This window comes from Canis lupus, chromosome 25 (genome assembly GCF_048164855.1).
Source record: "Canis lupus baileyi chromosome 25, mCanLup2.hap1, whole genome shotgun sequence".
NCBI classification, from domain to species: Eukaryota; Metazoa; Chordata; class Mammalia; order Carnivora; family Canidae; genus Canis; species Canis lupus.
The window spans coordinates 32,063,362-32,207,540 of NC_132862.1; the positions used below are offsets into that span (position 1 = coordinate 32,063,362).

At 37.8% G+C, this 144,179-nt stretch overlaps 6 protein-coding genes, 1 long non-coding RNA gene, 1 other non-coding gene and 1 pseudogene across 41 annotated transcripts; 5 read left to right on the forward strand and 4 right to left on the reverse strand.

The window, feature by feature from the left end:
* Positions 1 to 24,158: 24,158 nt before the first annotated feature.
* On the reverse strand, positions 24,159 to 63,171 carry C25H12orf60 (chromosome 25 C12orf60 homolog). 30 transcript variants are annotated; one of them, XR_012017673.1, is made up of 4 exons: positions 61,717 to 63,171; positions 57,113 to 57,197; positions 35,518 to 35,667; positions 31,359 to 31,503 (listed from the first exon to the last, which is right to left on the reverse strand). XR_012017673.1 is itself a non-coding variant. In XM_072798901.1 (4 exons), exon 4 carries the CDS (start codon positions 49,341 to 49,343, stop codon positions 48,612 to 48,614), a length of 732 nt encoding a protein of 243 aa, XP_072655002.1. In that variant the 5' UTR covers positions 49,344 to 49,367; positions 50,520 to 50,633; positions 57,113 to 57,197; positions 61,717 to 63,171; the 3' UTR covers positions 42,389 to 48,611. The 30 variants fall into 30 exon arrangements, 15 of the variants coding, with proteins under 15 accessions (XP_072655002.1, XP_072655001.1, XP_072654999.1 ...); XR_012017670.1 differs by having other exon boundaries at positions 61,700 to 63,171; XR_012017663.1 differs by having other exon boundaries at positions 61,453 to 63,171.
* Positions 32,329 to 48,470, forward strand: ART4 (ADP-ribosyltransferase 4 (inactive) (Dombrock blood group)). The gene is made up of 3 exons (XM_072798889.1): positions 32,329 to 33,140; positions 35,176 to 35,884; positions 42,326 to 48,470. Exons 1-3 carry the CDS (start codon positions 32,955 to 32,957, stop codon positions 42,415 to 42,417), a joined length of 987 nt encoding a protein of 328 aa, XP_072654990.1. The 5' UTR covers positions 32,329 to 32,954; the 3' UTR covers positions 42,418 to 48,470.
* On the forward strand, positions 50,666 to 60,372 carry SMCO3 (single-pass membrane protein with coiled-coil domains 3). Of its 3 annotated transcripts, none has more exons than XM_072798908.1 (3): positions 50,666 to 51,992; positions 55,739 to 55,958; positions 58,847 to 60,372. In XM_072798908.1, exon 3 carries the CDS (start codon positions 58,863 to 58,865, stop codon positions 59,538 to 59,540), a length of 678 nt encoding a protein of 225 aa, XP_072655009.1. In that variant the 5' UTR covers positions 50,666 to 51,992; positions 55,739 to 55,958; positions 58,847 to 58,862; the 3' UTR covers positions 59,541 to 60,372. The 3 variants fall into 3 exon arrangements, with proteins under 3 accessions (XP_072655009.1, XP_072655010.1, XP_072655008.1); XM_072798909.1 differs by having other exon boundaries at positions 55,865 to 55,958; XM_072798907.1 differs by lacking the exon at positions 55,739 to 55,958 and having other exon boundaries at positions 50,667 to 51,992.
* Positions 62,034 to 79,082, forward strand: WBP11 (WW domain binding protein 11). Of its 3 annotated transcripts, none has more exons than XM_072798885.1 (12): positions 62,034 to 62,195; positions 64,182 to 64,293; positions 64,760 to 64,791; positions 65,599 to 65,692; positions 69,011 to 69,207; positions 70,280 to 70,413; positions 70,622 to 70,821; positions 71,395 to 71,586; positions 74,182 to 74,283; positions 74,709 to 75,002; positions 75,995 to 76,177; positions 77,192 to 79,082. In XM_072798885.1, the coding sequence occupies exons 2-12, from the start codon at positions 64,230 to 64,232 to the stop codon at positions 77,623 to 77,625; spliced, it is 1,926 nt and encodes a 641-aa protein (XP_072654986.1). In that variant the 5' UTR covers positions 62,034 to 62,195; positions 64,182 to 64,229; the 3' UTR covers positions 77,626 to 79,082. The 3 variants fall into 3 exon arrangements, with proteins under 3 accessions (XP_072654986.1, XP_072654989.1, XP_072654987.1); XM_072798888.1 differs by having other exon boundaries at positions 62,035 to 62,195; positions 64,760 to 64,823; XM_072798886.1 differs by lacking the exon at positions 64,760 to 64,791 and having other exon boundaries at positions 62,035 to 62,195.
* Positions 79,083 to 91,928: 12,846 nt separating this feature from the next.
* On the reverse strand, positions 91,929 to 92,671 carry H2AJ (H2A.J histone). Its single transcript, XM_072798911.1, has one exon. The coding sequence runs from the start codon at positions 92,506 to 92,508 to the stop codon at positions 92,119 to 92,121; it is 390 nt and encodes a 129-aa protein (XP_072655012.1). The 5' UTR covers positions 92,509 to 92,671; the 3' UTR covers positions 91,929 to 92,118.
* A 3,798-nt stretch (positions 92,672 to 96,469) lies between these two features.
* On the forward strand, positions 96,470 to 97,472 carry H4C16 (H4 histone 16). Its single transcript, XM_072797563.1, has one exon. It carries the CDS (start codon positions 96,535 to 96,537, stop codon positions 96,844 to 96,846), a length of 312 nt encoding a protein of 103 aa, XP_072653664.1. The 5' UTR covers positions 96,470 to 96,534; the 3' UTR covers positions 96,847 to 97,472.
* Positions 97,473 to 113,293: 15,821 nt separating this feature from the next.
* On the reverse strand, positions 113,294 to 114,386 carry LOC140616872 (receptor-binding cancer antigen expressed on SiSo cells pseudogene; annotated as a pseudogene).
* Positions 114,387 to 122,191: 7,805 nt separating this feature from the next.
* On the reverse strand, positions 122,192 to 122,263 carry TRNAG-UCC (transfer RNA glycine (anticodon UCC)). Its single transcript has one exon. It is a non-coding gene; the product is annotated as a tRNA-Gly (tRNA).
* A 3,546-nt stretch (positions 122,264 to 125,809) lies between these two features.
* On the forward strand, positions 125,810 to 133,189 carry LOC140617448 (uncharacterized). The gene is made up of 3 exons (XR_012017679.1): positions 125,810 to 127,039; positions 127,229 to 127,508; positions 131,282 to 133,189. It is a non-coding gene; the product is annotated as an uncharacterized lncRNA (long non-coding RNA).
* The last annotated feature ends 10,990 nt before the right edge of the window (positions 133,190 to 144,179 follow it).

A 144,179-nucleotide genomic window follows, 5' to 3' on the forward strand; every position in this document is an offset into this window, starting at 1 on the left:
ATTTCCCTATCTGTAAAATAAGATTATTCTAGTATCCATCTTAATATTGTTGTAAATATTAAATAAGTGAAATATGTGTGAAGTACACAAAGCACTGTCTGGCATAGAACAAGTGTTTAATAAATGTTAGCTATTTCTACTGTTATTGTCTATTGGACTATTACTATTATTGCAATGTACTACACTTTGCATATTAAGAAATGGCAAGACAATTCTTCTTTGAGGATTCTCACTTATACTTAGAAAGCAGCCAGCAGGACTTACAGCCAAAAACTGCTGATAGCACCAGCCAGCTTGTACCTATTCCACTCTTCCTCAATTCTCCCTGTGCTATATATACCTGTGCTGATGAAACATGTAGTTTCAAAATAATAAGCCAGGGAAGTTCATTTTTACATAAAGAAAATTCATTATCTCAGCTTTTATGTTTAACTGGGTTTAGAACTCATGCAGCTGTATTTTTACATAGTCATAAAATCACACATATTAGAAGAGTTAAAATTATATACTTAAATAGTAGTACTAGTGGCATATTTAAGCACTATTTAAATCCCTATGATTACCTTTTCAATAAAGAAAATCTGCAAGTAATCTGTTGCTCTACCTCTGAGTTCTTGAGTACCTTGATTTTCCATCATTTCTAGCCTTTCTTTCACTTCTTAAATTCTAATGCTCTAGCCCAGTTCTATTAGAAATAGAATTCTAATGGAAGAAAATTCTATACTGAATTTATTTTGATTTTGAACCCTGAAACTTTGCCTAGATTGCCTCTGTTTTTTTATTCATGACCTAGGGTTCTATTTCATCCTAAATGGCCCTCCTCTGGAGTCCAGACATGGCTACCTCTCTGACTACTGGATATATCTTCTGCTATGCCCACCCCCCCACCACCACAGCAATAAGAATCCTTGGCGATTGGTGCTAATTCAGAACAGAACATATTAATCCACTCCATTTTCTCTGCAGAATGAGGTATCTTTATCCATGATGTGTTAAACACTCTGAACTACCAACATTATGCAGAGGTATGTCCATAGTAGGAAGACTACTTGGGTCTGAGAACCAAGATAAAGAAGCAGGAGTGTCTCTATTTGTCGTTTTTGTAACCCACATGAAGAATTTATACTTTCCCTTCTTATAATTTTAGTATCTGTGGGTTGGAAATCCTGATTCATACAGAGAGAACAATTTTACCGCAAGACATTGAAAAAGTCCCATTTAAACTCTAGATGCTGTTCACATCAGTCTCTTCATGAGAAGAGAACAGTTAGCAAGTAACAGGGTCATCTTTTCTCAAGGGGGTAATTGAATATGTTTATCAACAGAAGATAGGGCTTCTAATTGTAAGAAGGGTAGAGTACATCGGATATCTAGGTAATCTATTGGAATATCTCTTGGCATTTCTCTGCCCAATTGTTATAGCAAAGGGACAAATACACCAGCGAGGTCTGAGGAGGGCACGGTGATGAGTTCACAACTCTCAGGAATGGGGATCAATTTCATTTAGTAAATTAAACACATAGACCAGTATATGTGTTAACTAAGAGTAGTTGAAGAGTGAAAGGAATCTTAATAGTGACCTTACAACCATCTGCAGTAACAGGGGCTATAGCTTGTCCTACTAACCTTTATAAGTATTCTATCTTGCTCCAGTACTGAACTAAATTTCAGACATGAGAATATACTAAAGGAGAAATTATAGAGCTGAGAAAGAGATCATTGTTACACTAAAACTTGGAAATACATTTCTATAAAACAGCCACAGCATCTAGGAAAAAGTGACTAGATTGTAATTTTTTCCTGAAAAGGAGACCAACTGGAATTCAGTAGAATTCTGGAACATTTTGTATGAAACAAGTAGATGTAACAGGGCAAGTGTGGATTGAAATTGATTTTATGGTGCTTTGCTCAGATCCTTTCAAGGACTGAGGCATTCAATCCCGCATATACCAGCAGCTGAGAGCTTTCAGTGGGCTGAGTCCCTCTCCCAAAATTGCCCTCAGCTGAAGAGAACAGCTCACTCCAAGTCATGAAACAGCCCACATCTCAAAACTGACTAACCCAAGGGCCAACCCTTTCCCCTGACGCTGGTCTCTTCCAGTCTTGTGACTCCTTCTTTCTTATCTTCCCTTCCCCTTGCAAGCTCAATATTAAAATGTCAGGATGTGCTTGGCTTAATTGCTCAGGTTATGATTATATGCATACACACACACACAAATACAGCAGAGGTAGGATATGGAAATCTTTTGGTGGACTCTAAATTCATCCTGAGATTGAAATTGGCCCCAACCTTTTCTGATTTAAAAATGTAACCCCCCACCCCTCAAGTTATCCTTAGGTTGATGCTAGGGACTACATTATGAGACTCATCTATTAATTTCTCTAGAGAAATAAACTAGGTAACCTGTTGGGGGTTTTTCCATCTCTCATTTCTCTGAATTCAGGCATTGAAAGCTAACCAACAAACAAGAAAGCCAGGAACAGAAGTCATCTGGGGTTGTTAAAACATGAGGTTAAGCTTTGAAAAATACTGTTCAAGAAATGTGCTCTTTTCACAGTTAATACAGAAGATTTTTATGGTGCTTGCCTAGAAACACTCTGATTCCTTTACTTTGGAGAAAGCAATACACAAAATTTGTCTCTACCCATTTCATCTAAGGATAATGCCCACCACTTCTGACCACAAACATAATAGAAAAATAATCTGCATTCTGCCTTTAGATACAGTTTTTAAACATTCTGAGAGAGAAGTTTCCTCCTTACAAGAAGTCTTGGAAAAAGTTCCTAAAGATAGTGATTTTGTATTATAAAAATATTGAGGGAAAATCATAAGTGCTATGACTTACCCCTAAGAGTGAACTAGACCTCAAAAGTGAGAGCAAAGAAGTCGCCATAGAGCTGAGAAAGAGGAGATAAAGTTTCTAAACTGGTACACACATTTCTATACACACACATGCTATCCAGGAAAAGGTGGCTAGAATTATGAAGTTTAGTAGAAGTATAAGGGCTAGTAGCACCCATCTCTTTGAAAACATAAAAGGAATTAAGAGTCAGAAGAAAAAATGAAGCAAATTTAGCGCTTCCCAAACAAGTATTCTTAAAGAACGATGTTCCAGTCAATGTCTTGCCAAAAGTTGTTTTATACTCAAACAATTTCTATTTTTTTGCATAATCTATTGCTTTTACATAACCTCTTTTTAAAGATATATATATTTATTTATATGAAATATATAGCAGTCTCTGTTTCTGTCTGTCTGTCTAAAATAAAAATATTTTTTAAAAAAAGAAAATTTTCTTATATCGAATCAATTTGAACATTTTGGTATTAATTCTCTCTAGAATAAAACGGAGTACATATATATGCATATATTCAATTGCCTCATTTCTCGTTTTTTCTTTTCAAACTTCTACATTTAATAAGCTGCTCAGACACATTCACACTTCCATGCATCTCTTCTATTCCCCCCCCCCCTTTTTCTTTAGCAAACAGAAACACTTTGTTTCATTCATTTGTAAAATAAACTTTTCTAATCATGAGCATGCTAACCTGGTACGTCAGCCATGGTCTGAGAAATACATGGTGACCAGGAAGTCACAACTCTCAGGAATGGGGGTCTATTTCACTTACCAATTCAAATATTTCTTCTGTGTTAATGCCAAAAATAATCCACTGTTATATGTTCCATTTACCATGAGTCTAGGACAGAAAAGCTATAAAATTCCTTTTTATTATTTTATTTTACTGTAGTAAGCACACTTAACATAAGATCTACCCTCTTAATTTTTTAAGTGTCTTGTTGTCTATAGGTTCAATGTTGTACAGCAGATCTGTAGAGCTTATTCATCTTGCTTAATAGAAACTTTGTACCCTGGATTTATAACTCCTCAAACCAACCCCCCTAACCCTTGGCAATCACTATCTTCTCTTCAATTATATGAATTTGACTATTTTCAGATACCCTATATAAGTAGAATAATGTGATATTTTTCTATGACTGGCTTATTTCACTTAGCATAATATCACAAGATTCACCCATGTGCACATTGAAGAATTTTCTTCCTTTTTAAGGTCAAATATTCCATTGTATGTATATACCACTTTTTCTTCATCCATTAATCTGTCAATTCATTTGTCTTAAATTAGTTCTTATTTTATGACCGAATATGTTTTATGAACTAATATCTTGAAGAAAGTTCCATATATGCTTGAGAAGGATGTGTATTCCACTGTTATTGGGTGGGATATTCTGTACAAGTATATTAGGTCTAGTTGGTCTATCACATTATTTAAGTCCTTTGTTTTTTTATTAATCTTCTGCCTGGATGTTCTGTCCATTATTGAAGTGGAGTATTCAAGTCTCCTACTATGATTGCATTGCTGTCTATTTCTTCTCTCAGTTCTGTCACTGTTTGCTTTATAAATTTAGGTCCTCTGATATTAGGTGCATATAAATGTATAATTGTTATATCTTCCTGTTGAATTGGCCCTTTTGTTACTATGTAATGTCCTTCTTTATCTCTTTTGACAGTTTTTGACCTAAAGTATCCTTTGTCTGATATAAGTATAGACACTCCTGCTCTCTTTTGGGTACTATTTGCTTGGATTATCATTTCCCATCCTTCATTTTCAGCTTATATATATGTCCTTAAATCTAAAGAGAGTTTCTTACAGACAGGATATATAGTTGGGATTTTTTGATTCATTTGTCATTCCATGCCTTTTGATTTAGGAGTACTATCATCTGAAGGTGTCCTCTCCCATAGATCCATATGTCAAAATCCTAATTCCCAAAGGTGATGGTATTAGTAAGTACTCTTTGAGAACTGCATAAATCATAAGGGTGGAGACTTCATGAATGGAGGTTGGTGCCTTATAAAAGAGGTCCCAGACAGATCTTTAGCCCCTTGCTGTCTGAGGACACAGCAAGAAAATGCTGGCTATGACTCAGAAAGAAAACTTCACAAGAATGTGACTATGCTAGCACTTTGATCTCAGACATCATAGACTCCAGAACTCTGAGAAATAAATTTCTGTTAAATTAAAATGTATACCTGTTCTGAGATATTTTGTTATATCAGCCCAAATAGACTAGGACAGTGTTTAAATCATTTACTTTTAAAGTAAATATTAATAGAGAAGGATTGACTACTGGCATTTTTAAAATATTTTCTCTTAATTTTACAGTTCTTTTGTCTGTCTTTTCCTCTGTTGCTGTCTTTTTTGTGTTGATATAGATATATATCATATATATCATATACATGTGATACATATGTTTATATATATTTTATAGGTATATGTTTATATATGTATTTTTGTCTTGATATGGTTTGATTCCTTTCTATTTTTCTTTTTTGCAATATATATATATCTTTTATATATCAATATATATATATTTTTATATATCAATATATATATATCTTTTTTGCATATATATATATATATATATATATATGGTTACTTTGGAGCTTACACAAAATATCTTACCTTTGTAATAGTCTATTTTAAGCTAGTAAGCTTAAAACTAGCTATTTTAAACTAGTAAGGTTTCCTATGGGTGTCTGAGAAATCCTCAAAAGTGGACTCTATTCGGGCTTGACCCTCCCCAACCCCCATCCCACCCTATCCCCAGGGCTGGGGCTCTCTGGGCGGCAGCAAATCGGGAGTTCACTGCCTAAGAGGATCCCAGAGTACAGGGTTGCGCCCAGTCCGTGTCTGCCGAGTGTCTCCTCATTTCATTTGAGCTCCAGTTTGCCCAGAGATGGGCAGAAGGGTGGGATTGGCTCACCCACCTTTCAGATTCTGCAGTGTGAGGGGAAAAAAAATCACATACAAAAACCCTACACTATAACTTCTCTCCCTCCATGCATTTTATGTTATTGTTGTCACGATTTGCATCTGTTCATATTATGTATCTTTTAACGTGTTTTTATTTAGTTATTTTTGATACTTTTTCCTTTTAACTTTTTTTTAAAGATTTATTTATTTCTTTATTCATGACAGACACAGAGAGAAAGAGAGAGAGAGAGAGAGAAAGGGAGAGAGAGAGAGAGAGAGAGAGAGAGAGGCAGAGACACAGGAAGAGGGAGAAGCAGGCTCCATGCTGGGAGCCCGACGTGGGACTCGATCCTGTGACTCCAGGATCCCACCCTGGGCCAAAGGCAGGCGCTAAACCACTGAGCCACCCAGGGATCCCCCCCCTTTTAACTTTTAAACTAGAATTAAAAGTGACTTATCAACCAGAATTACAGTAATACAGTATTCTGTATTTGTCTATATATTTATTTTACCAGTGAATTTAAAACTTTCTTATTCCAGCATTTTGCTATTTAGAATCCTTGTATTTCAACTTGAAAAACTTTCTAGTATTTTTTTAAAGATTTTACTTATTTATTCATGAGAGACACAGAGAGAGAGAGAGAGAAAGAGAGGCAGAGATATAGGCAGAGGGAGAAGCAGGTTGCCAGCAAGGAGCCTGATGCGGGACTCAATCCCAGGACCCTGGGATCATGATCTGAGCCAAAGGCAGATGTTCAACCATTGAGACACCCAAGTGCCCTTCTAGTATTTCTTATAAAATATGTCTAATGGTGATGAATTTCCTCACTCTTGTGTGTGTGTCTGTGTGTGTGTCTGTGTCTTTTGTGGGAATTTCTTTGTATACATTTTTTTGGTCTCAGCCTTTTTTCTCCTTCATTTTCAGAAGATAATTTTGCCAGATATATTATTCTTAGTTGGCAGATTTTTCCCGTTAGCACTTTGAATATATCTTCCCATGCCCTTCTGACTTGTAAAGTTTCTGCTGAAAAATCCCCTATGAGGGTTCCCTTTTATGTGACAAGTTTTTCTTTTTCTGCTTTCAGATTCCCTCCTTGTCTTTGACTTTTGAAAATTTCATTGTCTTTGACTTTTGGAAATTCTGATGTCTCAGAATACAGGCAGTCCTCAAGTTATATTGGTTTGGCTTACTTTTCTTTTTTTTTTAACTTTACAGTGGTGCAAAGACAATACATTCAGTAGAAACTACACTTTGAATTTTGAATTCTAATCTTTTCTCAGGTTAGTGATATGTAGTATGATACTCTCTCATGATGTGGGGCAAATTGCAGTTCCCACTCAGCCACACAATCACAAGAGTATATTTACAACTATTCTGGACCTATACAACCATTCTTTTTTCATTTTCAGTACATAGTCAATAAATTACAATAAATTTCAATAAGTTAAAGTGAGATATTCAATACTTGTTACACTTTGTGTCAGATGATTTTGTCCAACTATAAGCCAACGTATGTGTTCTAAACATATTTAAGGTAGGCCATGCTAAGCTATGATATTCAATAAGTTAAATGTATTAAATACATTTTCAACTTATAATGGGTTATCAAAGCATAATTCCATCATAAATTGAGGAAGAGCTGTAGATTTTTTGAAGGTTTATCTTACTTGGGTTTTTGTTGGGCTTCTTGAATCTGGATGCCCACTTCCTTCTCCAGATTTGGAAAATTTTCAGCCATTATTTCCTCAAATAAACTTTTGGTTCCTTTCTTTTTCTCTTCTTCTTTTGTGATTCCAATAATGTGTATATTGGTCTTCTTGGTGGTGCTCAGTTAGTTCCTAAAGCTTTCTTTACTATTTTTCATTCTTTTTGCTTCTCTGGATGAATTATTTCAAATGACCTGTCTTGAAGTTTACTCATCTTTCTTCCCCTTGATCTAGTCTGTTATTGAACCCCTCTAGTGAATTTTTCAGTTCAATTGTGTTCTTCAGCTTCATGACTTCTGTTTTGGTACTTTTTTCATACTTTCTATCTCTTTGTTGCAATTCTCTCTGTTCATGCATTGTTTTCTTGACCTCAATGAGCATCTTTATGATAGTTATTCTGAACTCTCTCTCAGGTAGATCATATAATTCCATTTCATTAGGGTTGGTTTCTGGAGATTTATCTTGTTTCTTTGTTTAAAACAACTTTGCCTGATTCATTTCCCTTAATGTTCTGTTGGTGTCTGCACATTAGACAAAGCAAGCACCTGTCCCAGTCTTCATGTACAGGCCTCATATAGAAGAACAGCTTCATCTATCAACCAAGCCAGAGATTCTGGGGTCTTTATTAATTCCTTTCCTCCTCAGAAAGAAGTAGACAGCTGTGGTTTTTATACTCTTGCTCTGTGCTGAGTTGGGAAAGCAGAGGGAGGTGTAACTATGGTGACTGCCAGGCCAAACCATTATTTACGTCCTTCCTCATTGGCTAGACTGTGCTGGACCCATAAAAGCTCTAAGACTGGCAAAATAGATGTCAGTTTTAGGGGAAGTCCCAGAGAGCTTGGGATGCTAAATGCATGGATCAACTCTTTTCCTACTGTGGGAGAAGCTGAGACCTGGGATTTTTTTCATCTGCTTATCCTATGCTAAGCTGGGGAGAATATCTATGACATCTACATACTTTAACCCACCATCTTCATCCTCCCTCAGCAGCTACACTGTGCCAGACCCATCAGATATCCAAGACTGGCAAGACCAACAGTTGTTAATTCTTTGGTCAGCCTTAGAAAAGTTGGGGCACTAGACACATGGATCAACTTTTTCCTCCCTGAGGTATAATTGAGAGCTGGCATTTTTCCAGATCCTAATCACTCTATGCTGAGCAGGGAGAAGGATCTATTGCACCTACCAGTCCTAGCTGCCATCTCCATTTTCCCCCAGGTGGCTAGGCTGTGCCAAACTTGTCAGATTTACAAGACTAGTAAGACAGAAACCAAGCTTCTGGGTAGCCCCCTCAGAAAAGTTGGGATGCTGAATTTACAAACCAAGAACTTTCCTCCCCTGGGGTAAGCTGGGAGCTGAAGAGTTTCTCCAGATCATATGGCTGTGCTGGGGACAGGGACTCCAGTGTGAGGGGGTCCCAAGTTTCTCTACCAGCTTCTGTGAGTCTGGCTTTGTGTTTGCTCTGAGTACAGCAGCCTTTCAATTAGTTTTGGGTTACTCACAAAGGGAATTTGTAAATTGTTGCTGCATGGTGTTTATGGGGAGAAGGCATGTCCAAGGCCTTCCACTTCACCATCTTGCTTATGTTACACACACTTAACTCATCTTTTTCTAAATACAATCTAGTTTATTAGTATCTGTCCTCTAGGACCCAATATGAAGCACAAAACATTGTCTGATGGCTTTAGAGTGCAACTAACTGTGACTGCTCATGACCCTAACCTTATTGCACTTTTTGGGAGTCTAAGTCTTCATTTATTTCTCTCATGGTTGCTTCTCTTGGCCTGTTAAAGCCTTCAGGTATTTTTGACACAAATTGCTAGCAAACCATATCTTCACCCATCCTGTCCTTTTGAATACATTCTATAATCTAAATGCAAAGTAGATTTTATTGTTTTTCAAATGTCATCTTAAATTCAATAGTTGAGATAATTTTGTCACTTATTAGTTCTTTATAGAGATCTGACTTGCTTGAAAATTTGATGAAAGTCATTTATACCTTTGAATAAAATATCTTCTCCAATAAAGATTAGGAACAGATTCATCAGAAGGAATGAGCCAAAAAGGGTGAGGAAAGGCAGCATGAGGAAAGAAGAGTGAGCACTAAAATTCACTTCAAAACTAATCGTATCACCTGCTGTGGCACTGTATTCTCATTAATGTAACCTGCTATATTGGAGTTCCCATTGCAGATTTAGGGAGCCAATAAATTCATTACATATGCTATCTGAGGTCATCGCTTGACCCCATTTGCTTTATTCTCTTATCATTCAAAATGCCTGAAGGAGTTATTAGGTGCTACATAATGATTGGCTAACATATAATGCACTATAAACCCACTAATTGGGCCAAAAGGACAGAATGCAAAGAAAGGTCATTAAAAGTTTATAGTCAGACAAAGTCTCCCAGGTGAAATGTCTTTTAGAGGATTTCCCAGAGTAGGCCTTACTCACTCCTCCCCACCCCAGAGATTTGAGTTGGTGTTGGGAAGGGACCAACATGTGCTTTGGCATAGGAAGACCTGAGACCAGGTCAGCCTGAGCTAGAACTCTGACAAAGAAGGAAAATATTATCTTAAGCATCCACACTTTTCCTTTCCAGTTGTCTCTTTTTCTATCTACTCCCTCCCCACTACTGGCCCAAACAAGTTTGCCTTTGTCTTTCTGAGATGTGTGCATTTTAAAAATAGAATTTGGAGAGGATTATACACACACACACACACACACACACACACACACACTAGTCTCAAATAGTGACCTTAAAGACAGCAAGACAAGCTCCTGAAAAAGATGTTTTGGGCTCCCAGAGTACATCTCAAATCATATGACAAAGTAGCAACCTAGTCTATGGACAAGTAAAGAGGCTCATTGCCAGCTGAACAGGTAGGCAGGTCTCTCAAGAGTAAGGAAAAGAAGAGGCTCAGACTAACCTGGTCTCTGAGTAATTCTTTAGATGAAGGGGAACCTGAAGCTTATCTGGACCCCTGGGAAGTACTCATTTCTAGAGCCCCTACATTTTCCCAGTATATATAAGAAGTCAGAATTGATTTGAAAGAGAAGCAGGCTAGGGTTAATACCTAGAATGTCAGCTGTAGATGTAGACCTAACTAGAAATGGTATTTGCATATGTATGCCTGAATGTATGTCATGAGAAAAAGAAGAGAAGCAATATCAATGCAGATAACCTCCTCTCCCCCAGCTCAGTGCAAACACAATCAAGACCTTCTCCACATGAGCTCTGACCTTACTTCTGCCAAAGGAGCCATGGATATATGGTATTAATTTTCCATTTTTGTAAATGAATTTCTTTTAAATGCTTTCATACATATACACCATTTCCACTGGTATTAACAGCGTCTATAGGTTATAAGCAAAGCAGTTATTATTATCCATAATCAAGAAATGTGAAAACTAAAACATTACTAGGTTAAAGTCATAAGTAAGTTAAAACCAAAACCAGCACTGAAACTCAGTTTTCAATGTCTTAATACTCCTTTATTCACTATAGGTGAGAAGCTTAAGGACTCTTTTTGCAAAAGCAAAACTAGGAATAGACAATATATGCAAACTGACCAGACTTTCAACAGCATGAAAAGAGAAGATCTGACCCTAATGCAGGAAGAAATGTTGAGGATGAAAAGATTCTTCACAGTCATCTTCCAGTTTCTGATAAGAATTTCTTGGGAATTACAAAGTCACACGTTTGAAATCAGTCTGAACAGCTCTTTTCAGTAATAAAGATTCAGTCCCCTGTCTTGGAACAAACTAGATCCCTTAGAAAAAATCAAATAATTCAATCTTAGTTTTGCAAGAGGGAAAAATAAACCTGTACTTCAAAAATATTTACAACTTGGGTTTTTTTTCCCCCTTTGCACTCAGTGACCTGAAAGATGAAAAGAGGGCTCTGAGCCAAACCAAAATATGTCCATGGTTTTTCACAAGCTGAGCTGGGTTTCTAAATGTTGCAGTTAAAAGGCTTCAAAGTCATAATTCAGCTCTGTGCCTGCCTGGTGTACACATACCTTACAATTTTAAACAATAACATGATTTATTACCTTCATATTAAAAACAAATACATATGACTTCAGAGGCTAAATAAGATCTTGACTGGATCAGTTAGGTATTTAGATATTCAAGCTCTAGAATTAGCCCTATGTATACTTCAAAGTTTTTTCAGTATCCATATTCTTAAGCTTCCAGTTTTCTAAGATCTTTCATGAGAGGCGACCCCACAGTACAGTTAGTTTATCTAACAGATAACTATGCTAATCCTGGTACACATAAATCTGGGCTTTCAAAGAAAATTAGTGAAATGCCTTCGTTCTGTCTTCAACACCAAATGAAATGCAAAATAATTCAAGAGATGGGTGGATACACCAAAATGAAGCCTTGGAGCTTCACCCCATTTGGTTGTGACATTCCTTCCATAATTCATCATTGGCTGATGTTTTACTGAGCATGTGACTTTTTGAGAAGGGTATATTGAAAAGCATACTCCTTCATAAGAGGGCATGAAATGTAAGTCACCTTCACCCCAATCATACTCCTCTAAGCTTAACTGGGGCTTATTTTCTCTATCCCTTTTCATGCCTTCTTGTGCCCTCATCACTAGAGACAAAAAGGGTCAAAACTAGAAAAGCAGACCCCTTCTTTTGTTTGACCTCTCTTCATGTCATAATCTTACATAACCCATCTCTCCTCCTTATAAAGCTCAGACGTACATATCCCTTAAATCAGAATTGCTGTCTCTGTCCTGGCTCATTTTATGGTTCTATTTTATAGCCTAGAAATGGGCTCTATCAGGGGCATCATGTCTAGAGGAGAATAAATATGGGACTTAAGGGACTTAAAGGGACTTAAAAGCAAGCTATATGACCAGTGGTTGATACAATGAGTGCTGTTTGGTTCAAAGCAGAGAAGATATATATAACATCCAGGTACAAATATGCAAAGGTATAACATGTGGGAAAAGAAAAAGACTTACATATTATCCTAATGGTAGGACTATGGACAAACGGTAAAAAAGGGAGAAAAAACTTTGTTTCAATGAACAGAAAATCTAAGAGACAAGCTCAAATTTGAAAAGGGCTATTGCAGGAAGCTTCTCATCACAGATTGTATTTAAACATGGGGATAACACCACGTGGCAGGGGCAATGAAAAGGGAATTCCTGGAGTGGATTGTCTGTTAATGAGCCTTCTAACCTTAATACACTGATTTTTTTTTTAAATTCATTTGTTTATTTTAGAGAGAGCATGTGAGGGTGAGGAGTGGGGGGGCTAGGGAAGGAGCAGAGGAAGAAGGTGAATCTTAATGACGCAGGGCTTGACCTCATGACCCTGAGATCTTGTCCGGAGCCAAAATCAAGAGTCAGACACATCCCCTTAATACTCTGATTTGTATCATGCTCAGAGAGGAAAGCTATATGAAGCCAATACTTATATCCATAAAACCAGCTATTAGCCCCCATTCTGCTCAGAATAGGGAGAGGATTATACAGTGTAAAATGCAAAAAAAGAAAAAGGGGATGCCAGTGTGGCTCAGTGGTTGAGCATCTGCCTTCAGCTCAGGGCATGATCCCAGGGTCCTGGTACTGAGTCCTTCACCACAGTCCCTGCAGGGAGCCTGCTTTCCCTCTGACTATGTCCCTGCCTCTCTCTCTGTGTGTCTCTCATGAATAAATAAATAAATAAATAAATAAATAAATAAATAAATAAATAATCTTTTAAAAAAAAATTTTCTAAGATACCAAAAAAAAAAGTTGCAGAAAGTGAGGTACTCAGGACAGACAGAATAAGCATATGAGAATGGGCAAAAAAGGATATGATTACAACTGAGCTATTAGATGGGTGAATGGTCACAGAATAAAATAAAGTAACTATTTGGCATCTTAGGCCTATATCTTGACTCTTCATGAATGTGCACAGATAACATATGTTTGAAGTGAGCATATTTGGAGCTTGAATTTTATTTTTCAGATAGCTGACTTAATTCTTTAGGTCTCATTGTAACCACAGCTCTGAGTTGTGAAATAAATGCGGTCAGACATGGTTAACATTCAAGAATTTGATAAGGAAGGGAAGAAAGAATTTCTACTACTCTCTAAACAGCTTATGTCTGATAATCTTCAATGTAATTCAACTAATATAAACATGTGTTACACATTTTATTTTGCTATGGTCCATGTGATATAGCAGAAGTGAATCTGGGTTTAGTCTAATTTTAAGAAGTAGATGATTCAGAGAAAGACAAATACCATATGATTTCACTCATATGTGGAATTTAAGAAACAAAACAGATGAACATAGGGGAAGGAAAGGAAAAATAAAATAAGAAAAACAGAGAAAGAGGAAAACAATAAGAGACTCTTAACAGTAAGAAACAAACAGGGTTGCTGGAGGGATTGTGGGTAGAGCTTGGGGTAACTGGGTGGTGGGCATTAAGGAGGGCACATGATGTAATGAACACCGGGTTTTATATGCATCTGATAAGTCACTAAACTCTACCCTGAAACTAATAATACACTATATGTTGGGACACCTGGGTGGCTCAGTGGTTGAGCGACTCCCTTCAGCCCAAGGCATGATCCTGGAGTCCGCGGATCAAGTCCCATGTCGGGTTCCCTCCGTGGAGCCTGCTTCTCTCTCTGCCTGTGTCTCCGCCTCTCTCTGTGTGTCTCTCATGAATAAATAAATAAAATCTTTTAAAAATGTTTAATAACTTGAATTTAAATGAAAAAAAAGGAACAATAGACAATAGGTGAGGATCTTATGCCTAATGGTAACAAATGGTAGTTATATGTTACTAACAGAAGCATTTGGGCTATTTGACCCACAGTTTCTTCACTGTGGAAAATAAGGCTAATAATGTCTGTTCTACCTACTTTATCACTTACTATCACTAAATCAGATAATGAACATTTTAAAGTGCTAAGTGTATATTTGGTATATAAGGGGGAAAAATGTGGAAAAAAAGAATTCTTGACCCAAGTTAGATTTTTATCTACACTATTCCATACTTTTGGATATATAACTTGTAAAAATATGCACTTTTTAGCAGATCACAAATCACTTTCTTTTTTAAAAAATTTCTAACACCAGTCTTTAAAATTGGCATTTTCTATATGCTATAAGCAGAAAAAAATGTGAAAATATACTAATTTATGTATCTCTGTTTTCTGATAATTCAACACTTCTAACCTAAATCTGATAATGGAAGACTTCATTATACAAGGGACCAACTCAAGAGGTGCCTGGGTGGCTCAGATGGTTAAGTATCTACCTTCAGCTTACATTATGATCTCCAGGTCCTGGGATCAAGGCTCCCAGCTCAGCTGGGTTTCTGCTTCTCCCTCTCCCGCTGTGCTGTCTCTCTGTCTCGAATGAATAAATAAAATTAAAAAAAAAAAAAAAGGACCAATTCAAGGTAAAATCCTAAAATAGGTTTGTTTTTGTTTTTCTTCACTGTCTCTCATTTCTCTTTTGTTTGCCCTTCCTTCCACTACCACGCCTTACTTCTAGGTAAAGGGTTACCTTGTCCCAGCCTCTTTAACCCATACTCTAATCCAAAATCTCCCCTTGGGAAGTAATTGCAATCAATCATGTGTACCTTGGTATATGAAAATCAAGGCCTCATCCTTTATTTTTTAATTTTTTAAAAAGATTTTATTTATTTATTCATGAAAGACACAGAGAGAGAGAGAGGCAGAGACACAGGCAGAGGGAGAAGCAGGCCCCATGCAGGGAGTCCGATGTGGGACTCGATCCCCGGACTCCAGGATCACGTCCTGGGCTGAAGGGAGGAGCTCAACCACTGAGCCACCCAGGGATCCCAAGGCCTCATCCTTTTCATAGATAATTACCTTTCCCAATGTATCCCTAGCTCTAGCCTGCCAGCCTCGCCCCTATAATTTAAGGAAGATCAGGTACAAGTAAGCAAGTAGAACTCGTGAGCTCAGTTGTCTACCCCTTCTGGCCCACTGGCTCTAGGACCTCAGACTTCAAATCACTGAGAGAATTATAGTAAGTCATTCTTCTAGGCCAGTAAGTGAACAACACTAATCTTGAACTTTTGGTGTGAGTAGCTGTTTTCCTGGTCATTAGTCACAAAATGTCAATGTTTGTGCACCTACAGTCAAAATCCAGAGGCACCAGCTTGACCAAAACTTTCCTTCTCAATATTACAGGACAGTTCTGCTTTTGTACACAACTTACATGAATGTAGAACTGTGTGGTTATATTAAGTTGGCCGGAAAATTATGTTTTCCTTGACAGCAATTAGGGTTTTACCCAAAGGTCTTCCAGGCCGAAGCAACAGTTAAAAGCATATTTTTTAAATTAAGGGAAAAAAATATACTATTAATTAAGCAATGAAATGGGATGCCAGGCCCAGAAAACCTATGTTATATGTCAGTTAAAATATTCTTACTGCTTTCTACATTTGAACAATAACATGGTGTCTATCAATTAACATTTTTGCCATTAAATCTACATTGAAATTACAAAGCATATATTTGCACTATGTACATATATTTTCTTTTATGAAAAGATAATAATAATCTTTATAACATTCACAATTTCTTTAAAAAAGGAAGAGTGTTGGAGCCCTTGGGTGGGCCTGTTGCTTGAGCATGTGACTCTGGATTTCAGTTCCAGTCATGGTCTCAGGGTAGTAGGATCATGCCAGCACTGGGCTCTGGGCTTAGCACAGTCTGTTTGTCCCTCTCCTTCCCCTTTTACCCTACCTCCTACACACAATCTCTCTCTCTCTCTCTCTCTCTCTCTGTCTGTCTCTCTCACACTCAAATAGTAAATAAAATATTTTTAAAAGAGTAAATCAAATAAATAAATAAGGAAGAGTGAGAAGGGTGCCTGTCTGACTCAACCAGTAGAGCATGTGACCCTTGATCTTAGGGTCATGAGTTCAAGCTCTGTGTTGAGCATGGAGCCTACTTTAAAAAAAAAGAAAGAAAGAAAAGAAAAGGAAGAGTGAACATAATAAAATGTTGAGCAGTTGCAACTTACAGGAATTATATAATTTAAAATTTGTAAGAGCCCTAATGGGTCCTTATCCTCTTCCCTCCACCTCTGTCTCGAAGGTCTTTGCTAAGCATTCAACCAACTGAATACAAATGAAAATATGGATATATGAAAAGTGAGGTTCACTTGTCAGGAAACTATTACACAGATAGATGATTTTGGCTGGTTTGACCTGATGATTAACCTTTAGTGCTAAGAACAATGAAGTTATAAATTTGGGTCTAGCCAACCTCCTCATAAACCATAATAATTGTAGTAATAAAAACTATAGTAGTAATCGTCGTCCCTTGAGCATTCCCTGTATAACACTGCCCTAAATACTTCACACATTTTGTTCATTCAGTCCTAATAATGACCATATGAGATGAATAGTATAATCTCCATTTGCCAAAAGTGTAAACTGAGACACAAAGAGGGTAAATAATTTGCTCAGTCTCATCAGACTAGAAAAAGCAGAATCAGGAGTGAGGCCTATGTCTGCCTGTTTCTTAAGCACTGTGTCCTTTGATCCTGCAGGAACTTGAAAGGGATGAGGCCAGTGAAAACTTAGACATCAAGACCCTAAGTCTGGCCAAGAGATGTTAAAATGGTGGCTATAATGCATCAAGATTGGATTAGGGAATCACAAACCATGCACATCACGGTTTGGAAACTGACTGACTCTGTCAAGTTCAGAGAAACAAGCTGAGTCAGAAAGGAAATACTAGGTACTATCATTTCATAAGGCTAAGTAAGAATCAAACATAGAAAAAAACAGCCTTGTACCACCACCCCAAGAAAGCAAGATTTAGAGTACAAGGGATCAATAACACAAGTCAGAAGAGTGAGGATAAAAGTACCAAACATGTCCTGACCTCCTACTCCAACAATGGATCTAGAAAACAACAGGTAATAGAAACTAGGGAAAAAGATTGAACATTGCTTTAGCTGTTTTGAACCTCAGTTCAATAAGCAAACTTGAAATACTGATAATATTATTACCAACAAGGACATTTGGGAAAATTAAATGAAATTGAACATATCTGGAAATATGGAGAGTATTGAATAAATGTTAGTAGTGGTCTTATTGTTTTAGAGAGTTACCATCAGCTTTCTAATATAGCGCAGTTTAATGTGACTAGGAGTTTTTGGGAGACCTGGTTTAAATCTTTTGTTTGCTTTGTACTAAGTGAGCAATGTTGGGCAAGGCACATTGCCTGACTCTCAACATAATCATCTGTTAATAAGAGACTGTAATACCTCCTCATAAGAGGTATTAAGAAAGAGACAATTAGAATTGTCTTAAATTCTAAGAGAATTAAGACAGTTAAGCCCTTGTACGGCGAGAAGTCTGTCTTCCTGGTATGACCTCAAACTTAGGAAGGACTCTTGGCCTGGCCTCTGAGATGGGGTTATCTCAGCACTCCCTCTATCTCCTCTAACTTTCCCTTCTTCCCCCTCTCGTGACAGTCAAACTCTGTCTTGATCTATGAAGGGTCTTGCCTGGGCAGTTTCCTGCCCCTTCCCACGGGTAGTAGACTTCTGCTTTCTAACATTTTAGGCACCTGAGTCAGATGGGTTTCCTTGCCTGTCCCTCAAAGGCAGATGGTCTTTTGTTTTATTTTTTTTTTAATTTTAATTTTTAATTTTTTGGCCTTTTCTTTTAAATGAGAAATGCTGTGAACCTGTTTTCATTACTAAGGAAGAATCTCTCTGATCTTGTCCTGTCCCCATTTTTTCTTGGGAATAAAAAAGTGGAGGCTCAGAAGAGAACTTGAGAATTAGTACCAATTTTCTTTGAGTCAGGGACTGTAGCAGATTCTAAATTGTGTTGTGAGCTTACATTTGACCTTGAAGGATTTGTTTAAAATTTTGGCTATTTACTTTTTACCCACTTTTATAGCATCTGCCTCTTTCTCATCTATTTTGACAAAGATGAGGCAACTTATGTGTCATATCCGCCTTCAGAAGGTCTGTGACCCTTTAACATTCGGTTGACCTGCTTGTCATATGACCTTGGCTCTTTCATGGATTCCAGGAAATTTATGATTTTGTAGATTATATGGCTTTTTTTTCTCATTTTTTAGTTGGGGGGTAGTGATATTTGCTTAATGTTTCTACATGCTAAGTGAAATGACTCACATAGGGCTGGGCAATTTAAATGTCTGAAGAGTCCAGGCAAGTACATAGCATATGTTATTAAACTAGTCTAAGAGTAAAAGGTATAAAGTATGGCTAAATGGAGAATACAAACCCACATAATGCCATTTAAAAAGTTTTTAGTATATGGATGGTAAACCAAAATATCTTATTTCACCTGGTAAATTGTGATGTTAGTAGAATTAGATGTGTTCAAACCTGGTTAAGAACTGGTTGATACATAACTAAAGAGAACTTTAAAATGCATAATTTCAACCTAAAAGGAAGTACCTACTAGCATGCCCAGGAATCTCTACTTAGTCCTATACTACTTTTAATATTTTAATTAATGTTTTGATGAAGATATAAAAAGAATAGTATTTCAATTTTTGCATAAAATCAAACAAAAAGTTCTTGCTATAACACTTCATATCAAAATCAGGATTCATTAAGTCACTGACAGGTTAAAATAAGAGATTAAATATGCATAAATGTAAGGTCCTAAAAGTGAGCTTACTAAATCTACCTCAGATTTACAGGTGCATAGCATTGGTGATATCTGATTTAACGGTAGAAGTTGATGTGCAAATGACTTATAATTTCTAATAGGTGCAAGTTTGGTGATCCAAAAAAATGATGTAATTGCCCCAAAAAGCTGCTTGGTCTTAGGTTGCAACAGTGAAGGAGAGTGTTCAGAACAAAAGAAGCCTTAGTCCCATTGATTAGACTCATGTGTGGTGTCCTGTTGCCACATTTCACAAGGATCACTGAGTTACTGGAATTGAAAGAGGAAGATGGCCAGGATGATAGACAGTCTGAGGAACAGTTGAGTCAGAATATTGAATCTGGAAAAAGAAAACTTGAGGAACACAGGACATTGGTCCTAGTGTTGGATGCAGGTTTTCTCATTTACTATTCTCCCATCCAGGAACTTGATCTCAGGATTTTTCTGGAGTTATAGACCTCTCCTTAGAAATATAATTAACTTCCAGTACCCTCAATATATTCCCATGACTTCCTCATTCCATAACTGGAGACCTGTATCTTCCTCTCTCCTTTCACACATTTGCCCACCCCTCCATCCCTTTCCCTCTGGCAACCATCAGTTTGTTCTCTGTATTTATAGGTCTGTTTTTGCTTTTTGTTTATCTATTCTTCTTTTTAAAGATTTCATTTATGAGTGGAATCATATGATATTTGTCTTTGTCAGTCTGATTTATTTCTCTTAGCATAAAACCCTCTAGGTCCACCCATGTTGTCACAACTGGCACAATTTCATCCTTTTTATGGATGTGTAATATTCCATTATATATTTTATATATGTAATATATTGTAATATATATATAACATTTTATATATATATATATATATATATATATATATATATATATAACATTTTCCTTGTCCATTCATCTAGTGATGGACACTTAAGTCTCTTCTATGTCTTGGCTTTTTTAAACAATACTGTAATAAACAGGGAGTTGCATATATCCTTCCCAGTTCGTGTTTTCATTTTCCCTGTGTAAATACTCAGTAATGGAATTATTGGGTCATATGGAATTTCTATTTTTAATTTTTGAGGAACCTCCATACTGTTTTCCACAGTGGCTATAACAATTTACATTCCCTCCAACAGTGCACAAAGGGTTCCTTTTTTTCCATATCCTCACCAACACTTGTTTCTCATCTTTTTGACTTTAGCCACTCTAACAGGTATCAGGTGATATCTCATTGTGGTTTTGATTTGCATTTCCCAGGTGATCAGTGGTGTTGAGCATTTTTTCATGTGTCTGTTGGACATCTGGATGTCTTCTTTGGAAAAATGTCTATTCAGGTCCTCTGGTCACTTTTATTCAGATTATTTAGGGTCTTTTGGTATTGAGCTGTATAAATTCTTTATATATTTTGGATATCAATCCCTTATCAGATATATCATTTTCAAATGTCTTCTTTTATTCAGTAGGTTATCCTTCTGTTCTGTTGATGGTTTCCTTTGCTAAGCAAAACCTTTTTAATTGTTTATTTTTGCTTTTGTTTCCCTTGCCTTAGGAGATATAACTAGAAAAATTTACTATGGCTGATGTCAGAGAAATTGCTACCTGTATTTTCTTCTAGGATTTCCATGGTATCAGGCATCAAGTGTAGGTCTTTAATCCATTTTGAGGTTTTTCGCCTATGGTGTTAGAAAGTAGTTTTGTTTTATTGTTTCCCATGTAGTTTTCCAGCACCATTTATTGAAAAGACTATCTCTTCCCCATTGTACATTCTTGTCTCTTGTGATAGATTAATTGACCATCTAAAAGCGTGTTTGTTTCTGGGGTCTCTATTCTGTTTTATTGGTCTATGTCTGTATTTGTGCCAAGACCATATTGTTTTAATTACTACAGCTTTGCAGTATATCTTGAAATCTGTAATTGTGATATCTCCAACTTTGTTCTTTCTCAAGGTTGCTTTGATTATTTGGGATCTTCTGTGATTCCATACGGATTTGATATTGTTTGTTCTAGTTTTGTGAAAAATGCTGTTGATATTTTGATAGGGCTTGCATTGAATTGTAGATTGCTGTAAGTAATATGGACATTTTGACATTAATTCTTCCAATTCATGAGTTTAATACATTGTTGTATGCAGTTTGCTAATATTTTGTCGAGGATTTTTGCATCTATGTTCATCAGAGATATTTATTGACCTGTGGTTTTCTTTTTTTGTGGCGTCTTTTGTTTTGGTATCAGGATAATACTGGCCTCACAGAATGAATTTGAACTATTTCCTTCCTCTTCTGTTTTTCGGAAAAGTTTGAAAAGAATAGGTATTAACTCTTCTTTAAGTGTCTGGTAGAATTTACTTGTGAATCCATCTGATCCTGGACTTTTATTTTTCGGCACTATTTTTTATTACCTATTCAATTTTGTTACTTGTAATCCATCTCTTCAAATTTTCTATTTCTTTTTATTTTTTTAAGATTTTATTTGTTTATTCATGAGAGACAGAGAGAGAGGCAGAGAGAGAGGCAGAGGGAGAAGCAAGCTCCATGCAAGGAGCCCAATGCGAATGCCATCCCAGATCCTGGGATCATGCCCTGAGCCAAAGGCATACACTCAACCACTGAGCCACCCAGGCACCCCTTTTCTATTTTTTTATTCCATTTTGAAAGATTGTAGGGGCACCTAGGTGGCTCAGTCAGTTAAGCATCTGCCTTCAGTTCAGGTCATGATCTCAGGGTCCTGGGATCAAGCCCCACTTCAGGCTCCCTGCTTAGCAGTGAGCCTGCTTCTCCATGCCCCTTGCTCATACTCTCCTGCTCTCTCTCTCTCTCTCTCTCTTTCAATCTCTCAAATAAAGAAATAAAATCTTTAAAAAAGGATTGTATATTTCATGCTCACTTTGGCAGCACATATACTAAAGGAGTTTATGCATTTCTTCTAGGTTGTCCAGTTTATTGGTATATAATTTTTTGCTGGTATTCTCTTATAATCCTTTCTATTTCTGGGCTATCACTTCTTACTTCTCTTTCATTTCTGATTTTGTTTATTTGGGTCTTTTCACCTATTTTTTACTTGATAAATCTAGTTAAGGGTTGTCAATTCTGTTTATCTTCTCAAAGGAACAGCTTAGGCTTTTACTATATTTCTTTTTTTTTATTTCTATATCATTTTTTTTTATTTCTATATCATTTCTTTTTGCTCTCATCTTTATTATTTCTTTCTTTTACTCACTCTGGGTTTCGTTTGTTCTTTTTCTAGTTCCTTTCAGTGTAAGCTTAGTGTTTTTATTTGAGGTTTTCCCTGTTTCTTGATATAGCCTGTATTCCTATATACCTCCTTCTTAGAACTGCTTTCATTGTGTCCCAGAGAATTTGGACTTTTCTTTTTTTCGTTTTCATTTGTCCCAATGTATTTGTTGCTTTCTTCTTTCATTGCTTCATTGAGCCATTGGTTGTTTAGTATCGTGCCATTTAGTCTCCATGTGTTTGTGTTTTTTTCCAGTATTTTCTTGCGATTTATTTCTAGTTTCATACTGTTTGGTTGGGAAAAGATGCATGGTATGATTTCAGTCTTCTTAAATTTTTGAGGCCTGTTTTATGGCCTAATATGTGATCTATTCTAGAAAATGTTCTATGTGCACTTGAAAAAGAATGTGTATTCTGTTGTTTTTGGATGAAATGTTCTGTATATTTCTGTTATGCCCATCTGTTCCTATGTGTCATTCAAAGACATTGTTTCTTTGTTTATCTTCTGTCTGGATGATCTATCTATTGTTGTAAATGGAGTTCCCTACTATTATTGTATTACCATCAATTTCTCTCTTTATGTCTGTTAATATTTGCTTCCTGTATTTGGGTACAAAGGTATTGACAATCATTTTATCCTCTTATTGGATTGACCCCTTTATCATTATGGAATGCCCTTCTTTGTCTCTTACTACAGTCTTTATTTTCAAGTCTATTTTGTCTAATATAAGTATTGCTACCCCAGCTTTTTTCTGCTCCCATTTGCAGGGTGAATGTTTCTCTATCCTTTCACTTTCAGTCTGTATGTGTCTTTGGGTCTGAGGTCAGTTTCTTTTGGTAGCATACAGATGGGTCTTGTTTTTTTATCCATTCCACCACTCCATGTGTTTTGATTGGAGCATTTAGGCCATTTACATTTAAATTAATCGTTGATAGATATGTACTTGTCATTTTTTTAAAAGATTCTATTTATTTATTTGAGACAGGGAGAAAGAGCGAGAGAGAGCATGAACAGAGGGAGAGAGAGAAGCAGATGCCCCACTAAGCAGGGAGCCTGATGCTAGGCTCATTCCCAGGACCCTGGGATCACAACCTGAGCCAAAGGCAGATGCTTAACTGACTGAGCCACCCAGGTGCTCCTACTTATTACCACTTAAAAAAATTGTCTTCTGGTTGCTTTTATAGTTCTTCTTTGTTCCTTTCTTCTTCCTTTGCACTTTCTGAGTGGTCAACAAGTATTTATAGTGTTTTGTTTGGCTTTATCATTATTTTTTATGTATTTGTTATAGGTTTGGGGGTTGTGGTCACCATGATGTTCATATACAACATCTTAAGTAAATGGCAGTCCATATTAATTTGATGGTCATTTAAGTATAAACATACTCTAAAATTTGAAAAGAAGAGAAGAAATCTTTTTCTTCTCCTCTCCTCCCTTTTAACTCCCTTCTCCACATTTTATGTATATGTTGTCATATTTTTTCATCTTTTTATTCATATTTTTCTTACATCTAATTATGGCCATCTCTTTTCCACTTAAAGGAGTCCCTTTAACATTTCCTGTAAGGCTGGTTTTGTGGTGATGAACTCCTGTATCTTTTGTCTGGCAAACGCTTTACCTCTCCTTCAAATCTGAATGATAACCTTGGTGGATAGAGTACTCTTGGTGGTAGATTTTTTCCTTTCAGCATTTTGAATATATCATGACACTCCCCTCTGGCTTACAAAATTTTGCTAAAAAATCAGCTGACAGCCTTATAGTTTTTCCTTTATAGGCAACTTTTTATTTCTCTCTTGCTGCTTTTATGATTTTCTCTTTATCTTTAACCGTTGACGTTTAATTATTACGTGCCATGGTGTAGACCTCCTTGGATTCATCTTGTTTGGAACTCTCTGTGATTCTTAGAGTTGAATGTCTATTTCTGTCCTAAGATTAGAGAAGTTTCTAGTTATTATTTCTTCAAATAAGTTTCCCATAACTTTCTCCCTCTCTTCTGGGACCCTTATAATGTGAATGTTTGTTCACTTAATATTGTCCAAAAGCTCTCTAGCCTCATTTTTTTTCATTCTTTTCTCTTTTTGCTGTTGAGCTAGTGTGTTTTCCATTACCTTGTCTTCCAGATCATTGATCCATTCCTCTGCATCCTCTAACCTACAGTTGATTATCTCTACTGTGTTTTTTACTTCGGTTATTGTATTCTTCAACTCGTGATTGTTTTTTTTTTATATATATTTTTCTATCTCTTTAGGTCTCATTGAGTTCTTCCACTTTTTTCTCCAGCCCAGTGAGTGAGTATCTTTACGATTATTACTTTAAATTTTTTATTAGGCATATTATTTATCTCTGTTCCATTTAGTTATTTTTCTGAGCTTTTCCTTATTCTTTCTCTTGGAGCATGTTCCTATGTCTCCCCATTTTGCTTGACTCTCTGTGTTGGTTTCTATGGATTAGGTGAAAAGGCTACATAGGAACATGCTCCAAGAGAAAGAATAAGGAAAAGCTCAGAAAAATAACTAAATGGAACAGAGATAAATAATATGCCTAATAAAAAATTTAAAGTAATAATCGTAAAGATACTCACTCACTGGGCTGGAGAAAAAAGTGGAAGAACTCAATGAGACCTAAAGAGATAGAAAAATATATATAAAAAAAAAACAATCACGAGTTGAAGGAGTGGTCTTGTGTATGGTGTCCCCTGTGCAGCCTACGTGTGCTTGATGATTTTTGCTGGGTGTCTGGAGCTATGGTTATATATGCTAATTACCCTTTAAAACCATGGCTTCTTACAGAAAGAATAAAGAAAAATAACAATAATGATGATGATGAATGAATAAAAGAAAGAAAAAATTTTAAAGAAAGGGAAAAAGAAGAAATAAGAGAATAAGAAAATAACAAAACCAAAAAATAAAAATAAAAACAAAAAAAGACAAGACAAATTTTTAAAATAAAAAATAATAAGTTAAATTAAAATATTTAAAAAAATTTAAAAGCCCACAAAAATTACAGTCTGTTTTTGCACAACAGGGTGGCTGAAGTAGACTTGTGTACCCAGATCTTACTAAGGTCTTTACTTTGGTCTAGGCTTTTTAGGTGGGTAAGGAGAGAGAACTTTCCCACATTTCCTCAGTCCTCTTTTTTTTTTTTAAGGCTTTATTTATTTATTCATAAGAGACACAGAGAGAAGCAGAGACATAGGCAGAGAGAGAAGCAGGCTCTTTGTGGGGATCCCCATGCGGGACTTGATCCCAGGACCCCAGGATCACAACCTGAGCTAAAGGCAGATGCTCAACCACTGAGCCACCCAGTGTCCCCCCCCCCATCTCTTTTAAACCTCAGCCATCTTACTGTGCCTCAGTGCCACCAGGGCTGGTGTGGGCTTAAGGATTCTAGGCTTGCTGAGGTTACAAACTCCTTGTGATGACTGGACTCACCAGTTATGGTGTCTGAACAGGCCTGTTAGTTCCTCCAGACCCTCCAATTATGGAATTTGAATCTGCCTTTGGTGGAAACCAAACTCACACCTGATGGTGTCCAGACCCTGCTCTGGTCTGTGCTTTTAAGGTGGATAGAGAGAGAATTCCTGCAATTTCTGAATACTTCTAAACTGTGGCTTTTTTCTGTGTCCCAGCACAGCTAGGGCTGGTGTAGTCTGGTGGACCCTGGGCTTCTGAGGTTGCAAACTTTCTGTGCCAATCTGACCCACCAGTTTCCGGACGGGACCTACTAATTATGGCATCCCAACCAGGGCCTTATGATGTCCAGACCCAGGCTGGGCTTTTTAAGTGGCATAAGGAGAGTGTTCCACTGTCTTCGCGCTTTTAAAATCTGGCTTCTTTTTCTGTGCCCCAGCGTGTCTAGTGCTGATGTGGGCTGGTGGACCCTGGGCTCACTGAAGTCCCAAGCTCACTGAGACAGCTGGACCTGCCCCTGACGGTATCCAGACCCTGCTCCCATCTAGGTGGAGTGAGAACAGAAACCATGTCCCTCTGACCAGGAAAGCTTTCTCGGAGCAGAATTCTAGCACTGTCTCTTTTATAAGCTAGTTGCTCTTTTAAACCAGGACTTTTATTTCCTGTGCCCCAGGACACAGGGATCTGTTCCCAGGCCCTCAGTACTGTCCCTCCTCACTGTGTTTACACAAGGGTGGAGGTTCCCTTCGTCACTGTGCCTCTATTTCTCTTGCTTCAGTTTGCCATTCTCTCTACCTTTGGTTGCTCTGTATCTATTTAGTCAGCCCTCAGTTCATCTCCAGAAGGAATGGTTCTATTAACAGGTATAATTTGGTGTGTGCCCTCAAGGGAGTAAGTTCAGAGTCTTTCTATATCATCATCCAGAACCTCCTAAAGGGCATTAAAACACCACCTCAGGGTGCCTGGGTGGCTCAGTGGGTGAATGTCTGCCTTTGGCTCAGGGCCTGATCCCCGCTGGGGTCCTGGGATCAAGTCCCACATCAGGGTCCCCACAGGGAGCCTGATTCTCCCTCTGCCTATGTCTGCCTCTTTCTTTTTTTTTTTAAGATTTATTATTTATTTATTCATGATAGACAGAGAGAGATAGAGAGAGAGAGAGGCAGAGACACAGGAGGAGGGAGAAGCAGGCTCCATCCCGGGAGCCCGACGTGGGACTCGATCCCGGGACTCCAGGATCGCGCCCTGGGCCAAAGGCAGGCGCTAAACCGCTGAGCCACCCAGGGATCCCCTGTCTGCCTCTTTCTGTGTATCTCTCATGAATAAAGAAATAAAATCTTTAAAAATAATAATAATAAAGCACCACCTCATTAACATAACTCAGGGGTGGTTGAAAGAGTCTGGTTCTGAATAACAAAAGACATCCATTTTAGCCTTTTGGCTCTGGATCTATTTCAGGAACCAGAAAAGATGCCCCTAAAGGCTCTTAGTGCTTCAGAAATTACAAAGGTCTTAGGAGGTGTGTGCCATAAACCACAGACAAGAGCAAATACATATTTATTTTTCAATATCTCAATACCCTAGGAACACACAATGGAAGTGTTCTGTCCAGAATGTTGAGGAGGAAATTCACAGTGGGTAGATGATGAAAACAAAGCTTTCCCAACACTGAGGTCCTATACTCAAAAAAAAAAAAAAAAAAAAAAAAGTGGAAATGAGAAAGCTTAGATAACATGTTTCATAATGAAGCTATTGATCTAACAACTATTATTACAAATACATTGAAATAATGGATGCAAATACACATCTCTCCTGCAATTTCCCTGCTAACAGTGTATGACCGGAGTCTAATCATCAGGAAATAATAGGTAAGTTCCAAACAAGAGACATCTACAAAATAACTGGCCTATAATTTTCAAAAACACCAAGATCAAAAAGCAATATGGACACTGAGGAAATGCTCCAATTTAAAGAGACTAAAGAAACATGACAACTAAATGCAAATGATGGTCCTGGAAAATAGAAAGAAAATTATAGGAATAGTTGATGAAATTTGTGTATGGACTATGCATAAGATAATAGTATTCTCTTTTTTTTTAAGATTTTATTTACTTATTCTTGAGAGACACAGAGAGAGGCAGAGACATAGGCAGAGGGAGAAACAGGCTTCCTGTGGGGGGCCTGGGATCACTCCCTGAGCCAAAAGCAGGTGCTCAACCACTGAGCCACTCAAGTGCCCCAGATTCTATAAATATATAAATATAAATAAATATATTTATTCTATAAATGTTAAATCTCTTGATATTGGTAATTGTATTGTAGTTATGTAAAATAATGCCCTTGTTTTTAAGAAATAAATTCTGAGCTATTTGATGGTAAAGTGTGTTAAATTAGTGAAACAAGGAGGCCATTTGACTGAGATGGTTCTAATACCTTAGCAGTCTATTGTAAGCAAGCCAAAACCTAAGTGTGTAAAGACCTCAAATTTAAGAAATCAAAACCTAAAGGCAACCAATCACAAATAGCCAACGAGGCTTTCCCAAATGAAGCAAATGCTTAATCTGTGGCCAATCAAATAATGTCCTTGCTTTGCTTCCCTTTTTTTCTATAAAAATCTTGCCCCTAACTCATGTTGGTAGAACTCTCCTAATCACTTCTGTGCTGGTGCTGCCTGATTTGAATCTATTTTTGCCCAAAAAAACTATTTAAAATTTTAATATGCCTCATCTTTTCACAGGGACATGATGTCTGTAATTAGTTCTTGAGTGGTTTAGAAAAAAGAGCAAGAATGATAGATCAAGTACAGCAAAATTTAGAAATCTAAACATATGTGTTACCTAACATGGATGCAGTATATGGGAGTTCCTTAGACATATGCATGTTCCTTGTACAGACTTGCAACATTTCTGTAAGTTTAAATTTTTATCTAAATGAAAGTTAAAGAAATTTGAAACGGAATTTTGCTCACTTTTGTAAGAGTATTGAGGGTAAAAAAGAACTGACAAGTTAAAATGTTAAAGCCACTCTGAATTACCAAATTTGGGGGGCTCTATCAAACTACCTTCCTTTGAATAACAAGGACTTTTGGCAGTAAAATATCCCCATTAAACTGACACAGGTCCAAAAGAGTTTAATAAGATCCAAACAGGAAATACTAAGTGCCATTTCAAAACCTTTAGGCTGGCAGCAAAATATACAGTTCCCCCTGGACAAGACCTTCTAGCAATTACTTTAACCTATGCTCCAAAAGTAGTTTTAGAAAACTAGTCTAGGGGCACCTGGGTGGCTCAGTGGTTTAGCGTCTGTCTTTGGCTCAGGATGTAATCCCGGGGTCCTGGGATTAAGTCCTGCATCAGGCTCCCCACAGGAGCCTGCTTCTCCCTCGGCCTATGTCTCTGCCTCTCTGTGTGTCTCTCATGAATAAATAAATAAAATCTTTTAAAAAAATAGAAAACTAGTCTAGAATGTTTAGAAAATGGGCAAAACCTTTTCTTAAACAGCTGCTTATTTAAAAAATTAATAAAAATTGACTTTCACTTTGTTGGATACCTATGAGTTGGTCTTCACAAATCTTTGTAGAGCAACAGAGGAGCCAGCATGCCTTGAGAAGCTGCTGTCAGTGGCACTAGGAAACAGGAAATTGAGGAAGAGAGAGGTAAAATACCTTGCCCAAGATCAAACATTAAGGACATGATAGATCTAGGAATTAAACCAAAGTGTCTCTCTCAAAAGCCTGTGTTTATTCACTAATCAATCTGCTTCTGAGCCAGTATGGTTCATGGATCCGTTCCATGATATTTCACAGAAGTATCTCCATGTCATCGTGGTGACAGCCCTATAAGAGTGATGCCATCTCCCTTTTTACATGTGAAGAAAATGCTACTGGGAACTAACATATTCAAATTCACAAAAACGAGGAAGACATGGAGGCAAAAAACATCAACATAGTTATGTGCGATTTCAAAACCCATATCCCTTTTACTCATCAAGACAGCAAGAAATAGGGATGCCTGGGTGGCTCAGCAGTTTAGCATCTGCCTTTGGCTCAGGACCTGATCCTGGAGTCCCAGGATAGAATCCCACGTTGGGCTCCTTGAATGGAGCCTGCTTCTCCTCCCTCTGCCTATGTCTCTGCCTCTCATGAATAAATAAATAAAATCTTAAAAAAAAAAAAAAACACACGCAGCAAGAAATAGATTATATTTGGGAAAATTGGGTATCATCAAGAAAGTGATAACTAAGTGAATCCCAAGCTCTAAATGTCTAAATTAACTAATATTAAATTATCACATGGGAACTTCCCTAAAACAGCCGCCAAGGCAAAAGATGATTTTTTAATGACTCTAAACATTGTCAGAAAATATTTTCATTTTAATCCAAAAACGTACACACTCTCACGTATCAGACTTCTTGTCTTTCCCTATTCCATTTCATGATCAGTGTTCTCTCTTCCCTTCCTCCCTCCCTCCTTTCCGCCTTCTCTCTCTCTCTCTCTCTCTCTTAATCTCTGGTTCTTTCTCTGCACTCCGTCTCTGTCTCTCCCTCCCTTTCTTCTTCTTCTTTTTTTTTTTTTTAATTTTTATAAATTTATTTTTTATTGGTGTTCAATTTGCCAACATACAGAATAACACCCAGTGCTCATCCCGTCAAGTGTCCCCCTCAGTGCCCGTCACCCAGTCACCCCCACCTCCCGCTCACCTCCCCTTCCACCACCCCTAGTTCGTTTCCCAGAGTTCCCTTTCTTCTTTCCCTTTCTCTCTTCTTCCTCCTTGACATTCTGGACACAGTTGTATAAAAAGGTTACAAAGGTTTCTGCTTCCCCCTAGTGGTATTGGTCTGGAAGTGGCAGTCACCATAGAAAATTCTGGACCTGGCAGTCACTTTAGGAAAATAGCAAAACTTTACAGAGAGTAATAAAATGACACTTTAGACTCCTCTAGAGTTTTTTGGAGACAGGGGCCAACAGGGTGAGAGGAAAGAACCTGTGATCACAGACAGACTAGTTAACGTCACATGGCCTCAGGAAATGCACCTGTGACCAAGAAGTTAAACTATCTCCTTCTCACAGTTGTTTTGTGGATTGAGATAATATACTAAAGGGTCTTGAAGCACAGTACACTCCCACTAAAAGGTAAATATTATTTGCTTTTGACAGCTCTATAAGGTTAGGAAACTGAGGCTCAGCATGGCTTACTTAGTATCTTAAGTTAACTCAGCCAGCGAACTGCAGAACTAAGCCCATAATCCAAGTTTTCAGACTCTCTAGTGTTCATCCTCACACCTCAGTATCCCAAATTAACAGTTGATAATGAGGAATCTTAAGAATTTTAAAAGTCTTAAGGGGATATTTTCCAACATTACCTGTGTTTTCCATTAAATCCAAAAAAATATGCATTTCAATGATTTGTGGTCATACCTTCCAGAATTACGTCTTAAAATTGTGAGAAGCACAGATTTGTGTCCAAAATATGTTCACAGAGCCTTACCTATAATAGTGCAAAGTTCAAGTCAAGCTAAACATAAGATATTTATGCAACAAACCTTTGTACAAATAATGACAACTGTTTTTACTTATTTATGCATTTATTTCTCGGTGCCGGATGCTGTTGTAACAATTAGGAACAGATCAAAGCATTCAGTGAGGTAGGTGCTGTTCTGTTCTAGTCACTGATCAATCTGCTTCTGAGACAGATCCAGGGATCCACTCCATATTTCATTGCATGGTAACACCTATGGTGGGATATTGTGCAACAGTGAAAAAAATCATGTTTTCAATAATTATTAAATTATATGGACATGTGCTTACATTTAAAGTGTTAAGGTAGGGACGCCTGCATGGCTCAGTGGTTGAGCGTCTGCCTTTGGCTCAGGGCATGATCCGGGGATTGAGTCCCGCATTAGCCTCCCCTTAGGGAGCCTGTTTCTCCCTCTGCCTATATCTCTGCTTCTGCCTCTCTCTCTGTGTGTCTCTCATAAATAAATAAAATCTTTTTAAAAATAAAATAATAAAATGTTAAGGAAAAGACAGTATGAAGAATTGCATACTATATCATTTCAGTCTAAATGTGTGTGTGTGTGTGTGTGTGTGTAGTATCTAAATCTAAATAGTACTGTTCTCCAGGTTATAGATTATGAGTAATTTTGCGTCCTCTTTCATATTTTTCTGAATATTCTGAACTTTTGTAATGAGACAGAACTGCTGTGATCATCAGAAAATTTAGATGAAAAACTATTTTAGGGTGCTAAAAAAAAAACAGAATTTCTAAGAACAGGCTTTAGTTTCCATTCACAGTTAAATAATGAATCAGGAAGTATACATGGGAAAGATTTGCAAGAAAAACAATTACCCCAATGATGGGGAATGGAGGAAGGATGTTGAAACTAAAAGGGAAGTGCCTGAGGGAGGGTGTTTAAAGAACACATGTGTGGCATTAACTTAGCCTACTGGATCCTACTTTTGATTGATGTCAGCTGTTCAGAAGCTGTCTTCTGACAGTAGTTGGATTCACTATAGACTGAACTAGTGCGGACAGTGGGTCCGTTGCCTTCAGAAGAGAACACAGGGAAGACCTGTGACCCAGAAGGTATAATTTCTGAATTGGAGAGTTTCAAAGTTACAATGGAAAAGCTGCAACAAGAGCTTTCTTTTTGACAGAAATCCAGAAAAGATGTGCTGCTTCCTACCACCCCCCTCTGGCCAGGGCCTATCAGCAGCACCAAATGAGCGCGACAGAGGCCCACCTCTGAGATGGCATCTTCCCAGCCACTCGCAGGAGCCAATCATATCATCGCAATGGAAACCTGCAGCTCCAGATAATGTCACTTGGCCCCAAACACTGTACAGCGTGTGCCTTTCCTGTCTTCCTGAGAAAGTTGAGGTTGAGCTGCTGAGCCTGACCCTTGAAAAGCCTTTGGAATTCCTCCCGACACAGACTAGATAAGGGATTTATTTTTAATTGGAAATTTTAAGGCGTTTACTTTACCATCCCTTATTTGGTGCACAGATCTAGCTATTTCACGGAGATTTCAGCTCTGCCAATGAGCGGGAGCTGATACCTTTCCGCAGAAAATCTGGTTGGGGGTGGCCAGCAGAAGATTCAACAAGACATGAACAAGGGAAGTTCTTGCCTAGACCCACCCAGAGAAAACCCCAGAGAAGAGCGCTGAGCACTCATTTCATCATGAAGCTTCAAGAGCAGAGAAGTGCTTTTAACACAAATGAATACCGTCCAGTGCCCAACAGAAGCAGGAGGATTCTTCTGCCAACTCCTACTGCAGCCCCTGCTCTAAGGATCTGGCTTCTTCCCAGGCAGCTTCCTCTCTTGATGCTGTTCTCGGCCCTGCAGACACCCACCGGGAGTTCTGAGGTAGGGCACAACTCAGGTGATTTCTTCACTGTCCATGCTCCCCAGGGCACTTTCCTGGTGACAACCTTTAAGTGACCTGTGGTCACTTGGGATCTGATTTCATTCAGATATTTTAACAAATAATGCTGAAGGGTGTTGAAGGATGATGAAGGGTGTTGTGGTAGTGAAGAGTAGTGAAGGGTGTTGAAAGCAATTATTAAAAATTGTGGGATTCTTTGGAGTTTCTACATTTGGCATTATGGAAGCTAGAGGCATACTGTTACTTATATATTTTTTTAAGATTTTATTTATCTATTCATGAGAGACACAGAGACAGAGGCAGAGACAAAGGCAAAGAGAGAAGCAGGCTCCCTGCAGGAGCCCGATGTGGGACTCGATCCCAAACCCGGGATCAGGATCTGAGTTGAAGGCAGATGGTCAACCGCTGAGCCCTCCAGGCATCCCTATAATGTTCTTTTCTTGATTCTCCATAAAATTTAAGTAAAATACTGCTTCTGTATTTCAAATGATGCAAAATATAGTCTGTTTGCTTTAGATTGTTTCATATGGATCAACTCCAAAAGAAGTATTATCATTTAAAGTTCTATATAATGAAAAATAACCAAATGTTGAGAGATAATAGAGTATATATTTGAGATCTCATAATATATTAAAGTTTTTAGAGCTCACAAGATTTAACAGCACATAATGAGATGGATTTTGTTTTGTTTGGGCTTAAATAGATTTTGTAGAACTATTTGTAAACCTTCTGTAAAGAGTTGTTGGTGAAAATCATTTAAGCAGTCTTAAAAATCTCCATTTTACACACAACTAGATGTCTTCTCATCATAAATAACAGTAAAAACACAAAAAGGTATGTTTCTGAGTTTCAACTGCAGCATCTTTGACATTGACTGAATGGAATCTTATCTCCTAATATATAAGAAGCACTGTTCATTAGAAAAGCACTATTTCTTTGTCAAGAAGAAAACATCTTGGAATTTAGATAATTGAAAATATGGCTCTAAAAAATAGACTGATGATACTTAATGAGCATGTATTCAAATCTCTAACTTCAATTTAATCTGGGCTAGATATTGATAAGTAGAATTTAATTGACTACCCATGGGAAAATGTCTTTTTCCCAATCCTGGGTTCTAAGAGGAAGGATGGTCCTAGGCACACCTCTCCTAACCACTATACCACTCCCCTGGTGGTTGGCAAGTTTAGTTGCCTGGGAACAGTTAGTTGACTGGGAACATCAGGAACAATAACTGGGCATTCTGACTTTGACTCTGCTCTTCATCCTCCTGGGAGTTAGGCACATGCCAAAGGGCCTGAGCCCTGTGTTCCTCATGACAAGACTCTTACCTTTGGGCAGGCCACAATCCAACACTGTTCTGCAGCTCAGTGGGCAAGTTTGCCTTGTTCCAGGGTTTACTCTTAACAAATCTTGCCATCAGACGTAAATATGTGTGCCCCAGCAATTCAGTAGTAAAGATGATATTTTAAATTTCATACATATACTCTTTTCCCCCAAATTTTTCAGATCCAGGTCAGAAGAGAGAGCTGTTATTTACTGGGGACCCCTTGGGAGAACCCAACATTACTCATCACTGAAGCTTTTTCTTAAATATGGTTCAGAGACTTAATATAGGTTTTAGGCATTCAAAAAAGAGATATTTCTTAACACCCATGAGAGAATATGAAGGGGGCTCAGCAGGGAAAAAGAAAGTATACATAAACTTCTAGATGATCATTTGTTTTCTTCAAAGCACTATGCAAAAATACTGTTTTTGTTTATACAAGAAGGTCACACCCTCCCTGGGAAGGTGAGGGGTTTTTTAAGCTTCTAGTAATATTTATCAAACCAAATTCAATCTCCGGCACAAGTCACTGATCCAGGAGGTATTAGGGCAGTGGGAATGATTATGAGTGAAACTTCAGCAAATAAATTTTGAGGAAAAGACTCGGCTTTATGGAAAATAGACAGCAAGCCACCACAGCCTACCATCTGATCTGAAAAGCTAAAATGAAGATTTTTCCTTTCCTATAGGTTGCAGTTAACATCGACTTTGACTTGACACCAGATTCCTTTGATGATCAGTACCAAGGCTGCAGCCCACAGGTCATGGAGAAGCTAAATCAAGGGGATTATTTTGCAAAAGAACTAAAAGCACATAGGAATTATTCTAGGATCTGGGCAAACGCCCACTTAACCTGGTTGAACAGAGCAGAAGATCTCCCCAGGAGCATGAATATTACACATGCTGTGGCCATCCTGGCTTATACATCAAACAACATTGTCCGCACAGATTTTACTAGAGCCATGGCCACTGCTGGCAGGTCCCCACAGCAGTATAAACACTCATTCCATTTCAAATACCTCCACTACTACCTGACTTCAGCAGTCCAGCTGCTAAGGGAAGAAATGATCCTGACGAATGGCTCTTCATGTTATGAGGTACATCATGAGATGAAGGGTAACTATTTGAAAGCCAACAGAGGGGCCACCATCCGATTTGGCCAGTTCCTCTCCACTTCCCTCCTACAAGAAGAGGCACAGAAGGTTGGGAACCAAACTCTACTCACCATATTTACCTGCCTGGGAGTGCCTGTACAAGAATTCTCTCTCAGGAAGGAAGTCCTGGTCCCTCCCTATGAGGTGTTCAAAGTTGTAAATATGAGCTACCACCCTCAAGGAAATTGGTTGCAATTGCAGTCAGCTGGGAACCTGAGCACATACAACTGTCAGCTGCTAAAAGGTATTATGTTATCGTTCTAAATCAAATCTACTTGTGTCAGGATCCCAGAACACCAGTCTTTTTAAAAAGTTATTTTTCTGAATGGGTCTGTGGGGGAAAATTGACCTTCAGGAATGGCAGAACTGACAGATTAGAAACCTTATTTCTTTTCCCTCCCCTTCTTTCTCTATCTCTAGAAAAACTGTGCTTCTTCAATGGCACTAATATGTGGAGACTTCTAGACACAGAGAGTAAACCTCTACTGAAAAAGATAGCACATAAAAATATAGCATTATTACCTTCACCCTCAAACTCATTTTGGTTTTTTGGGGGTTTTTTTGTTTTGTTTTTGGGGGGGTTGTTTTCGTTTTTGTCATGGTCACTACAGGAATACGGAGTGCTAAGAGTAAAGCAGGAGGCATGATTTATTCATTCACCCTTATCTATTACTCATCTTCAATGTTCCAAAGCACTAGGATGGGAGGCCCCAGGCAATATGAAATGAATAAAGCAAAATCACTGCCGTAGGCGGATTTTAAGTCTACTGAGACATAGAAATATGAGCAAATGTCCACACGCAAAAGCACTAAGCAATACACCAGATGTTTAAGCAATGGTTGTGGCTTCTCAGTGCTGGAAGCTACTCATTCTCTCTGGAGAAAGTGAGAAAGTCTTAATGATAGAGGACCACATGGGACTTGAAGAAGGAATGGGACAGGGTTGTAAAAAAAGAGAGGAAAAGTCATTTTAAGCAGAAAACAACATACGCTGAATCAAAGAGATTTCAAACAGCCAGTGTCTTTAGGGAATCTCCACAATAGGATGTATAGGACGCAGGAAGAGGCTAGGAATGGAAAAGGAATAGGGGATTGATTGGGGTGGGAGACTTCTGATGGGCCTGATGGTTAAAATTATTGTATTCTATACTAAGGGCTTTCTAACTTCATGCTAGAGGTAATGAGAAGTCATTGGAGGAGTGGAGCATCAATTATATCAGTATTTTAGCAAGAGTTCTGACAATATTGTGAAAAATGAACTGAAGCAGGAGAAATTGGAGATATCACAAAACAAAAAAATATTGTTCAGATCTTTTTTAGAAAAATATGTGGCTAACTCCATTCCATCTCTGTATGATGCCAGCCACAGTCCCTGCACAAAATGGTAGTTCTGTGGCAAGTGCTATGCCCTGTTTGATTTAGAAGGAAGATCATCCTTATCCACATGTGCACTTGTTCACACTCACACTTAACTGCAGTTTCTGCCTTTGAAATATCCCCAAATCTTTCTCTATTCCATCATGGTTGCTACTGTTAGTAATTCAAGCTATCAGCATTTCTTAGCATTTGGGGGCTGCAGTGTAACAAAGACCCTAAAACAGGCATCCATATTGAGGTCTTAGGCTTGCTTACTCTGGCCTATCTGCAAACACAAACCAGGGAAGAGGTGACCTATCAACACTTTTATCTCCTCCTGCCTGCCCTTGGAAGTGTGACAGGCAGCAATATGAGCGAACTCAGTCTGTTCCATGGAACCAAGAGATTAGTGTTTGCAGAGGAGAATGAAAACCTAGAGTATAAAGCAAACAGTGAGATTCTGATAATAAATAAGGACAATCATAGCTACTTTCCAGGGTTCTCTGGAACTACACTTGACTAAGGCACTGTTGCTTTATTCTCATCATGATGAAGTTGAGAGAGAAAAATTTTTCTCTAGGTCAATTCAATGAGCACAGTAAAATACATTAAGTAAAAAGTTGTAGAATATTTACATCAAAGAGGAGGAAAAAAAAAGAGTATGTAATAGAAACTATTACCCATATTCTCTACTCTGTAAATCTCAAAGAAAACTATTTCAAGACCCTCCCCCACCAAACTAATGATCTTTGCTTTCCTGTCAGGAAGCTGCTCAAACACAACTTTGAGTTAAGGCTTAGTTGGAGCAGCCATGCACATTGCTAGACCTTGGAAGCTTGGTTGGTCTTGACTGGATATTTAAAATCACAAATCATACGTGAGGGAATCCGTAATCTTTTGTTGCCCTGTAAGCTCTCTGTGGGCAGGGACATGACTACATAGTATTTAAGGGTCTGGCATAGAATCCAGGCAGTTTGACTCCAGATCCACTCTTTCTGGATTGCTATCCAACTTGTACCATCAGTCCAGTTGCTTAAACTCCCTATGTTTCTTTGACGATGTAAGGAGCATCATGATAGAGCCCCACAGGGTTCTTGTGAAAGTTTAAAAAATAAATAAAATACTAAATTACTTCTACATGACCTACCATGTAATAAATGGCAAATAAGTGTCTTAACTGACAAGTAACACTCTACCTATCCCACCATCCTGGAGCAGTATTGGATTGATCCATACATGAAAAATGGGAGGAGGGAGGTGGTGTTTTTCTTTTCTGGGAGTCCTTCTTTGGGATCAGTGGACTCTTTCCAGACCTGTTTTTCTAGATAACTCTTATTGCGCCGACATCAACCTCAGTTGAGAGATTCACAAATGGTCCCTAAGATGCTGTCTCTTATCCCTTCAATTTTTTTCCCATGCAAAAGCCACAAGCTATTTTAACATCTCAAAAGATCCCTCTGAGTCAGTGACTTGTTTCCTTTCCTGTTCTCTCTTAATCTGACAAATATCATACTTAAAAGACAACATGAAGACCTTTAAAATTGGTCAGCCAGGATACCGTAATTCTCCCAATGAAAAGACAATAGATCCAAGAGTACAGTTTCCCTGTCCTTTGATTTATTTCAAAATTGTTTCTGTTTACTTGTAACTACAGTTCTCAAGTTCAAAGAGTACTCAGGAATCTGTCAACCTCAGAATCAAAAGGTCAAATTGGTAGCATAAAATATTTAAGCAAGTCCATTTGCAAAAGAAAAATTAAGACATTCTAAACTAACAGCTCTCCCTTCTAATTCTTCTCTCACCCCTCTTGTGGCCTATAGTGGTTACCATAGAAACAGATGTTTTCATGCCCATTGAAAGACTCAAAATAAGTTATTTTAGTTATTTGTCCTTAAATGTTGCTTTGTTCAGGAAAATAATCCATGCCAAAAATCTATAAACACACAAATACATACTCTGTTCTGTACCATTGGATTCACAAAGAAGGATTTATTTGTTAAAATGTTTCACATAATCAAAATTCTTAAGCATGTTTCTAGAAAAAATACAGTCAACTTTTGTAGTAAGCCTGGTTTTACATATTAACTTTACCAGTTACTAACAGTGAGAACACGGGCAAATGGTTTAGTCTCCGTGTGCCTCTATTATGTGTAACATAGGGAGAAAAATCTAATGAAAATCTACCTTATAGGATTCTGGTGAGTATAAAATGACCTATGCGTGTTAAAGCTCTTAGAACAGATTCTGACACTAGTAAGTACTCAAAATTTCCCTAAGCTACTACTACTATGACATATGATTTACTTTATTAACTTCCTGTTCTTGTTTTTTTTTACTCTGGGTTTTATCTCAAACTAGTTTTCCCTATTTGTACCATCACATTAGCCTTGAAATGGAGTGTCTATCTGAGCTGCATGGATGAAAGAATGAGTAATTGAGGGGCACCTGGATGGCTCACTTGGTTAAGCATCTGCCTTCAGCTCAGGTCATGATCCTGAGGTCCTGGGATTGAGCCCCAGTCGGGCTCGCGCTCTCCCTCTCTCTCAAATTTAAAAAAAAAAAAAAATTTAAAGAAGGAAGGAAAAAAAGAGAAAAGGGAAGAAGGGAGGAAGGAAGGAGGGAAGGGAGGAAGGAAGGAAGGGTGGAAAGAGAATAGATTTTGGAGCCAGGAAGGGCTGGGCATATATATTAGTAGCTATGTGACCTTGTGTAAATGACAACCTCTGAGCCTGTTTCTTCATTTATAAAATGGGGGCAAAAAGAACATTGTGCAAGTACTTGGCGTCCACCCTCTCAAACATAATTGAAAAACCCTGGGAGGGACACCTGGGTGGCTCACTGGTTGGGCGCCTGCCTTTGGCTCAGGTCGTGATCCCGGTATCCAGGGATCACGGATCCAGGATCGAGTTCCGCATCGGGCTCCCTGCGAGGAGCCTGCTTCTCCCTCTGCCTGTGTTTCTGCCTCTCTCTCTCTCTCAGTCTGTATCTCATGAATAAATGAATAAATCTAGAAAGAAAGAAAGAAAGAAAGAAAGAAAGAAAGAAAGAAAGAAAGAAAGAAAGAAAGAAAGAAAGAAAGAAAGAAAGAAAGAAAAAGAAAAGAAAGACCCTGGGAAAGCACTTTGCATGTGGAAGTGGGATAACAGTTTCATGGCACAAATGTGTGCTTCACTGGTATTGACAGGCAAGAAAAAAACAAAGAAGAGACAGAAGAAACAATGCTTATCATTGTTTAAGTGCCAACTTTTTCATAGATAACTATCTAAAAAAATAACACTTGTTAATCTCCACATTCTAACAGAAAGAGGCTATAGATAGCATTTCCCTCCAAATATCAGATTAACTAGATAAACTGCATATCAATTTTAGCTTCTGCTTTTCTTCAAGGGGTTGACTGTTTCTTTCTGAATAATCCAATATAATTCACAGATTCAGAGTTCATGAAATACAAGGTATAATAATTATGTATTTCTCCCCAAACTGTATACCCTAAGGCAGAGATGACCAAATTTATGTTATAATCCACCAAAAATAAATGATACTTATGTAGCAAATTTCATTCACAGAAGGTTTTCACACACATTATCTGTTTAATTCTTACAATTACCCTGTACATTGGTTATTGACCCCACTACACTGATTTGAATACTGAGGTTGAGAGAGGTTACATGGTTTGTGTGAGATTATTCAGCTTATAAATAGACTAAGAAATATGTATGCACTATTAATTTTCCTTGTCTACTCTTACTGGTAAAAATGGGATTTTAAATATTGTTTATATATATAGAATTCCAAGAAATTTCAGAAAACACAAGGGATTTTATGTATTATTATGTGAAAACAATGGAAAAATACTTCTCTGTCATCTCATCATCCTATTGAACAATATGTTCAAATGTTGAGGCAATCACAGAGTTGAAGTTTTCCTCAATCAAACATCTTTTCTACCCTAAATAGTCACTGAAGGCTGGTTGAAAAGGAAATCCCACTCACTATTTAGAGCATTTTCTAAAGGTTTCCATCTTCCATCTCATTCTATATCCTCATCCCAGCATATTGCCAATCAGTAGTTTCTTGTATTTATTTTGCTTTCATCAGCCATACCCTAACTGGTTGCCAATCTTCTCCATCTTTCCATGAAGAGCATGTATGTATAGGAAGTACATACACACACACACACACACACACACCAAGCAGGATTGTATGAATACTTTTTGCCCACTTTGTAATTTTTTTTTAAGATTTTATTTATTCATTCATGAGAGACACAGAGAGAGAAAGAGGCAGAGACATGGGCAGAGGGAGAAGCAGGCTCCATGCAAGGAGCCCGATGTGGGACTTGATCTGGATCCTGGGATCATGTCCTGAGCCAAAGGCAGATACTCAACTGCTGAGCCACCCAGACATCCCATCCCACTTTGCAATAAAAAAAAAAAAAAAAAAAAGAGAGAGAGAAAGAAAGAAAGAAAGCAAGCAAGCAAGCCTATGTGTGGACATGCCATATATGGAGAAACAATACTGTGGCTAAAAAGATAGAGTTGAGCCAGACTGCCTGAGTTGGAATGCTGCCTTCACTACATACCAGATGTGAGATGTTTGGTTAAGTTTCTCCACAAATCAAAATGTCACCTTTTGATCAGCGGAAAATAAGGAGAATAAGAATAAATACCTCGTAGATATCCTGTGAGGATCAAGTGAGTTAATTGATAGCAGTGCTTAAAACAGACCACAGCACAGAACAAGTTGCTAATCAATGTTAGCTTTCATAATGGTGATGAAGATGATGGTAATTAAAATGGGGATACTGGTGATGATGATGGTGTTGCTGCTGACAATAAAGACGGAAAATCAGGAGATCTCACACACTAAAGAAGAGATGGGTCACCTGGGGTAAATCTATGAACTTCTTGGTGCTGTTCCATTACCGTAAAATAAACAAGCTGAGTTCTGTTAGTTAGAAAACAATCTAAGAGGATACTTTTTTTTTAAAGCAGCTAACTGCAAATATTTGTATTAGGAGTCTTCTACATTAAAAAATGAATCAAAGGACAAATTAGATAGTTTTTTGGAGTTTTTTAAGATTTTATTTATTTATTTGAGAGGAAGAATGAGAGACAGAATGAGGAGGGGGGAGGCAGGAGGGAAAAGCAAAGCCCCCTGCTGATCAGGGAACCTGATGTGGGGCTTGTCCCAGGAGGAATCATGACCTGAGCTGAAGTCAGATGCTTCACCAACAGAGCAACCCAGGTGCACCAAGGTAGTTTTTCAAAAAACAAAAACAAAAAAGTCTGCTACCTAAAAGATCTCTAACTTTGTTTTGTTTTTACAGGTTCTGGCAAAAAGTACAATCCTGCTCCTATGGTTATTGCTTGTCTCTCCTTTTTGACCAGTGTTGTCATCTCTTCCAAAAGTGGAGTATAAATGAAACTTGTGGTTTTGCTTTTGCTGTGCCCTTTTGCTTGATGCCAGCCAGGGCACCCTGAATACCCTTGGGGACTCACTCTGCCTGGTTATCAACTGATGTAGCGCTGGCTCAGCCTACTGCCTGTGAGTGGACCTAGAACTCAGTGTATTTCTTCTTCATGGACACAGATTTATCCTGGGATAGAAAAGGACCCAATCAAAGCTGGTGAGATACAGTCATGGTAATTTTTTGGAATTCGGATCGGGAATGGGGTGGGGGCCTTTTTACTGAATGAAGATTAATGAAAGCAGAGTATGAGTCTACAGTTGCTGGCAGCTATCTTGCCACCAGTAGGGGAAACTCTATCTCCTTGAGAATAGAGTGAACACAATGAAGGAAGAACTAAAAAATGAAAAGAAACAGTTCTGATAAGAATATATGAGCCCCTAGATCCAACTATGCCTGAGTCAGAATCCTGGGCTTTTTTTATTACATAAATCAATAAATTGTATATTTTCATAAGTAATTTGAATTAAATCTCCTATCTAAAGTGATCAAAGGACTTTTTGGAGTTATGGATACAAGGATTCTCCATTACTTTTATTAGCCATCCTAAATGGGAACAGATCGAGAAGCTTGAGTTCGAAAGCACAGAACAAATTCTTCATCAAATGGAAAAGCTTTAAACCCCAGAGAAATAATTAAAGCAAATTTTCTTCAGAGATTTTTTAATCAGCATTCAAAGCCAAGCCAGTGTAGTCTCAAATAGGAGGAAATGTGAAAACTTGAGAAATAAAAGGGAAAGTTAATAAAAGATGTTAGTGAAATCTCATTCACTGGCAGTAATGGGATGCCACACCTATTTCTACAGTATTACAAAATTTAGAATTTAAATTCATATGTTAATTTACAGAGGGACTTTATGGCAAATTGGATTTTAAGTCATCTTCAAAACTTTAGGTACATTTATTAGGAAAGCACATGCATGTGTGTGGATTTATTTTTTTTTATTTTTTTTTTTTTATCTATGATAGTCACACAGAGAGAGAGAGAGGCAGAGGCACAGGCAGAGGGAGAAGCAGGCTCCATGCACCGGGAGCCCGACGTGGGATTCGATCTAGAGTCTCCCGGATCGCGCCCTGGGCCAAAGGCAGGCGCCAAACTGCTGCGCCACCCAGGGATCCCCATGTGTGTGGTTTTAAAGGAGAAGATATGGGAGAAAAAAATCTGATAACCAAGCAAATATCAAAGATATATCAAGTCCCCACTATGTGACAACAATTAAACAAAAGGAAGTATAAATCACCAAACCTCACAGCTGGGAATATTCTCTTACTTCCCTCAGGGGGTGACGGGGGTTGTTCTCCTGATTTCCAAAGACCCTAGTATTGGGCTAAATGGAGTAAAGGGGGAGACTAGCTCTATCCTTTGAGTTATGAAAGTCTATGCTACTTAGCCCCCCTGAGATTTGAGTAATAAACAATGAAAGTGAAATCAGTTCATCTGACCCCAGTAGGAATGTCTAAAGGGATGGTGTCTTGACAGAAGAGACACAATGGGGAGTTGGCTGCATAAAATCACCCAGTAGAGAATTTAGGCATCTAGTACTGTCATTATTTACATGGCATTTTGAGAATAGGGCCAAGGGCATCTCTATCATCTAGCTTACATTGGCCTCTACACCAAATAAGGCAAGCATATAATTTCCATAGACACAGTTTACATGATTTATTGGCCAGGGACCTTGGCAAGTTAGTGGCTCCTGAGTAGAGAATTCTGTGGGCCTGGCTCTGGGAACAAGCTTTGCTCTGAGCTTTAGTGAGGCAGAGAAAAGCCTCCCAACATCTTGCATATTTTGTTTCTGTGCCATATAGATGCACTTATTGAGCCAGACTATGTACAAAACACTTTGGGGATTAAATGTTGAATGTAATATGCCAGATCTTCCAAGAGTTTACAGTCTCTTGGGAGAAATTAAGAACACAAACAAGTCACAGAGGAATACCAAAAGAAAGGGGCAAGTCAAGTTTTCTGTTCACAAGAGTTCAAGAGAGAAACTCCTGAGGCAAGGGAAGAACCAATAAGGCTTCAGGGAAGAGGCAGCATTTGAGCAAGGCCTTGGGACACTGAGGTGGGAGCGAGAGATGAGAGGAAGAAGACAGTGAGTGTAGGTATGTGTCAAACGCTTAGAGCCAAAATGCATACAAATAGTAAGTACTTCAAATTCAGAGAAAAGTGAGATCCCACTGTCCTATGGTTGGAAACAGCTTTCTATGGGAAATGAGGCTCAAGGGAAGGCTTCAGAGGGAAAAGAGAGAGCTGAGTAGAAAGGAAACAGAGGATATAGGAATGATCAGTGTATATAAGGGTCAGGAAATAGGTGTGACAGAGTGAAGCTGTAATGTGGACTGGAGAGGAAATTGCCACCCAAGCTAAAAAGTCAGCCTAATGCATTGGATCTTCATGAGAAATCCATTTTCTGAGTAAGACATTCTAGATAAATGACTCTTACAGCCACAGCATCAGTGTCCCTTAAGAACTTGTTAGAAATGTGAACTCTGGAGCCTGATCCCAAATCCGTAGAATCAGAAACCCAGGGCCTGTGTTTAAGAAGCCCTTCAGGCTTATGACTTATGGGATTATGATCCATAAAGGAATAACCAGGTTTTTGAAAAGATAACTTAATTCTTCCTCCCGCTGCTGCTTTATAGGGCAAATCTCCAGAGATCGAAGTTATTCTCTTGAGTGGTATAGATTTGTGGGTTGAGGATGAATATTCATATTTTACATTCCCTCAATCTCTCCCTATAGTCCTAAATTTTTGTGCAAGTAGCCAGTGAAATGGACATTTATTTAAATCAATTCAAAGTTCATGAAATCTTAGGAGATGAGTTTCAAAAAAAATTCACTGTAATTTCTGCTTTTAGTCTGAGATATCTTTGAAGATAAAATGGATAAATTCACATGGATTGCTAAAAGGGCTGACACTATAAAGTTGCATAGTATTCATCTCCTATAGTAACTTTTATTAATGCTTCTCCCTTCTTGTGCACATGAAAAAATAATCTGGCTTCACTTGTTTTATTTTTATCTTTATGATTCAATGTTCTTTTTTAAAAAAAGATTTTATTTATTTATTCATAAGAGACACAGAGAGAGAGGCAGAGACACAGGCAGAGGGAGAAGCAGGCTCCATGCAGGGAGCCCGATGCGGGACTCAATTCCAGGACTCCGGGATCAGGCCCTGAGCCAAAGGCAGATGCTCAACCACTGAGCCACTCAGGTGTCCCTTTGATTCAGTGTTCTAATATGCCTATCTGATTGTCCCAAAGTTCCCTATTTGCTCTCACTTTAAAAAATAATAAATCCAGTGAAAGAAAATTCCTATAGAGCTTGATTTGCTTAGAGAGCCAGGACTCTTGGCCTGAGTTGTCCAATGATCTGAATCAAATTGAATTATAGTTTATGAACCAGATCTTCATTTGGTAAAATTGAACATTTATTGAGCTAGATGCTTTCAGAGATGCCAAAATGTACAAAACATTGGCAAGTGATAGAACATGGGAAAAAAAGGTATTACAAGCATTACAGGACTCCCTCACTGGCTTCTTTATCTTCTTGTAGTAAATGCCCATGTGTTTTTTATTTTGCTTTATGGCAGTTCACTTTTTCTTCCTCACTTATGCTTCATTCAAGCAGTGAGGTCACACTGTGCTCGCGGAGGAAGAATGAAACTAGATAGAAAGTAGAAACTAGTGAGTCTTCCCCCAGGTTGCTTTTCAAAACCTGAAGGAATTGACAGCAACGAGAAGAACCCAAAATAAAGAATCTGAAAGACACATGCAATAAGAGTAATAGGTTTGAGAAGAGTGCATTCCCCCCCAAACCCCCAGTATATCCACCGGCTGGAAGCAACAGCAGACAGGCAGTCATCAGAGTGGGCAGATTAGAAGTCCTTGGTGGTGAGACAAGGCCTTTGAGAGGCCCTGTCAGTGATGGCCAGCTTCACAGGAGCCACCTGCCTCTGAAAACCCCTGCTGTGACTGAAGTATGTATGGCCCTTCCTAACCTCACAGGGCTATACTAGCTGCCATTCCCATTGAAGTGTGGTGAAGACCCCCCCACTTGAACTGCCACTAGTCATGCTTCCTGTCATTTCATAGGAAGACTCTGCCCAGGACTATTCCTGGCCCTTGTCCCATTCATTTCCAGATGACTCCCCCAGCTGTTGCAATATCCCTGGACAGTCTAACGACCAAGAGCAGGCAAGTGAGGACCTGAACACACACAGGTTCAGAGAAAGTAACAAAGCGAGAGCTCCACCTCCCTTCTCCCACTTATATACGTTTATTTTTGAGGACAGAGTAGCAAATGAATCAGAGTTCAAGAATGTCCTCAAAATAAGCCAGCTAGAGGATCACCTGGGTGGCTCAGTGGTTGAGCACCTGCCTTCGGCTCAGAGTGTGATCCTGTGGTCCTGGGATCGAGTCCTACATCAGGACTATGTCTGCCTGTGTCTCTGCCTTTCTCTCCATGTCTCTTATGAATAAATAAATACAATCTTAAAAAAAAATAATAAGCCATCTACTAATGGATACCTATTTCAAATGCGCAAGGTTTCAGCTTTGGAGCTGAGAGATAATGTAGAGTTCACGTCTTGAAACTCATCCTTTTCTCAAGCCCTCTAAGTCCTGAAACTTTCAAATCCCCTTGGCTCTTGCCACAGGACATTCTGAAGGTCTTCCTGTTTAGGGGGCAAGGAAGAGATTCCTAATTCAAAATTACAGTGGTGATTCCAATGACAGCCTTGGCTTTGGGAGCTGAGCTCCTAACTCAGGCTAGCAAAAATGCAACTTCAAAGTATCCACAACTGAGGAGGTCATGGTGGCAACCTTGGTGGATGTGACTGCATCGTAGACTTCAAAGTACATAAACAGAGTGTCTTCTTCCCCAACTCCATCAAATGCTCACAGTTTTTTTTTTCTCTTTCAGTTTTTCATATTTCAGCCTAGTTTTTAAGTGTAGGGAAATATATTTTATTTGTAGAGGAGAAAATGAGATTTCAAACTTGAGATGAGAACATGTTTGAATGAGGACAAACCTTAGGTATTCTCAGAAGAAAAATTCCAAGAAAGAACTAGAGTTATTCATTGCTTTTTTAAAATTCTCAACAAAGTTCCTGTTAGGTATCATGTAGAATAGGGCCATCTTGAAAGCATACACTCTTTCCCATAGATAAGGGCCAAAGACTTTCTGGTAGGCAAGGGATTTGTCTAACCTTCCTTCCCCAATACAAGCACATCTCAGAAATCCTACTTCTATGAGTGTTACAGTCTTTTCTTTGTGAAAGGTTAGAGCACCTCCATTTTTGAAACTCCAATAGCTCCTAATTATAAGACCTCAATAGGAGACAGACAAGAATAAACCGTTTGCCCTGGTCTTATCCAAGTAAGAAAACTATTACTCTTCATTGATTGTTCTTATTTACTCCTGGATAAGTCATACCAAAAGAATCTAGTGATGGCTTATGATAGGTAAGGCACTGATGATACAGAGATTGGTATATGAGTGACAAAAATGCAGAAGGTAGGGGCACCTGGGTGGCTCAGTTGGTTAAGCATCTGCCTTCAGCTCAGGTCATGATCTCAGGGTCCTGGGATTGAGCCCCACAGCAGGCTCCCTGCTCAGTAGGGAGTCTGCTTCTGCCTATGCCACTACCCCTGCTCATTCTTTCTCTCTCTCTCAATTAAATAAAATCTTTTTAAAAATGCAGAAAATTACTTTATATGTTTCCTGTGCCTGAACAGTAGTTTCTGCCAGATTATCTAATGATAATGCTAACATTTACCTGGACTTCTCACTGTAGTATCTAGAAATAGGACTACTAAGAGTAGAAATTAGTTTAGGGTTATTTTAATTATGCTTTAAGATGATATGTAATGTTTAGAGACATCCTCAAATGTAATACATTTCCTTGATGTTCTGAACAATATGTTATTTTTAGTAACTGCCATTTCAAGTAGGTTTTCTTTGATTATTTTTATTTGAATAAAGCAAAACTTGAGGTAAATGGTCTACTGGGTGACTACTCTTTGTACTTCTGTCCTAACATAACTCATTTGTGGCATCAAAGGTCTTAAAACATACTCCAAATATTCACAGGATACGAAATGATTTTCTGATAGAAATGAGCAGTTCTGTTGCACTCCTACTAGTAATTGGCTTTCTTGGGCACAGAAACCTTGGTTTCCATAGTATTTATGGCTTTTTGGAGGACTTCTAAGATAGGCGCTATTGTTTTGACAACCTCCTCCAACTGAACTGCAATTGACTTGATGGTATTCTTGGAATCCTCAGTTTCTAGCGCATCCTGCAATTTTTTCAAGATGTCTATTGTACCAATTTTGGATGGACCCGGACTTGTGTTTTTCTTGGATGTGTTGGCATCTGATTGCTCTTTGGTGTCTTTTCTATAGAGGTCACCTAACTGAAGATTCATGACGGGATATTTCATCAAGAGTGAAAGAGAAGATTCCAAAATCCTAAGGATGTTACTACTATTCAATGCAGAGAGAATGACTGGTGTTTGAACAGTTTTGAACACTTCTTTAGCTGACTGCTGCAACTCCTTTACATTGGTGGTATTCTCAACCACAGAGCAAACAGCTGTTGCAATCTTGGAATATAAAGGTTCCTTTTGCATTTGGTCATACTTTGTCTCCACTACAGATTGCATCTCTTTAAAAATTTTGAACATTTGTTCAAAGACATCCTTGGCATTATCATCTTCTTTCACAGTTATGGACTGGATCTGAGTATTCATAGTGCTGTTAAACAATTCAATAAGCATGTTAGTGAAGGCAGCAAGATCTTGCATGTGAAGGAAAAATGTTTTGGCAGCTTGAACCAGCCTCGCTTTATCCTCTTCTGATTCTGAAGACATTTCTCCAACAAAAATGTTTCAGTACTGCAAAATAAAGTAGTAATAAAGATGAAAACTTAAATTATATTTGTCAGCCATAAAGAGATTGACAGTATAATCTAACTGTGAAATTAACTACTGTCAAGGGTAGGAAAGCCACACAGGCTATAAAGCAGAAATGATCCTGTGCTTTAATAAAAATAACAACAAAAATAACTAAAAGACAGAATAGGGATGTTTCAAAGAATTTAAGCCACATATCAGATTTTGGATGGTACTGGATTCTCAATTGGATATGCTGATATTTTCTTAGGTATCACCCTAAATAACTATCCAATCTGGTGGAAAAGATTGTATAAGGCTTAAAACTTACATAGAAAGGCTCTGGTTCCTGTTAAGATAGAGCAAGCACACTGAGTACAACCAAAAATCCTGAACAGAATATATAAAGTAATTCTCAGATAACTCTGAAGGGTGGGTAACAGCAGACCAAAAGGATAGAATATGACACTTCAAGATGATCAAGGCCATCTGATGCAGACTCCCAAGATTTCTGTCTTGCCTAAGAATGTATCTGTACTTTCACTGTAACTCACCCTCTTCTGCTATAGAGGGGAGTGTTGACGTCTCTAACTAATGTTCACAAGTAGAAGTCTGGGGGAGATACAAAAAGATAGGATTGTGAACATTGATCCAGGGATCCCAAACTAGCAATTTGCAGGCAAAGTCTGACCAGCAGATGTATTTTGTTTGAAAAACAAAACCTCCAAAGATTCAGTGTTGCCTAGAGAATAAAATCCAATTTCCTGGCATGGCATTTAAGGTAATCTACAAACTGCTCTTAATTTTCCACTAGTTCCCTTCCCTTCACTGCATTCACATATATCCTGGGCCACTAGCATAGTGGATTAATTTTGTTCCCTGAAAATGCTCTACAACATTAGCTCCTTTGTTCACAGTATTCCCTCCACCTGCATTAACTCCTCCCTGCCCTACTACCTACACACCTATTGAAATCCTACTTATCCATCCACACACCCTTCTTCCCTTTTTTCCTCTGTGCCCATATACAGTAAGCCCAAGATATGTCAATTGCAAAATGACACACTGGGCCAAAGTAAAGTAACACCCCGCTTGGTCCTCCTTTAAAACTATAGAGCAGGGGATCCCTGGGTGGCTCGGTGGTTTGGCGCCTGCCTTTGGCCCAGGGTGCGATCCTGGAGTCCCAGGATCGAGTCCCGCGTTGGGCTCCCGGCATGGAGCCTGCTTCTCCCTCCTCCTGTGTCTCTGCCTCTCTCTCTCTCTCTATGTCTATCATAAATAAATAAAAATAAATAACTCTTTAAAAAAATAAAATAAAACTATAGAGCAGAACTTTAGATTTTACACATCTCCTAGCTGATGTCCCCGTTCTGAATCCTCTACTCACCCATTAACAATAGAAATTATTGTTATTAATGTAAGAAGAATGGCTACCATTCAGTAAGTTTTTGCCATATATTAAGCACTATCTCAAATGCTTTACATGCATTATCTCAGTTGATCCATATGACAATCCATAAATTACAAACTAATATATCACACCGATTTAAAAAATGAGATTAAGAGACTTTCCCAGGGCTACATGGCTAGAGAGTGATTATTTTGGGGGTACACAAAATAAGGACTGTCCAATTCTAAAACCTTTGTGTTTTTTTCCATTAAAGTTTTATGGGGACTGGGTGATCTTCCTGCTTCTGAGATGTCCCCACTGTAGATGAAACAATGAGGATGAGAACAGAATCTAGAAGGAGAATCTAGAAGGAGAATCTAGAAGGAGAAGCTTTAAGAGAAAGAAGTTGATCTATAAGGCATTCCTATTATCAGGGCATTCACCAACATAATAAGAGACGGTGATAAAGAGCAGAACTAGCCAGGAAAGAAGAGCACACACACAAAAACTGCATTTGGCTACAAATAATCTGGATTTCTGTCTCTTTCAAGAACGTAAACAGAGGCATCAGCAACAGATGTAGTATAAATGCAATAGAAACTAGAAGGAAACTTAATATCTGGAATAGCTAACAAGACAGAATGCCAGAAGCTGAGAGCTGCAATCAAAGAGCCATCTTCTCCGCTGAACTGAATTAGCTCAGTTGTACAGCACTTTTCAACAATTAACGTCCATGAAAGAACAGAAAATTAAATGTTTTACTGTGTTATTAGTTTTTCAAATTAGACTGTTTCATACATACTTATTTTATTTTATTTATTTATTTATTTATTTATTTATTTATTTATTTATTTATTTATGATAGGCACACAGTGAGAGAGAGAGAGGCAGAGACACAGGCAGAGGGAGAAGCAGGCTCCATGCACGGGGAGCCCGACGTGGGATTCGATCCCGGGTCTCCAGGATCGTGCCCTGGGCCAAAGGCAGGCGCCAAACCGCTGCGCCACCCAGGGATCCCCATACTTATTTTATATTAATACAGGAAACAGAAGAATTCTGAGAACTAGGAATGCAGAAGTACGCTATAAACCAGACAGGCAGAGGGACCCAGCAGAGACTAGCAAAGGCTGTAAGTCATCACATTCCATGGAAACACCCAGATGAAACCAGATGAGAAAGCTCTTCAACAATGCTCCTAAACCAACTGCTGGGACTACTGAACTCAGAAACACGGCAAGGTAAGCAATGTGGATATTTCTACTTGTATTGATATGATAATTCTGTTTCTCCGGATTAAAGGGTATTTGAGGTAACATGTTAATCTTCAATCCTAGCCATAAATGTGATAAAGTCACAAAATGACTTTGTTTTAGGAGGGGTGCTGGCACTTCCTTGTAATTATTTATTTCTCTGAAGACACCAGATAAAGAAGAAAATTAACAGCTTATATGACTGATTAAGTCAGAGGGGAAGACGAAGCAGTAAAGATATCAAATTTAGAAAGGATTAAGGACAAAATGACACCTGTGTATTGTTTACATGGATTGTAACATTCCTTTTTATGTCTCTAACATCAGTACAAGCACTCAGCATCAGTGAAAGAAATGTGCAATCTGATACTCACTAATTTATAGTGTTTCTGCTCCCTTATAAATTACATTTAAATGTCACCTGTCTCCAAATAGACTGTTATCTACTTGAGGGCAAGGTCAGGAATCTTCTTTAGAAGAATTTATATGAGAAAGAGTGTCATCACATCATTATCAACTTTTTGTTTTTGTTTTTTTTTTAATTAAAAGCCAGGGTTTAAAAAAAAAAAAAAAAAGCCAGGGTTTTTATTTAAATTAAAGAAGACTCTCCGAACTAGTTAGTAGCTGTTATTTTCTTTTGAAAAGTTTCTGGTTTCATCTATTCTTTATCCCCAAACTCCCAAATAAAGTGAACTTTGCAGGATAGCTGGACCCAACATGGATAGTGAGGATAGTGGCAGCACAGAATAGCTTAAAACCTCAGGGAGCACTAATGACTAAACATTAGAGGCTGAGACATGTTTTCTTTGTCTCTCTTTCTTTAATTGTCACTATGGGAAAAGCTCAACAATACATAAAAGTGGAGATCATAAAATAATAAACTGTCATATACCCAGAACCCAGCTTCAAAAATTATGACAACAGGTTGATCTTATTTCCTCCCTAACCCTACTCCACACTCCCAGATTTTTTGGAAGCAAATCTCAGAGATCATGGGTATCATTTCATCATTGACCTATTCACTATGTATTTCTACAAAAGCAAAAACTGTTCTTTTTGAAATGTAACTTTGTGCCTCCCAAAATAACAGTATTCAATAGAACTGTCTTTGGCTTTGAAACACACATAGTGCCTTTCTACAAAAATTTATTTTTGATGATGGTGTAAAAGCTTTTGGAATGCAATTTGCAATACATATCAAAAGTAATAAAAACTTCAATTCCCAATGATTATATAGTTCTTCTGGAAATTTATCTTGAGGAAATAATCCAGATAATTGAAAAGGAGGGGGGAAATGTTTATTAAAAGGCCCACTACAATATTATGATAGGGAAACAATTAGGTATTTATTAAATTATGGTAGATATCTTATAGAATACTTTGTATAATAAAATTATTATAAAATCAGGAACCTGAAAATATGATTAAGTAAATAAATATAAGATGAAAACTTTATTTACACTATTATTACAACTTTGTAAAAATAATTATACATTTAAACAAACCTTAGAAAGGAACAACCAAAAAAATTAAGATGGTAGGTTTATGGGTGTTTTTCCTTCTTTTTTTTTCAAGTGTTTATATTGATCTTGTGCTTTAAAGTACTTTTTAAATCAAATCTTTTATTTTCAATTTCTTCATGTTATAATTCTATCATCTATCAAAACACAGATCACATGTCACTTTCTCCATGAAGCTTCCTCTAAACACCTCAAGTGTATTTCCCTCTTTAAATTTCTGTAACATTTGACATTTAGCTACTGTTATTTGCAAAAGTATCCTGAGAATTTTTCATTTGAATATGTGATAATCAATGCATTTTTCCCCCCAAAATCTAAAATAACTGTATAGTATCACATAAATTTTAACTTTTAGATACAATCATCAATATATTTCTACTATTTCTTAGACGCTCGAGAATGTTGACTTCTCGTTGCAACAATATTGACAAGGTTAATTTTGTTAAGAATCTATTTGAAGTTACTCTGTTTCCATTCCAATCTCCATTTCCAGGCTGACCACTGGTGTCGGCATTAACAAGTTTCTTTTTTATTGAAATAACAAGTCAAAATACATGTGATTTCCAAACTTCCTTTTGGCAACAGAACTCTCTCATCAAAGAAAATTTTACGCACCCACAATCAAGTAGAGCAACAAGAAAGCACAACTGTTTCAGCAACCGCTGGGGTGAAAGAGACATGCCAGAGACAGGAGCGCCGCCTGCTGGCCAGCAATTCTCCGTCAGCACGCCCTAGGGCACTTTAGAGCCTTCATGAACCATAGCAATAAAATACTCAAATAACAGTACAAACTCTGCAGTTCAGAAGTGGATGGTAACTGTGCAAAGCGAATTTTTCAGACAGGGAGCACTATCACGTGATAATGTAAAAATCACATTTACCACCCAAAGGTGCAAGTAGTAAGAAATGGATTGAGAATACCATTTAGCTACCTGTAGGCACCAATCTTTAAAATTCATTTATAAAGTGACTTTGAAGTGACTTGTAAGGGGTGCCTGGCTAGCGCAGTCGGCAGAACACATGACTCTTGTTGACCTCAAGATCTTGAGTTCAAGCTCTGTGTTGGACACGGAAAAAAGATTCTTGTTTTTTGTTTTTGTTTTGTTTTGTTTTGTTTTTTGTTTGTTTGTTTTTAAGATTTTATCTATTCATGGAGGGGGTTGGGGAGCAGAGGGAAAGGAACAGTTAGACTCCCAGCTGCTCGGAGCCCAACACAGGCTTCTGTCTCAGGAATGGAAGATGATGTCCTCAATCAAAACTAAGAGCCAGATGCTCAACCAACTGAGCCACTCAGGTGCCCCAAAAGAAATGATTTTTAAAAGACTGAATTTTAAAGTTGATATTTAAAAGGTCATCCCTGAAAATGTAGTAAGATAGGGAAAAGTATATGGCCCAGAACTCCTCTTAGGTGAATACTATATATTGTTGGTAAGACATCACTTGAGGCTTGCGTAGGTAACAGCTATGATCTTCAAGAAAGGTGGTTCCAACTAATTGCAAGGCTTTTGTTTTGCTGAGTGAAGTAAGCAATTTGAGAGTCAGAGCTAAATTGTCATGGGCAATAATGGAAATGCAGTACAAGGCTAACTTTTTCCACGTGGTGTATAACCTCTCATTTAAATACCAAGTACAGGGCAGCCCAGGTGGTTCGGTGGTTTAGCACCGCCTTCAGCCTAGGGCCTGATCCTGGAGACCTGGGATCAAGCTCCCCCCCTCCCCCCGTCGGGCTCCCCGCATGGAGCCTGCTTCTCCCTCTGCCTCTCTCTGTGTCATGAATAAATAAATAAATCTATCAATAAATCTATCAATAAATAAATAAATAAATAAATAAATAAATAAATAAATAAATAAATATCAAGTACATATTAAGAGTAACAATTTGATAAGGGTACAAGTTATTAACCTTCCCAGATGACTAAATGTTTCCATATGGCCCTAGTGTTAATACATGTTAACTTGTGGGTTGTTTGAAATTTGAATTTGCACAAATCAACCACCAACCTTATAATTTCAAAGGACATTTTACTTTCAACTCAACATGTCGTTTTAAGTCTGTCTCGACTACCTAACTAGATAAAAATGCCATAAAAGCAGGGACCATGTCCTTTTCATTTTTGTGTGTTCCATAGAGCCCAGCATGTTATCTAATACATAGTAAGGGACTAGTCCATTAGATAGATTGTTACTTAATTATTAAACTGTTTCCTTCACCAGGCTCTTCAAATTTCACCTGTCCAAAAATAATTCATTAGTTTCACCTTCAAATCCTACCTCTCCCCCACCTAATTCTCTAACATTTATCTCATCCTTGCGATGGAAATAATTTTGAACTGTATTCAGTACTGGAAAAGTATCAGCTGGCAGGCCTGCTGAAGATCTATTTGCATAAGGAATCTTCCCAAAGCCCTTCACCAAGAGAAAAGGAGCTAGGAAGGTAAGTCCAACTCAGAAAAATAAAAGTCCTTTTTCATTGATTTGAAAAGTAATTCAGAGCACATCATGATGTCTTACTCAAACTTGTTACTGGCACAGAATTATAGATTGATATCTGGAAACTGGGAAGAAGAGTATAAAAGTACATGTGCCGGGCCATGGTTGGTTATATAAAAGAAAGAAAATATAATTGAAAAAGGGCTGGATGTTTGATTTGTGATCTTTGATTGAACTCTTTTCATCAATTTAATTAGCTACTATTCTTTTATTGTCTGGAGTTGTTTGCTCATTTAGCTATTAGATAACTACTGTTTTTCTTATTGATAGCAATAGTCTTTAGAAATTCATACTTCATTTTTTGTGTACCTTTCCCAATTTCTTTTTAGTTCTTTTTACATGGTATGGTCATCTTTGTTAGTCAAATTTTTGAGAGACTTTTTTTCCTTTGGGTTTAAACTTATAAAGCCCTCCTCCATATAGACATTTGAAAATTATCCACTTTCTTCTGGCTGTTTTATCATTTTTTTACAGACATTACACTAACTTCTTAAAATTAATTTTTCACCCCCAAAACTAGCCCATTATGCCAAGAACATCTATAGAACAATAATTTCAATTATTATCAATTTGAGAGTCTATGTTCATTATGTATTAAATGTATAGAAGGGTCTGTTTTCAGAACTATCTTGTTCCATGATTCCATCTACTCTTGTACCTATACAATACTAAATATTATTTTTATAATGTTTTAATATTTGGGGAAGAAAAGTCCCATTATTACTTTTCTAAAAAAATAAGAAATCTCACCTATTTAGTTTTGTTTAATTTTATTTAAACTCTGGGGAGAAAAGAAAGAGAAAATGGAGTTTTTATATCTGTGTGGGATCTGGGTATATTTTCTCTTCAAGTAAATAGCATCCTGATTTTTTATTTTATGATTAATTTGTCAAGGTGTGTTAAAACAATGAGTTAACTGGGAAGAAACTGACCATTTGGAAGCATTCAACCTACTCATTCAGGAGGAAGGCTCATCTCTCCTTTTGTTAGGCAAATAGAACCACATATCTTTTCTGGAAGCTATGCCTTCAGATAAGAGCAGATGATAGCTGCTAGAGATATTTTACACTTTCTCAGGCTAAGAAAGACTCCTCTCACCTAAATATCTGAATTGGAATGTTGCTGATGGTCTTCCAAACTCAGTCAGAAACTGGAGTTTTCACTTCATGATAATATCTGAGAACTAGGAGTCAAAAAAAGAGAAAAAGTTGAATAGAAAATTTCTGGAAGATAAAACAAAGAAATCAAAGTTCAGATTTGTGCAGTTTGCAACCCAAAGGAGGTGAGCTGGGGAATATTTAACAAACCCTCTACAATTTTTTTAAATGAAATTATTTTCTAAGTACAGTTTTGTGGAAATTTGTGTAACACGTGGATGTGTGTGTGTGTGTGTGTGTGTGTGTGTGTGTGTGTGCTGGATCTGAACCAAAGATAAAAATGAATTTCTGACCATGATAAGGTTTATCCTATCAGGGGTACCAAGGCATTTTTCTAAACTGAACAACATAAATGATTATGTTTCCAATCCATTTAAAAAAAAAAATGTTTCCCCTTTCTATTTCCAACTTATATTTTTATGACTTGGAGGATAGGCTATTTTCATGTTTCATGAGAGAAAAATATCTTCATTCTTTCATCCCATGCTTATGAGAGTCCCCATATCTAGGCTAGCAGCCATGGTCTCGGAATAGATAGGGGCCAAATTCATCAGAATGTTGTTTACGAGAGAATGTGCCAGCTCCCACACAGATTTCATTTTCTCTTTTCTCCCAAGAGTTTAAAAATAAAAGTGCCAGGCACATAGTAAGCCTATTCAAGGTATGCATATTGTGACATTGTTCTACCAGGGCTCAAACTTTTTTACCCAAATAAACTCGGAAGATGCTTGTGCTTTTTTTCTCTGAGCCAGTGGAACAGACACAAGGCTCCTACCTGATACATTTTATTCATTCTATGGTGTACTCTTGCTACTTATTTTTTAATACCTTCGTGAAACGGCATCATCTTCTTACTAAGGCTAATTCTAACTAATCTCCATCGTGCCCAAGTGCATTATAAGCCAGTCTAAATAATTTAAGTTATAAGCTTTGCAAATGGAGACCACAGATAGTTATAACTGTACTGTCCCCTGCACCATGGTCTCACTCTCCCCAAGCGAATTTTAATCTAAAGAATTTTGAATACATACGCTTAACATGAAAATTTTTTGTAAAGATTCTAGTATGTGTATTGTCTTTAATGTCCATAGGCTTAGAGAACAAATAATTTGCCTGTAAAGACATATAGAGTGACTGGAATATTATAAATTAAGATAACAGTATATAAACAAAATTAGATATTAATAGCCCTGTAAACTCAGAGATCTTAATATTCTTCTGGCCCTACTAATTTATCTCCAAATATTAGAGAAATCAATCTGGTAGATCTATTCAGTATGGTGACTAGGGTTTGGGAAAATTAAGGAGTATTGGTAATCAAGACCTAACCATATCAAACTGCAGTCTATGTCAAACCTTATTAAATATGACTTGGAAATAATCACATTTATTTATTATTAATCAGATGCTTGATAAACACATGTTTCCTATCCAGGATTTCTCTCAACCACAAAAAATTAGTGCCTTAATTAATGCATCAGGAGGTTGCATTGTTTCCCATATTTATATAAACTAAGTTTCATAAAAACTGTTTTGAAGAACCTGTTGAATTTTCTGAGGAATTCCTTAGCACAGTGCTTTTTTCCACTTGTAAAGTAAGATTCATGGTCAAATGCACACAGACAGCAGACATTTTTCAAAATTTTTAGTGAGGATTTACGACTTTATTTTTCAGAGATTGTATCTGAAATATGGCTCAGAGTGACTTCTTCTATCCAGAAAACCCACGGAGAAGGCAAGAAGTAAACCGTCTTCACCAGCAGCTACTTGATTGCCTATCTGATAGCTTCCATGCCACCAATAAGCTGATTGGGGTTTTAAACATGCACTTGGGGTGCAAGCTGGCCTCCATTGAGATGAAAAGAGATGGGACCATCAAAGAAAACTGTGATATCATCATCCAAGCCATGATGAAAATCCAAAAGGAATTGCAAAAGGTTGATGAAGCCCTAAAAGATAAACTAGAGCCAACCCTCTACAGAAAACTTCAAGATATTAAAGAAAAGGAAACAGAGAAAATTGCAATAGTACAAAAGGTCATTTCAGTCATCCTGGGAGAAGCTACTTCTGCAGCCAGTGCAGTCGCTGTTAAACTTGTAGGCTCAAATGTCACAACTGGCATCATTAACAAGTTGGTCACTGTGTTAGCTCAAATTGGTGCTTCTCTCCTTGGTAGTATAGGAGTTGCTGTTCTTGGCCTTGGCATAGATATGATCTTCCGTGCCATCCTGGGAGCAGTGGAGAAAACACAGCTTCAAGCAGCCATTAAAAGTTATGAGACGCATCTGGTGGAATTCAAGTCAGCTTCAGAAAAATATCATCATGCCATTACTGAGGTCACCAACACAGTGAAACAGCAAATGAAATGAACAGCCACTGTGCCCCTGGAATAGTTTTCTACTTCTCAATATAGTGTTTTGCTCCTTTGATTAGGTTCATTTTCTGTATGTTTCCAACATGGACAGAAATACAGTTAACAACTTGGAAAGATGTTTTAAGAGATGCTAAAATTAGAAGACTCCAGAGTTTTGTATCAACAACAAATGCCTACATTGGTTGGTGCTAGAGGTAAAAGATTATATCCCAGGATGCTTCTTACTTTGCTCTACCAGATCAACTTTAGGTTAAATGCTATGGGTGTGGGGATTACCTTTCCCTTTTCTAACTCCCCAAATCATCAAAATTTATGTTGAATGAGGAGAGTTTTATTTCTACCACTAGCTTCAGACATCATTTAGTACTAAGGGGATGTACTTAGTAACTTCTGCCTAGACACTAACTGTGGACTTTGAGTGAAATAGAAATACTACCATAATTTTGACCCTCAGTTTTTAAGGCTAATTTTTAATAAACTGGGAGACACTGGCATATGGGTTGTAACAATTTACTTCAGTGATAAAAGGACACAATGGTTCTGTAACTTCTACTAATTACACCTTATAAATTTGAATGGATTTTTTAAGAGATAAAAGCTAAAACTAAAAAGATAAAGGTTCTGTTTCTGTCATTGCAATCAACCCTGGCCAACAGTGGTGCGATGATTAAATAACCCTCATATGAATGTTTGAACACTCTGGGACATTGAAAAAAAACAAACATGCAAATCCCATCTACACGTGCATAAAATGTGTTTAGGATACAGGGAGAAGTTGTTACTCTTTTAGGAATTTGCCATTTAAAGGAGTCGTAATATATTACCTCCACGAGTTTTCAGAAAAATGACATTTCATTTTCTACAACAGCAGGATGAAGGAAGCTGTTTCTGCTTCATAAAACTTCAGGTGGCCCATTTCATTAATTACCTGATTTCAGAAAAATCCAGAGGCTAAGGAGGCCTACTGGTTCAGCTAATATCTGCACACACAAGTGTTTTCTAAATCCTTCACCAACTAATAACTTCCCATTGTGACTCTTAGCTTCTACTTACAAAATCATTAATAAGTTGCTGGTGCAAGAATGTGTTTGTTATAGCTGATTCTTGCATCCAGGTACAAGAAATGTCTCGAAGTTTTAAGAGCTCAGTGTATCTCAAAAATTAAAAATCTAGATGAAAGACCAACTTTTCAGATGTACTCTTCATTTTTCTCTTCTGTCACTGCTTCTCAAAATTAGTCGGAAAACTAAAGTAGTTCATCTTCAAAATTAAAAAAAAAAATTAAGTTTGATTTTTTTTTTTTTTTTTTTAATTACCTAACTTACAACTTCTGAACTACAAGACCATGTTATTGCTCTTTCTGGGACTCAAGATTCGGCCTAAAACCAAATCAAGAATTTGCTAAGACAAAGGCTAGTGTAGGTAAGGAACTGATTATAAACGTTTAAGCGCACCATGTAAATATTCTGCTGTTAAAAACCAACGTGTTATCTCCTTCGATAGTTTGGAGTGTTTATAATGGATAGTTAAGAACTGACCTCTGCCTCCCATATTTTCCTATAAGGGATATTAAGATCAGTGACAACAAAGGGTATCTCTTAGAAGTCAAATTTGTTAAGTGTTTAAACTTACCCTTAAGGGGAAGAGGTGGGGGGGGGGGCGGTTAAGAGTCGTGGACATAAGGAAGAGGACGAAGACTGCACCTAAGTGATAATCCGCACATAGGTACAGTGATACCCCCTAAAGGACTCCTCGCTGGTGTAAAATCCGAAAGGCTGAAGCCAGTACCCATCAGCCTCGTCACTCGTAAATTTAAAACTTGCACACGTATCCCATTTCCACCTCAAAAAAAAAACAAAAAACAAACAAAAAACAAACAACAAAAAAAACCCCTTATTGTAGATTACCGTAGATTAATCTATAGTTTACGAACAATCTGGGACTTTCACACGGGCACTGATGATTCGTTCGCTCAGGTCTACAAACGTTCTGTTGTGCCTATAAACTTGGGAACGGCCGTGATGGTAGCAAAGCGCAACAGGCACACTAGCAAATGTTATTCAGGGATCCGTTTTCAGACAGACACTCTCAAGAGACCACACTTGCTTACATCAGGAAAAAAAACAAAGAACAAAAAAAAAAACAAAAACTAACAAGTCCAGCCGACTGACCGCAAAACAGCACCCTGGCCCGAAAAGACCGGTATCCTGCACAGCCGTAACAAGTGCTTCCGGAAATTAAGTCAAATCGTCTCGGTCGGAGAGGCAAAGTAGTCCTCTCATCAGCCAATCACCTATCCGACCCGCTAGGTTTTTCTTTCTATTGGTCTAAAGAAGTGTCAATTACTGCGGTTCTGCGCCATGGGGCGGGCCCTTAGCACTGAATCAACCAATACGGTATGATGTGGAGCGGAAGAGACTCTGGTCCTGGGGGTCTTGGTTCGTCTCTATGGTGCCAGGGCCAAGAAACGCTAAGATCCTGGGTCCTTAGGAATAGGAAGTGACGTAAGGATGGCGGAGGGGCGCGAGGTTTCAAGATGGCGGTGGCTGGGTGGCTGACCGGCAGGCTGAGGTGAAGGCCCCTACGAAGTAGAAGAGGCCGAGAATCGTTCCCTCCCCGCTTCTCGCAGTCCCAGGAACCCAGCAGAAGTGTGAGTGTGCAGGGTTGTCTCACTCCGTTTCTCCATCTTTCTTTCCCGTCTGGGCCCCGGGCCCTGCGGCTGCCTCGGGGACACCAGGCCCCTCTGCCCCGTTCTTCCTCTCCGCGGCGTGGGTCTCCCGGGTCGGGGGCCGGGGGATCTTGGAGCCCGGAGCGGTGCGGCTTGTAGCGGTGAAGCAGCAGCTCGCCCGCGTCGGTTAGCGCCGCCTCTTGCCGGCCCGTTGGCGGGTTGCTTTAGCTTTGACGTCTTCATGTTCCTCGAGTCAGGATCGACCGTCTCTATGGTTTTGGCAGTTGCTGGTGCTGCTGTCTCTCTGGGTGGACCTGGGCTCAATCCCGCTTGAACCCCGGCCTCTTCGGTTCAGTATAGGGGTTCCCCCCGCCCCGCCCCGCCCCGCCCCGGTTCTGTGGCGCGATTTCCTTATCGTTTCTCTTTTAGACAAAAAGCGGTTTGTGCAGACTAGGGCTGCATTGTCTCCTGTAGAAATTCTTCTAATTCCTACCTGTTTTTTTGTTTCACCTGTGGGAGAGGAGGGTCAGAACGGGAGCCCGAGGGTAACTGAGAGGGGACAGCAAGGAAGATCACAGGCCATCAAGAAAAAAAAGAAGAGAGGCTGTATTTATATTAATTTCGCTTGTTTCCGCCGACCTTCTCACCTTTTCCCACTTTTTCTGAGAAGGAAACCCTGGACAGGGTCAGTTAGTTGCCACTGGAACAGCTCTGAAGCGTTTCGCAGACATAAAGGCATTTGAGCACTTGCTGAAAGAAGCGTTAACTAATGAACTTTTCTGACAAAATCTTCAAGGAAGAAGGGAGGGTATTATAATTAATTGTGTGGGCTACTGGAAAAATTGACCTCATGATCGTCCCTTTCACACCCTTTAAAAGTCTGCTTTAAAGGGGGTGAATTTGCCAACTTTATTGTTGGAAAAGAGTTAAGTATTAAAAAGTTAAACAATCGGAATAAGAGAAAGAAGTAAAATAGCAGTGTCTTAGGTTAATAAAAATATTGACTTGCAAGATATTTTCCCTCAAACACAGTCATCCCTTTCGGTTACCATAAAAAAAAATAGAAGTCAGGAGTCAAGTGGGTGCTAGTAGAATAGTTCATGTCTTGACGTTTTTGGACACTTCTTCGTGTAATACTTTCATTTTTAGTATTTGCACTCTTAGTTACGTTGTTAGCTCTTGCGAGTCAACAATTACATGTGAATTAGAACTAAATCTGAATTAGATTAGATCTCTCTCTCCATGGGGAGAGACAAGGGAGACATTTGTTGTTGAACCCAGATCATTACCCCATCCCCCCTTTTTTTTTTTTTAATTTGTTTATGATAGTCACACAGAGAGATCGAGAGAGGCAGAGACACAGGCAGAGGGAGAAGCAGGCTCCATGCACCGGGAGCCCGACGTGGGATTCGATCCCGGGCCTCCAGGATCGCGCCCTGGGCCAAAGGCAGGCGCTAAACTGCTGCACCACCCAGGGATCCCCCCCATTCCCTTTTTATTCCTCTTTCACCCTACATAAAAACAAGGGGAGGGTGTAGGAAAGGACTATGGCTTTTCATATTCATGGTTTATCCTATATTGTTAAAGCGGTTTGTGATTTTTTTTTCAATTTCAGAGTTAGTCCATGATCCATTAAAAAAAGTTAACAATCAAAGGAATGTTACCCTTTAGGGCACATAGGTGGCTTAATGGTTGAGCATCTGCCTTTGGCTCAAGGCGTGATCCCCGGGGTCCTGGGATCAAGTCCCTGCATCAGGCTCCCCCAGGGAGCCTGCTTCTCCCTCTGCCTATGTCTCTGTCTCTCTCTCTTTGTGTCTCTCATGAATAAATAAATAAATAAAACCTTTTTTAAAAAAAAAACAAAAGGAATGTTACTTTTCAAGAGATTGGTAGAAAGAAATTTTGTAATATAAGAAGGAAGATATTTTGTAATTATCAGAAGAATAAACTCTGTCTTTGTCTTTGCAGGGCTTTTTGTTTTTTTAATGAGCCCGGTAAACCATATAAGTTGTCAACATGGGACGGAGATCTACATCATCCACCAAGAGTGGAAAATTTATGAACCCCACAGACCAAGCCCGTAAGTGTCCATTGGTGTGGAATGATAAAGAAGAGGAGTGATAAAAATTGCAAGCACTGGAGAATCTATTATGTCTTAATTATAAAATCAGCGTTGCTAGGAGTCGGTTAGTTTTATAAAGTTATCCAGTGTTGTAGGCGCATGATGAAAGCTTTAAACATGCAAGAAAATTAATACTCATACTTTTAATTTGATTGACTTGCCAAGTATAATTGGCTTGAAACTTTCTTTTTGTATTTGAAATTTTGGACAGACTAGTGTTGAGAAACTTAAAGCAAAAATCTCCTAAGATTTTGGTTGACATAATTAAAGGCTGCTATTGGCATCTAGTGGGTAGAGGCCATAGATGCTGCTAAATACTCTGCAATGCACAGGATAGCCTCCATTAATTATTATTTGTATTAAATTAGAGAAAATGCTAGTGTTCAGGATTTGAAAGTTTTATATTTTCTCTGTCTCTCTCAAGGAAAAGAAGCCCGGAAGAGAGAATTAAAGAAGGTATGATTTCAGAAGCATCCTATTACCCCTAAGTGTGTTAGTGGATTTTAAAACAACATTTACAATTATTTGTCAGAAAAGATACTTTATGCTTCTTATAACAAACAATAAAATTTACTAAGCCAAAATACTGTACTTGGAAACTGAACTGAAATAACTTTACAGATAAGCTCATGATATTCTAATATTGTATATTTGGTTATCTTTCCCACTGAGTTAAATAGATATCTTTGAAAGGATTTTTTATTGCGCTATTAAAGCATACTACTTTGTTAAAAGCTACTGATTTAGTGAGTGAAAATAAATGTGATTCTGAGTAGCTTTGTGGGTTTGTTTTCCTTATTGTGTACCTATTGAGTTTGTGGCAAAGTGTTTTCCCAGAATAAGACAGTATTTACTTTTTAGTGTCATTCTTTAATACCTGAAAGAATACAGATTTTTAATAGTTTTTAATTGAACTTTTCCTATTGCACTGGTTAGCATCAAATCCTGTAAAACTTTTCTCTAGTATATATAGTTTTAGAATTTAGCCCAAAAAAAATCTTAATTTAAGTAATTGCTAAAGATCTCACAAAATTAAAAGAACTCTTTGCCTTAGAAAGCACATGTACTAAATAGTGATTATCTTTTTGTCTAAAGTTGAAACGTTTTTTGAGAGCTAAAAATGACATGGCTTTGTTATGGTGGTTGAAACAAGTGACCAGAAATCAAGAAGTTCAACTCATTTTAAATAGATTCTTGATGCAAATTGAAGTAGAAGTTCAGGAAGGTCCAATTTTTTAACACAGTGCTCTTTTTTTTCCTAAGAACAAAAAACAGCGCATGATGGTACGAGCTGCAGTTTTGAAGATGAAGGATCCCAAACAGATTATCCGGGACATGGAGAAATTGGATGAAATGGGTAAGAGTTTATTTTAAAAGGCTAGATTTTAGAGCAGAGGTATAGTCTGATACACAGAGGCAGGCAAACAGGTAAAATGAGTAAAGCAGCACAGATATAAGAAAAACAGAAAAGCATGACGACATTTGACACTTTGGGTTTAGTTTTAGCATCAGAAAAACAATGGAATGATGGGGAGCAGTTGCACACTGGGGATCTCCTCTAGAGTAAGATGGATGCTGTTATTTAGCTTGAACTAGTTGTTGAGAGAAGACTGAAATCTGGAGTTTTTAATTTTTTTAATGTTGGCAACTACCATGTAAATCTAAATGTTAGGCTACCATGAATTTATCAGTTCCCCATTTTTTCCAGTGAGAAGATAAGACACTTGACCCACTAAGTAAGGTGGTAGAAGAAATCGTGAACTACTTAAAATCTAATTTTATAGAATATCATATATATCGTTAGGATATCTCATTTTTTCACATTTTTTTGAATGATTTTACTTAGTTTCTTCACATACATCTTCAGTATCACTACTTTTTGTCATAACTGGAATCACACAAGATAATCCTTGCCTCCAAGTTGCTTCAGAATTCTCTGTGTGATGTTCCCATAGGAAATTTTATTGCAACCTGTCTAATATTTTTAACATTAGAACATGAGATTTTTAATTGTTTTGCATCCTGCTCCTTTTTTTTTTTTTTTTTTTTTGCATAATGAAATGATCTTGACAAGATTTGTTTTCAAAGGTACTCAGTTTAAGTGGTTTGCCAAAGATCAGATAGTAGGTGAAAAAGGTACAGTGGATCTCAATAATACATTAAATGGGTTGAAAAAAAAAAATCCAGGGGCGCCTGAGTAGCTCAATCGGTTAAGCATCTGCTTTTGGCTCCGGTCATGATCCCAGGGTCCTGGGAGTGGACCCCATAATGAGCTCTCTGCTCAGCAGGGAGCCTGCTTCTCCCTCTGCCTCTGCCTGCTGCTCCCCCAGCTTGTGCCCTCTCCCCCATCAAATAAATAAATAATCTTTAAAAATAAAAAAGTCCAGTTATGTGGGGTTATGGTGTTAGAGGTTCTTTTAATAATGTAATGTAGCTTGTGCATTTAGCCTGGGCTAAATTAAATTTTATTTAATAATTAGTTCTGGATCAGATTGCTTGATCCCAAATCTTTCCCAGTTCAGCTCTAACTGATCCCATTTGTTGCCTCTGGTTTAAATATTACTGTGGGCGGGATCCCTGGGTGGCGCAGCGGTTTGGCGCCTGCCTTTGGCCCAGGGCGCGATCCTGGAGACCTGGGATCGTCCCACGTCGGGCTCCCGGTGCATGGAGCCTGCTTCTCCCTCTGCCTGTGTCTCTGCCTCTCTCTCTCTCTGTGTGACTATCATAAATTTAAAAAAAATAAAATTAAAAAATAAATAAATAAATAAATATTACTGTGGGCAATTGTTATCCCTAGAGTGTCAAGACATTAAATGACCTGTTAAATTCAGATTGATTTATGTGGTTTTAAAAGGAGATAATAGTAGTAATGGAGGTTTATTGAGCTCTTATTTTGCTATGCACCCGTTTTTTCCATATGCTATTTAATCCTTAAAACAACTTTCAGGTAGGTGTATTAACCTATTTTATGGATGAGGAAACTCAGGCACAGAGAGATTGTATACTTTTCTCAAGGTCATGCTATTAGGAAGTAGCAAACTGGGATTAAAACTCAAGCATTCAACACTTTCATTAATCACACCAAGAATAGTGTATGATGTAAGACTATCCTCTTCTGAATAAATCACCTAGGTTAAAAGGATTTAGGGAAGAAGATAATTAAACTTGTTATCTGTTTAAAAAAAAAAAAAAGGAGGGATCCCTGGGTGGCTCAGTGGTTTAGCGCCTGCCTTTGGCCCAGGGTGTGATCCTGGAGACTCAGGATCGAATCCCACGTCGGGCTCTCGGTGCATGGAGCCTGTTTTCTCCCTCTGCCTGTGTCTCTGCCTCTCTCTCTCTCTCTCTCTCTCTCTCTCTCTCTGTGACTATCATAAATAAAAAATAATAGTAATAAAAAAATAAACGCCAGATGTTTAAAAAAAAAAAAAGGAAAAGGGAGAAGGGAATACTGTTCAGGGCTCAGTGCAAACTAGTTTAGGCAGAAGAAATACATATATTGACTCCCATAATTGGAAAATCCCAGAAGGAAGCCTTCCTAGAAAACACAGGTATGGTTATTGAGACTGTTCATCTGCCTGGTCTACTCTCTTGTTAGCTTCATTCAGCATATTGCTAATGAACTGCTTGGGATGGGAAGTAAGAATATGTGCTTGGAACTGGTGGGAGACAAGGTTACAACTCTAGGTTTATTTTATCCCTCCTGTAAAGGAGCGTCACACTCTCACATTCACAAAGTCTCAGAGAATGATCTGGTTTCAACTTGAATCATGTGCCAGTTGATCTCTGAGTCAGTCACTGGTGAGGAGAACAGAGGGAGGCACGTATAATTGAGCAGGCAAGCTCGGGAGTCTTGTGCTAATAATCCTTTTTGGGGTAAAGGACCTGAAATTAAGCCCCCTGTTGAACACATGGAAAGAGAAAGAATTATATGGTAGTTAGACAATATCAGTCTGTTATAAAAATAATTAAGCTGCAAGCTAAACACCACAGGATATTTTGTGATCACTTAGTCATCAAAGCTTTGTTGTGAGTAGTTGATGTCCACATTTTCCAGATGAAGAAGCTAAACATAAGAGAATTCAAGTGCCTAAGATCTCAGAATTAAGTGACATAATTAATCTGTCTGGCTGAAGCCTCACTATACTATAGCAAGTTGTTAGCATAAATAAAAATTTATTTTTATGTAATTTTTATGTAATAAAAATTTACAGTAATGATGAAAATCAACTAATTAGATGACATTAGACTTAGAAAAGAAAGTAAAATTAATGGCTATCTTAAAGGGGTGGAATTTAAAAAAATACCTATTGCACTTCTTTTTAATAAAATTTAAAATTTTATTAAATAAAATTTAATTTAATAAAATTTAAGATATAAATCCCTGTTAAAAACTTTATCATATAAGGAGATTTTATGGGGCAGCCTGGGTGGCTTAGCGGTTTAGCACCGCCTTCAACCCAGAGCGTGATTCTGGAGACCTGGGATTGAGTCCCACATTGGGCCCTCTGCATAGAGCCTGCTTCTCTTTCTGCCTGTGTCTCTGCCTCTCTCTCTGTGTCTCTCATGAATAAATAAGTATAATCGTAAAGGAGATTTTATTAAGTGATATAGCTAGTTGATCCCTAAATGAAGTGACTCTTTGTTTTGAATCTCAATATCTGCTCTTTTCTTTCAGAGTTTAACCCAGTGCAGCAACCACAGTTAAATGAGAAGGTGCTGAAAGACAAGCGTAAAAAGCTGCGTGAAACCTTTGAACGTATTCTACGACTCTATGAAAAAGAGAATCCAGACATTTACAAAGAATTGAGAAAGCTAGAAGTGGAATATGAACAGAAGAGGGCTCAACTTAGCCAATATTTTGATGCTGTCAAGGTAATCAAGTTTCTCTAGAGAGGTAAACTAAAATGTTATATTTAGATTTGCTTTTAAAATTGTTAATGGGAGAATTGGTCACGATGAACTTCTTCCTCTTGGCAATTTCCTATCAAATAAACTTCATCATGGCAATTTCTTGTCAAACTATCTCATGAACCAACCAATCTTAGTGATGTATATTTATACAAGAGAAATTAATCCATCTGCCAGTATAGTAATAGCCAAAAACTGGAAATAGCCCAGATGTCCATTAATAGGAAAATGAATAAACAACCTAGAATATTTGTAAAATTGAATGTACTCAGCAATATAAAGAAATGTTCTGATACTCAAAACAACAGGAATTAAGAAAAAAATTTAATGGATAAATCTCAAAGCATGTTGAATTTCTATCATAGTTAGGATTCCATTTGTATGAAATTGTAGGACCAGCAGAATTAATCTATGAATGAAAGTGTTTGTTAACAGTGGTTGCTTTGGGATAGTGTTAGGGATGATTGAGAAGAAATGTGAACTAGATGCATTTGTCAAAACTCAGAATTTAATTTCACTGGGAATTTTGTCTCAAAAATGTAAAAAAACCAAATGGTATAATTTTTGCAAAGCAGGTAGTATAGGTCCCCTTTTACAGATAAGGAAACCAAGGAACTTGCTTAGTCATATAGCTAGTATGTGGCAGAAATCCAACAAAGACTAATTTTAGAAATCCAAGCTCTACCATTGGATATATAGTATTTATAAGTTAATTGATAAGTCTTATTTATCATACAGAATATTTAAAAGGATGGCTTTGGTGCTAGATACTTTTAACAGTTAACCATAACCCAAAAGGATAAGTTAATAGTAAGGGAGAAAAGCAGCTGAGTTTTGTTTCTTTTAAAGGTGATAGAGATTCTTTCCATTCATCAACAGACTTTGGAAATGTTGACAAATACTGATATTCTTGTTTTTCCTGATACTTAATGTTAGGTAGAAAGCAAATCCAGGTTATGAAACCGCAGATACTGAATTTTAACTGTTGAGTTTGTGGGTTGCTCTTATACTATTGAAAGATTTTTCTCTGTTTCAGAATGCTCAGCATGTGGAAGTGGAGAGTATTCCCTTGCCAGATATGCCACATGCTCCTTCCAACATCTTGATCCAGGACATTCCACTTCCTGGTGCCCAGCCACCCTCCATCCTTAAAAAGACCTCAGCCTATGGGTGAGGAAGCAGTAGCATAATTAAATAATATTTATTAAAAGTACCTTTTGACTGTCCACTGCCAAAATTATTGCAGTGGGAATTAAAAGGCAATGGGAATGTAAGCAGTGCCTTACTTGATTAAATGTGAGGTAAGAAATCCCTTGAACATATTTTAGAAGAAGAAATAAATATTGCTAATGTTATTACTGTAAAATTTTCTTTACAGACCTCCGACACGGGCAGTTTCTATACTTCCTCTTCTTGGACATGGTGTGCCACGTTTGCCCCCTGGTAGAAAACCTCCTGGTCCTCCCCCTGGTCCACCACCTCCTCAAGTCTTGCAAATGTATGGCCGTAAAGTGGGCTTTGCCCTAGATCTTCCCCCTCGCAGGCGGGATGAAGACATGTTATATAGCCCAGAACTTGGTAAGGAGTGACTGTTCCTTTTGCTCTTGCAGCTTTTCCACTGTCATTTTTTTATGTTGGTCCTGTTTAACATCTTGTTCACCATCCTCAGAACTTAGGAGATAAATCATGATTACATATACTTACTAACAGATGGATAAATCATAGAATTTACCCAAGAAAAACCAACACACATTAGGAAGTACAGAAATATTTATTGTGTTTTAAATTAGGCTTTTTTTTTTGAGATTCCTTAAGCCTTGGATACCTGTTTCCTTTTCAGTTTTATTGCTATCACACCAGAGCATAATTGTATATAGTCATTGATGTGTGTGTGTGTGTGTGTGTGTGTGTGTATACCAGTTTCTAAGTAGAATTTGTTTTCAAATTTAAACTTTTTAAATATTTTACATTATCAAAAAGATTTTAAAACTATTACCAAACGGAAATATTGTCAGATTATATGAAGAACTATTACATACAGAGTCATTTTAAATAATGAAGCTATTCTGAGTTAGCAGTTTTCTGTGTTTTGGTATACCATGAAGTGGAGGATCCAGTCATCTTGTTTCCTGCTCCCTTCTCCCTTTTCAGCTCAACGGGGTCATGATGATGATGTTTCCAGCACCAGTGAAGATGACGGATATCCTGAGGACATGGATCAAGATAAGCATGATGACAGTACTGATGACAGTGACACTGACAGGTCAGATGGAGAAAGTGAAGGGGATGAATTTGTGCACCGTGATGATAACGAGAGAGACAACAATGAAGAAAAGAAGTCAGGTATGTACAAATGAAAGTTCATGGTATTGATAGTAGCAGACAAGATGAAGGTCCTGATTTATTAGTGTATCTGTGAAAGTAATTGTGAGCACCTTGAAAAGAAGGGTCATAGTTTTATTCATCTTTATATCAAAAAACTCAAAAGTTCTTGATACATAGTCCTCAGTGGACATTTGTGAGGGGAAAAAAGTTAAGCAGAGTATGTGATAAAGAAGTCTATGTAATAAAGTTCACTTTGAGAGAAAAAGAGCTATTCAACAGCATACAGATGGGCTCTTGTGGGTCTGTATAGGAACAAAAGAATAACCACGTAACTATGTTGATTGAGAAAGCCATATCCATATCATTGGGGTTTTTTTGGTAAGTCTGCTTAAATATTTTTTTAAGGTTTTATTTATTTATTCATGAGAGACAGAGAGAGAGAGAGAGGCAGAGACACAGGCAGAGAGATAAGCAGGCTCCATGCAGGGAACCCAATGTGGGACTTGATCCTGGGACTCCAGGATCACACCCTGGGCTAAAGGCAGGTGCTAAATCGCTGAGCCATCCAGGGATTCCCCCTACTTAAATGTTTTTATCTGGAGCCATTTAAATTTCTATGTTCATTTCGTCTCACATCAACCAGACCATAATTATAATTCTGGTACACCTGCAAGTAGACTCATGATTTAATGGAAGTACCCATAATATATGATATATGTCCATTTGATTATTATAAAATCAAACTGAGTTATGTGTACTTTTAAAAAGTAGTTAAGGCATTCATCAAGATAAGTTTAAGCATCATGATAGATACTGAGCAATACAAAATGTATAATCTGCCACACCTCTGCAGTCTTTGAGTTTCTTTTAAAATTATTTTTGTCAGAGGACCTGCATGGCTCAGTGGGTTAAGCATCTGACTCTTGATTTCAGCTCAAGTCATGATCTCAGGATTGTGGGATCAAGGCCAGCCGCCTGTTCACACATGCAAGTGCTCACATGTGCTTGCTCTCTCTCTAAAATAAATAAGATCTTTTAAAAATAAAGCAAAATTGTTTTTTGTAGTCTACAACAGCATATTTATGTATTTGTAATACTACTGATGTTTGTATTTGAAGTGATGACAAGTCTTTGCTCTGATATTTCATAAGAATCGTGGTTGCAAACCAAAAAGCTGTCTTAAAGGGGTGGATGGAGCTCATAACAAAAATTATAGACGACTTATATAGGAGCTAGTACTAGAAAGTACAGAGTTCTTAGAGCCACAGCAGCTTCATTTTTCTCTGGCATCGTGTGATCCTTTGCCTCATTTTTCTTTTTTTCTGCCAACTTGTTTTACTTCTACATACTTATCAATGGATGTGTGCTGAAAGTGGCTATCCTGTGATTTGACATTCAACTAAAATTTGAGTTTTTACTATATGTAAGGAATTTTCCTAGACCAACAATACAAAATAGATAAAACTAAAGCCCTGCCCACGTGGAACTTTGTAAATGTTTACCAACTAAGACTGCTCCTAATTTCGTACCATTTAGCATGATGTTTAATTTAATAGTGTCTAGTGGATAGCCTGATTTGTCAGGTTAAAAAGGTGCTTTCTATTCCAAGTTTGCTAATAATTTTTATTATAAATATTTTATAAGCATCTGTTGAGATGTTATGGATTTTAAGTTGTGTACTGTAATGAATTCTATTCATGGCTTTTCTAATGTTCAACCTTATTTTGCATTTCTGGGGCCAACCCTATATGTTTATGATGTGTTTCTTTTAAAGCACTGTTGGATTCAATGTGGTTAGAAAATTGGCCCTTGAACAACATGGGGGTTAGGAACACTGACCCTCTGCACAATCAAAAATCTGTGTATAACTTTGAGTCCCCCACAGTTTAGCCTACTAATAGCTATTGTTGACCAGATTTTTTACTGATAACATGAATAATCAATTAACACGTTTTGTTGTTGCATGTATTATATACTACATTCTTGCAATAAAGTAAGGTAGAGAATTTTTAAGGAAAATACACTCTCAGTACTGTACTGTATCACAAAAAAATCCACTGTGCAAGTACCCACTCAGTTCAAACCTGTGTTCAGTGGTCAATTGTATTTTACAATTGGTTAGTTTTGGTATCAAGGTTGTGCTAGCTTCATATGTTCTGGATTGCATTCCATCTTTTCTGTTCCCTTTTATAGGAAATTTCTGTAATTTAATGTTTGGCTGAACTTCTTTATAAAATTATTTGGGCCAGGTTAAAAATAGATTTTTAACTACCATTTCAATTTTATGTGTTGTAGTCTTAACACTTCTGTGGCCAATTTTTAGAATTTTTATTTTTTTTTTAAAGACATGTCTATTATCTGGGTGTTCAGTTTTACTGGCATAAAGATGTTAATGGTATTCTTTAAGTTTTTGAAATTTATAGATTTTAAATCACAATAACATGTTTACCACCAGTTGGCACTTCTTATACTTTCTTTATATGGCTGTTTTCTATACTTAACTTCTGCCAAATAGTGAGCAGCATCCTATCTAGTGCTTTATCACATTATATAGGAAATATTTGCTGAGTTTTGTTGTTCTAATCCACCCTATTCTCTCCCTCTACCCCTTAGGTCTGAGTGTAAGATTTGCAGATATGCCTGGAAAATCAAGGAAGAAAAAGAAGAACATGAAGGAGCTGACTCCTCTTCAAGCCATGATGCTTCGAATGGCAGGTAAGACAGGGAAAGAAGAGTGAAATCACCTTTTGAGTATTTCCTCCTGCCACTTCCTTTACATACATTTTCCTATTTAGTGTCTCAACAACTCTGAAGTAAGTAATAAATCCTTGTTTTTAAAAGTTAAGGTTTGGAGACATTTGGAGACTAAGCTGCCCAAAGTTACCCAGCTAGTAAGTGGTTAAACTGGCATTTAAATCCAGGTCTGTCTTGTTCTAAAGCCCAGGCTTGTTTCACTGCTCCAGTAGCATAGATGAGTAGAATACTATCTTGATTCCTTCACATCTAGTTTATTAAAGAAGGGTAGTTACTTGTTAATTTTTAAAAAGCACTTAATTGAGCATGTGTCTGCAGGCATTGCTATTTTGCAGGCTGTAAAAAATGAATCAACTCCATTTCACCTGGTTTAAAATTTCTTCTAGGTCAGGAAATCCCTGAGGAAGGACGAGAAGTAGAAGAATTTTCAGAGGATGATGACGAAGATGATTCTGATGATTCTGAAGCAGAAAAGCAATCACAGAAACAGCATAAAGAGGAATCTCTTTCTGACGGCACATCTACTACTTCTTCACAGCAGCAAGCTCCCCCACAGTCTGTTCCTCCTTCTCAGATACAAGCACCTCCTATGCCAGGACCACCTCCTCTTGGACCACCACCTGCTCCACCTTTACGGCCACCTGGACCACCTACTGGCCTTCCTCCTGGACCACCTCCAGGTAAGTAAACACTGATATATTGTGAATAATTAACTAAGTCTACCTGTGATTAGAGTGACGAAGTCATTCCGAAAATATCTATTAGTAGTGATGTTTTGTTTTTCCTAGTATAAGTCGCTAGGAGATAAAGGATAGTACAATTTACTTATTCCTATACCACTGTTCACAGTTCATAGTACTTCTGACAGCCCTCTTTTCCTCCAAAGCTCTTCTCTTTGCAGGGTTCTGTAGCTCTGAGGTTAGCAGGCAGAAACAGGAGTATTGAACCTGGGGGTTTCTTTAGTACTGTTATTTTTAATGACAAGTTGACCCAATTCAAAATTGATAGCTAATGAGATTAGGTTGCAGTAAATACTATCAGGCATCCTTCCTTGGTTGGGAATTGTTGGAAGTCAGTCTTTAGAGACAAAAGGGATCAGTATTAATATAATCTTTGGCATACAAGAATGAGAAGTTTGTTTTGAAGTTTGAACTTGGCAATTTATGATTTTATAATCCTTCATCCTACAGTTGGCCAGTTAGGTTTTCTTCTTTCTTCGCTTGAGTTCATCCCTTTTTGATTGGTGTTGCAAAGCACATTACCTCTCCTGTGTCATCTTCTGTCATCCTTGCCTACATATCTTCCTGTGTTTCAGGGGGAATGCTTAAAGCATTCTGCTTTATAATCCATTTTCAGCTTATTTTGAACCCACTTAAAAATCTTTTCCTCTTTGTTCAGTTTCTAGCCCAGCAGAGCTGTGCTTAAAAAAAGCTGTATTTTTTATCAGTACTGGGAAATAAAGAGAAATGATCCATAACAAGTTTAGCACTCTATCTCTGGTGCTCAGATATTTGTTGAGTGAATTCTTTTTCCACCTGTGTTTTGATCAGTTTTTGAAGTTACCTGATTTCAAGTTAAAATGCTAAGTCAGACCACATTCGAGTTATCTTTATACCAGTTACGACTTGGTATGTATTTCTCTTACATTAGTTTGTCATTTTTCTCTTTTCAGGAGCTCCTCCATTCCTGAGGCCCCCTGGAATGCCAGGACTCCGGGGGCCTTTACCCCGACTTTTGCCTCCAGGCCCACCACCAGGCCGACCCCCTGGCCCTCCCCCGGGTCCACCTCCAGGTCTGCCTCCTGGCCCTCCTCCTCGGGGACCCCCACCAAGGCTACCTCCCCCTGCACCTCCAGGTGAAGCTTTTAATTTCTACTACAAAAATTTAACTATTATATATTTCATTTGCTCTAAGACATATTTTCACATACCAATATCCTGAAGTCAAAGGGTATCCTAAAATGATGTTTTTTAACAGCTTTTGGCCTGGGTTGAAGTTGAGTTCTTCCACAGAGTATTTGCACTGGATTCTCCATTTGAGTAGTGTGTTTTGTGGGGGTGGGGGACAATTATAAAGTCATTCCATGTATTTCCATATATTTCTTAAGTATATGTACCAACTTAAAGTTTGAAATTACAAGGCACATTTCCATGTGCTTTTATCATAGTGTACCAGTGTATTTCTGGTTTATTACACTGTCCCAGTCTAATGTGAAGGCCTCCTTTGAAGCTCCCCAGCTTGGACTCTCCATGGTATCTGGAATAATTATGAGTCTATATAAGCAATAGTATCTTAGATTCCACGAAATTTGGCATTTTTATTCAGTCTTAAAAGTGGCATTTGAAGAAAATCAAATCTGCAATTTTGGGTAAATGACAGTGGTGGTGTCTGAACCATCAAAGGACTTGAATTCTTTTCCATTGGTGGTAACATACCATGATTAGTTACATTCATGTCCTTTGATGTTTAAAATTTCATTTCCTGGCCATTGGGTTACCTTTTTCAGTGGAGGAATGGTGTGGAAATCAGTAAATAATGCATGAGAATGTAACTCCCAACCTTGGCCTTGATAACATGTCTAGTATACAGCTAGAGTAGAGTCTTGGGCTTTCAGAGTTGAAATCATACTTGAAACCAGTTAGTGTTGTCGACTTTGTATTGTAAGACAGTGCATTACTCAGGAAGAAAACCTAAGTACAGGGGTATAGACTGAAAGTGAATACTATTTCACAGTAAAATATTCCTTACTATCACAATCTATTCCTGAGCATCATAGTTTCAGCTTGTTTTCTGTAAATTGCCCATGTTTAAAAAATTGTCAGCCTCTGTTTCTCATGGTGTTCACCTGCCTGTTTTCTCCTTCATTTAGGCATCCCTCCACCTCGTCCTGGCATGATGCGCCCACCTTTGGTGCCTCCACTTGGACCTGCCCCACCTGGGCTTTTCCCACCAGCTCCCTTGCCCAACCCGGGGGTTTTAAGTGCTCCACCCAACTTGATTCAGCGACCCAAGGCGGATGATACAAGCGCAGCCACCATTGAGAAGAAAGCCACAGCAACCATCAGTGCCAAGCCACAGATCACTAATCCCAAGGCAGAGATTACTCGATTCGTGCCCACGGCATTAAGGGTACGTCGGGAGAATAAAGGGGCTGCTGCTGCTCCCCAAAGAAAGTCAGAGGATGATTCTGCTGTGCCTCTTGCCAAAGCAGCTCCCAAATCTGGTCCATCTGTTCCTGTCTCCGTTCAGACCAAGGATGATGTTTATGAAGCTTTCATGAAAGAGATGGAAGGGCTACTGTGACAGCTCTTAATGCCAGAGCGTTTCTGTTCATACCAGAGGTTGGTGGGGAAAGAGGCTCTTACTAAACTTAGTGAAAGAGCGACTTTCACTGTCAGGGTATTTTTAAATTTCAGTTCAAGGAATATCCTAAAGTTTAGCCTTGTTCAGAATTTATTGCATATAAGAGAGGATTATTTCATTCAGAATAAATTGGTTATTGAAGCAGTGCTGCTAACATCCATTCCCTTTCATACCACCGTTTTCATCCGGTTTGTTCCCCTTCTCCAGTTTTTTGGAAACTTGTGATCGAGGGGATCTTGTTACTTATTTGTTTTGATTCTCTTCTTGTGTGCAGTGGGCACTGGAGTAGAGATTTCTGGAAAAAAAAAAAAAAAAAAAAACAGTTTATTTTACCCCATCTTGCCTTTTGTGTTTGAGTTATTTTAATATTTTCTTGTAAATATTTTGTAATATTTTAGTGAAATGGATCGCAATGTCATTTCCTAATACAAAGCAAGATATGTGGGAAGAAAATGTACAATTCTTTGATTAAAATTATTTCCCACTGACCTAAACTTTGAGTGTTTCGTGGAATAAATAAATAAATGTTCTACACCAAGATATCCTCTGTGTTAGTGATGATATATAAATATGGTATCTGTGTTAGGGGCAGAAAAGAAGCAAGGATTTAAAATCTGTTTTAGGGAACTGCCATTGCTGGTACAGAATAAGAATCTTATTGAAAATATTGTTAAAACTAAGTTTTAAATTTTAAGGATAAAGAAAAGAATTATTTTCCTTCGGGATTATACTGGCTTTGGAGAAATTGAAAGGTTATTTATTGTATAGAACATGAATCTTCTCAAGGATTATTTACTTTTCCAGAGCTTTGTGAGCTTAGTGATGGGAAAAGCTTCTTTTAAACCGTGTCTAAATTATTAGATAGCTAGAGAAGGTGACTACTATTATTTTATTGAATTTGTCAGTTTTATGAGCTTTTATTATTAAAAGACAAAATGAAGAATGCTCAATATTGTTAATTTACATTGATATCATTTTCTTTAAAAAGTGCTTTAATAGCTAGTTCAGCTAGCCAGTAATCCTAATAATTTTCACAGATATTTTTTCCATCTTATAGATGAGAGTATTGAAGCTAAAGGAGTTGTGTGAATTAGCCAGTGGCCCAAAGTATGAATATTTTATGAACAAAGATACACATGCACAGTGAGACAATGTGTGCATTGAGTTTAGACTAGACATACCTATTCTTACTTTGTATCTTAAATACCTGTCACATGATCCCATGTCATCAAAAATTGGTGGTATCCTAAAAAAAATAGTACAATAATATGATAAGGCTTTTATTTTCTTGCAAGTGATTCCTTGATGGATTTTTAGATTTCTCTTCTGAGATCCTTTGTGTATGAAACTTTTCTTGGAAATTACTCTTTCAGATTAAAGCAAGTCTTGTCAAACCAGTCTATAGGTCATTTTGGATTTTTTTCTTTTTTTAAGAATTTATTTGAGACCCTGAAAGCACAAGCAGGGGTAGTGGCAGAGGGAGAGGGGGAAGCAGGCTCCTTTGTGAGCATGGAGCCCGATTTGGGGCTTGATCCCAGGGCGAAGGCAGATGCTTAACCTAGTGAGCCACCCAGGTGCCCTGGGCTTTTTTTTTTTTTTTTTTTTTTTTCAGTATAGTCATTTAGTATAACCAGTAAGTGAATTGAATATTTGATCATTTAGATGCTAGAATGGAACACCATTCTATCATCATTAAGTCAATATTATACTTTAAATGTAAACAATTATTTGGTATTTGGTCTGTAATATTTTTTAGTGTTCTTGCTTGAAGTTTATATTTTTTCTGAGATTTCTGTTTTCACATTTATTAGGCTGTTCAGTTTATCATAAAGTCATTTCCTAGTATCGCTAGTTTTATTTTCTGAAATGTCAGCTGTAAAATCTGGCACATTTGTATGTTACCTCTATTTGCAGGAAAGGGTAACCCGTTCAAAATTTGGATAGGTTCTGAGTCGGCATTTGTCATGATCATAATTCACATGTGATTTCAAAAAAATGCTTGGATCAATGTTAAGCTTGGTAAAAATCTTTAATCAGATAATATGGATAAATACTGTTTCCTTCTCAGTGTCATTTTATTATACAATAATTGCCCCTTAAAGTCGTTTTCACAACAGTCTGCCAAGGCATGGAATCAGCATAAAGCCTTAGATGACATCCAAAGGTCAGTTTAGTTTCGATTCTAATTTTTTTGCACATTCCAATTTGTGCCCCTTATAAAACATTGCTTTGTTTATACAGATTCGGGAGGTATTTTTTAATATTTTCTTAAACTCTTTTTTACTTCAAGTAATTCTTAAGGCCACAAGATGCCACAATCACCACCCCATATGGAACTGCACACTCATGTTTTGTCTTCAATTCCAACTGCAGCAGGTCTAATACGTGGAAATGGTCATCCACCAGGATTGGTTTGGAGGACAGGCCTTGCAGCACTCCTGGAGTTAAAACCTTCACTGAGCAGAGCTGTACATAATTTCTATCCACCGAGTCCTGGGTTCAGGTATAAGTGAGCTGTGGGGAAGTTTTTCTGTTCTTTACATTCCTGGAATTAAGAGCTTTTAGCAAAGGTCGGAGCTGGGACTTCTGTGAGACCAAAATAACTGTCTCCCTACCACAGTTCTCTTATTTCTAAGAATGCCTATGAGTGTGGCTGTGAAGGAAAGTAGATAGGACGGAGCAGGTGGCTAAGGACTGAGCAAGCACAGGGGTTTTGCTCAATCAGCATGTGCAAGTTTGCTGAGGCTTAAGATCAAGGAAGGAGGGACAGGTTGGAGAATGAAGAGTGATTGATGGAATGAGCTACCTGAGGGTTTGGGGAGGCATGCACATCATAAACTTCTGCAGATAGTCTCTGAGCTCCTAATGTGAGCTAGGTGCTGGGAAAACCGTGGCAAGCAAAATCAGATGTTCCTATCCTCGGGATCCTCATAGAAATTTCAAGAGATAAGCCTCAACATCTATATACTTCCATCTCATACCTTGAATACAGTATTTACCAATGCTATTTTTTTAAAGAATTTATTTTACTTAACCTGTGCTCATGAAAAACTTGGAAAAAAATCTGACAGCTATTATATGCTGTGTGCCAGTGAAGATATAATTCATCATACCTTTATAATCTTTTTATGCTTTAAAAGCCTTTAAAAGAAGCTTTTAAAAAAATGGAAATGTTGGGGATCCCTGGGTGGCTCAGCGGTTTAGTGTCTGCCTTCGGCGCAGGGTGTGATCCTGGAGACCCGGGATCAAGTCCCACATCAGGCTACCTGCATGGAGCCTGCTCCTCCCTCTGCCTGTGTCTCTGCCTCTCTCTCTCTCTGTGTTTCTCATGAATAAATAAATAAAATCTTAAAAAAAAAGGTGCAAACTTAAAAAAAAAATGGAAATGTTTTCTCTAAAGGTTAACAAATTACCTTAATTGTTAGCTCCTTGCTGCAACCAAGGAGGAAACATTATGTTTAAAAAAAAAATAAGTTTGCAAACAAAAGACCACCACTTCCCCAATACATGTTTTCCTTGACCTATTATCCTATTCAAACAGACCATTAGGCATCGAAGCCTAAAAATAAGCTACTATTGCAATTTACCATAATGAATCCTTATTTAGTAAGAATTCTATCACATTTACCTGATAAGTTAGGAGAATAAGTAGGAGAACTGATAACTAGGAGAATTAACACTTAAAGAATACTGTTAAGAAAAAAATTTTTTTTTAAATTTTTTTTATTTATTTATGATAGTCACAGAGAGAGGGAGAGAAAGAGAGACAGGCAGAGGGAGAAGCAGGCTCCATGCACCGGGAGCCCGATGTGGGATTCGATCCCGGGTCTCCAGGATCGCGCCCTGGGCCAAAGGCAGGCACCAAACCGCTGCGCCACCCAGGGATCCCGAAAAAAATTTTTTTAAGTGTTTTAAGGATTTGTATAGCAATATTGGGAAGGAAAATTAGGATCCAGTAGCATTTATATCATAGAATCTCAAGAAAAATTAAAGGTTGCCATACTTAGGCATAACATACTGCACACAAAACCCCAAACAAACAAAAAAACTCCATACCTTCAAATAATATTTGCTGGCTTTTTTGAGTAATAAAGAGAATCAAAGTGCAGATAATGTAGAAATCCAGCATCTCCTACAACCATTTGTACTGCTGAGTAACCCAGATCACAGGAGGGCCTATTTTAAAATCTGTATTTGTACTCTGAGAATTTATTCATAACACACATGTTTGAGAAAAAACTTATGGTTAACATTAAAAAGTAAAGAATAACATGAAAATGCCACATTTCTGGAGAAAAATTAGAACAATTATTTAGATAGATGACTTATGTTAATTTGGTTTTTTATTTTGTATTTCTATTTGTTTCTTCTTTCAACTAGGACAGGGATCAGCAAACTTTGTATAAAGGGCCAGATGGTAAATATTTTGGGCTTTGTGAGCCATAGAGTCTCTGTCACATTGACTCAATGCTGCCTTTGTAGTGTGAACTCTGCACTGCAGGCAGGTGGCCCGTCACACTCCCTGACCTCAAGGAAAGGACCATAAGAGATCCGCTCTGGGGGGTTGGTGTGAGAGGGAGTCTGGGCACTGCTAAAATCCAGAGGCCTGGAGAGTGTTTTCCCGGTGGGAGGCTGTAAGAAGGTAGTCCCCAGACTGAGCTGGGGCTGCCAGGTCACAGACAGACCATGCATTGTGGACACGTGGCTGGGACAGATGGCCACCTGATGTCCTCACACCTCACTGCTTACCCACCACTACCACCAGCAGCCTGAGCCAGCAAGACATATCCCTTCCTCCTATGAAGTCGCTCCCATACCTTCTACTGAGAGAGACCAGCATACTTACCAAAATGGAAAAATTGTTCAAAGAACTCTGCCTCTTTTCACAGAGCAAGTACTGAAGTTAGAATGTGGAGCTCAGAGGCAATAAATCCATAACTGACACATCTATCACTGAGTGTGAAGAAAACCCAGCCTTCTGTCACAACCTAGTCACAAAATTATTAGCACCGATTTCTCTGACAAAAACAAATGGAGTATTTCTCAAGCTGCTTCTTCCAGGCAACCGGTTAGGCACAGTTAGCTTATGTGCCCTAGCTAATGATAAAAGGTTTTTTAGGGAGTCATTTTTGTTCTTAAAAGATCTCAAGAGAACCCTGGTTGACTGGCAGTCTCCATGTCAGCAGTACATTAAATAAAACAAAGCTCAGAACTAGGAGGTGAGCAAAAAATGCTCTGAGAAACCCTGACAGACAGTGGTACTCACTAAAATTTTCTAATGGCTCTTCTACAGTTTCCAGCCTTCTTTGCAGTTAGATTAAACATGGGGCTAGTTCTATTCAAGGGGCTGAAGCAAAGAAGAGTGGGTGTGAGTTCCTTTGCCTCTACCTCTGCTGCTGGAAGAGATGGGACGTAGCTTTAATATGGATGGTGAGTGGTGTGTATATATATTTTTATATATACATATATATGCATATGTATTTGTAGTGTGAACTCTACACTATTTTTTTATATATATGAAAAATGGCAGAACAGGCTGGAATCTCCAGGTTTCATAACTTCATTCAAGGTCTGCTCTTATGAAAGTTTCAGGAACACAGAGATCTCATCTTCTCTGCTCTTGCTGGCAATCTGCAGGTCAAGGGTTTTATGAGGGAGTGACCTTCATCCTGCCAGGCAAGGCCCAGTTAACATTCTTCCCTATGGCAGTGGGGACCTGCTCACTTTGTGTTTGAATTACCTAGAGGTCTGGTCCCCATGAACTCCACTTTACACTTTTCCACTCTTCTATGGCCCCAGGCAATTGAATTGTAGCGATTGCATCAAGGGGTCCTTTTTGTCTTTTGGCTTTCACTTGGGCTGGCTGATGAGAAGCAGGAGCTTTGAGGAAGGAAGGAAAGTGAGGCCGTGGGAATGACTCCCTTGGCCCCTCCCTACTGGCTGTCTTAGATTAGACTCCCTCCATTTTTCCTGTCATGCAGGCTCCCTCCACACAACCTCCTACCAGATCTGGTGAGCACTCCTTCCTTTCACTCCATCAAGCATAGGAGTGATAGTGGAGCCCAGCTGTCAGTAACTCTTCCATGCAGTTGCCCTGCACCCTCCTCCCATCATGGTAAATAATCCCATCATTACACTTTTTTCAAATCACCATATTTGGGCATGCCATCTGTTTCCTGGCAAGACCCTGGCTGATTGAGCTCATGATTTATTGAATAAATATAAGATTTATGGAATAAATAAATAACATATGAAAGAAGGAAAAGTCATTGAACATAGATAACAAATGAGTTAAATCATAAAACTCTCAGAGTAGCGTTTGGCACATGGGAAATATAATGTGCTTGCCAGAATAACATTTGCTTTGTGAGGCAGGGAATAGTCTGGCTGCAGGGTGAAAGACCAGAGCTGGGGTACGCAAGAGGAGACCACTCAGACTAGCATAGGAGGGTGGAGGAGAGGAGTTGAAGATCTAGTTCAGAGACAGAAAGCACAATCCTGAATAATCCATGTGACATAGGGGATGAGGCAGAAAGAGAAATAAGAACGGAATCACTAGCTGACAGCTTTGGTGGCATGGCACTGACAATATTCAGGGGACTTATAAAGGGTGTGGTGCCAGTTTATTAGGAAACATATAATAACAACAGCTAACACTTACAGAACATTTACTGTGTGCCAGGCATTCTTGGAACGCCTTCTGCCTTTTGTGCATGAATTTGTTCAGTCCTTACTACATCCGAGTGAGGCAGCCACTGTCATTTCCTTCATTTTACAGATGTGTCAATCAAGGCACAGAATGATTAAATAACTTGCCCAGAGTATCCAATGATCAGAACAGAAATTCAGACCTAGGGAAGGGGGAAGTAGAAGGAAGGGAACTGGTCTAGATTGGAACAGGCTCAGGTTGAGATCCCTGGGAGAAAACCTTATGGGAACCTGAAATAGGCAGAGAAAGTATGAAGTGCAGCAGGCTGGTAGGTAATATGGATCATAAACACTGACTCAGAGACAGGGTAATACAAAAGGGAAAGAGAAAAGCCACATAGAAGATGTAAAGTGATGAACATAACAATCACAGGAACTTACTGAGCCCTTACCATGCACTCTTCCCTAACTGCTTTATGATAGGCATGGATGTGATTATCCTATTTTTAATGCATAAGAAAACAGAGGCTTAGCAAGCTTATAAATAAATGTCTAGATTTTTTTATTGAGTTTAATGTTTTTTTTCTGACATGAGTTCAAATCAGAATAACTTACTGATTTGTATTTGGGCTGGGCAATGGGGAGCAGGATATTGGAAGACGGGAAGAAAGTGAGGTCATGGCATTTACTTAATATACACATTTAAATACATAAAAAACATATATAGGTATATACAAATATCATTTAAATTTAAAGCATCATTTATTATTAGCAATACATGGATTATCATGTTAAAGAAACCACAACCTATACAAAGACACACGCAAAAAGTTAAATTCAAGATAAAAAGTTCTTTGACGAACATGAAAACAAGGGGATGTTGTTAGAGGATTTGGATGTTTGAACTATGTAAATGAAATACCCATAGTCAGTAGCTCCCTCTTTTGATGGTGCTTGGACACTGCAAACATTTATCTTGAGATGTTCTTATCTACTTAGATGGTGCAGCAAGCTCTCTTCTGGGTGTCACATTTCATTCTTTAGCTATTGAGAAAGGGGAAAGCAGCCCATGATAGCTTGTAATTGGCCTCGACTATCAGCCAGGCCTTGGTGCTACTAGGAGTTGGCTTGACAGCTACACCTTGCTATTCTGTGGAACATAACTTCATAGAACATCAACACCAGACAAGGCCATTCTGGACCATGAAAAATCAAACAAAAACAAGAATACTCTATAATCACGTCTGAATACAAAACCACTAGCATTATCCAAATCACAAAAATGACCAAACAGCCCAATGTACATTAGCCAGATTCACCAATGACAGCTACAGTCTCACTACATTCCTTACATCTTATTTAGATGTATTAAGTTACCAAATCAGACTTACCCAACCCACAGACTTACCCAACCCACATGCAATCCTATACAAAGCCCCTACACCAATGATCACAAACAAACCTATAATAAATCCTAATATCCTCTCAGTGAGACACCCCACATTTCCCCACAGTATGTGTCTCCCATTCTGCAAGCAAAAATCCAACTTGCTCAACTACCAGTGTGTTCCTCGTGGTGTTTGGCTGAAGGGCATAGACAAAAATACAGATTCAGCTAAAGCTCCCACTGCTAGGACCAAGACTCTCAACTTGGTAAGACTGTGTACATCTGAGACCCCTTGTGAGTCTCTATGGATAAGGTGCCACCTGCTTAGGGCCTGGAGATAAGTTCATGCTGAATTGAGTTCCTATATTTTGTTAAAGCTTCAGTGTTGAGTTAATTTTATTTCCCTTTGAATAAGAGCTCTTGGAATTTTTTTTTTTTTTGATTGTTCACATTAGTGTTCTTCAATAAAATTGGTTTTGGTCTTCTGTTCTCTGCTTTCATTGCTTGTTGGCTTGCTTGGTATTTTGTGTTGTCCTAAGAGGCAAAGTCCATGGGAGAGAGTGGACATAAGTCTGATAAGTCTGCTTTCATGCTAACCCTCGAGAGATGAAGCATTCAATTCTCTTAAGACCAGAAACCATAGGACAAACTGCTTGGGGTCGCCATTTCTAAATCAGGTAAAGAGTTCGGCTTCATTTTGTCTTTGTGTCTCAGCGGACTGGTCCATTTAGTTTTGTCTGTCTGGGCCTATGATCAGTGATGACTGGCCACTCTCCAAGTTGTGGGGACCAGAAATTACCCATTTTTATAAACCATATTATTTTTCCTAGCCATCACAATCTAACACTGCACCTCTTCCAGGCCAATCATTTGCTTCCTTCATATTTTCTCATTTTAACAAAAATTTGTACACCTCTCTCCCTGAAAAACACAATTTCACCAGGGATATTTTAGAGTTGCAGGTACCACCTGGGCTTTTGACATGAACAAGATAGTTCATTTGAGAAGTACTTTAAAACCAAAAGCAGATAAACCCTCATGAGCAGATCATTGGTCTGATTTGCCTTTAAAAAATAGGTAACTTAGTATAGGGCTTATCGCTCTTTTGTTTCCATACATTGGAGTTAAGCAGTATTGGCTTTTTAACTGCATGGCTTGATAAAATTATCAAGGACCCGAGTTACTATCCAAATGTGCTACCATTCTCTTTTCTGTATGTATATGTTAAAATCTGCTTTTCAACACCTAAACTTTTTTCCCTCTCCTTCTAGAGAAAACAAAGTAAAGCTTTACAGTGGTTATTTTGTATCTGCAGTAAGCCAGTTGGCTTTTCTTTTCTTTTCTTTTCTTTGTGTTTGTTTTTGTTGTTCTGTTTTGTTTTGTTTTTGTTCCTCTTAACTCCATTTCCCTCCCTTGGGAAACAAACATTAGCTAATTTTAAAAAATTTCAACTTGTCCTGGTCAAATTTCTCTTGTTTTAAACATTTGAAAATACCTACACTACACTAACTGGAAAAGATATGTGCACCCCTATGTTCATTGCAGTATTATTTCCAATAGCTGAGATATGAAAAACACATAAGTGTCCATCAATAGATGAAAGAATAAAGAAAACATGGTACACACACACACACACACACACACACACACACATTATTCAGTCATAATGAAATCTTGCCATTTTGACAACATGGATGGACCTAGAGGGTATTATGCTAAGTGAAATATGCCAGACAGAGAAAGACAAATACTGTATGATCTCATGTATATATGGAACTTAAAAAAAAAATACACACCAGGTTCATAAATACAGACCACAAATTGGTGGTTGCCAGAGCTGGGGGAGTGTATTGGGAGGGTTGGGGAAAATGGGTAAAGAGAGTCAAAGGTACAAACCTCTAGCTATAAAATAATTAAGTCATGGAGATGTAATGTACAGCATGGTAACTATAGTTAACAATACTGTATTGCATATTTGAAAGTTGCTACAAGAATAAACCTCAAAAGTTCTTATCACAAGAAAAACAATTGTAATTATGAATGGTGACAGATATTAACTACTTATACACAAATATCAAATCATCGTTATACACCTGAAAATGTTATGTCAATTATGCCTCAATAAAACTTACTGTAACTTTCTACAAATGATACTTAAAAGCAATATACCTTCCCTTAAGAAAGTAAATTAATTACCTAATTAATTACATCGTTTTATGAATTAGTAAGTCATCACTGTTTCTATAACTTCTTTAAAAGTAAAACTTACTTAAATTAATAGCAAAAATTCAAATAAAATTAAAGCAGGTTAAAAAAAAACCCTATTCAACTAAATGTTATGATAATAAAGGACATATTTTTAAAGGGTTCTTTACCAACATTGTTCTCAGCTTTGTAAAACAATGCTCTTGTCACTGTATATGCCCCTGGTTTCTGTATGTGTAAAGTAAAAGCACAAAGGGTAAAAATGTATATCCATTCCATCACCATTAGTAAGTTAAGCCAGCCTGTCAGCATTGCCTGGATAGAAGGTAATAACTTTTAAAGAACATTTTCTAATTATACAGCAAAATATAAGCAAATTAGGGGGTGTCCAGGAGTGCAGGGATCCAAGCTGTGAGAAGTCTTCAGGCCATGTCCTCCCTCCACGTCCATGGCTCCCCTTCCTCTGCCAGTCCATTAGATCTCCCATGTCCCCTCTTCAGCTGAGCTTTTTTTTTTTCGATATCTGCTTACACATCTATACATAGGTTCTATGCAAGTATATTCCCCCTGGATGATTTTATCCACTCCCAAAAGACCTTAGCCCCTAGATTCTCTCACATCCAGCTGCAGCCATCATCCTTTGACTCCTGTGCCTTGGTGTGTGCTGCCTCTCTGCCCAGAACAGTCTAGTAATGTAGGCTAACTGGCACACCTACACCTGTCTCAGGTGCCATTCTCCCCAGGAGGCTAATACAAGTGTCTCCATTCCCTGTTACTGTAACGCCCTGGGTATCTCCCTTTCTTTACAATGTGGCCTGCTATATTGTAATAATCTTTGTATTATATTATAGTCATTTTTCTGAACAGCTGGTCAGCAATCATAATAGGTTTCACACATAATATATACTCAATAAATTGTTAAACAAAAAGGTTGCATTTTTAAATTTGCGTGGCTGTACCTAAGCCATTAATCTTGAACTAGGTTGTCTGGAGGGAGGGATGCAAATCAAGGTTTTCACCTGAATGGTTAATAAGCTTTAGCTATTGATTACTCTCTTTCCTGTTATAGATTGAGTTGTGGAGTCTTGTCATTGGTAAAAAAGCCACTAAATGTTTTTTATGGCTTGCTATCAGAAAAGCCATAGGATTGCTAGAATGCCATGCTTTTCTATTTCGGTAGGTCCCATAATTATTGCAACTCACTCAAAATCCAGTTGAACATGGAAATAAGAATAATTACTATTTGCTGAGCACGTTTCTACATGGGAAACTCTAATGCCCTAATTCACATTAACTCAATGAATCCTCTGCAAAATCCACTGATATAAACTCTACTATTATGCCCACTTAATAAATAAAACTGAGGTTTAAAGAAATTGAGTAACATTTCCCAAATCATCTAATGAGGAGCAGAGTGGATGTGAACTTAAGTCTTGTTCCAGAGAGCTGGAGTCCTTAGGCACCATGGTATATGACATTGCAAGGGCATTTGTGAAGCTTGCATATAGTAAGCCAGTCATCACAAATTATGGGGACAGACTAAACCTTTTGATTCCAGGCAGGCAAAACTAAACAGACCAGTTCTCAGAGACACAAAGACAAGACTGGCCCCACAGGAAAAGCAAAGCACAAATCCTGCCCAAGTCACAGCCTGCCACATGAATGGCCTATCTTGGCAGGAAAGAGTACATGTGTCTATAAATACAACTATGGATTATAAATGCATTAGAAAAAAATCAGAATTCATATCCCACACAGTTCTGCTCTAAGTCTTCTTCTATGCGGTCTTGTGCTTGAAGCAATACTGTCCTTTTAAATTAACAATCATATGTTGGCAAGAACTGTTTGTTCATCAAGGATCGCAGGCTGCATTGATCTTGCAGGAGGTATGCATTTTTAACTGCCAATAAATTATTCAGGTTTTAAAAACCATCCAAAACAGAAATGGTGCAACAGAAATCGTGAGAGACTGATTGAGCCTTGCAGCAGGAAAAGTATTTGAGAAGAAACAGAATCCTTAGGGCAGTGGAGATGGCGTGGGGAGGGCGCTGTCACTGTACTTAATATTTTGCTTGTTTTGCTCTTCAGGTTAACAGAGTTAGATAGACTCCTGTGATCTTCAGAGGGAAAGGAAAAATTGCTTTTTTTTTTCTTATAAATGTCTGGTGGCCCTTGTTTTTATTTTGTCACCATTTTGGGATCAATCTTTCAGGCCCCCCAAATCTTATAGGAAATTAAGACTTAAACGTCAAAACCAGCACTGGTTATCTCCATTATAGATAGATAGATAGATAGATAGATAGATAGATAGATAGATAGATAGATATAGATAGATATAGATATAGATATATCTATACATATATGCCTAATGTGTATATAAACGAACAATCTGTCCTCAAAATTGGTGTTATGACTGTTTCACATATGAAGAAGCTTTCTGTATGGAAGGTAGGAGTGGAGTAAATAGCTGTGGATATCTAGGCACCTGCCCATGGTACCCTTGGGGTCTATTGTCTCCAGAATATGGGGGCGATAATCTGACTCCTAACAGAAGTGTGTGTAGCCTGATCTTTGTATACCTCAAAAAAGATGACCATGTGGGAGAAATAATCCCAACATTCATTGCACAAACAGCAGAGAGACACAAGTGTCAATGGAAGCTGAAGGTGAATCCTTTCTCTGATATTATTTATTTGTTCATTGTTCTGCCTGTCTTCAGGTACCAAGAAAAAGAAGTGAGCTCCAAAAGAGTGGAAATCTAGTTGGCCTTATTCACAGCTGTACTCCCCCATCACCTTAATATTGTACATGGCATATTTAAAAGTTCAATAAATATTGGGGAAGAAATAAAGAAAGCCCGTGTGGGAAAAAGGGCCACCCATTACTAAGGATGAAGAAATACCATAATGTTTTTCAGGAAGACTTTAACTCTGACTCATAGGAAGGATGACTCCAAAGATGTGAGATCAGAACTGGAACCTGTCTTGTGGGCCCTGTGGGCTTTAATGAAACTTGTGGGAAAAGGTGAAATGGAAGGATCAGTTAAGGACAGAACAGGATGGCTAGTGTTTAACTTTTTAAAAGTGGATTCCTGATCTGAAATGTGTTACTGCCTGCATTTCGGTCATTTATCCTTATTTCACGTTTACTAAAGCACTGCGGTACAACTAAGCAATGTGACCCCTATCGGACTGTTGGAATGAGGTCATTACTCCAGGCCAGTGGGGGAACCTAAGAGCATTCAAGCAAGTTTTTTGTTGTTAGGAAGCAAAATCAAACTAATTACATTTCCAAAGAAGTATAGTATGATGGGGACAAGACCATCATGAGAAAATCGTTTTTAAAAAGCTCCTAAGCATAAGTAGCTCATGACTAAAGACACTGCACTGTTATGCAACATGGGTGTTGGGGGAACAAATTTACTCATGACTCATGCTTCTGTATTATACATATCACTGGATGTTCCCTTCATTTTAAAGAAATGTGCACATAAATGTGTATATTAAAATCACCTGCTATCCAAAACATGAAAACACGACAGCTACCAGGCTGAGAAAAAAAAATCTGTTGACACTGTCTACTTTTCCAAGACGGAAAGTTACTCCACCTTTTGAAAAGTACGGTCAGGGAGCCAACTTCCTGCTTGACACTAGCTAACCCCCCACTGCGTCTCCGGAACTGGGTCCTCCGGAGCAGCCCAGACAGGACAGGAGAGTGAAGGCCCTGGGAATGAGACGTACAAACAACCCCCCTGCCGCCCCCGCACGCGCACCCCACTCTGCCCCTCCTTTGCTTTAAGGCGAGAGGGGATCCCAGCTCTGCCCACCTCCAGCCCGTGCGCCCCCCGCGGTCCCGCTCATCCGCCCACAAAACACCTCGGGGGTGCGGACCCAAGTAGTCCACAAGCGGCTGAAACCGACCCCCCAGTACCTGCTCCAGAGGTCTCCTGGTCGCCCCCCGGGTCATCCGGAGGGTCCCCGACACTACATAGCTCTCTCGACCACACGATTTTCACCGACTTTATTGGCCTCGGACTCCGCGGGCCCCCTGCCACCCACCTCCCCACTAGATCGCGCCAGCCTTCCAGGACATCGAGTATATTGGGGGGGGAAAAAAAAAAAAAAGAATACTGCGGGGTGGCCATGAAAAGAGCCCTTGCTGGGGAAGCCAGCTCCCCTGTGGCGGCGTCAGGGTCACTTGCTCTTCGCCTTTTGACTCTCGGTCTTCTTGGGCAGCAGCACGGCCTGGATGTTGGGCAGGACGCCGCCCTGCGCGATGGTGACTTTCCCCAGCAGCTTGTTGAGCTCCTCGTCGTTGCGGATGGCGAGTTGCAGGTGGCGCGGGATGATCCTGGTCTTCTTGTTGTCACGAGCGGCATTGCCGGCCAACTCCAGGATCTCAGCCGTCAGGTACTCCAGCACCGCCGCCAGGTACACGGGCGCCCCGGCGCCCACTCGCTCCGCGTAGTTACCTTTGCGCAGCAGCCTGTGCACTCGGCCCACCGGGAACTGCAGGCCCGCGCGGGAGGACCGGGACTTGGCCTTTGCCCGCACTTTGCCGCCCTGCTTTCCGCGACCAGACATGGTTACCTCCTCGCCTACAACTCCTGCGAGGGCGGGAGACACAGCCGCGGGGTCTGAGCGAGTGGCTCACTGCAACGTACCCCGCCGGAACTGCCTCTGCCACTTTGCTGACACTGGGCAGCGCCTTCCCATTGGACGCAGCGACATCTGGGGCTCTGGGACCAATGACAAGCAGGCTCCGCTCCCAACCAGCGCTCCGGGCAGAGGCACCTCCTTCTCCAGCTCTGTCCAGTCAAAGGAGCAAACTCCCAGCCCTCATTTACAAAGCCTCTCCTATGAATGCCCGGGACCCCAGCGCCCCGCATCCGGAGCCTCCGTTGACTTCACCGGCTCCTGAGGTTTCAGGGTCCAAGTTCGCTCCTAGGAAAAGGACGTCTTAAGAATTAAGGAACCACGGTTAAGAAACTGCAAACTCAAATAAATAAATAAATAAATAAATAAATAAATAAATAAATAAATAAATAAATAAATCAAACTTAAAATTAAAAAAAAAAAAAAAAGAAAGAAACTGCAAACTCCGGAAGAGCTACCCCGTACAAGTATAAAGCACTCAAGCGACCAAAGCCTCAAGCACCTGAGGCCGCAAGTTGAGCCCCACTTCCTTCCCCACGGTGCCCTGCCCGCGAGGCGGATTTCCTCGCACCGTACAGTACAGCAGCATCCTAGCAGCTAGTTAACCTGACTCCAGACACCGCGCTTGGGGGGGGGGGGGGGGGCAACAGTGCCCCTCTGCCTGCCATTTCTCTAAACCAGCGCCTGTCTCCTGCAAGCCCAGATGCTCCCTTTGCCCAGCAGTGTGGAGAGCTGGCTCCGAAAGGTGCCTGGGACTGGCCACCTGAACTTTCTCAACCAGACCAAATGACACGGGGCTCCCCGCGTGCCCTGCCGCTCCCAGGTTGCCAGTATTCGCTTCTGCGGAACTAGAGCGCTGCACTAGACGCGAATGCTTTCTTCACAGACTGCAGAACAAGCTCGCGTAGCCAGAACTCAACGTCTCTTGTGTTCGACGTTGTGAGCCTGAAAAGTCTCTGGATGCCAGGGGGAGGATGCAGGATCAGTCTCTGAGACACAAAGTCTGGGCCTTGGCTTCCTCCTTATTGATCACTGCGGGGCTGACCATGTTCTCCACGGAGACTCGGAGCCCCGAGGTAAATAAGGTCGCCTAAGACATTGTGGTGGCACTCGGTGGTCCCTTTTTCCAGCTCTCTACTGCCCCTGCGGCGCTCAGAGGTCATGAAAAAGACAAAAGGAAGAATAGTAGCAACCGTCCTTACCTAAATTGCAGAGCCAGAGCATTTGGAACAAAGTAAGGTTGTTTTTGTTTTGTTTTGTTTTGTTTTTTAAGATTCATTTATTTATTCAAGAGAGAGACACAGAGAGACAGGCAGAGACATAGGCAGAGGGAGAAGCAGGGTCCCCTGCAGGGAGCCAGATACGGTACTGGATCCCAGTACCCCAGGATCTCGACCTAAGCCAAAGGCAGATACTCAGCCACTGAGCTGCCCAGGTTTAAAAGTAAAATTAAAAAAAAAAAAAAAAAAAGGTAAAATTTACCCTCCCACCATCCTAATAAATACTTCATTTCAATGAAATCACATTTTCAGTGATTTTTGTACATGCCTTACTGCCTAGAAAAATGATTAGCCTATGTATAGTAGGAACTCAACAAACGTCTTTAGAGTTGAGAAACAGCATATTGTCATAATTAAGTCATCCTGGAGCCAGATTGCCTTGGTCCAAATGCAGGCTCTACCACACTTACCAGCTGACCTTGGATAAGCTCTGTATCTATCCCAAAATGTAATTTTGAAGATTAAATACTTTAGTAAGCATCTAGTAACTGCTAAACTGAATAAATGACATACAAATGTCTGATGCAGTTATTAACATGTTTCTGACATGAGCTTTGTAAATTTTAAATTTTTACTATCAAGGAAAACTTTTAACAATTATTTTTACTATTATTTTGGACACTTTTTCCTTTTATTTTTGTAAACAAGAAGGATTTCTAACTTGAAAATGTTCTAGGGGCACCTGGGTGGCTCAGTGGTTGAGCGTCGGCCTTTAGCTCAGGTGGTGATCCCGGGGTCCTGGGTGGAGTCCTGCATGGGGCTTCCCACAGGTAGCCTGCTTCTCCCTCTGCCTATATCTCTGCCGCTCTCTCTCTGTCTCTCATGAATAAATAAATAAAAATCTTTAAAAAAAAAAGAAAATGTTCTAACCATGACTTTTTAGTCTTAATAAATATAATCAATTTACGCTTTATTAGAATTCTGATCTCTTCCAGATCTGATAGACTTTTCTTCTTCCCTGTGAGTCAAAGATGAAAAATCACATAGTACAATATGACTATTTAGGATTCTTTGTAGCCATACAAACAGTATTCTGGGGGCTTTATTATTATTATTTTTTTTTAGAGTTACTTATTTTAGAGAGCACACATGTGGGTGGGCAAATGAATGGAGGAGCAGGGTGCCTGGAGAGGGACAGATGGACTCCCTGCTGAAGGTGAAAGTTGGGTCTCCATCTCACTTCCCTGAGATTATGACCTAACTGAAATCAAGAGTGGGAGGCTTAACCAACTCAGCCACCCAAGCACCCTTCTGAGGACTCTTTTATCTTTGTTTTTTAAAAACTCTATTTATTTATTTGAGAGAGAGCAGAGGGAGAGGGACAAGCAGACTCCCCGCTGAGAGAGGAGTCTGATGTGGAACTGGATCCCAGGACTGTGGGATGACAACTGGAGCCAAAGGCAGACACTAAATGGAATAAGCCACCCAGGCTCCCCTCTTTAATAAAGGAGGACTTTCTGTGTTGTGCAGATGGGTAAGGATGGGTAAATTATAAGCATTTACACACATATAAATATTAACTATAAAACTTTTCTGGAAAGGCTTATCTTTCAGGCCTCCTGCCAGGGAGCAGAATTTAGTAATATTCCCTCCTTCAGATGTTAAGTGCCTGAGAAAGAGTTACGAATCATCCTCTAAATACTGGTGCCTTTTATTGCAGTAAACCCTTTTGGGAAGACAGAGTCCTGTAACCTAGAACGGTGACATTACTGAAAGTTTCATTTTTGTTCAGGGGTTCTCTTAAAAAAGGATGGAGAGCCTCCTAATGGGTGATTTGCAGTACAAATCACTCTTCAAAGCTACCGTGGAGGCATCTATTATTTTAAGAGCTTTGAATTTGTAAGGAGATGTGAGAACCTCGGGTTTGAATGCAGTGAGAAGAAGTTTACAATATTTCATCTAAATTACCATAGAAATCGTTACTTGGTTGAAAAGCAAATATGCACGGGTTTGGGGGAATGGGGGTGCACACAGGAGGCCAGATAATCTGCAAATGGCGCACAAGCCGCTGAAAGGGAAAAAAGTCTGGGAGAGGGGAGGGAGGAAGGAGTAAGGTTAGACTTTTTAAAATAATTTTAATTCTCTGCGGGGGTCACAAAAAGAGAAAAAGAGATGTATTAAAAAATCTCCTCTCCCTCCCACTACTGACTGAAGATCCACAGATGAAAGAAAAGGTGTAAAACAATTGCTTTGAAATCCAACAAGATGTCACGCATTTCTGGTTACTATTTATTTTCATATTAGTCTAGGAATGGTATTGTGAAGAGAAGCGATCCTTTTGAAAAATAATTAGAATTCGCGCGCGAGATGGGGGTGGGAGGCGATGGGAGGGAGGGGAGAGAGGAAACGAGCGCGCATAGGATCTGGCTTCTTTTGATTTAGGGGTTGACAAAACGCAATATACATTCCAGTGACTTTTCCCTCCATTTTACGGCAAAAATTAAAAAGTTTCTCCCAGAAAGCACAAAAAAAAAAAAAAAAAAATCAGTCTTGTCCCGCTTACGGCTCCCTCGCTGGCCATTGGAAGGACAAAAGTCTCCTGGGGCCTCGAGCCCCGCCCACTTCCTTGAGGTTTTCAAACAGGTCCGCTACCAGGAAATATAAGCCGCGGTCTGCACGGCCCCGAACGCCAGCTGCCTGCTCCTCGGCCCTCGGCTGCTCCCGAGCTGCCAGAATGTCCGGGCGCGGGAAAGGCGGCAAAGGGCTGGGCAAGGGAGGCGCCAAGCGCCACCGGAAGGTCCTGCGGGACAACATCCAGGGCATCACGAAGCCCGCCATCCGCCGGCTTGCCCGCCGAGGCGGGGTGAAGCGCATTTCTGGGCTCATCTACGAGGAGACCCGCGGGGTGCTCAAGGTGTTCCTGGAGAACGTGATCCGCGACGCGGTGACCTACACGGAGCACGCCAAGCGCAAGACGGTCACCGCCATGGACGTGGTCTACGCGCTCAAGCGCCAGGGCCGCACCCTGTACGGCTTCGGCGGCTGAGCCGCGTCTGCCGCTCCCCTCCAGACTCCTAAAGGCCCTTTTAAGGGCCCCCAGAACGTCAGGGAAAGAGCTGGCACCAGTAGTTGCTGGGCGGGGGTAGGGGCGCTCGAGCACGCCCTGCCTTGGGCCGTGGAAGCTCCCGCCCCGGGCTGCGGGCGGCCGCGGGCTGCAGGCGGCGGGCTCGGGGCTCCGCAGGGGGAGGTGTGAGCGGCAGGACTCGGAATGGGGACCCAGCGCCGCTCGCAGGGGACGTAGCCTGGAAAGTGCGGTGCCACGTAGAGACCACGCTCCCCTGTGCGCACGCAGACTGGGCTCCTGTCTTGGCTCCGGGTTGCATTTGGGGTAAGACGGAATTCAGACCACGAGCGCTGGTGGGGAGCGCAGGGCTTCCACGGAGCCGCGGGCTCGGTCCCTGAGCCTATATGAGGGCTCCTATGCAAATTAGGACTAGCAGATGCTGCCTCCGATTGGATGGGAAGGTCGCGCGTCAGAGGGGGCGGCTCCTCGCGTGGCCCGGGCCCTTAGAAGGCGGGAGCGGGCTGGCGCGGAAAGTGCCGCGTCCTGGCCCAGTGCGGCGCTCCGGGGTGCTGCCGAACGCGAATATTTTGTCTTTGCTGACGTTTGAGTAGGAGGTGACCCGAGTTCAGACGCTAAATGAAGGAGGCAAAGGCGGGCGAAGTCGAAGGCGGGGCCTAGCGCGCGGCCTCTGCAGGCGGGGGGGAGCGTACCCGCACGAGTCCCCGGCGGCGGCGCTCGAACCCCTGCCCGCGGAGGTCCAGGAGCGCGCTCGCGGTGCGGCGGCCGCGCGGGGCAGCATCCTGCTGCTGCTCAGGAGACCGTGTCGTGGGACCCGGTCGCAGCTGAGCTGCCCGTGGGGCCGTAGGAGGGAGAAACTCGAAAATGCTGTGGGCGAGATAGCTGCGCGGTCGCGGGTCCTGCCCAGCGCTCTGCCCAGGCGCCTGCCGGCAGGGGCCCCAGCGGGCGAGGCGGGAACCGAGCTCCGAAATGTCTAGCATTCCTTCAGCCGAGGCTGACCTACCGTTACTGGGGGTCAGGCACTCCGGGACACTTTGTGTTCCGTTGCTGCGTTTGATTGTCTAGCAAACTTATGCAGTATTATTACTACTTTACAGACAAAGAAACTGGTCATGGGGGTGTAAACTGGAGGCAGGATTTGATCCCAACCCTGTTGGATACCGCACCCTTTGACCGCAGCCCTTCTGTGACACTGCTTCTGCCATGGAGACCTCTTGGCCCTTTTGCTGAGCTTTCACGTCCAAGTACTTTCCCCTATTCCATAAAGACTCCATTCCATAAAGTGTGTTTGTGATTCTAGTATTAATTAACTCTCTAGGGCAGTGAGACCGTCCCAGAAGCTCTGCTTTCTTTTAATCCAAGTGAAAAAACTCAGATGCTTTAAAAAGAAACAGCAAAATCTGGCACACTTTTGTGCCTCTCTATTTGTTGAATGTGAATAAGTGAATTTGAGTAGATGGATAGATGGGTAATGTACCTATTAAATCTCCAGTTTAACATGAATCAAATTATTAAGGGAGCACCTGGGTGGCTCTGTGTGTTAAGCCGGACAGACTTTGGCTCAGGTCATAGTCTTGGGGTCCTGGGATTTTTTTTTTAATATTTTATTTATTTTTCTTGAGAAACAGAAAGAGGCAGAGGGAGAAGCAGGCTCCCTGGAGGGAGCCTTATTCAGAACTGGATTCCTGGACCCCAGGATCGCACCCTGAGCCAAAGGCAGACACTCAACCACTGAGCAACCCAGGCCCCCGGGTCCTGGGATTGGGCCCCACCCCGGAATCCCTGCTCAGCCTGGAGTCTGGTTCTCCCTCTCCCTCTGGCCCTCCTCCCACCTGGCTTGTGCTTGCTTTTTCCTCTCATATAAATTAAAAAAAATATTAAGGATGAAGATTAGTCAGGAGGAAATGGCAAACCATGAAATACAGTTTTGCCTTCACTAGATTGGTAAAAACTTAAGTCACAACAGCAAGTGCTGCACAAAAATCTCTTATATTGCTAGTAGGAATATACATTCAACTATTTTTGAAATAAAAAGGTTATCTTGTGAACTTAAAGATACATTCACATATATGCTAAACCAGCAGTTCCAGTCCTCGGTGTTTACCTAAGGGAAATTATTGCACTTATCCATCAGGACACATGTTCACTAAAGTTTTCCTTCGGGGGAAAAAAAAGTTTTCCTTAGAACTATTTAAAGTAGCAAAAACAAAGAAGCCAAATGCACACTGACAAGAGGGTGGATGAAAAAATGATAGTGAGATAGTATTTGGTAATCAGAATGAGCTGATAAATAGAAAGAAAGAAAGAAAGAAAGAAAGAAAGAAAGAAAGGTGAGCATGTACTATATGCTTTGAATTTACGGTATCCATTACCTTCTCAGTAAAATAAAGGAGAGGGGGATAAAGAACATTAATATATGCAATAATTTAAGCAGCACAAGGAGCAAAGTGGCCTCAGAGGTAGAAGAGTTCATTTAAATATAATTTATACTGATTTAGTTCCTTATAATAAGAAAAGGCAACTCCTTAAATGGATGCAAGTTTGTCTTGAGCTATTCTATACAAAATTATTCCTAGTACAACTATTAAAGGTTGTGTTTTCCTTTAATAATCCTGCAATGTGACCTTCAACTGAAAATTATATTAGCCTTTTATTATTCATTTAATATACAGAATATTTATATTTGAGAGAAATGAAATTTCCTCACTTAAAATCGCAAAAAGATGCTAGATGGAAAACCATAAGCCTTTGGGAATAGTTTTTCTTCATCCAGATTTCATAAAATGAATAAAACTGGCAGATTTAAACTTTTAACACCAGATATAGCTTTACCTCACAGATAGTTTCAAAGAACTATTATTGCAGGCCTTAACTTCAATTTGGTCTGACTTTTATATTTCATGGGATAGTGCTCAACTACCTGGAAACTGATAACATGTACTGTTAAAGGTTCCATCAATCTGAAAATCTTTGATCTGAAGGAGCTTGACCAACTTCCTCATTTCAATTTAGAACATTCACAGATATCTATTAAGTTCTAGGCAACATGCTAGATGCTGGGGATATGTGTATGCTCCCCATTCTCTAGGACTCAGTCCTAGAGAGTCCTGGAGTCCTAGAGTCCTAGAGTCCACTGCAATATTGTCCATCCATCTATTCATTAAGTAAATATAGAACAAGCTCTTTATCTGTGCCAGATACATTAGGCATTAGAGAAATAATGATGCACAATGGTGAACAAAATAAATATTAGCTGCCTTCACAGAATTTAAGTCTAGTGGGAGATACAAACAAGTAAGTAAATATAATGCAATGTGTCAAATAGTATGAAGAGGAGAAATAGTGTCATGGGACCATAACGAAGGGCTATCTGAGGCTATTAGCTCTCTCTTTCTGACTGATTACCCTGGTTAATAGAAAATATACTACTGTATTCAATACCATTAAACAATGGTGAGATTGACTCGATTTCTTTTTTTTTTTTTTTTAACTCAATTTCAAAAGGTAAGCCACAGACTAAGTATATTAGAGGACTGATGGGGGAAGAAGTTGCAGAGTTGGACGACACAAAAATGCGAGTGTGGATTAGTAGGAAGTTGACAAACTGTACAAGTTTTATTATTACAGCTCATCATCCTTCAGATATTGGTAGATATTAATATCTCATTTGTAGTTGTGCAAGTGAAAAACTGAAGTGTCCGTGATTTATCTGAATGCTCAAGAACCGCCCCAGAAAGGCACAGGCAAGAGTGAAGTCCTGTGACAGCTATTGTAGAGCTCTCCCAACAGTATTATGCTTATGGTTTCAAATGTCCACTTTCATATGATAAATGCATCAGGGATAACAGGATGTATTAACAGCTCAACTCCCCCGGATAGCACTTCCTACTTCTTTTACAATTTGTTGTAATAGTTTCACAGAGAGATAATTATTATGCATTTGGCTGGCAGATAAGATCAAATGAACAGAACATGTTTCCTTCCAGAACGATGTTGATGGAGAATGTTTGTGATGTAGGCTCTCCAAAGCTCTGGTACCGTAGGTGATCTCCATGGTAGTATTTCAGAGTGGTTGCTGTTCGTTTGTTTATTTGTTTGTTTTTGATGTTTTAGACCTTAAGGTCCACCAGGACAAGGATGACCTTATTTTGTTTCCCCTTTATACTGAGCACCTAGCTGAATGCATTGTACAAAGCAGGTGTTCAATAAACGTCATCCAATGAATACAATCTTTGAACTGTTTCTTGAAAATGTATCAGGTTTGCTTCTATCAGACTACATAGCCAGGAAACATAGTAAATAAACCTGTGCTATATTTATTATACTTACAAGTGGAATAATTCACAGGTACATGTAAGAATGAGTTAGCTGGAGAAAGAAAATTAGAAAGAAAAAAACACTTTGCTAACTATTTCTTTAAATATTAAGTCAAGATGAATTTACAGAGAACTTAGAAAAAGGTATTTTATTCATGATATGAACAATTATAATTAAAATTTTACATCACATTACTGTGAAATACTAAATATATACAAAAAGTTAAAGAATATTGCCTTCAGCAAGAATTTATATTAAGTGGTGTATCTATAATAAAAGCCATATGAATTTTCAGATTTCTTTATGAAAAACACTTCACTGCTCTCCCTAATAGCACCTTAGAGGTTGGATACTAATTTCTATGTATTTGTTTAACCATATTAATAATATTAATTAGAATGTGCACTTAAATAGCACCTTACACATTTCAAAAAGCTTTCATATAGGGAGGCAACTGGATATAGCAGGAAAAACTCTGGTCAGGAAATTGAGCTTAGATGGTAGTCATGGTTTTGTTGCCAAATATCGTGTGACCTTTGATTATTGGGCTTCTCAAGGCTTTTGTCTTCTCTTATTCAGGAGTAATACTCAGACATACAAGTGTGGAGACAAACCAATTATTTGTGCCTAGTGTCCATTCTGATCAATGACTTTATCATAATGACTTGTTAAATATTTTAAATATCATTCGATAATTTCTAAAGTCTTTTTCTTAACCTGGAAATCTGTTATTGTTCATGCATCTTCTGTTACCAACCCCAGAGCTATTACTGCTATAGATAGTATTCTACATTCAGAAACATTTATTTTCAAGTCTTTTACTTGTAAGCACAAATAAGAAAGCATGAATATGTGTATAAGAATTTCAAAATGGGATATAAAACTGCATTTAGCATATTACTGATATTGTAAAACACTACAGTCGATCTTTCCCTTTACCAACATGTTAAGTGGTTATCAATGGGTAGAGGTTTATGATGTTTTTAAATTTTCATCTTTATTTTTTAAATTTTCATCTTTAAATATTGCTCTATTTCCCATGTTTTCTACAAGTATACTTCATAATTAAAACAGTATTTTAAAAATATTTCATTTTGAAATGAAGTTTTGCAAACATAATAAGACTAGAGGATTTTCTAAAAAGGCTTATTTATTTGAGAGAGAGCACGAGTGAGCCGAAAGTTGTGGGGGGCAGTAGCAGACTCCCCACTGAATGGGGAGCCCGACACAGGGCTTGATCCCATGACGCCAAGGTCACGACCTAAGCTAAAAACCAAGAGTCAGTTGCTCAACCAACTGAGCCACCCAGGTGCCCCATGACTGGAGAATTAATGGGAAGGTTCTATACTACATAAGGAAAGGATACATATACACATGTACATGTGTATGTTGTAGACTACAAGTGAGAGGAATATATCTTTCACACTACTAGACTCTACTATATATGATATCATCTATAGATTATATATACTTTTATCAAAATAGCTTTGTCTGTATCTCCTACCTAGCTTACATTTCACATGTAAGAGGTAAGAGTGTAAAGGGGTTTAGTAGACATGCCAACGGTCCCTTTGAAAAAAGAGTCCCTGAATTACAGTGGGAGACCCAAAAGGGAGGTAAGCATTCTAAATATAATCATTAGCATTTAAATTATGCCAGGTCTTGCTTAAATGTATAATAAAATAAGATTTTTGCAGTGGTTTCTAAATTCAGCTCTCAGAGAAAGAAGGTAGTCGGGTCAAGGTTCAGGTTGTAGCCCAAAGGTGATAACCGCTGCCATCCCTTCCGTCAACCTTACCATTGGTGGACACTTTTCTTTTTTCTCCTGCTTTGGTAGCTGTTGGCAGAACAGTAAGTTGATTGCCTGTGGAAATGTCTGTCCAGAATAGGAGATTAATTCTCTTCTTGCAGGATCCTCTAAGGAGGGAGGAGAAAAGAGCTGTAAAATGCTTCTCCGGACTGATAACTCATAACTGTGATTATTCCTGTCTCCCCAATGGAGAAGTGGCTTTCTGGTGGTGGAGCTGAGTTGGCCTCCTTTTAGTAAGCCTGGAAAGGCAACCTCTGATCGCAATCATGTCTTTGGAATTTGAGGTACTGATGCCTTTTTATCCACAACTGAGCTCCTAGTGGCCCCAGTGATCAATTCTGAGACAACAAAAGAAGATTCACCCAACATCTTCTGACATCTTCATAAAATACTATAACCCACAGGTAATTTTTGTTCATAATATGTGTAGCTTTGAATATTTTCCATTGGTTATTCTTACCTCTATTAAGTAGTATCTTTCCCATTCCAGTTTTGTGTTTATAATTGTTTGATGAACCTGGTACACATATGTATTTCTGTGTGGAGATTCTTAAAGGATCCTGGACAACTGCTCCACTTCCCACCCACAGATGTAATTGGTTTATCAAATATTTTCGATTTAGGAGATAACTGTGAAAATGCTATCCATTCTCTGTCTTTTAACCTCATATCTTGAAAAGATTCCATTACTTTTTGGTTACTCGCAATCATTTAAAGTCGAGTCTACTTAAAGCTTCCATGTCTTACTTTATAAAAAACTTTTCCTTCCAGGGTGCCTGGGTGGTGCAGTCAGTTGAGCAGTTGACTCTTGGTTTTGGCTCAGGTCCTGATTTCATGGTTGTGAGTTTGAGACCTATACCAGGCTCTTTGCTCAATGTGGAATCTGCTTGATATTCTCTCCCTCTGCTTCTCCCATCTGTGTGCTCTCTCTCTGAAATAAATAAATAAATAAATTTTAAAACCAACAACAACAACTTTCCCTTCCTCCATGGCTGGCTAGGCTAGATCAGTAGATCTGGAGTGGGAATGGGATGGTTTGTATTTTCCCTTTCCTTCCCACTTTAAAAAGACCTGGAATTTAGTGGGGCCCCTTGTTACCAGTTGTGGGGCAACCAGAAAGTTCCAGTAAGCATCACACCACATACTCACTTTGGGTAAGTCTCTTAACAAATCTGAGTTTCATTTTCCACATCTATAACATGGCAATAATACCTCTCAGGATTTTTTTTTAAGATTTTATTTATTTATTCATGAGAGACACAAAGAGAGAGAGAGGCAGAGACATGGGCAGGAGGAGAAGCAGGCTTCCTGCGGGCATCCCAATGCGGGACTTGATCCTGGCACCCTGGGATCATGCCCTGAGCCTAAGGCAGACCCTCAAGGTGTCTGAGCCACCCAGGTGTCCCTACCTCTCAGCATTTTATGACAATTAAAAAAGATAACACTGACTCTAGTTTGGGAGTTCTGACTAGCTTATAAACTACTCAAGCACGGAGAGACTGAAAGCAAAATCTGTTCCTCTTTAACATCTTTTTTATTCCTCTTTATCCCTAAGTCATTGGAGAAATATTTATTTCTTCTTGGACCTCTTTATATTTTCAAAGCAAAATCTATTATCAGTTCCTTCTAACACTTCATTAAAAATAGTGTGCAAATATCACTCTTATGTTTTGTCGTTTGTCAGATTCATGTCCCTTGAATAATCCTCAAGCTGCCATAGCCAATTAGTAGTAACGTTATGGCTACAACCTATGCTGCTTGACTTCTGCTTCTGAAAAGACACAAATGGCACATATTTATACTAGTGTCCCATATGCTTATATGTGTGTAATTAAATGTTTCCACTCCGTGAATGTTGATGGTGATGGGACTTATTCAGATTAGATCAGGAATGTAATTACACACTGATGCTTGATAAAAATTTTAGGAGTCAGTGATAACATATAGGTAGTATAATTACCTCATAATTGTTATGTGGTTGAAGACTAGGCATTATAAGTTGAAGCCTTTCTGACTTTTGAACAGCATGTATGAATTAATTGTTAGAAAATTATACTTAACCTTTAACAGAATTAAAGACAATATTAAGAAAAACTTGAAATCTTGCTACCCAGCAGAACTACTTTCATTTTTCATAGTACTTTTGTGATGATTAATTTTATGTGTCAACTTGATGGGGCCAAGGAATTTGGGCAAATGGTATTTTAGATGTTTCTCTGAGGGTGATTTTTTTTTTATAAATTTATTTTTTATTGGTGTTCAATTTGCCAACATATAGAGTAACACCCAGTGCTCATCCCATCATCTCATCCCCCTCAGTGTCCATCACCCAGTCTCCCCCACCCCGCACCCACCTCCCCTTCCACCACCCCTAGTTCGTTTCCCAGAGTTAGGAGTCTTCATGTTCTGTCTCCTTTCTGATATTTCCCACTCATTTTTTTCTCCTTTCCCCTTCATTCCGTTTCACTATTTTTTATATTTCCCAAATGAATGAGACCATATGTTTGTCCTTCTCCGATTGACTTATTTCACTCAGCATAATACCCTCCAGTTCCATCCACGTCGAAGCAAATGGTGGGTATTTGTCGTTTCTAATGGCTGAGTAATATTCCATTATATACATAGACCACATCTTCTTTATCCATTCATCCTTCGATGGACACCGAGGCTCCTTCCACAGTTTGGCTATTGTGGACATTGCTGCTATAAACATCGGGGTGCAGGTGTCCCGGCGTTTCATTGCATCTGAATATTTGGGGTAAATCCCCAGCAGTGCAATTGCTGGGTCGTAGGGCAGGTCTATTTTTCACTCTTTGAGGAACCTCCACACAGTTTCCCAGAGTGGCTGCACCAGTTCACATTCCCACCAACAGTGCAGGAGGGTTCCCCTTTCTCCGCATCCTCTCCAACATTTGTGGTTTCCTGCCTTGTTAATTTTCTCCCATTCTCAGTGGTGTGAGGTGGTATCTCATTGTGGTTTTGATTTGTATTTGCCTGATGGCAAGTGATGCGGAGCATTTTCTCATGTGCTTGTTGGCCGTGTCGATGTCTTCCTCTGTGAGATTTCTGTGCGTGTCTTTTGCCCATTCTGCAGGCAGACTGGTTTTTGAACTTGCACTGCAACATTAGCTCTTTCTGGATCTCCAGTCTGCTGGCCCATCCTGCAGATTTTGGACTTGCCAGCCTGCAAAATCATGAAAGCCAGTTTCTTAAAATAAATTTTAAATAAATATATATATAAATAAAATTTATCTGTGTGTTTATATGTGTGTATATACATATACATTCTGTTGGTTCTGTTTCTCTGAGAATCTTGACTAGTGCAATCTAATATGTCAGTCATTATATTTACAGGTTTTACTATGTGTTAGCACACCATTTTGCATTTTTCTTTTTCTTTTAGGTTATACCTATAGGTAAAGTTATATGAACAAGGAAAGATATTCTATCTCTAGATGACCTTGATTTATGTATAAACATTTTTCTTCACTTTTTCTCTTTATCCTGGATATATATATCTATATATATATATATATATATATATATACACACACACACACACATATATATCCATCTTCCATCTTCTCCATCTTCTTTGCCCCTGACCTACCTCCCCCTAAACCTATCCTTGGATCTCCTCCTTGCACTTAAATGCCAAGTGTTCTGAGGTGCAGTCTGTATTCATTGCCTCTACTTCCTCAAATCACACTCACTACTTACCTACATTTAAAAATCTTCCACCCTCATACCATACTGAAACTACTTGTAGGTTATCAATGACCTAATTATTAAAAATCCAATTTTGTAAGTTTTTTTTTCTTATTGTAGAAGCGGTGCTTATTTAATAGGGAAGCAACAGAATATATAGAAAAAGCACAAGGAAACAAATTTTTAAAAACTCTCCTAAGTCTTGCCCTCAGAGGTAATCACTGTCAACATTTTAGTTTGTATTATAGTATTATATGCAAGGATTATATTCACATGTAACTGTATATTTGTTTATATTTCGGAGAACTTTCAAACATTTATAAGCAGTCAGAAAATCAAGATGATAGTATAAATATTATTTTGATATTTGCTTTTTAAACATGTCAACATAACAAGAATATTTTCCATGTCATTAACTATTTTCCTACAATCATTGTAAACATATAATGATTTATTTAACCAATTTCTCATTGTTTGACATTTTGCTTGTTTCCTCTGGGAGCTATTATAAATAATGCCACAATAAATATTATTGCACATAAATCCTGTGAACATCTCTGATTATTTACTTAACCATAAATTCCTAGAGTTAAATTTCTCAGTGAAGGAAAATGCATAACTTTTGAAATATGTGGCTAATCTGCCATAGAGAAATATTGCACCCTTTAAAAATTCTCCGGAGACATTTAGATATTGGAGTGCTCATTTCTCCACGCTCTTATCAACCTAGAATAATATATTTCTAAAACTACCATTTTTATATAAAAAATGGTATTTTGCTGTTTCATGTGAAAAAGATACAAAAAATATGTCTCAATAAGTATTTGTTGGATTAATAAATGAATTATTTTGAAAGATTGGCTACTCTTTCATATATTGATAGATTATTTAGATTTTCTTTTTTGTGAATTTTTGAATTTGTGAATTCTATTGTTTAACTGTATTTCCAATAAGAATGTTAGTGTTTTTGAAATTGCTTTAATGAATTTCATATACAAGAAATGTGTTCAATGGTATGTCAATTTTTTCAGCTATATTTTCCCAATTTCTCCTTTTCCTTTTTATTTTAGTTCTCAGCAAAACCAAAACTTGAACATATTTATACAATGATTTGGAAGTTTTCCTGATTAATGAAAGAAGCATTTAAAAATTGCACAGATTTTAACTAAAAACCCTTAAAACCTGACACATGATATTGAGTTATGTGAACATAAGAAAACAAATATTGGTTAATGTTTTGAGCTCAGAATTCAATAATAATATTTGCCCCTCCAAATAGCAAATTATATGTTTGATTTGTGTAGATGTGAGGTCTTTGAAAATTTATGTTTATTTTTTTGAAGATTTTATTTAAATTCAAATTAGTTAACATGCAGTGTAGTGTTAGTTTCAGGGGCAGAATTTAGTGATTTCTCAATAGCATATAACACTCAGTGCTCATTACATTAAGTGCCCTCCTTAATGCCCATCACCCAGTTAGTTACCCCATCCTCCCACCCACCTCTCCTCCATCAACCCTCAGTTTGTTCACTATAGTTGAGTCTTTTATCCTTTGCCTCCCTGTTTTTACCTTATTTTACTTTTCCTTCCCTTCCCAATGTTACTCTGTTTCTTAAATTCCACATTTGAATGAAATAATATGGTATTTGTCTTTCTCTGACTGACTTATTTCACTTTGCATAATACCCTCTTTCTATTCATGTCTTTGTAAATGGCAAGGTTTCATTCTTTTTGATGGTTGAGTAATATTCCGTTTTATGTGTATATGTGTGTGTGTGTGTGTGTGTGTATTATGGATAAAGAAGATGTGGTATATATACACTCACACTCAATGGACATCTGGGCTTTTTTCATATTTTGGCTGTTATGGATATAAACATTGGGGTTTAAGTGCCCCTCTTACCACTATTTGTGTATCCTTTGGATAAACACCCAGTAGTGCAGTTGCTGAGTCATAGGGTAGTTCTATTTTTAGCTTTTTGAAGAACCTCATACTCTTTTCCAGAGTGGCTGTACCAATTTGCATTCCTATCAACAGCTTAAGGGTTCTGCTTTCTTTGCATCCTTGACAACATCTGTCATTTCCTGAGTTGTTAATTTTTGCCATTCTGACTGGTGGGAGGTGGTATCTTATTGTGGTTTTGATTTGTATTTCCCTGATGATGAGTGATGTTGAACATTTTTTCATAAGTCTGTTGGCCATTTGAATGTTCTTTTTGGAAAAATGTCTGTTCAAGTCTTCTGCCCACTTCTTATTTGGATTTTTTATTTTGGGGGTGTTTGATAAGTTCTTTATACATAGTGGCCCTTTATCCTGTATGTCATTTGCAAATATCTTCTCTCATTCCATTGGTTGCCTTTGAGTTGATTGTTTGTATTGCTGTGCAGAAGCTTTTTATCCTGATGAAGTCCCAGTAGTTCATTTTTGCTTTTGTTTCCCTTGCCTCTAGAGACGTGTCTAGTAAGAAGTTGCTGAGGCTGAGATCAAAGATGTTGCTGCCTGTGTTCTCCTCTAGGATTTTTTTGATGGATTCCTGTCTCACAATTAGGTCTTTCATCCATTTTGAATTAATTTTTGTGTATGGTGTAAGGAAGTGGTACAGTTTCATTCTTCTGCATGTGGTTGTCCAATTTTCCCAATAGCATTTGTTGAAGAGAAGGTTTTTTTTTTTTCCATTCGATATTATTTCCTGCTTTGTTGAAGATTAGTTGACCATATAGTTGTGGGTCCATTTCTGGGTTCTCTATTCTGTCCCTTTGATCTATGTATCTGTTTTTGTGTCAGTACCATACTGTCTTGATGACTACAGCTTTGTAATACAGCTTGAAGTCCAGAATTGTGATGCCTCCAGTTTTGGTTTTCTTTCTCAACATTCCTTTGGCTACTTAGGATCTTTTCTGGTTCCATACAGATGTTAGAATTGTTTATTCTAGCTCTGTGAAAATACTGGTATTATTTTGATAGGGATTGCATTGACTATGTAAGTCGCTTTGGGTACTATAGACACTTTAACAGTATTTGTTCTTCCAATCTGTGAGCATGGGTTGTTTTTCCATTTATTTGTGTCTTCTTCAATTTCTTTCATAAGTGTTCTAGAGTCTTCAGAGGATATTGGTCTGTAATTCTCCTTTATAGTGGGATCTTTGTCTGGTTTTGGAATCAAGGTAATGCTGGCCTTTAGAATAAGTTTGGAAGTTATCCTTCCATTTCTATTTTATGGGAAAGTTTCAGAAAAATAGGTATTAATTCTTATTTAAATGTTTGGTAGAATTACCGTAAGGAGCCATCCAACCCTGGACTCTTATTTGCTGGGAGAGTTTTGATTACTGATTCCAATTCTTTGCAGGTTATGAGTCTGTTTGGATTTTCTATTTCTTCCTGATTCAGTTTTGGTAGTTTATATGTTTCTAGGAATTTATCCATTTCTTCCAGATTGCCAAATTTGTTGGCATTTAATTGCTCATAATATAGTCTTATAATTGTTTGTATCTCTGGGGTGTTGGTTGTGATCTCTCCTTTTTCATTCATGATTTTATTTATTTGGGTCCTTTCTCTTTTCTTTTTGATATGACTGGCTAGAAGTTTATCAATTTTGTTAATTCTTTCAGAGAATCAGCTCCTAGTTTCATTGATCTGTTCTGTTGTTTTTTTAAATTCTTTATCATTTATTTCTTCTCTAATCTTTATTATTTCTTTTCTCCAACTGGAATTAGGCTTTATTTGTTGCTCTTTTTCCATCTCCTATAGGTGTAAGGTTAGGTTGTGTATTTGAGACTTTTCTTGCTTCTTGAGGTAGGCCTATATTGTTATACACTTCCCTCTTAGGACTGCCTTTACTGCATCTCAAAGATTTTGGACTGTTGTGTTTTTCTTTTCATTTGCTTCCATGTATATTTAAATTCTTCTTTAATTTTCTGGTTAACCCATTCATTCTTTAGTAGGATGTTTTTTAACCTCCTTGTATTTGTGGTCTTTACAAATTTTTTCTTGTGGTTGACTTCAAGTTTCATAGTAAATACTTAATCTTTTAAAATAGATAAAGGTAAAGATGGAACATTTCAGAGAGTCACATCGAAAATCTTATTTTTCTCTTTAGCTATGTAATCATGGGAAAAGGAAGGATATGTGTGCTTGAGGGGCAAGGGAATGGAATGTTTTGGTTTGCTCTCTCTATAGCATTTTGCATAGTTAACAATTGTCTTTTTCTGGAAACTTTATCCTTTTGCCTTTCATAACCATGTTTGTATTCTCTACTTTTGGGCAATCTCCTTTGCTATCTCTATATCTTTGCTCATTGTTCTAAAATTCTAGTGTTTTTCAGCATTCTATCTTCTCCTTATCTTCTTTTATCTGGTTTACCTAGGTAATATTATTCACAAATGTACTTTCTAACTTAGCACATATCTTCTTCCTCCAAAATGACCCTCATGATAAATCATAACTGTGAATAACATTTCCCATTACAAATATTGATACTGAACAAATCCCAAACATTCAGCAGCTTATTTTGCAATACAAAATAATTTCTTAGTATTATGATAGTCCAATGAGGACAGGTATTCATGACCAGGAGATAGCATTCTTTCCTGATTTGATTCAGGTGTGTGTATGTATGTATGCTTCACTTCTACTCAAGTGAAGTTCTATGAAAATCAAGTGTTCTTTAACACTCATCTATCTTCTCACCTAGATAAAACAGAACTTAATGGGGCATAGCTAAATAATGAAGAATCCTATTGATGCATATTAACTCAAGAAATTTCCTCTAAGGGGCACCTCAGTGGCTCAGTGGTTGAGCATCTGCATTCACCTCAGGTCATGATCTTGGGGTCCTGGGATCAAGTCCCACCTTGGGCTCCCCACAGGGAAGCCTAGTTCTCCTCTGCCTGTGTCTCTGTGTCTCTCATGAATAAATAAAATCTTTTAAAAAAGGAAATTTCCTCTAAAACAACTAGGTGTTTGTTCATGGACAGATTATTTATAGGAAATCTTTAAAGATGACTTGTTGTTTATCAGTGGAGTCAGTGGAGGTACTATGGCCATGCAGTTGTTGAGGGTAATTAGAAGTAACGTCATGAAATCTGCACAGGTCTGGGATGAGGGTGCTCAATACAGTACGGCTGGGTTGTTTTCTTGTTTTTGTTGTTACTGTTTTCCCAGAAAACATATTCTCATGAAATTAAAAAAAAAAAAAGCTGTATTTATTATGAGAGTCTTATTGAAAAGTCAAAGGCAGAGGTGCCTATGTGGCCCAGTTCATTAAGCTACTGACTCTTGATTTTGGCTCAGATCATGATCTCAGAGTTGTGAGATCAAGCCCTGTGTCCAGCTCTGTACTGGGCATAGAGCCTGCTTAAGATTCTCTCCCTTTGCCGCTCTCCCCCACTCCCTGTGGTGCTCTCTCTCTCTAAAAACAAACAAACAAACAAACAAACAAACAAACAAACATACCTGAAGACATGATGATAAAGGTTATATGACCATCCTATGATTTATCAAATTTATATTCCACTAGGGAATTCATCCCTGACATTCCCAACACATCTAAGTACTTAATCTTTTGGAATATTTAAAGACAGAACTATAGAATATTAAAAAATAAATCTTTAATATATGTCTATCCATCTAGAAACAAATTATTTAGAAAATTGTGGGAGAAATTGTGATTATAGTTTGGATCTCATCATTTTTATTATCTCTCTTTTGTTGTAATCACTGCTTGGGAAAGGAAAATAGTTCTTGGTAATAAAGTAATGTCATTGTTATCATACTTTATTGATCTATGCCATTGTTGGAAACTGCACTGCAGTGTTCACGGCCAAGAAGATCCCAGGTACTGACTCACAGGAACAGAAGAGAGGAGAGGGGATGGGGCCATCATTCTTGTAATGCATTGTAATGTACACAGTGTGATTGTGCATCTCATATATGGCAAGCATTATCTTAGACTCCAGGGAGACAAAGTCACAGGTCTCAGTGTCTTTAACATTATATACTGTAAAAACAAGTACTTACTGAACTGTTTTATAAATGTGACACCAGAAATAAGAAAAAAGTACACGTATTTGGAAGCACAAGAATCATAAATTTTGCTGGGAGGAGTGAGGAAAAGTATTCTAGAGGATATGTGTTCTGTCTCCAACCTAGTCTCTAATGGTGGGAGCTGAGGGACTGTGCTAGAGGCACAGGAAAAGACTTTATCGTGACCATTAAGGAATTCAGGTTGTTGGGTTTTTTTTTTTTTTTGATTTTTGATTTTTTAAGTCTATATTTAATTTTATTATTTTTTTATTATAAATTTATTTTTTATTGGTGTTCAATTTGCCAACATATAGAATAACACCCAGTGCTCATCCCATCAAGTGTCCACCTCAGTGCCCATCACCCAGTCATCCCTACCCCCCACCCATGATTTCACCTGATAACGTGACACTCCTCAGATTCCTGATCTACCAATTAGGGGCTAAAAAGTAAAAGCAGGGACTACGATATGTGTATGCATTTGAGGGCATTCATTTCATTGCTTTCCTCATAAATAATTTTAAACTAAAGTGGCCTGATTATCCAAATTTTTTGAGTATTTAAAATTATTTATTTTATCATTATGCACAATGAAAGAAAGCATTATAGAGAGCAGAGTCCTTTCCCACCATAAAAGTATTTACACCCATATATTTAGCTAGAAACACTAACTAGAAGAGGTACTGGTATATTCCATTTGTAATAATTTCTCTACAGCAAACAGTTGTCTTACACTTGGAGCATGTTGAAAAAAAATTGACTCGTAGGTCTTTTTTTTTTTTTTTTTTTTTTTGAGTCTCAATCACTAAGAGCTCAAGGTACTCTGAGAGAATCCTGGTGTCCTAGATGGTCTGATGAATGCATTAAAAATCAAGCAATGTATTTGTATTCTGAAAATACTCTTATATCCATATAAATGCTGCTTGAGTTGTGGAGCTCACATCTCTCCTACTGGCACGATGACACGTGAAGAACATCTGTTATGAAAGCTTCACGCCAATTTTGTTCTGTTCCTTTTTCATTAGCTGCTGTGCCTCCTTCTCCATTTTCTTCCTCTGTTGTTCTGCTGCTCTCTATTCTCTGTCTGCTATCTTCTCCTGCCTCAGAACTTCTTCTACTTGCCAGGCTGCATCTTCTTCTTCTTCCCATGCATTGGTATTTTTCTGCCAAGTATCTAAGTCACCTAATTCAGGAGATTGATGAATAAAAGGCATATCTTATGTAGCTGCTAATCTACTAGAGAAACCTGTACTACCATCTGGAATGCCAAAATTTAATGGTTCTCTCTTCTTCTTTTCTGAGTTTTCCTTATAGTTGGTGTCATGTCCTTAAAATAGTCAGGTTCCAGTTGTTCCAAAGCATTTTGTTGTGTTGCTACATTCCCATTCCCTCCTTCAATCTTTACACTTGTGGGGGCATCTTCATCCCAGGAAGTCCACTCTTCAACATCAGTCTGTTTAGGAACTGATGAATAATCAACTGTAGTTGGCAAAGTTATTTGGTCTCCACTTAATATTGCCGTCCTCTGCCAGATCTGCATATTAATCTCTTTAGGAATGAGAATACTGTTGCAAGGCAGGTGCAAACTTTAAATAACTGAAACTGTGTGATAGCCATGGTGGGACTCAAAACATGCCCCTCCCCCTCCCCACCCCATAACTATCCAAATTTTAAATATCATCTAAGGAGACTTATCAAAGAGCAGCTGTAACTTTTATGTATATTATGAAGTGTTTCATTGTATTTGCTGAGGATTTTACAACTTCTAATGTATACCACAGGAGACAGGTTTTTTGGTTAATCACTAAAAAAGTTTTTGGTTAATCACTAAAAAAATTTTCGGTTAATCACTAAAAAAATTTTTAGTAAAATCAAATATATATTGATTGCATTTTGTTTTGATTAATCTAATTACGTTTTTGAAAAGTGGTACAGGTAGCTGTGTACAAATCAAGCTGAGGTTAGGAGACTTAGCAAACCAGTTCAAAGGCTGCTGTTTGAAACCACATAAGGTGATAAAAATTTGAATTAAGATGGCACATGGAGAAAAAAATATTGATGAGACATGTCAAAGAGCAGGAGAAAGAGATGTGTTAAAGAATGAGAGGAATAGACTTTGGGGGAAGACAGCAGAGTAGGAGTGAGTCAGTCAGAGAAAGACAAACATTACCCACCACCCCTCACCATGATTCTGTCTCTAGGTTTTTTACCCAATCATCATCTCCTGTTAAATTTCCAGTCACTCCATCATTGATCTGTTTAAAACTGAACTCAGAATTTTCACCCCAGATTTAAACTTAGTCCTTATTCCCTGCAGGGCAGACATTTGAGAGTTAAGCCATCCTCATTTTCCCTCTTTTCTTCACCTTCATGTCTCATCTCCAGTTGAACTTTCTAAGAATACATTCCCTCCTTTTTATTCTTCCAATCACTTCTTACTTTAGCTTCTCTCTCTCTTTTTTTAAAATATTTTATTTATTTATTTGAGAGAGAGAGAGAGAGAGAGAGAAAGAGAGAGTGCACATGTAAGTAGGGAGAGGGGCAGAGGGACAAGCAGACTCCCTACTGAACCTGGAGCCCAATTCCAGGATCCATCCCAGGACCTAGAGATCATGACCTAAGCCAAAATCAAGAATTGGGTCCTTAACTGAGCCACCCAAGTACCCCCTTACTTTAGCTTCTTATTGATTTCCAGCTTTAATCATTAACCACAGATTTAGGGGTTACTATGTGCCCAACACTGTGTTAAGCACGGTATCTGTTCTACTTTGTTTGGTTCCCACAACAGCTCTACAAAATAGGCTTAGATTATTTACAAGATGTTAATAATCTTGTCAAAGGACATAAAGCTATTAAGGAACCTCAGTTGGAACCCAAAATAGTTTTATTTCTGGATTCAATTAGCTCTTTTCTGTAACGAAAGAAAATATGGCTTTCAAAGTAACCAGTTGCTAGATTCATTTAGCTAATGAATCCAAGTTCCAAATATACATTAATGCTTTTCAATAACTGAATCAAGTACCAAATTTTTTTCCTTTATTATGCACATTTATATTGACAAAACTTGTTCATCTTTTTTTTTTAAGATTTATTTATTTATTTATGATAGATATAGAGAAAGAGAGAGAGGTAGAGACACAGGAGGAGGGAGAAGCAGGCTCCATGCCGGGAGCCTGACATGGGACTCTATCCCGGGATTCCAGGATCGTGCCCTGGGCCAAAGGCAGGCGCCAAACTGCTGAGCCACCCAGGGATCCCCTTGTTCATCTTTTTAAAAAACTGATGTAACTTTAAAGGAAGCATATTGGTTTCAAAACTCCCATCCAAGTTAAGTAAATTCACTACCTCTTCTGTTAACCCATGATTATTAAAGTTGAATTCAAAGGAATATTGAGTAAATTGAAAATCAACTCTAAATATCCTAATATCAACAATGTATCCTTCAAATATTTCTTGTAGTTTTTATGGTCAATTTGTGTAATGCTGTGAATCAGTTTAAAGCTTCTTCATATTGATTCATGTTAAATAATATGTAAAATCATTATTATTGATTCATTATGCAGAGACTTAATTGCAACATATATTCTTGAACATATCTGGTTCACAGACAAGCTTTTCCTTTCTTGTAGCTTCAAATTTAGTTCATTCATATGTAATGTGATATAACAGCAAGAAAATATAGATCAGACTTCCAAGTTTTATGTTTGGATTTTAAATATTTGCCAAGCATTCCTTTTCTTTCAAGAAAATATTGAATTGGAATTGACAATGCAGTTAATCTTTGTACAACTCTTCCACAATTCAACCAACAAACACTGGTAGAGAACACGAGATGATTAAATTAATTGTTTTCTATTTATTTTAGTGATTCCAAAAATTTTTGATGGCTCATTGCATTGCATATATTCCCCGAATGATTTTAAATTCAATAAATGCTATGGCAATGTTCATAGTTTGCTTTAGAATACTGGGGCATATGTATTTTCATTATGTATCACAGGTAGAAACAAAGCAGAAAGGGATGAATGTTTCTTGTTTTAAAATTTCAGTAAATCAGGGATCCCTGGGTGGTGCAGCGGTTTGGCGCCTGCCTTTGGCCCAGGGCGCGGTCCTGGAGACCCGGGATCGAATCCCACGTCGGGCTCCCGGTGCATGGAGCCTGCTTCTCCCTCTGCCTGTGTCTCTGCCTCTCTCTCTCTCTCACTGTGTGCCTATCATAAATAAATAAAAATTAAAAAAAAATAAAATAAAAAAATAAATAAAATTTCAGTAAATCAGGACTTTTGGCTTAACAAAATTGGAACACCTGTTGTGACAGAAACTAATGTTTCATATCTAAAATTTTGGGGCTGACATGAAATTCAAAAATATCTATGGTACTAGTTCCATTTGTTAGGCCATGAATTGAGTATATTTCGTCATAAATATGGATATCCTTTGAGAAATACATATTAAATGTTACTTTGGCAATGGTTTTACATCACACTGCTCATCTACAGACAAGAGACTAAAGACAAGTTTGAATCAGTTGATCCTTGATGTTACAGAAAGGTCTTGCATTTCATGTGCGATTGTTTTGTAGCTTAACTGAAATCTCTCACTTTTTGTGAAATATCTTTTAAAAGTCTTTCTTCATAATTTTCTACCAAATTTTCATAATTGGAATAGTAATATATTTCCCATTTCTCCATCTAAAAATTATTTGTGTGTGTGTGTAAGAACCAAGCTATTTTATTGTTGGCTAAAGTTAAAAGCTTAGGTTCTTTTAAAATTATTTTAAAAATATTTTTGCACATTTAATTCTAGTTCTAGCTGACGAATTTTATCAATTCTTTTTAACTTTTGGGAGGGAATAACTTGTCAAAATCACTATGTATTTGCTGAAATTGTCTCTTAATATTATAACTTTCTTTTTTCTTTCTCTTTCATTTTTTAAAAGATTTATGTGTGTGAGAGAGAGAGAATGAGAAAGAGGGAGGGGGCAGAAGGAGAGGGAAAGAGAAGCAGACTCCTTGCTGAGTCTGGACCCAGGGCTGGATCTCAGGACCCTGAGATCATGACCTGAGCCTAAGGCAGACGTTTAACTGACTGAGCCAGCTAGATGCCCCTAAATGTTATTTTTCTTTACACAAAGATAGATATTTTGTATTGCTCTGCCACAGCAAAATATAATTTCCACTTATCATAAAATTTGCAACATTTTCTTCAAGTATCTTTTATTCTCTACTATTCTAGTTGTTTAAGCTTCTGCATCTCTATTCTATCCTGTATCAATATTATGCCTTCATTTTTAATGTAAAAATTTGTTGTTTACATATTTATTTGTTGTAAACATATTTATTGTTTATCAGGAAAAATGGGGGAAATAATATACAAAGAAATACAATGAAAAATAATCACTAGAACTTATCGATCCCTTGACAATGACTAGATTGGCAATATGTTCGTGTTTAATACTAGAATCAATGCACATACTTTTTTTAAAAGTAGTTTCCATGCCCAACCTGGGACTTGAACTCACAACCTTGAGATCAAGAGTCACATGCTCTACAGACTAAGCCATTTAGATACTCCAATGCACATACTTGATAAGAAACTACAATATAATGATAATATTTTATGTCACAGATTGACAAACTTCTGGGAAGGTCCAGATAGTATATATTTCAGGCTATGATAGCTGGATAAGAGTCAAAGTCAAGAATACTATGTAAATACTTATATAAAAAGAGAGAAAGTAAATTTCCACAATTTGTATTAATGAAATTCAAAAGATAATATAATAATAATTGACTAAAATATCTGGTGTAGGGCAGCCCGGCTGGCTCAGCGGTTTGGCACCACCTTCAGCCCAGGGCATTATCCTGAAGACCTGGGTTTGGGTCCCGTGTTGGGCTCCCTGCATGGAGCCCGCTTCTCCCTTAGCCTGTGTCTCTGCCTCTCTCTCTCTCTCTCTCTCTCTCTCTCTGTGTCTCTCATGAATAAATAAATAAAATCTTTAAAAAAAAATAAAATAAAATATTCTGGTGTAGTATAGGTTCAGTAAGGAGAAAAATGGAATTCTGGAGCAAGGAAGATACCCTTTTCTTATTTGGGATTCAAAGTTAATATTCTCCTCAAAATACAAGCTAATGCTCCTCTGTTAATGTGTTTTAAGACTTAACATATTTCATATTTGAAACTTTGCTTTTCACATAGATACCACTACATATTGTTAACTAACAAGCATATGATTTTAGTTGAGCATACTCATCATTTGGATGGCATTTTTTGCCTTTCAGCAAATCACTACATTGCAGATTCATCACTTCCAATTGAAGTATAAATGGACACTCCTCAATTGCATAATTAAATGGAATTTGAAATATGGAAATATCTTTTGCACTTACATCAAGATTGAAAAAGAAATGCTATCTTAGAACTATAATTTGAGCTCAAAAAAATATATGTTGCAAATTTGTGTAAAAATGGCAATCCCACTTCTCATGTTTACCTTTGACAACATGTATAGTTTATAGAGCAGCTTGACATTACTTGTGATTCAAATGTTAGTTGTTTGTGAAATTACTTTACCACAGTATGTTTCACATATAAGTGTTGTTTTGGCTTGCAATTTTAGGAATTCATTAAGGAACATTTTCAAGTCAGCAACAAAGCTCATTTCAAAGGATGGAATTTGGATCTTAACCTCTTGGTTAGGGGGCTGGCAAAGCATCTTCCTTATACCACTTCTTTATTCTTTCCCTCTATCACTTGCTTTCTTCCTCTGCTAATGGAATTGTTACTCTCCATTTTCTTTACTTTTTTCAAAAATGCCATTTTATACATATATTTGACATAATTTTGTGTAAATTTAAGGCACACAATATGTTAATACATTTATATATTCTAATGTGGTTGCCATTGTGATAATTAGCACCTTAATCATGTTCCATAATTATCCTTTTATTTAGTGGTTGGAATACTTAAGTTCCAATCTCTTAGCAGGTTTGTTATTATAACACAATATTTTTGTCCATATTCATTATACTCTGCCTTAGATTTCTAGGGCTTATAAACTACTCATTCCAAGTTTGTACCCTTAGGCAACATCAATACTCCTCATTTTTCAAAAGAATCATGTTCCATAAATATACTTCCTGAATTTCTTGAATTCTTAAGGAATTTGTTTTGCTCTTTACCTTTTTTAAACTTCTAATCAGAAGTTTTGATTTCTGCCCCAAATACCTTGTAGGTTTGATCAAGTTAGAGATGTCCACAGTTTTGCTAATTTACATATAAACTAATGAAAGTTGTTAAGTAGTTTCCTCACTCGTAGGTTTCACATCAAGTTCTTACTCTTCTTTCAAAGGATCCGAGATGAGAATGAAACACTTTCTAAAGCTTTTATTGGTTGCTTAGCAGTGGATGATGACAGCTGACACCATCTCATGGGTGAATTCTCTGATTTCATACTGATTAAGAGAAGCCAGATTGTCACATTTTTATGATCAAAATGTATTACTCTTCCCATTTCCCATTTTTGTTGAATATGAAATCTTGCATAAATTCCACTTGAGGGCCAAAGTGGATGCAATCATTCATATAATCATTTATGTAATTAAAGCCCAAGCTGTTTACTGCAGTTAAGAGAGCACATTGCTCTTTTAAGAAATACTTTGGGGGATCCCTGGGTGGCGCAGCGGTTTGGCGCCTGCCTTTGGCCCAGGGCACGATCCTGGAGACCCGGGATCGAATCCCACAACAGGCTCCCGGTGCATGGAGCCTGCTTCTCCCTCTGCCTGTGTCTCTGCCTCTCTCTCTCTCGCGCTGTGACTATCATAAATAAATAAAAATTAAAAAAAAAAAAAAAGAAATACTTTGGGGTGGGAATCCCTGGGTGGCTCAGCGGTATAGCGCCTGCCTTCGGCCTAGGGCATGATCCTGGAGTCCTGGGATCAAGTCCCACATCAGGCTCCCTGTATGGAGCCTGCTTCTCTCTCTGCCTGCGTCTCTGCCTCTCTCTCTCTCTCTCTCTCTCTCTCTGTGTCTTTCATGAATAAATAAAATCTTAAAAAAAAAAAGAGAGAGAAAGAAAAGAAATGCTTTGGGGTGCCTGAGTGGCTCAGTCGATTCAGCATCTTACTCGATTCAGCATCTTACTCATGTTTTTGGCTCAGGGTGCTGCAATCGAGCCTCGGGTAGGGCTCTGTGCTCAGTGGGGAGTCTTCTTCTCTCCTTCTCCCTCTCCCTCAGCCCCTATTCCTGCTCACACTCTCTCTCTCTAAAATAAATAAATGTTGAAAAAAAAAAAGGAAATGCTTTGTTGATTGTGAATATAAAGGTAAGGATGATGCTGTTTATCCTCCCTTTAATCTTTATAATTATTGACTTCCTTGTCAGTATTGTAATCTATCCAAATAATTCAAATGAAAATATTTGGGAGCCCCAATCACGCATTTCACTTCTTCTCTTCACAGCCTGGCATTATTTAGGCTTCTTTTTTTTCTTTGAAAAATTAATAGAAACTTGTAGAAATATTAAATCTAATCTGCATAATTTAAAAACAGATATTGAGTCTAACTGGACTGTGAACATATCTACTTCCAACCTGAGAAACTGAATTCTTAAGTAGAAAGAAAAAATTCACATAGCAAGCTGAAATGATAATAAAAACTATTAGATGTATTTTGAGGTTCTTATTAGGTACAATTGAAATATTAATCATGTGACATGAAATTTATTTAGCTGAGTAACAACGAAAATCTGAAGTATTCTGCTTTTCTACTTCTGGGGATCTGCTGTAGGGAAAGGATCCAAAATACAGGTAGAAAACTTTCCATACAAGTGTAATTTTTTTGCAGCAGTATTTTAAAAAGAAAAAAAAATACAATTCAAATGATACATTAAGGAAGATGATAAAATATAGTGCTTCATAGACTAAACTACAGTAGCCTAATAGTTATACAAGTTTGTATCATTATTATTAATAACTAGATAATTATAATTTCAAATTACAAAGGCCCTATGGAAAGTTGGGCACAAGTATGATCTCAACTGAGAAAAATATGCATAGGAAAGAAAATACATAAAAATCTACCAAATGTTAAAGTTTATTTTTTCTGAGGAGTAGTATTAGAGTGAAGTTTTCACTTCTTTATATTTTTCCTGTATTTTCCAGTTTTTCTACAATGAATATGAACAGTGAGTCATAAACAGCCTTAAAAATTATAGTTAAAATGTTTTAAAGTATATTAGCATTTGTTGTTATTAATTATGACATTATATGCATTTTCTCCCTATAATTTGTCTCTTTTAGATAGTTGCTAACTGCCAGTTTTACAAGGAAAGAGGTCATTTTCAGTCAGGTGAATAGTTAAATGTGGAGATTCTGTCTAATTAATTTGAAGAGTTTTAATAGTTTCTGCAATTAGATTTTTTTTGGGGGGGAGGGGGGAGTACATGGGAGGCACTGCATTGGCCAGGAATCGAACCCGGGTCAACTGCTTGGAAGGCAGCTATGCTCACCACTACACCACCAATGCCTGCTTGCAATTTGATATTTAAAAACCTAATCCATATCATATTCTATAAAGAAATAACATGATGATTTTAGGGAACATACCGATTACTTGATAGCCTTAACACTTTGATTCAGGTGGAACCGTCCTATGGCATCTTGCTCAACCAATTGGTAGCTGTCTTTTATGCAGATCTCCTCATTAACTGTTCTTAATGGGGTGAAATAAAGATAGTGTAAAATATGATCTATATGAGCAAAACAACTGCTATGATCCCAATCCCATTAAAAATTTCTGCTGACATATTTTTCATTAGTATCAAATAGGAAGTTTTATTTTTTAATTTTATTTTTATTTTAAAAACACTTAATATTGTATTAGGTGCAAGACACTTCTTAGTACTTTACAAATATTAACTTATTTAATCCCCTCTATAACCTTATGAGGAGGGTAGTATTATTAATTTATTTTACATCTATGATCCTGAGACATAAAGATTCAGTAATTTAGCAAAGGTCACCTAATTAATAGATGATAGTACAGCCAAGAATTGAACTATGGCAGTGTGATTTCAAGATTAAAATCTATAACCTTGTACATGGAATATGTAACTGCCTCAGTAGCTAACCAGTTCATAGACCTATTGATGAGTTCTCAACTTTAAACAGTCATTACTGATTATAGGTTTATGTTTTGTCAAATACCGAAGGGAAGGATCTGTCTACACACCAAAGTTTTACAATGAATCTTGTATTTGGTAAATACCAAGATTTGAAAATATAGTCTCATCAAAGAATTTTCTATTTTTTTTTGTTAAATTATTTGAAGATTTATTGACCTACTTTTAAATAGCAAGATAATGTATATGAATCTCAAGGTTTTCAGAATTTCATTTCAGAAGGATTTTTTGTTTAAAAAATTACATATTAAAGAACACAGTCAATTCACGTGAAAAATCAATTAAGACTTGTGACTTAATAGTTACAACAACCGATATTACAAGAAACTGAAAACAATTTAAAATTTAAACCTTAATAAAACTGAATTTGAAAAATCTTCAAATTTTAAAGTTATATGGATACTTACAGTTGTTCTAGTTCAACAGGCTTTCTAATGTAAAGAAATTTTCTACCCCATCTCCAAGAAATACTCACTAGCCTCTATTTGAATATGTATAGAGAAGGTAAATTTGCAATGTTTTTAGGCTAGATCTCATAATTTAAAAAATGGATTTTTCTTCATGGTGACCTAAATTTTCATATTTGTATATTGAAATCATTTCTTCTAATTCTATTTCTGTTATACTAATTTTAGATAGTTCCATTGATAAAAATACCCTAAACCTGTTTGGATGGTGCTATCAGTTCATCCCTCAGCCTTTCCCCTGCAAACTAACTGTCCTGAATATCTCTTACTGTTCAACTCTTGACAGTTTCCAGAGTATCAAATTCAGTGTCATACTATATGTAGTGACCAGAGTCATTCGTTACTTATGTTCTGGCATATAGACATGAAGTCTGCATTTTTTAAAGATTTTATTTATTCATGAGAGAGAGAGAGAGAGAAGCAGAGACACGGGCAGAAGGAGAAGCAGGCTCCAGGCAGGGAGCCTGACGTGGGACTCAATCCCGGGTCTCCAGGATCACACCCTGGGCTAAAGCGGCGCTAAACCGCTGAGCCACCCAGGCTGCCCAAAGTCTGCATTTTTAACTGAAATTTTTTTTGTGTTATCTTTTATATGCTTACATCCAGATCTACCAAAACCAAAATCAGTTACCAGTCTAGAACCAAGAATCTCTTGGGGTCCCTTGAGAATTCAATGGATAGGTCTCCAGAAAATTACTTTGACAAAGATTCTTGTACTCAAATATGAGAGTTTGACCGTGATAGATGGGAGATCTGAGATCCACAGAGACAGTGGAAATGATGGTGATTATCAAGTCAAGAAACTGTTCTCATGAGATGCTCAGTGAAGCCATGATTCCACTTGGAAAGTACCTGGTACAAGAGGAAAGGAATATCTTAACAACTGTAGATGACATTTTATTCTTGAAATTCATTCATCTTAAATGAAAACAGAAAACTCAAACACGTATGAGTTTTGCAAAACTAAAAACGTGAATTTTAGAGTTTACATAGAAATAAATTTCTTCAAGTTACATTTAAAATTGGTTCGGGGGGGGCCTGGGTGGCTCAGTCAGTTGAGTGTTCCACTCTTATTTTAGGCTCAGGTCGTGATCTCAGGGTTGTGGGATCAAGCCATATATTGGGCTCCACACTCAGTGGGGAGTCTGCTTGAGGAGTCTCTCCCTCTGCCACCCCTCTCTAAAATAAATTAATAAATCTTTAAAAATAAAGTCAGTCCCTGGATGTTTTATTAATATAGATACTTTCTCTACAATATTATTGAACTCTTGTGTTTAAGATACTGTCCTAGTAATAGAAGCTATAAAGCTGAATAAAGCATTCTTTTTCTCTAGCTTTAGTTAATGGCATAAAGTTAATGTGTAAAAAATTAAAGATATAAAATGTATAAGAACTGTCATAGTGGTATACAGTAGAAAGGTTTGGTAACAGCTGTGGCTGATATTATCAGTTATTGATTTTCAGTGAGGTTTAAAAATGTATGCCTGGCTTTGAAAACAGATGAAACTTTCAAGGACTAAATGAGTAATAGCTACGGATTCTGTAAACTCAATAAACAAGATTAAAAGTGCAGAAAGTTGGGGCAGCCCAGGTGGCCCAGTGGTTTGGCGACGATTTTGGCCCGGGTCGTGATCCTGGAGACCCGGGATGGAGTCCCGCATTGGGCTCCCTGCATGGAGCCTGCTTCTCCCTCTGCCTGTGTCTCTGCCTCTCTCTCTCTCTCTGTCTGTCTTGAATAAATAAATAAATTCTTTTAAAAAAGTGCAGAAAGTTCATAAGTAGTTATTTGACTATGAATTAGTTCTTTTGCAGTGAAGTCTTTACAGATCTATAAGTTAGAGAGGAAAGGGTTAGAGATGAGTAGACTTTTCTTGAAAATATATGATGATCCATGAACTTGCTGGAAAAACACAACCAATAACTGTATTTTGAGAGTACTCTGCATTGAAACGTATTTTTGACAGATGGTCTGTGAATATATTGAAATTTAAGGATTACCCATGGTAATAATGCAGGGTTTTTGTTTTTGTTTTTGTTTTTGATAATGCAGTTTTACCTTCAGATGCCAACCATTTCTTTCCTGAGTCTTGGAGAAACAAAGACTTTCAGCTGTGGAAGGAAGGAAGACAAGTGACTATGATTATTAATAGGAGAATAAAGCTTCTGATGTTTGTGAAGTGCAGATCATTGGTCACGGGTCAGCAGAAGGTGCTAGAAGACCTTTGGAACTCAGTTTTGAGAATGCCATCCTCCCTACCCCTTCAGGGGACCCCTGAAGAAGGAAATTATATATATATATAATTGTGTGCATATATGTGTGTGTGTGTATATATATATATATATATATATATATATATATATATATATATATAGCAATAAGTCCAAAAGTATATTAGAAAGGAAATAGCCACTTTTTCTGAAACTGGCAGTATACGAGGCTTAAAAATATGTAATTGGTGTTGAAACAAAATTAAAAATTTATGAGTTAGATGAATGGTAGGTAACATTTTGGGAAGTCGTAAACAAGACAGAGTAGTAAAAGCATCTTGTTCGTGATGATGAGTGTAGCCTTGTACAACAGGATTTATAGCACTGGAAGCAAGAATAGAGTATGAGCAATGAGCATACCGTCTTGGAAAAATCTGTGACAGACTTAGGATCTTTGTGAAAGACCAATCAATAATTACATTTGAAGACAGCCTTTTTTTTTTTTTTAAGATTTTTTTTTTACGTATTCATGAGAGATACAAATTGAGAGGCAGAGCAGAGGGAGAAACAGGATCCCTGCAGGAAGCCTGATGCAGAACTTGATCCCTGGACCCCAGGATCATGACCTGAGTCAAAGGCAGAGGCTCAACCACTGAGCCACCCAGGTGTCCCAAAGATAGCCTTTTAAATTGATTCATATTATTGACAGCAAATCTGAATGGTTTCTCTGTTACCCATAAATTGAAACAAAGTAAAAAAGATATTGATAAAAGCAGGAAGACAACCATTATTTCACATGAATTAAGAAGCCTAAATCAGAATGACCACATGGGCATTACAGATGAACATAATATGATTTTCCTTTCAGGTATGACCATTTTTGCCTTGGTCCTGGTAAAACAAAGGCTTACCTCCAGGGGAATGAGTGAGCAATATGTAACTGTGACCATTAAGAGGAAAGGAAAACTTTTGACTTTTTGTGAAGTGCAAGTAATTGTGCCAGGGCTAGTGGAAGAAGGTACTAGAAGCTTTTCGGTTCCTGGATCTAAAGATGCCAGTTTCCCCCAGGGGGCCAATGGAGAAGGAAGTTCTATTGGTTTATATGCTTTCTTCCTCTGAAACATTTTCAATTTCATTATTCTCCAAAACAATATTCAACACAATGTTGGGTGATATCATTTGAATTTTATTTTTCTAAAATTTGGTATTTTTTATATACTGCCTTACCTTTGTGCCTGCTACATTCCTCTTCTTTTATTTCTCCCTTCTTGAGCTTCACATCCATTCAGAAGTCTCTTAAACCTACAAAACATTGCATCTGGCCTGACCTGTAACAATTTGGAAACTTTGTTCTACCTAGAGTGATGGAGTTCATAAGAAGAGTGAACTGCAGTTGAGTGATTTCATTGGTCTCCTTGATTGGTTCTCTCTGAAGGGAAAAATAAGGTAGGAAGAGAGATGAGTCCCCTATTTAATGAGCTCAGTGAGAAATTGTTGTGTCCAAGTAACTATTTCACCTGTTATTCATGGTATATACCAGAATATTAGCATCAACACTGGGTTGCATAAAAATAATGAGTCCCTGGTATCAATTAGATGGCATCCTTCTCATATTGCTTATCTCTTTTTTTTCAGATTCTGTCCATTGAAATGGAAGGTGGCCACTAATTCTAGTGCTGTAAGATCTTTGAGATTTCAAGAAAGCAATGGATGGGGTCTCCAGAAACTGACTTTGATAAGGGCTCCATTTTTCAAATATGGCTGGAGACTGACCCCCAGGAGATGGTAGATCTGGGATCTTTGGAGACTGCAAATAGTGGTGATTATGAACCTAAGGGACTGTTATCAGGAGGAGATTGATAAACCTGCAACTGATTGGAGACTCACCTGGTAATTGTGAGAAGTTAAATCTGAGGTATTTAGGGAAACTTATTTTTGAAAAAATGTTTAAATCTATTTTTGGGGTCACTGATCTTGTGAAAGTTTTTTTTTTTGTTAAACTCTACTTTTAAAGTAAACAATAGTAGGATATTTTTATTCATATGCTTAAATGCTACTTTCTTCTTTAATATTACAGTCACTGAGTTAAAGCATTTTTCAGTCACTCATGTACAAAACATTGTTTTGTCTACTATATGTTTATATAGTAGGGTTTTTTGGAAAATGTAATATATAAAAAATAATTTTTATAAAAAGATATATAGTACAGTAAGTGGTCCTCCCACCCAGATCCCCTGGTACCTTATCACAAATCAATTACTTTTAATATTTTTTAAGCCTAGCTTTATTGAGATAGAGTTGGCCTATAACATTGTGTAAATTTAATATGTACAATGTGATTGATACATGTATACATTGCAAAATGATTATCACAAAAAGACTAGTTAACACACCTTTGCCTCACTTAATTACCTTTTTTTTTTTTTAATGGTGAGAACAAGTTTGGTTATTCTCTTAGCAACTTTCAAGTCTGTAATCCAGCACTGAGACTACTAACTATAATCATGCTGTGCAGCAGATCCCCAAAACTTATTCATCTTATAACTAGAATATTGTACCTTTTGATCAACATCTCATTTCTCTAACACCCAGCCCCTCGCAACTACCATTCTACTGTATGTTTTTATGAGTTGGCTTTCTTAGGCTCTACATATAACTGAGATCAAACAATATTTGTCTTTCTCTCCCTGACTTATTTCACTTAGCATAATGTCTGTCCTCAATGTCATTCCATGTTGCAAATGACAGACTTTCCTTCTTTTATATGGCTGAATAATATTCCATTGTAGGTATTTTCTCTATCATTCTTTCGTCATTGGTAACTTAGGTTGCTTCTATGTCTTGAGTATTGTGAATAATGCTACAGTGAACATGAGGGTGCAGAGATTTCTTTGGTATTGTGATTTCATTTCCTTTGGATGTCCATCCAGAACTAGGATCACTGAATAACATGTATCAAGAGTTCAGCTAATCTACTCCATGATATTACTGCATGGGCATCCATTTTGTTTGGGCAAGCCAACCGCAAGTGCCTTAACCTGACATTAGTCTCTCATGCAAGTGCCTGCCTCAGATAGCAGCTGGCAGATAAATGTTAAGTTCCTGATGTGACTTTCCTCAATGACCCTTGTGATAAAATCTCTCTTGCCTCCTGAGGCCTTCCCTTTGTGTGCTCCTTAGAGAAAAACCCTGCAAAGCTTACTAAAACCCCACTCTTCTGGTTTGTATTTACCAATTTGGCCTTAGACCAGTACCCTAATATAGGCATATGCCTTAGACTCTACCACTATCTGCCTACACCGCGCCTTAACCTCTAAGGGGCCTCCTTGATGCATGCTGTGTATGCTTTCTGGAATCTATGAGTAATAAACTACTCTACCTTGACTCCCTGTGGTCTTTCGTTGAACCATAGCTTACATTCTGACATACCAGGGCGCTACTTAACAATGTCAATTTAATACAGTCACAACAATATGGTAGTTCTATTTTTAATAGTTTGAGGAACTTCCATACTGTTTTTTCATGTGGCTGCACCAATTTACACACCAACCAACAGAGCACAAGTGTGCCCTTTACTCCACATCTTCACCAACCTTTGTTATCTCTTGTCTTTGACACTAGCCATTCTAACAGGCATAAGGTAATATCTCATTATGGTTTTAATTTCCCCAAGATTAATGATGTTCAGCATCTTTTCATGTACCTATTAGACATTTGGATATGTTCTTTAGGTTAAAAGAAGATATTCAGGTTCTCTCCCATTGTTCAGTTGGATTATTTGGTTTTGGTAGTTTTTTTGTTTGTTTTTTTGCTATTGAGCTGTAGGAGTTCTTTATGTATTTTGGATATTAATCCTTTATCAGTTATCTGTTTTGTAAATATCTTTTCCCATTATATGGATTACCTTTTGGTTTCATTTTATTTATTGACTGACTGATTTTATTTCATTTTTCTTCTGTGCAGAAGCTTTTAGTTTGATATAGTTTCACTTAATTATTTTTGCTTTTCTCACTTGTGCTTTTGGTGTCATATCTAAAAAGCATTTGCCCAGATCAATGTCAAGGAGCTTTTCCCTCTGTTTTATTCTAGGAGTTTTGTAACATCAGATCTTACATTGAATTTTAATTGTAATTTTAATTTTTGTGTGTGGTGTAAGATATTACTTTCATGGGAATATCCAGTTTTCCTAGCACCATTTATTGAAGAGACTAATCTTTCCTAATTGCCATATTCCTGGTTCCCTTTCAAAATATTGATTGATCATATATGCATGGAATTTTTCTGGGCTCTCAAAACTGTTTCAATGGCCTGTGCATCTGTTTTTATTCCAGTACCATACTGTTTGGATTACAATAGTTTTGTGATATAGTTTCAAATCAGGAAGTGTGATTCCTGCTTTGTTCTTCTTTCTTAAGATTGTTTTTGCTATTGGAGGTTTTTTGGGGGTTCCATACATATTTTAGTATTTAAAAAAATTTTGTGAAAAAATGCCATTGGAATTTTTATTTCATTCAATCTATAGATAATTTTTGGTATAATGCATATTTTAATGGATCTTTAGATCCATCAGAACATTTTTATTTCATTCAATCTATAGATAATTTTTGGTATAATGCATATTTTAATGGATCTTTAGATCCATCAGAACAGAGTATTTTTCACTTATTTGTATCATCTTCAATTACTTTCATCAGTGTTTTATAGTTTTCATTGTGTAGATCTTTTGCATCCTTGATTAAATTTATTCCTAGGTGCTTTATTATTTTTGATGCCACTATAAATGATATCATATTCTTTATTTCCTTTGAAGATAATTTTTTGTTAGTGTATAGACATGCAACTGATTTTTGCATGTTAATTCTGTATCCTGCAACTTTACTGAATTTATTAGTTCTGACAGTTTTTTGGTGCAGTCTTTAGGACTTTCGTATATAAGATCATATCATCCACAAACAGAAATATTCCTTGGTTCCTTTCCAACTTGGATGCCTTTTATTTCTGTTTCTTACCTAATTGCTCTGGCTAGGAATTCCAGTACTATGTTGAATAAGAGTGGTGAAAGTGAGGACCTTTGTCTTATCCCTAATCTTAGAAGAACAGCTTTCTACTTTCACCACTGAGTATGATGATATCTGTAAGCTTGTCATATGTGACCTTTATCACATTGAGATATGTTTTTTGTGTACTAAATTTGTTGAGTTTTAATCCTTAAAAGATGTTGAATTTTGTCAAATGATTTTTCTGCATCTGCTGAGATGACCATAAGATGATTTTTTATCTTTCATTCTATTAGTGAACATATCATATTTATTGGTTTGCCTGTGTTGAATCATCCTTGCATCAGAGGGATAAATCTCACTTGATTATGATGTATGATTCTTTTAGTATACTGTTGTTTTGTAAGTATTTTAGTGAAAATTTTTGCTTCTGTATTCAGCAGGGATATTAGCCTATGGTTTTCTTTTCTTGTAGTGTCCATATCTGGCTTTGATATGAGGGGAATGCTGTCTTTGTAATATGAATTTGGGAGTCTTCCCTTCTCTTCAGTTTTCTGGAAGAATTTGAGGATTAGTAGTTTTTTTAAGTGTTTGGTAGAATTCACCAGTGAAATCATCTGGTCTTGGGCTTTTCTTTCTTGGGAGGTTTTTGGCTACTGATTTAATCTCCTTACTTGTCTATGCTACCCAGGGCAAGCTTCATGTTCAGTGCAATCCCTAACAAAATACCATGGACTTTCTTCAGAGAGTTGGAACAAATCATCTTAAGATTTGTGTGGAATCAGAAAAGACCCCAAATAGCCAGGGGAATATTGAAAAAGAAAACCAAAGCCGGGGGGCATCACAATGCCGGATTTCAAGTTGTACTACAAAGCTGTGATCATCAAGGCAGTGGTACTGGCACAAAAACAGACACATAGATCAATGGAACAGAATAGAGAACCCAGAAATGGGCCCTCATCTCTATGGTCAACTAATATTCGACAAAGCAGGAAAGACTATCCACTTCAATAAATGGTGCTGGGAAAATTGGACAGCCATGTGCAGAAGAATGAAACTAGACCATTCTCTTACACCATACACAAAGATAAACTCAAAATGCATGAAAGATCTAAATTTGAGACAAGAACTCATCAAAATTCTAGAGGAAAACACAGGTAACACCCTTTTTGAATTTGGCCACAGCAATTTCTTGCAAGATACATCCATGAAGGCAAGGGAAACAAAAGCAAAAATGAACTATTGGGACTTCATCACGATAAAAAACTTCTGCACAGCAAAAGAAACAGTCAACAAAACTAAAAGACAACCTACAGAATGGGAGAAGATATTTGCAAATGACCTATTAGATAAAGGACTAGTATCGAAGATCTATAAAGAGCTTATTAAACTCAACAGCAAAGAAACAATCCAATCATGAAATGGGCAAAAGAGACAAACAGAAATCTCACCAAAGAAGACATAGAGATGGCCAACAAGCACATGAGAAAATACTCTGCATCACTTGCCATCAGGGAAATACAAATCAAAACCACGATGAGATACCACCTCACACCAGTGAGAATGGGGAAAATTAACAAGACAGGAAACAACAAATGTTGGAGAGGATGTGGAGAAAGGGGAACCCTCTTGCACTGTTGGTGGGAATATGAACCGGTGCAGCCACTCTGGAGAACTGTGTGGAGGTTCCTCAAAGAGTTAAAAATAGACCTGCCCTATGACCCAGCAATTGCACTGCTGGGACTTACCCCAAAGATACAGAAGCACTGAAAGACCAAGACACCTGCACCGCAATGTTTATAACAGCAATGTCCACAATAGCCACACTGTGGAAGGAGCCTCAGTGTCCAACAAAAGATGAATGGATAAAGAAGATGTGGTCTCTATATACAATGGAATATTAGCCATTAGAAATGACGAATACCCACCATTTGCTTCAACATGGATGGGACTTGAGGGTATTATGCTGAGTGAAGTCAATTGGAGAAGGACAAACATTATATGGTTTCATTCATACAGGGAATATAAAAAAATAGTGAAAGGGATTATAGGAGAAAGGAGAGAAAATAAGTGGGAAATATCAGTGAGGGTGACGGAACATGAGAGACTCCTAACTCTGGGAATCGAACAAGGTGTAGTGGAAAAGGAGGTGGGCGGGAGGATGGGGTGACTGGGTGATGGGCACTGAGGGGGGCATTTGATGGGATGAGCACTGGGTGTTATACTATATGTTGGCAAATTGAACCCCAATAAAAAAATGCAAAAAATAACAATCTCCTTACTTGTTATTGGTCTGGTCAGGTTTTCTGTTTCTTCTGATTTGGTCTTAGTAGGTTGTATGTTTCCAGTAATTTTTCCTTTTCTTCTAGGTTAACCAATTTGTTGGTGTATAATATTCATAGTTACACATAGTATAATGTTCTCTCACAATCCTTTGTATTTCTGCAGTATCGGTTGTAATATCTCCTTTTTGTAATTTCATTTTAATCTTTTCCTGCTTAGTCCAGCTAAAATTGTTTATTTTGTTTATCTGTTAAAAAAAACTCTTAGTTTCATTGATATTTTCTATTTTTTTAAAATCTTTGTTGTTACCTTCCTTCTACAAACTTTGGGCTTAGTTTCTTTTTCTTTTCCTAATTTTCCTAGTTTCTAGAGGTTTAACATTAGGTTGTTGATTTGAGATCTTTTTTAATATAGGCACTTATTGCCTATATTAAACTTCACTTTTATATCAGCTTTTGCTGCATCTATAAGTTTTGGTATGTAGTGTTTCCATTTTCATTTGATTCAAGATATCTATGATTTTCCTTTCAGTTTCTTCTTGAGCCATTGGTTGCTCAGGAGTGTGCTGTTTAAATTACATATATTTATGAATTCTCCATTTTTCATTCTGTTATTTTTAGTTTCATACTATTGTGGTTAGAGAAGATACTTGGTGGTTTGAATCTTCTAAAATTTGCTAAGATGTAACATGATCTATCCTGGAGAATGTTGTTGGATCGAATCTTCTATGTCTGTTAGGTCTATTTGGTCTAAAGTATAGTTCAAGTCCAATTAACAAATTATTGTAGTGCAGTTATTTTTGATATTTTTGTTTTTTTACTCTTATTCTATGGTTAAGTGATTAATACACCATCATATTACAATATTAAAATATTCTAAATTTGATGTTATACGTACCTTTACCAATATGTTTCATATTTCAGCTTTAGGACTCCTTTTGGCATGTCTTGTAAAACTGGTTGAGTGGTCATAAACATGCCCATTTTTTTGTTTGTCTCAGAGAGTCTTATCTCTTCTTCAGTTTTGAAGGACCACTTTGCTATGTAAGCTATTTTTTTTTGAGAGTTTTTTTTTCTTCCAGCACTTTGTTGTTTTTTTTTTTTTAATTTTTATTTATTTATGATAGTCACACAGAGAGAGAGGCAGAGACACAGGCAGAGGGAGAAGCAGGCTCCATGCACCGGGAGCCCGACGTGGGATTCGATCCAGGGTGTCCCGGATCGCGCCCTGGGCCAAAGGCAGGCGCCAAACCGCTGCGCCACCCAGGGTTCCCTCTTCCAGCACTTTGAATATATCATCTCACTCTTTCCTGGCCTGAAAAGTTCCTGCTGAGAAGTCTGAAGGTCTTTTGGGGGTTCCCTTGTATGTGATGATTTTCTTTTTCTCTTGATGCTTTAAAATTTTTCTCTTTGTCTAAAGTTTAAATACAAGGAAGAAAATTAAAACAAAAAAATGTTACTTAAATCACCAATTGTGATGATTGGTGTCTGAAATTACTATGTGCAAATAGCCAAGTGAAATAAATTAGAGGCATAAAATTCCTCAAGGAAAAGTATTTTTTTTAGATATGTCATTGTAAATCTACAAAACCAAAGGAATCAAATTAAAAACCACTAGAAACAATAATTCAATATTGTGACTTGCTAAAAATTAAAATACAAAAAAGTGTAATGTATTTCTGCATATAAGCAATAATCAGTTGGAACATATAATGAAAGTATAATAAAAGGAAAAAATCCGATTTTATTTTTTAAGTAATTATTTTTTAAGATTTAACTTATTTATTTGAGAGAGAGAAAGCATGCACAAGAGAAAGAGCGTAAGCAGAGGGGAGGGGCAAAGGGAGAGGGAAAAGCCAACTCCCCACTGAGCAGGGAGCCTGATGCAGAACTCAATCCCAGGACCCTGGAATCATGACCTGAGCTGAAGGCAGGCACTTAGCTAACTGAGCCACCCAGGCACTCCAAAAAATTCAATTTTCAACAGCAACAAAAAGGTTTTAATACTAGGGAGAAAATTAATCCAAAATATATTGAATATGTATTTTTAAAATTAAACTTATACCTCAATAACATAATTTTTTATTTGACTAAGTTAAATAACCTTTAATTTTAAGTCCATTTCTGTACTAGTATTTGTGGTTAATGATCAGAAAAATAAATATGTAAGGAGAGCAACAGAAATAAAGATCACATAAAACATTACCTTTCTTTCTTTGCTTATACATAAGTAGGATAGAATCAGAAGCAATGTAGAAAACCATCAAAATTGTTATTGCTTCCCAGCCATGTTCTGACAATAGAACCTAAATATGAATCATTATAGGAATCAAGTCTCTTTTGCATAAAGCCATTTGTATAGAACCAGGAGATTATTGTTGGTTTGAATTTATAATAGTAACAATGGTACATTTTAGCTAGACCTATAGGTAATGAGATATAGTTTATATATCAATTTTCAAGAAATGGAAATTTTTCCCCATTACTTCCCATTAAAAAAGTCACTTTCCATTCTGCCAACAATACCTTGTGCTTTTTTTTCTGTCTAGCTCACTTTAGCTAATCCTTTGGTATTTAAGGTCCAATACTATGTCAGGAGAAAACATCTACCCAACAAGATCCATGATCCTTTGATATCTCTTGACTAAGCTATTAATGGTTCTTTCATGAGTGATTTATGTTTAAAATCATATCCAAACCCCAAAAGAGACTAAACCCTAGTGGATCATGGATCTGGGTTCCCCATGGACTGTGGACATTGTGTCAATCACCAACTGAGGAGAATTTGTCATAAACAGATAAATGGAGCTGTGATTCTGAGTATTCATCTGCTCAGAATGGCCAAACAAATTCCAGGTAAAGATCAAAACTTTAAGCTTCTAAAATAACTAAGTAACTCATTAAGTTTTTATATCAGTTTATATCCATGCAGCAGTAGTTTTTATCTCCTTATAGTTTGAAGAATTCACTATAGACAATTTTGTTGATATGTGTATCATCTAGGTATATGGAAACACACTATTCTTTTTGTTTTGTTTTGTTTAGATTTTACTTATTGACTTATTTGATACAGAGAGAGAGAAAGCATGAGCAGGGGGAGGGGCAGAGGGAGGAGCAGGCTCCCTGCTGAGCAGCAGCCAAATGTGGGGCTTGATCCTAGGACCCTGGGGTCATGATCTAAGCCAAAGGCAGACACTTAACCAACTGAGTCATCCAAGTGCCCTTGCTTACACTATTCTTAAATGAGCATTTAATATATTTAAGTTGATCTTACAATTTGCTAAAAGAGAACCCTTCCTTGAGGTAAAAGAATCAAATTAACATGGGTATTTAATAAGATTTACTGGTAATTGATTGAAATAATTAATTCAGCCAAAATCATCCAACCAGCCGATAGCATATAATTAAATACCATAACTTTTTCTAGATTTAAAAAAAATGTAGTACCAGCTCTAGATAAAACCTAGGTATATCAACTCTATTCAGCTACAAAATTTACTGTTTCACATATATTCAATTTGAACAATGTGAGGAATGCAGATATTCCCATTTGTATGCATATGGCAGGTGGCTTCATGCAAAATTAATAGCAGAACCTAGATCTTTATGTTAGTCATGCAGTGAGCTCTTTTTCTTTGTTTTGCAAAGTAGATAATACATGTTAGCAATCTTGATATAACTTATACACTGTTAGAATGAAATTTATGCAGGACCCATAGAGGCAGTGAAAGAAACAATATATTTCTCAATTTACAACACACAAGTCAGAACTTAAAATTTCTTATGTCAAGTGGGACTGAGATGTAGGGACATCATAAAATTTTTTTTCTATTTATTTTTTTCCATATATTGCTTTGTTAACTTTCTGAAGAGATCCATTTGGAGAAACATAGCAATTCATAATTTGAGAGTGATGTAGTAATTACTCAGAAGTATATAAAATTTCCCTTTTATTGTTATCTATAAACTGTTTACAAGGAATTTTAATTTCCTCTAATTATTAATTATCCCTACCACTGCATATTTAATATTTTGGTAGTATCTCTAGTACTGCCTCCTAGGATAGCTGTAACCCAGTCCAACACCTTAAATCTGTCTAGATCTTTTCAAAAAAACCACTGTCTTTGATAAAGTTACATATATTCTGACCTATTAAGAGACTAATTTCCTGGTGCATGGTGGATTTGGCCTTTTCAGTGAAATTTGCATTACTCACCAACCAAAGAGATTTTTGCCAAGAAGAAATAAATGAAGCTATGATTCTAGTTGGAGATTAATTGAAAATTGTGCCGCATTAAATCCCAGGTATGAATCCATGTTTTGAATTCTAGAAGGATCATAGTATGCTTATCTTTCCTGTTTTCACCAATTCAGAGAGATGGTTTACATTCAAGAACTAGAATATAATGAAGTTAAAAGGGCTGCATCAACTGATCCTAAATCTCACAGCTTAGCACTTTCAGTGACTCCAGATCCTCTGAAAAAGCCAGATGAATCTGTAGTAAAGGCTCTTGCATTCAAACAGAATTGGAGGATGATCCATGTTAAACGGTATATTTGGGTTCATTATATGTTGTCAATTATATTTCCATCACCAACAGAGCAGACTTTTGGAATGAAAATCTATATGGGGGTTATAATTCTCTTGGAGACTCATCTAAAAAAGATGGCACACTGAACCCCAAATATTATATCCAGATTTTAATTTAACATTAACTTGGTAATATAAATAATTTCACATTTAATACCGATATAATTGAGGGAAGAAATTGGAATTACGAAGAGAATTTCCACAATTATTCAAATTTTATTATATTGATACTTAATGTGAAATTGTTACCAACTTAAAACCAGTGTGGCCTTTCTTCTCCCTATACTTTTAGTCAACAAATAAGGGTGTCATTCAAAAACTTACACTTAATTTAGTTGGAGCTGAGTGACACATAAACTGATACTATACTAACATCCACAAAAATATTGCTTATATTTCCCCCATAATTAGTAGATTACCAAAAAAGTAAGTTTACTACTGAGATAGATAAGAATTAATTAACTGTGGCAAAACACATGAAAAGCAAAAACAATATTCATCAGCAATTGCAGCATGGGTTGTTAGTTAAGGCAACCTTAGGCTCATGCAGTGATTTGAAGGTTGAGCTCAGTGTGGTAATAGAGTATATTAACAGCTACATTTCAGGTGCATTACTTGTCATGTGATGACACCATATGGAGAAGTCCCTGTTTATATGCTGCTAGTAAATATGGAGAGCTACTGGGATGAACAAAAGAGAACAACACTGTTTCTGCCCTCCTACAGTTACTTTTGTTGAAGAAAGAAAATGTTTAAGAAATGAATAAAGTATCGTGGTTGGCACACAGATAGCAAGGAGGAGGAGTATACACATGAGGTCAGAAAAATAAAAAGGATCTGAATTATATAATAGTGACAAATTGGAACCTAAATTTCTAATAACAGGGAATCAATTAAAATTTAATGCTCAACCCCTGAAAATGATAAAGAAGTATATGTATTTACTATATACATATATATACTTATATACACAAATTTTTATTTTTAAATTTTTTAAGTTTTATTTTATTTAAGTAATCTCTACACCCAATGTGGGGCTCAAATTCATGACCTGAGATCAAGAGTTGCATGCTCAAGGTGCCTGTGTGGCTCAGTTGGTTAAGCATCTGCCTTTGGTTCAAATCATGATCCCAGAGTTCTGGGATCCAGCCCCACATCAGCTCCCTGATCAGCTTCTCCCTCTGCCCTTCCCCTTGCTTGATCTCTCTCTCTCTCAATCTCTCTCTCTCTCTCTCTCTCTCTCTCTCTCACACACACACACACACACACACACTTGCTCTCCATTCTGTCTTTCAAATAAGTAAAAAAAAAAAAAAAAAAAAAGAGTTGCATGCTTTTCCAACTGAACCAGCCAGGTAGGTGCCCCTATAATTTTTAAATGTCTGCAACTTACCAAGTAAAAAACAGGTAAACAGTATGTATATTTAGATTGCCTATTGGTAGAAAAGTATATATTTATATGTGTCTCTGTATGTAAAAATCTTAGGATGTACACTGAAATCTTAATGGTGTTCATCCTTTCATGGCAAGATTTTAGAGAATTTTACAGAGTTTTTATTTCCTTCTTTTAACCAACATAAACTTTTTACATACAAATATATTTTCTATAAATATGTATCATATTAGTTCAAAGTAGTGTTTCTTTTTAAGCTATGTGGAGTGTGAATTAGATTCATCATAAGAACACAACTAAATGAGAGGGTCATCAGCAATCCTAACAGGCAAATCCTGTAAATGCTAAAAGCTTGCAAAAACAGTTGCATGTAGGTAAAATTGTTAGATACTCCATTAAAACAAGAGGAAGATTCTTTTTTTAAAATAGAAAATATATCCTTCTTTGATCTGGAGAAAAATGTGGGGAAATCATTTTAGAAAATAAAATATGCATCCATGGTCCTTTTTTCCTGGGCTTAGAAAAAAAGAGAGTTTGAATATTCTGAGAATCACTTAGAATGTTGGAATGACAGCTAAGATCTTTCTTGGTGTTGATGTATATTGAGTGAATAGTGGATGAGTGAGTCAATAAATGAATGGATGAATGGATGGATGGATGAATAAATGAAGAGGAGATTCTAAAAGAATTAAAAGTTGAAAAGCAATAAAACAAAACAATATTCCTTCCCCAAGAAAGAGCTTCCTGGTGTTAATACTCCCTGACTATCACATACTTCTCTCTTTCATCGTCTACTGGTTCCTCTGCCTATAGCTGATTTATTTGTTGCATAAACTACAGTCTCCTGTATTTAAAAAAAGTAGCTTTGGAGCCTGAGTCAACTGGTCAGAACACTCAACTCAAAATGTCTTAAATATAATGAAATAAACACCTTACATAAGAACATATGAAGGTATAGTGGTGCTGAGGCCAGTGGCTCAGTGGCATCATCCATGCTGGCTTCATCTCAGGTGGCTGGTGAGATGGCTGCTGCTGCTCCAGGTATCTCACTTGGACACCTTTATGTCCAGAGGCAGAAAGAGACCACTTCTCCCCTCATAACTCTTCTTTAAGAGCAAAGGAAACTTTGGAGGGGTCCCTAAAAGATCTCCCCACATATCTCATTGGCCAGAATTATGTCACGTGGCCATGCCTACACTGATCATAAAAAAGGCAATGGAACTACCCCAGGTAGATCAACGAGTTACCCCCCTGGGGCCGGGGGAGGGGCCATGACTCCTCAGAGGCTCAGGTTCACAAATACCTGAACAAATTATGGTTCTGGAAGGAAAAGGGAATGACTTTACCATCATCATAGGTGTCTTTAGCAACAGAGAGATCAAATTTAGTGGCTGTTTTTAAAATTCTGGCACTTCCCCGCCTTTTTTCAGCAGTTGGGACTCTATCTAGCAATCTTTCTCTTATATCTTTTATGGTATATACTGTTACCACATCCTCTTCAAGTTTTTTCTGCTGCCAAAAGAAAGAGAAAGAAAGTGTGCCATGTTATACTTGTTGCTACATGTTTTACCTGTGTGGCAGTTTATTATGTATTAAATATTTTCATGAGCTAAGATACCTCTAATTGGTATCTCATTGCAATATAGTAAACTGTTAATTATGGATCCATCTTTTTTGACATAAATTAAGCTGGGTTTATTCTTGCCTTGACTAAGTTGTTTTAACAGTAAGTAATTTTGGATATAAATTACTTAAGTAACTTTCCACAAAGTATTTTTCTATGAAATCAGAGCTTTTAATTACCTTAATTTGATTCTGGAAGAACTTAACAGAAATTTAGATATTTAAGTATGAAGTTGTCTTGTCTTTCCTTTCATCTTCTAGTTGTTGTATTATTATTACACTCTTAATACAAAATTCATTTTCTGTTTCATATATAAATTAGATTAAATAATATGATTTCTTGAGAAAATGAGAGACTTACTTGCATTGTTCACAGTTCAAGCATTCCTTCCTTAATGTAGAGACGTATATGGACAAATATCTATTGTACACTTTATTTTTTTAAAGATTTATTTATTTATTCATGAGAGACAAAGAGAGAGGCGGAGTGAGAAGCAGGCTCCCTATGGGGAGCCTGATGCGGGACTCCATCCTCGATCCTCGATCCTCGAACCCCAGGATCACACCCTGAGCAGAAGCCAGATGGTCAGTCACCAAGCCACCCAGGCATCCTGCATAATTCCTTATTATTCCCTTTCTTTCCTTTAACCTTCATACACACAGAACAGCTTTGCACTGGGCCAATAACACCACTTAAGGCTAACTACTTTCCTTTTTCCTTCACAAAATTGGACAACAGCCCTTGCCGTATCAGGTCATTACTTGTTTATTGCTCAGTTAATTGAACATCATATAAAAATTATCTGACCAACGGGGGGAAAATTATCTGGCCTTCCCACCTAGGCAAGCTATGAGCTAAGGATCTGAGAACCCCTAGTCATGGCATAAAGGAAGAGAAGAAAATTTAAAGACAAAAATTCAATAGTAGATTCCACTTCCAGGGAAATGGGATAGAATGTACTTGTCCTTATTCTTCTGCTAGGTACACCAAAAAACCTTGGACATTATATGTAAAACAAAAGAAGACTCCGAAAGGTGAAGAGAAAAAGATAGGTTAAAAAAGGGAATTCAGAAAAAAAAAAAAAAAAAGGGAATTCAGAATCTATTGAACAACCAGGTGGTGGGTTCTCTGTGTTTTTGGTTTTTGGTTTTTAGTTTATTTTTGGCTTATATATCCCAGATATAGAACTGAAGGAGTTGGCAAACTGGATACCCTAACAGTGCAGACAAAACAAGTACCAACAAAAGTCTGGAACAAGAAAGAAAGGGCAGCCTAGCAAGACAGAACATTTTTAGGCAATAACAGCTCCATTCCAACCAAATATCACAGAAAAAACTATAACCTTACCCCCACTCCTACCACAGAAAAATTGGGTGGGGAGCCCAGATTTCCACCCTTGTCAGTCTATCAGAAGGTATGAGTGAATATCTAGATTTCTACCACCACTGGGCAGTAATAAGTTTGTGTCTCTCCCTTTGCCTACCAGAATGGTGTTCAAGGAAGCCAGATAAAACATACGGTTAAATAAAATCCAGAGTCTCATAGTATAATACCGAAACGTTCAAATTTCAAGAGAAAATCATATTCTACCAAGAACCAGAATAATCTCAGACTGAATGAAAAAGAAGATAATCAGTAGATGCCAACATTGAAATGATAGAGATATTAGAATCATCCATCCAATATTTTAAAGCAGTCATCACAATACTTCATGTAAAATTATAAATAGTCTTGAAACAAATGAAAAATAAAACTTCATCAAAGAAATACAAGAAATAAAAAAGAACTGCACAGATGATTCTTTGAAGACAGTGAAACTATTCTCTAAGATACTATATTGGTGGATATTTGTCATTATACATTTGTCCAAACCTATAGAATGTACAATATCAAGAGTGAACTCTAATTTGAACAATAGATTTTGAGTAATAATGTGTCAGTTAGGTTCATCACTTGTAACAAATGTACCATTCTGGTGTGATATGGATAACGGAGAAGGCTATGCATGTAGTGGGGTAGGGGGTCTGTGGACATATAGGTTCTCTTTGTATTTTCTTCTCAATTTTTCTGTGAACCCAAAGTTACTCTTAAAAAATAAGGTCTGTTAAAAGAACCAAATGTAAAATTTAGAACTAAAAATACATTAACATAAATTAAAAAATCAGTGGATAGGCACAAAATATAGAGGATGAAGGAAGGAATCCGTGATCTCGAAGATAGAACAAAAGAAATGGCCAGTCTGAATAACAGAAAAGCAATAGACCAAGAAAAACAAACAGAGCTCCAGGAACTTATGGGAATATAGCAAAAGATCCAACAGTCTTGTCATTAGAATCCCAAAAGGAAAAGAAAAAGGAGGGCTAAAGAAGTATTCAAAGAAATAATGTCCGGAACTTCTCAAATTTGGCAAAAGACATAACCTAAGTTTAATAAGCTGAGTGAACTTCAAAGAGGATAAACCCCCCCAAAAAAAAAAATTTCCTACCAAAGCACATTAAAGTCAGACTTCCGCACATTCAAAGCAAAAATTCTTTAAAGCAGTGAGGGAGAAATAACACCTTTTATTTAGAAGAAAATTCCAAAGACAGCACATTTCTCATCAAAAATCATGAAAGCCAGAAAGAAGTGGCAAATTTTCAAGTGCTGAAAGAAAAGAACTGACAACCCAGAATTCTTGATATAGCAAAAATACACTTTAGGAATGAAGAGGAACTCAAGACATTATCAAGCTAAGGAAGGAACACTAATAGAATTTATCGCCAGCAAACTTGCTCTAAAAGTGAGTGACCCTAGAAGTTCTCTAAACTTAAAACAATAGAAGGGGGACACCTGGGTGGCTCAGTGGTTGAGCATCTGCCTTTGGCTCAGGGCATGAACCCGGAGACCCAGGATTGAGTCCCACATTGGGTTTCCTGCATGGAGCCTGCTTCTGACTGTGTCTCTGCCTCTCTCTCTCTCTCTTTCTGTGTCTCTCATGAATAAATAAATAAAATCTTTAAAAAAAAATAGAAGGAATCATGAAATATCACATGGGAAGAAAGAACATGGTAAGCAAAAATATGAGTAACTACAATAGACTTTTTTCTCTAGGGTTTCCTAAAATATTTTTGATTGTTGAAACAAAAATTATACCACTTTCTAATGTGATTCTAAATATATATAGAGTAAATATTTAAGACAGTTGTATTATAATGGGGGAGAAAAAAGAATGTAAAGAGGAGTAAGTTTTTGTTATTCATTTGAATTGATTAAATGGAGACACCAGTAGACTGTAAGTATATATAATACCTAGAGCAACCTTAAAAAGTTATACATAGAGATATTCTCAAAAACACTATAGATAAACCAAAACAGAATTCTACAAAACTTTCAAGTGACCCACAGGAAGACAAGAAAAATAAAACACTAAAAATAAAAACAGAGAGAATAGAAAACAAATGCAAAAAAATGGCAGACATGTCAATAATTACATCAAATGTAAATGATCCAAAAAACAAAAGTAATCTTGGCAGAGTGGACTTGAAAATATGACTATGTATCTAAAAGAACTCATTTCAAATATAGACATACAGGTGGGTTGAAAGTAAAAGGATGCAAACATTTCTATCATACAAACATTAAAGAAAAGCACAAAGGATTATATTAATATCAGATAACGTGAACAACAGAGCCAAAAAGAAACAAATGAAACCTCACCAG

What these genes read in the sequence shown, in the direction of transcription:
- H2AJ (XM_072798911.1), bottom strand. Translation starts at nt 92,508, where the DNA reads ATGTCTGGTCGCGGAAAGCAGGGCGGCAAAGTGCGGGCAAAGGCCAAG.
- SMCO3 (XM_072798908.1), top strand. Translation starts at nt 58,863, where the DNA reads ATGGCTCAGAGTGACTTCTTCTATCCAGAAAACCCACGGAGAAGGCAA.
- C25H12orf60 (XM_072798903.1), bottom strand. Translation starts at nt 49,343, where the DNA reads ATGTCTTCAGAATCAGAAGAGGATAAAGCGAGGCTGGTTCAAGCTGCC.
- H4C16 (XM_072797563.1), top strand. Translation starts at nt 96,535, where the DNA reads ATGTCCGGGCGCGGGAAAGGCGGCAAAGGGCTGGGCAAGGGAGGCGCC.
- WBP11 (XM_072798885.1), top strand. Translation starts at nt 64,230, where the DNA reads ATGGGACGGAGATCTACATCATCCACCAAGAGTGGAAAATTTATGAAC. An exon ending in GTTATATAGCCCAGAACTTG is followed by an intron (nt 70,822 to 71,394) that starts GTAAGGAGTGAC and finishes CTCCCTTTTCAG; the next exon opens with CTCAACGGGGTCATGATGAT. An exon ending in TCCTCCTGGACCACCTCCAG is followed by an intron (nt 75,003 to 75,994) that starts GTAAGTAAACAC and finishes TTCTCTTTTCAG; the next exon opens with GAGCTCCTCCATTCCTGAGG.
- ART4 (XM_072798889.1), top strand. Translation starts at nt 32,955, where the DNA reads ATGAAGCTTCAAGAGCAGAGAAGTGCTTTTAACACAAATGAATACCGT. An exon ending in CACCCACCGGGAGTTCTGAG is followed by an intron (nt 33,141 to 35,175) that starts GTAGGGCACAAC and finishes CCTTTCCTATAG; the next exon opens with GTTGCAGTTAACATCGACTT. An exon ending in CAACTGTCAGCTGCTAAAAG is followed by an intron (nt 35,885 to 42,325) that starts GTATTATGTTAT and finishes TTGTTTTTACAG; the next exon opens with GTTCTGGCAAAAAGTACAAT.